Below are 144179 nucleotides of genomic sequence, written 5' to 3' on the forward strand. Positions count from 1 at the left end.
CACTCACCCCTTCCACGAGCCTCCTCCACTCACCCCCTCTACTAGCCCCCTCCACCCACCCCCTCTACTCATCTCCTCCACTCAACCCCTCCATTCACTCCCTCCACTCACCCCTCTACTTGCCCCCTCCACTCACCTCCTCCACTCACCCCCTCTACTCACCTCCTCCACTCACCCCCTTTACTAGCACCCTCCACTCACCCCCTCTACTCACCTCCTCCACTCACCCCCTCTATTAGCCCCCTCCACTCACCCCTCCATTCACTCCCTCCACACACCCCCTCTACTAGCCCCCTCCACTCACCCCTCCACTTGCCCCTCCACTCATCCCGTCCACTCACACCATCCACACAACCCCTCCACTCGCTCCCTCCACACACTCCTCCACTCACCCCCTCAACTCATCCCTTCCCTCACACCCTCCACTTACCCCCTCCACTCGCGCCCTCCACTCGCACCCCCTACTAGCCTCCCCACTATGCAACTCCACTCATCCCTTCCACTCACACCATCCACACACCCCCTCCACTAGTCCCCTCCACTCACCCCCTCCACTTGCCCCTCAACTCATCCCTTCCCTCACACCCTCCACTTACCCCCTCCACTAGCGCCCTCCACTCGCACCCCTTTTTGAGCCTCCCCACTATGCAACTCCACTCACCCCTTCCACTAGCCTCCTGCACTCACCCCCTCTACTAGCCCCCTTTACCCACCCCCTCTACTCACCTCCTCCACTCACCCCCTCTACTAGCCCCTCCACTCACCCCTCCATTCACTCCCTGCACTCACCCCCTCTACTAGCCCCCTCCACTCACCCCCTCTACTCACCTCCTCCACTCACCCCCTCCATTCACTCCCCCCACACACCTCCTCTACTAGCCCCCTCCACTCACCCCCTCCATTCACTCCCTCCACTCACCCCTCTACTTGCCCCCTCCACCCACCTCCTCCACACACCGCCTCTACTCACCTCCTCCACTCACCCCCTCTACTAGCCCCTCTACTCACCCCCTCCATTCACTCCCTCCACACACCCCCTCTACTAGCCCCCTCCACTCATCCCCTCGACTAGCCCCCTCCACTCACCTCCTCCACTCACCCCCTGCACTTGCCCCTCCACTCATCCCGTCCACTCACACCATCCACACAACCCCTCCACTAGCCCCCTCCACTCGCTCCCTCCACACACTCCTCCACTCACCCCCTCGACTCACCTCCTCCACTCACGCTCTCTACTCACCTCCTCCACTCACCCCCTCTACTCACCTCCTCCATTCACTCCCTCCACACACCTCCTCTACTAGCCGCCTCCACTCAACACCTCCATTCACTCCCTCCACTCACCCCTCTACTAGCCCCCTCCACTCACCTCCTCCACTCACCCCCTCTAGTCACCTCCTCTACTCACCCCCTCTACTAGCCCCCTCCACTCACCCCCTCTACTTGCCCCCTCGACCCACCCCCTTTACTCACCTCCTCCACTCACCCCCTCTACTAGCCCCTTCTACTCACTCCCTCCATTCACTCCCTCCACACACCCCCTCTACTAGCCCCCTCCACTCACCCCCTCTACTTGCCACCTCCACTCACCCCCTCGACTCACCTCCTCCACTCACCCCCTCCATTCACTCCCTCCACACACCCCGTCTACTAGCCCCCTCGACTCACCATCTCTACTCACCTCCTCCACTCACCCCCTGTACTCACCTCCTTCACTCACCCCCTCTACTAGCCCCCTCCACTCACCCCCTCTACTCACCTCCTCCACTCACCCCCTCTACTAGCCCCCTCCACTCACCCCCTCCATTCACTCCCTCCACACACCCCCTCTACTAGCCCCCTCCACTCACCCCCTCTACTAGCCCCCTCCACTCAGCCTCTCCACTCACCTCCTCCACTCACCCCCTCTACTCACCTCCTCCAATCACCCCTCTACTAAGCCCCCTCCACTCACCCCCTCTACTCACCTCCTCCACTCACCCCCTCTACTAGCCCCCTCCACTCACCCCTCCATTCACTCCCTCCACACACCCCTCTACGAGCCCCCTCCACTCACCCCCTCCATTCACTCCCTCCACTCACCCCTCAACTCGCCCCCTCCACTCACTCCCTCCACACGCTCCTGCTTGTTTGTGCCATTTAGGCCAAAGCTCCTCTGCAGACCTTAACTCACATGCTGCATGATAGCACCTCCTATTGGTTTCAAAAGGGATATACACCACAGAGCTGTATGTTTGTCTCATTCAAATCAGTACAATGGTTGCACAGAGCCAGAGAGGGTTAGGCAGGGACTTGAGTGTGTTGATCAGAGGCCAAGACTTATGTCTATATGAGTGGATGATTTGACTGTGAAGATCTTCTTTTAGAATCTGAGAGATTCAGTCCTCTCTGTGGTGCCAAACAAACACAAACACACACAAACGCACATTATTTTACTTTACTGTTACAGAGTATATATTGTATCTACATTATTGAGGTGATGTACTGTGCCAGAGTTGGAGTGATTTTCATCAAGTTGGACCTGTGGATTAGAAAATGGGACACTGTTATTCTGTTATACCATGCACTTTATAACACATATACAGTGTTCTTTATGACACATATACCATGTTCTTTATGACACATATACCATGTTCTTTATAACACATATACCATGTTCTTTATAACACATATACCATGTTCTTTATGACACATATACCATGTTCTTTATGACACATATACCATGTTCTTTATAACACATATACCATGTTCTTTATAACACATATACCATGTTCTTTATGACACATATACCATGTTCTTTATGACACATATACCATGTTCTTTATGACACATATACCATGTTCTTTATAACACATATACCATGTTCTTTATGACACATATACCATGTTCTTTATAACACATATACCATGTTCTTTATAACACATATACAGTGTTCTTTATGACACATATACCATGTTCTTTATAACACATATACATGTTCTTTATGACACATATACCATGTTCTTTATTACACATATACCATGTTCTTTATGACACATATACCATGTTCTTTATTACACATATACCATGTTCTTTATGACACATATACCATGTTCTTTATGACACATATACCATGTTCTTTATGACACATATACCATGTTCTTTATGACACATATACCATGTTCTTTATTACACATATACCATGTTCTTTATGACACATATACCATGTTCTTTATTACACATATACCATGTTCTTTATGACACATATACCATGTTCATGTTCTTTATGACACATATACCATGTTCTTTATGACACATATACCATGTTCTTTATAACACATATACCATGTTCTTTATGACACATATACCATGTTCTTTATGTTCTTTCTTTATAACACATATACCATGTTCTTTATGACACATATAACATGTTCTTTATAACACATATACCATGTTCTTTATGACACATATACCATGTTCTTTATGACACATATATGTTCTTTATGACACATATAACATGTTCTTTATTACACATATACCATGTTCTTTATGACACATATACCATGTTCTTTATGACACATATAACATGTTCTTTATGACACATATTCACCATGTTCTTTATGACACATATACCATGTTCTTTATTACACATATACCATGTTCTTTATGACACATATACCATGTTCTTTATGACATGTTCACCATGTTCTTTATGACACATATACCATGTTCTTTATGACACATATACCATGTTCTTTATGACACATATACCATGTTCTTTATGACACATATACCATGTTCTTTATGACACATATACCATGTTCTTTATGACACATATACCATGTTCTTTATGACACATATACCATGTTCTTTATGACACATATACCATGTTCTTTATGACACATATACCATGTTCTTTATTACACATATACCATGTTCTTTATGACACATATACCATGTTCTTTATGACACATATACCATGTTCTTTATTTTTTTATTTTTTTTTATTTCACCTTTATTTAACCAGGTAGGCTAGTTGAGAACAAGTTCTCATTTGCAACTGCGACCTGGCCAAGATAAAGCATAGCAGTGTGAACAGACAACACAGAGTTACACATGGAGTAAACAATTAGCAAGTCAATAACACAGTAGAAAAAATGGGCAGTCTATATACAATGTGTGCAAAAGGCATGAGGAGGTAGGCGAATAATACAATTTTGCAGATTAACACTGGAGTGATAAATGATCAGATGGGCATGTACAGGTAGAGATATTGGTGTGCAAAAGAGCAGAAAAGTAAATAAATAAAAACAGTATAAAAACAGTATGGGAATGAGGTAGGTGAAAAGGGTGAGCTATTTACCTATAGACTATGTACAGCTGCAGCGATCGGTTAGCTGCTCGGATAGCTGATGTTTGAAGTTGGAGAGGGAGATAAAAGTCTCCAACTTCAGCGATTTTGCAATTCGTTCCAGTCACAGGCAGCAGAGTACTGGAACGAAAGGCGGCCAAATGAGGTGTTGGCTTTAGGGATGATCAGTGAGATACACCTGCTGGAGCGCGTGCTACGGATGGGTGTTGCCATCGTGACCAGTGAACTGAGATAAGGCGGAGCTTTACCTAGCATGGACTTGTAGATGACCTGGAGCCAGTGGGTCTGGCGACGAATATGTAGTGAGGGCCAGCCGACTAGAGCATACAAGTCGCAGTGGTGGGTGGTATAAGGTGCTTTAGTGACAAAACGGATGGCACTGTGATAGACTGCATCCAGTTTGCTGAGTAGAGTGTTGGAAGCCATTTTGTAGATGACATCGCCGAAGTCGAGGATCGGTAGGATAGTCAGTTTTACTAGGGTAAGCTTGGCAGCGTGAGTGAAGGAGGCTTTGTTGCGGAATAGAAAGCCGACTCTGGATTTGATTTTTGATTGGAGATGTTTGATGTGAGTCTGGAAGGAGAGTTTGCAGTCTAGCCAGACACCTAGGTACTTATAGATGTCCACATATTCAAGGTTGGAACCATCCAGGGTGGTGATGCTAGTCGGGCATGCGGGTGCAGGCAGCGATCGGTTGAAAAGCATGCATTTGGTTTTACTCGCGTTTAAGAGCAGTTGGAGGCCACGGAAGGAGTGCTGTATGGCATTGAAGTTCGTTTGGAGGTTGGATAGCACAGTGTCCAATGACGGGCCGAAAGTATATAGAATGGTGTCGTCTGCGTAGAGGTGGATCAGGGAGTCGCCCGCAGCAAGAGCAACATCATTGATATATACAGAGAAAAGAGTCGGCCCGAGAATTGAACCCTGTGGCACCCCCATAGAGACTGCCAGAGGACCGGACAGCATGCCCTCTGATTTGACACACTGAACTCTGTCTGCAAAGTAATTGGTGAACCAGGCAAGGCAGTCATCCGAAAAACCGAGGCTGTTGAGTCTGCCGATAAGAATTTGGTGATTGACAGAGTCGAAAGCCTTGGCGAGGTCGATGAAGACGGCTGCACAGTACTGTCTTTTATCGATGGCGGTTATGATATCATTTAGTACCTTGAGTGTGGCTGAGGTGCACCCGTGACCGGCTCGGAAACCAGATTGCACAGCGGAGAAGGTACGGTGGGATTCGAGATGGTCAGTGACCTGTTTGTTGACTTGGCTTTCGAAGACCTTAGATAGGCAGGGCAGGATGGATATAGGTCTATAGCAGTTTGGGTCCAGGGTGTCTCCCCCTTTGAAGAGGGGGATGACTGCGGCAGCTTTCAATCCTTGGGGATCTCAGACGATATGAAAGAGAGGTTGAACAGGCTGGTAATAGGGGTTGCGACAATGGCGGCAGATAGTTTCAGAAATAGCGGGTCCAGATTGTCAAGCCCAGCTGATTTGTACGGGTCCAGGTTTTGCAGCTCTTTCAGAACATCTGCTATCTGGATTTGGGTAAAGGAGAACCTGGAGAGGCTTGGGTGAGGAACTACGGGGGGCGGAGCTGTTGGCCGAGGTTGGAGTAGCCAGGCGGAAGGCATGGCCAGCCGTTGAGAAGTGCTTATTGAAGTTTTCGATAATCATGGATTTATCGGTGGAGACCGTGTTTCCTAGCCTCAGTGCAGTGGGCAGCTGGGAGGAGGTGCTCTTGTTCTCCATGGACTTCACAGTGTCCCAGAACTTTTTGGAGTTGGAGCTACAGGATGCAAACTTCTGCCTGAAGAAGCTGGCCTTAGCTTTCCTGACTGACTGCGTGTATTGGTTCCTGACTTCCCTGAACAGTTGCATATCACGGGGCTATTCGATGCTATTGCAGTCCGCCACAGGATGTTTTTGTGCTGGTCGAGCGCAGTCAGGTCTGGAGTGAACCAAGGGCTGTATCTGTTCTTGGTTCTGCATTTTTTGAACGGAGCATGCTTATCTAAAATGGTGAGGAAGTTACTTTTAAAGAATGACCAGGCATCCTCAACTGACGGGATGAGGTCAATGTCCTTCCAGGATACACGGGCCAGGTCGATTAGAAAGGCCTGCTCACAGAAGTGTTTTAGGGAGCGTTTGACAGTGATGAGGGGTGGTCGTTTGACTGCGGCTCCGTGGCGGATACAGGCGATGAGGCAGTGATCGCTGAGATCCTGGTTGAAGACAGCGGAGGTATATTTGGAGGGCCAGTTGGTCAGGATGACGTCTATGAGGGTGCCCTTGTTTACAGAGTTAGGGTTGTACCTGGTGGGTTCCTTGATGATTTGAGTGAGATTGAGGGCATCTAGCTTAGATTGTAGGACTGCCGGGGTGTTAAGCATATCCCAGTTTAGGTCACCTAACAGAACAAACTCTGAAGCTAGATGGGGGCGATCAATTCACAAATGGTGTCCAGGGCGCAGCTGGGAGCTGACGGGGGTCGGTAGCAGGCGGCAACAGTGATAGACTTGTTTCTGGAGAGAGTAATTTTCAAAATTAGTAGTTCAAACTGTTTGGGTATGGACCTGGAAAGTATGACATTACTTTGCAGGCTATCTCTGCAGTAGACTGCGACTCCGCCCCTTTGGCAGTTCTATCTTGACGGAAGATGTTATAGTTGGGTATGGAAATCTCTGAATTTTTGGTGGCCTTCCTGAGCCAGGATTCAGACACGGCAAGGACATCAGGGTTAGCAGAGTGTGCTAAAGCAGTGAGTAAAACAAACTTAGGGAGGAGGCTTCTGATGTTGACATGCATAAAACCAAGACTTTTTCGATCACAGAAGTCAACAAATGAGGGTACCTGGGGGCATGCAGGGCCTGGGTTTACCTCCACATCACCCGCGGAACAGAGAAGGAGTAGTATGAGGGTGCGGCTAAAGGCTATCAAAACTGGTCGCCTAGAGCGTTGGGGGCAAAGGATAAGAGGAGCAGGTTTCTGGGCATGGTAGAATATATTCAGGGCATAATGCGCAGACAGGGGTATGGTGGGGTGCGGGTACAGCGGAGGTAAGCCCAGGCACTGGGTGATGATGAGAGAGGTTGTATCTCTGGACATGCTGGTTGTAATGGGTGAGGTCACCGCATGTGTGGGGGGTGGGACAAAGGAGGTAACAGGGGTATGCAGAGTGGATCTAGGAGCTCCATTGTGAACTAAAACAATGATAACTAACCAGAACAACAGTATACAAGGCATATTGACATTTGGGAGAGACATACAGCGAGGCATACAGTAATCACAGGTGTTGAATTGGGAAAGCTAGCTAAAAACAGTAGGCGAGGCTAATCAGCTAGCACAACAAACAGCAGGTAAAATGGCGTTGACTAGGCAACTGGGCCGACAGATAGACAAACAAGCAGAATGGGGTACCGTGATTAATGGACAGTCCAGCGTGCGTCAGCTATGTAGCCAAGAGATCAGTGTCCAGGGGGCAGCGGTGGATGGGCAGGGAAGCTGGGCTGGCGAGTGTTATCCAGGTTTTTTTTTTTTAAACTAACAATGACTAAATAGCTTGTAGCTAGTTAGCTGGTTAGCGTCTGGAGGTTCTTGAGTGTGTCATAAAAATAAATAAAAATTAAAAGTGATAGCGAATCCGTATCACAGTGGGTGAGGCAGGTTTCCGGAAGGTATAAACAAATAAAAATCAAAGAGAGATAGAAAGTAAATGGGTTCAGAAGTGTTTGGGATGAGGTGAGTCAGATGGTTAGCAGGCCTGTGCTAACAAGCTAACAGTTCGTAGGCCCGGGCTAGACAAGCTAGCCGATAGCAGGCCGAATAGCAAGTAGGGAGATAGCGAGGGCTAGAGAGCTAACCTTTGGGGGACGTCGCGATGGGGTGAGTCTGTTTATTCCTCTTCTTGCGGTGACATCGACAGACCGGTCGTGGGCCCGGGTAATTGTAGCCCAGGATTATGCTACAGGAGCTCTAGTGCGCTGGGTGAGCTGGAGACACAGCGTTTCAGAAAGCTCGCGGGCCTTGGCCAGCAGATGGATCTTTGGCGATGTCGCAACGAAAAAGCCTGTTGAAACCACCTCGGACGATTATGTCGGCGGACCAGTCGTGATGGATCGGCGGCGCTCCGTGTCGGCAGTAAAGGGTCCAGGCCAATTGGCAAAAGAGGTATCGTTGGGCCTCTTCGGCTAGTCAGGAGGTGGGCTTAGCTCAAGGCTAACTGTAGCTTGTTTTGGGCCAGAGACGTTGGCCAGGAGTAGCCACTCGGAATTGCAGCTAGCTAGTTGCGATGATCCGGTGTAAAGGTTCAGAGCTTGCGGTAGGAATCCGGAGATGTGGTAGAGAAAGAGCAGTCTGATATGCTCTGGGTTGATGTCGCGCTGGTGTTCTAGTTAGCTTAGAAGACCGCTAGCAATGGCTAACTGAGTAGTAGCTAGTTAGCTGGCTAGCTTCTGATGGTGGCTCCGGTTCTAAAGTAAAGTATAGAAAAGGCGGATCCGTACCACATTGGGTGATGCGGGTTGCAGGAGAGTATATTCAGCTCTAGTTTGAAAGTGAGATTAAAATATGTACGAAATATATACAGAAAAAAAACGAAGAAAACTATATTTACACTAGACAGGACGGGACAAGACAAAACATACGTCCGACTGCTACGCCATCTTTATGACACATATACCATGTTCTTTATGACACATATACCATGTTCTTTATTACACATCTACCATGTTCTTTATTACACATATACCATGTTCTTTATGACACATATACCATGTTCTTTATTACACATATACCATGTTCTTTATTACACATATACCATGTTCTTTATCACACATATACCATGTTCTTTATGACACATATACCATGTTCTTTATTACACATATACCATGTACTTTATGACATGTTCACCATGTTCTTTATGACACATATACCATGTTCTTTATGACACATATACCATGTTCTTTATGACACATATACCATGTTCTTTATGACACATATACCATGTTCTTTATGACACATATACCATGTTCTTTATGACACATATACCATGTTCTTAATGACATGTTCACCATGTTCTTTATGACACATATACCATGTTCTTTATGACACATATACCATGTTCTTTATGACACATATACCATGTTCTTTATGACACATATACCATGTTCTTTATGACACATATACCATGTTCTTTATTAAACATATACCATGTTCTTTATGACACATATACCATGTTCTTTATTAAACATATACCATGTTCTTTATGACACATATACCATGTTCTTTATGACACATATACCATGTTCTTTATTACACATATACCATGTTCTTTATTACACATATACCATGTTCTTTATGACATATATACCATGTTCTTTATGACATGTTCACCATGTTCTTTATGACACATATACCATGTTCTTTATGACACATATACCATGTTCTTTATGACACATATACCATGTTCTATATGACATGTTCACCATGTTCTTTGACACATATACCATGTTCTTTATGACATGTTCACCATGTTCTTTATGACACATATACCATGTTCTTTATGACACATATACCATGTTCTTTATGACACATATACCATGTTCTTTATGACATGTTCACCATGTTCTTTATGACACATATACCATGTTCTTTATGACACATATACCATGTTCTATATGACATGTTCACCATGTTCTTTATGACACATATACCATGTTCTTTATGACACATATACCATGTTCTTTATTAAACATATACCATGTTCTTTATTACACATATACCATGTTCTTTATGACACATATACCATGTTCTATATGACATGTTCACCATGTTCTTTATGACACATATACCATGTTCTTTATGACACATATACCATGTTCTATATGACATGTTCACCATGTTCTTTATGACACATATACCATGTTCTTTATGACACATATACCATGTTCTATATGACATGTTCACCATGTTCTTTATGACACATATACCATGTTCTTTATGACACATATACCATGTTCTATATGACATGTTCACCATGTTCTTTATGACACATATACCATGTTCTTTATGACATGTTCACCATGTTCTTTATGACACATATACCATGTTCTTTATGACACATATACCATGTTCTATATGACATGTTCACCATGTTCTTTATGACACATATACCATGTTCTTTATGACATGTTCACCATGTTCTTTATGACACATATACCATGTTCTTTATGACACATATACCATGTTCTTTATGACACATATACCATGTTCTTTATGACACATATACCATGTTCTTTATGACATGTTCACCATGTTCTTTATGACACATATACCATGTTCTATATGACATGTTCACCATGTTCTTTATGACACATATACCATGTTCTTTATGACACATATACCATGTTCTTTATGACACATATACCATGTTCTTAATGAAATGTTCACCATGTTCTTTATGACACATATACCATGTTCTTTATGACACATATACCATGTTCTTTATGACACATATACCATGTTCTTTATGACACATATACTATGTTCTTTATGACACATATCATGTTCTTTATTACACATGACCATGTTCTTTATTACACATATACCATGTTCTTTATGACACATATACCATGTTCTTTATAACACATATACCATGTTCTTTATGACACCATGTTCTTTATGACACATATACCATGTTCTTTATGACACATATACCATGTTCTTTATGACACATATACCATGTTCTTTATGACACATATACCATGTTCTTAATGACATGTTCACCATGTTCTTTATGACACATATACCATGTTCTTTATGACACATATACCATGTTCTTTATGACACATGTACCATGTTCTTTATTACACATATACCATGTTCTTTATGACATATATACCATGTTCTTTATAACACATATACCATGTTCTTTATGACCTGTTCACCATGTTCTTTATGACACATGTACCATGTTCTTTATGACACATATACCATGTTCTTTATGACACATATACCATGTTCTTTATGACACATATACCATGTTCTTAATGACATGTTCACCATGTTCTTTATGACACATATACCATGTTCTTTATGACACATATACCATGTTCTTTATGACACATATACCATGTTCTTTATGACACATATACCATGTTCTTTATGACACATATACCATGTTCTTTATGACACATATACCATGTTCTTTATTACACATATACCATGTTCTTTATGACACATATACCATGTTCTATATGACATGTTCACCATGTTCTTTGACACATATACCATGTTCTTTATGACATGTTCACCATGTTCTTTATGACACATATACCATGTTCTTTATGACACATATACCATGTTCTTTATGACACATATACCATGTTCTTTATGACATGTTCACCATGTTCTTTATGACACATATACCATGTTCTTTATGACACATATACCATGTTCTATATGACATGTTCACCATGTTCTTTATGACACATATACCATGTTCTTTATGACACATATACCATGTTCTTTATTAAACATATACCATGTTCTTTATTACACATATACCATGTTCTTTATGACACATATACCATGTTCTTTATGACATGTTCACCATGTTCTTTATGACACATATACCATGTTCTTTATGACACATATACCATGTTCTTATGACATGTTCACCATGTTCTTTATGACACATATACCATGTTCTTTATGACACATATACCATGTTCTATATGACATGTTCACCATGTTCTTTATGACACATATACCATGTTCTTTATGACACATATACCATGTTCTATATGACATGTTCACCATGTTCTTTATGACACATATACCATGTTCTTTATGACACATATACCATGTTCTATATGACATGTTCACCATGTTCTTTATGACACATATACCATGTTCTTTATGACATGTTCACCATGTTCTTTATGACACATATACCATGTTCTTTATGACACATATACCATGTTCTTTATGACACATATACCATGTTCTTTATGACACATATACCATGTTCTTTATGACATGTATACCATGTTCTTTATGACACATATACCATGTTCTATATGACATGTTCACCATGTTCTTTATGACACATATACCATGTTCTTTATGACACATATACCATGTTCTTTATGACACATATACCATGTTCTTAATGAAATGTTCACCATGTTCTTTATGACACATATACCATGTTCTTTATGACACATATACCATGTTCTTTATGACACATATACCATGTTCTTTATGACACATATACTATGTTCTTTATGACACATATATCATGTTCTTTATTACACATGTACCATGTTCTTTATTACACATATACCATGTTCTTTATGACATATATACCATGTTCTTTATAACACATATACCATGTTCTTTATGACCTGTTCACCATGTTCTTTATGACACATATACCATGTTCTTTATGACACATATACCATGTTCTTTATGACACATATACCATGTTCTTTATGACACATATACCATGTTCTTAATGACATGTTCACCATGTTCTTTATGACACATATACCATGTTCTTTATGACACATATACCATGTTCTTTATGACACATATACCATGTTCTTTATTACACATATACCATGTTCTTTATGACATATATACCATGTTCTTTATAACACATATACCATGTTCTTTATGACCTGTTCACCATGTTCTTTATGACACATGTACCATGTTCTTTATGACACATATACCATGTTCTTTATGACACATATACCATGTTCTTTATGACACATATACCATGTTCTTAATGACATGTTCACCATGTTCTTTATGACACATATACCATGTTCTTTATGACACATATACCATGTTCTTTATGACACATATACCATGTTCTTTATGACACATATACCATGTTCTTTATTAAACATATACCATGTTCTTTATGACACATATACCATGTTCTTTATTACACATATACCATGTTCTTTATGACACATATACCATGTTCTTTATGACACATATACCATGTTCTTTATGACACATATACCATGTTCTTTATTACACATATACCATGTTCTTTATGACACATATACCATGTTCTTTATTACACATATACCATGTTCTTTATGACACATATACCATGTTCTTTATGACACATATACCATGTTCTTTATTACACATATACCATGTTCTTTATGACACATATACCATGTTCTTTATGACACATATACCATGTTCTTTATGACACATATACCATGTTCTTTATGACACATATACCATGTTCTTTATGACACATATACCATGTTCTTTATTACACATATACCATGTTCTTTATGACATATATACCATGTTCTTTATGACACATATACCATGTTCTTTATGACATGTTCACCATGTTCTTTATGACACATATACCATGTTCTTTATTACACATATACCATGTTCTTTATGACACATATACCATGTTCTTTATGACACATATACCATGTTCTTTATTACACATATACCATGTTCTTTATGACACATATACCATGTTCTTTATTACACATATACCATGTTCTTTATTACACATATACCATGTTCTTTATGACACATATACCATGTTCTTTATGACATGTTCACCATGTTCTTTATTACACATATACCATGTTCTTTATGACACATATACCATGTTCTTTATGACACATATACCATGTTCTTTATGACACATATACATGTTCTTTATGACATGTTCACCACATATGTTCTTTATGACACATATACCATGTTCTTTATGACACATATACCATGTTCTTTATGACACATATACCATGTTCTTTATTACACATATACCATGTTCTTTATGACACATATACCATGTTCTTTATGACACATATACCATGTTCTGTATTGGACATATACCATGTTCTTTATGACACATATACCATGTTCTTTATGACATATATACCATGTTCTTTATGACACATATACCATGTTCTTTATGACATGTTCACCATGTTCTTTATGACACATATACCGTGTTCTTTATGACACATATACCATGTTCTTTTTGACACATATACCATGTTCTTTATGACACATATACCATGTTCTTTATGACACATATACCATGTTCTTTATGACACATATACCATGTTCTTTATGACATGTTCACCATGTTCTTTATGACACATATACCATGTTCTTTATGACATGTTCACCATGTTCTTTATGACACATATACCGTGTTCTTTATGACACATATACCATGTTCTTTATGACACATATACCATGTTCTTTATTACACATATACCATGTTCTTTATGACACATATACCATGTTCTTTATTAAACATATACCATGTTCTTTATGACACATATACCATGTTCTTTATGACACATATACCATGTTCTTTATGACACATATACCATGTTCTTTATGACATGTTCACCATGTTCTTTATGACACATATACTGTGTTCTTTATGACACATATACCATGTTCTTTATTAAACATATACCATGTTCTTTATTAAACATATACCATGTTCTTTATGACACATATACAATGTTCTTTATTAAACATATACCATGTTCTTTATGACACATATACCATGTTCTTTATGACACATATAGCATGTTCTTTATGACACATATACCATGTTCTTTATGACACATATACCATGTTCTTTATGACACATATACCATGTTCTTTATTACACATATACCATGTTCTTAATGACATGTTCACCATGTTCTTTATGACACATATACCATGTTCTTTATGACACATATACCATGTTCTTTATGACACATATACCATGTTCTTTATTACACATATACCATGTTCTTAATGACATGTTCACCATGTTCTTTATGACACATATACCATGTTCTTTATGACACATATACCATGTTCTTTATTACACATATACCATGTTCTTAATGACATGTTCACCATGTTCTTTATGACACATATACCATGTTCTTTATGACACATATACCATGTTCTTAATGACATGTTCACCATGTTCTTTATGACACATATACCATGTTCTTTATTACACATATACCATGTTCTTTATGACACATATACCATGTTCTTTATGACACATATACCATGTTCTTTATGACATGTTACCATGTTCTTTATGACATATACTGTGTTCTTTATGACACATATACCATGTTCTTTATTAAACATATACCATGTTCTTTATGACACATATACCATGTTCTTTATGACATGTTCACCATGTTCTTTATGACACATATACCATGTTCTTTATGACATGTTCACCATGTTCTTTATGACACATATACCATGTTCTTTATGACACATATACCATGTTCTTTATGACACATATACCATGTTCTTTATTACACATATACCATGTTCTTAATGACATGTTCACCATGTTCTTTATGACACATATACCATGTTCTTTATGACACATATACCATGTTCTTTATTACACATATACCATGTTCTTAATGACATGTTCACCATGTTCTTTATGACACATATACCATGTTCTTTATGACACATATACCATGTTCTTTATTACACATATACCATGTTCTTTATGACACATATACCATGTTCTTTATGACATGTTCACCATGTTCTTTATGACACATATACCATGTTCTTTATGACACATATACCATGTTCTTTATGACACATATACCATGTTCTTTATTACACATATACCATGTTCTTTATGACACATATACCATGTTCTTTATGACATTTCACCATGTTCTTTATGACACATATACCATGTTCTTTATTACACATATACCGTGTTCTTTATGACACATATACCATGTTCTTTATTTCACATATACCATGTTCTTTATTACACATATACCATGTTCTTTATTACACATATACCATGTTCTTTATGACATATACAATGTTCTTTATTACACATATACCATGTTCTTTATTACACATATACCATGTTCTTTATGACACATATACCATGTTCTTTATGACATGTTCACCATGTTCTTTATGACACATATAGCATGTTCTTTATGACACATATACATGTTCTTTATGACATGTTCATGTTCTTTATGACACATATACCATGTTCTTTATTACACATATACCATGTTCTTTATGACACATATACCATGTTCTTTATTACACATATACCATGTTCTTTATTACACATATACCATGTTCTTTATGACACATATACCATGTTCTTTATGACATGTTCACCATTTCTTTATGACACATATACCAATGACATGTTCACCATGTTCTTTATGACACATATACCATGTTCTTTATGACACATATACCATGTTCTTAATGATGTTCACCATGTTCTTTATGACACATATACCATGTTCTTTATGACACATATACCGTGTTCTTACATGTTCACCATGTTCTTTATGACACATATACCATGTTCTTAATGACATGTTCATATGACACATATACCATGTTCTTTATGACACATATACCATGTTCTTAATGACATGTTCACCATGTTCTTTATGACACATATACCATGTTCTTTATGACACATATACGATGTTCTTTATGACATATACCATGTTCTTTATGACACATATACCATGTTCTTTATGACACATATACCATGTTCTTTATTACACATATACCATGTTCTTTATGACACATATACCATGTTCTTTATGACACATATACCATGTTCTTTATGACACATATACCATTTCTTTATGACACATATACCATGTTCTTTATGACACATATACCATGTTCTTTATGACACATATACCATGTTCTTTATGACACATATATCATGTTCTTTATTTCACATATACCATGTTCTTTATTACACATATACCATGTTCTTTATGACATATATACCATGTTCTTTATTACACATATACCATGTTCTTTATGACATATATACCATGTTCTTTATGACATATATACCATGTTCTTTATGACATATATACCATGTTCTTTATTACACATATACCATGTTCTTTATGACACATATACCGTGTTCTTTATGACACATATACCATGTTCTTTATGACACATATACCATGTTCTTTATTACACATATACCATGTTCTTAATGACATGTTCACCATGTTCTTTATGACACATATACCATGTTCTTTATGACACATATACCATGTTCTTAATGACATGTTCACCATGTTCTTTATGACACATATACCATGTTCTTTATTACACATATACCATGTTCTTTATGACACATATACCATGTTCTTTATGACACATATACCATGTTCTTTATGACACATATACCATGTTCTTTATGACATGTTCACCATGTTCTTTATGACACATATACTGTGTTCTTTATGACACATATACCATGTTCTTTATTAAACATATACCATGTTCTTTATGACACATATACCATGTTCTTTATGACATGTTCATGTTCTTTATTACACATATACCATGTTCTTTATTTATGACACATATACCATGTTCTTTATGAAACATATACCATGTTCTTTATGACACATATACCATGTTCTTTATGACACATATACCATGTTCTTTATGACACATATACCATGTTCTTTATGACACATATACCATGTTCTTTATGACACATATACCATGTTCTTTATGACACATATACCATGTTCTTTATGACACATATACCATGTTCTTTATGACACATATACCATGTTCTTTATGACACATATACCATGTTCTTTATGACACATATACCATGTTCTATATGACATATTCACCATGTTCTTTATGACACATATACCATGTTCTTTATGACATATATACCATGTTCTTTATGACACATATACCATGTTCTTTATGACATGTTCACCATGTTCTTTATGACACATATACCTTTATGTTCTTTCTTTTGACACATATACCATGTTCTTAATGACACATATACCATGTTCTTTATGACACATATACCATGTTCTTTATGACACATATACCATGTTCTTTATGACATGTTCACCATGTTCTTTATGACACATATACCATGTTCTTTATGACATGTTCACCATGTTCTTTATGACACATATACCATGTTCTTTATGACACATATACCATGTTCTTTATGACACATATACCATGTTCTTTATTACACATATACCATGTTCTTTATGACACATATACCATGTTCTTTATTAAACATATACCATGTTCTTTATGACACATATACCATGTTCTTTATGACACATATACCATGTTCTTTATGACACATATACCATGTTCTTTATGACATGTTCACCATGTTCTTTATGACACATATACCATGTTCTTTATGACACATATACCATGTTCTTTATTAAACATATACCATGTTCTTTATTAAACATATACCATGTTCTTTATGACACATATACATGTTCTTTATTAAACATATACCATGTTCTTTATGACACATATACCATGTTCTTTATGACACATATAGCATGTTCTTTATGACACATATACCATGTTCTTTATGACACATATACCATGTTCTTTATGACACATATACCATGTTCTTTATGACACATATACCATGTTCTTAATGACATTTCATGTTCTTTACACATATACCATGTTCTTTATGACACATATACCATGTTCTTTATGACACATATACCATGTTCTTTATTACACATATACCATGTTCTTAATGACATGTTCACATGTTCTTTATGACACATATACCATGTTCTTTATGACACATATACCATGTTCTTTATTACACATATACCATGTTCTTAATGACATGTTCACCATGTTCTTTATGACACATATACCATGTTCTTTATGACACATATACCATGTTCTTTGTTCACCATGTTCTTTATGACACATATACCATGTTCTTTATGACACATATACCATGTTCTTTATGACACATATACCATGTTCTTTATGACACATATACCATGTTCTTTATGACATGTTCACCATGTTCTTTATGACACATATACTGTGTTCTTTATGACACATATACCATGTTCTTTATTAAACATATACCATGTTCTTTATGACACATATACCATGTTCTTTATGACATGTTCACCATGTTCTTTATGACACATATACCATGTTCTTTATGACATGTTCACCATGTTCTTTATGACACATATACCATGTTCTTTATGACACATATACCATGTTCTTTATGACACATATACCATGTTCTTTATTACACATATACCATGTTCTTAATGACATGTTCACCATGTTCTTTATGACACATATACCATGTTCTTTATGACACATATACCATGTTCTTTATTACACATATACCATGTTCTTAATGACATGTTCACCATGTTCTTTATGACACATATACCATGTTCTTTATGACACATATACCATGTTCTTTATTACACATATACCATGTTCTTTATGACACATATACCATGTTCTTTATGACATGTTCACCATGTTCTTTATGACACATATACCATGTTCTTTATGACACATATACCATGTTCTTTATGACACATATACCATGTTCTTTATTACACATATACCATGTTCTTTATGACACATATACCATGTTCTTTATGACATGTTCACCATGTTCTTTATGACACATATACCATGTTCTTTATTACACATATACCGTGTTCTTTATGACACATATACCATGTTCTTTATTTCACATATACCATGTTCTTTATTACACATATACCATGTTCTTTATTACACATATACCATGTTCTTTATGACATATACAATGTTCTTTATTACACATATACCATGTTCTTTATTACACATATACCATGTTCTTTATGACACATATACCATGTTCTTTATGACATGTTCACCATGTTCTTTATGACACATATAGCATGTTCTTTATGACACATATACCATGTTCTTAATGACATGTTCACCATGTTCTTTATGACACATATACCATGTTCTTTATGACACATATACAATGTTCTTTATGACACATATACCATGTTCTTTATGACACATATACCATGTTCTTTATGACATGTTCACCATGTTCTTTATGACACATATACCATGTTCTTTATGACACATATACCATGTTCTTTATGACATGTTCACCATGTTCTTTATGACACATATACCATGTTCTTTATGACACATATACCATGTTCTTTATGACACATATACCATGTTCTTTATTACACATATACCATGTTCTTTATTACACATATACCATGTTCTTTATTACACATATACCATGTTCTTTATGACACATATACCATGTTCTTTATGACACATATACCATGTTCTTTATGACACATATACCATATTCTTTATGACACATATACATGTTCTTTAAGACACATATACCATGTTCTTTATGACACATATACCATATTCTTTATGACACATATACCATGTTCTTTATGACACATATACCATGTTCTTTATGACACATATACCATGTTCTTTATGACACATATACCATGTTCTTTATTACACATATAACATGTTCTTTATGACACATATACCATGTTCTTTATTACACATATACCATGTTCTTTATGACACATATACCATGTTCTTTATTACACATATACCATGTTCTTTATTACACATATACCATGTTCTTTATGACACATATACCATGTTCTTTATGACATGTTCACCATGTTCTTTATGACACATATACCGTGTTCTTAATGACATGTTCACCATGTTCTTTATGACACATATACCATGTTCTTAATGACACATATACCATGTTCTTAATGACATGTTCACCATGTTCTTTATGACACATATACCATGTTCTTTATGACACATATACCATGTTCTTTCTGACACATATACCATGTTCTTTATGACATATATACCATGTTCTTTATGACACATATACCATGTTCTTTATGACACATATACCATGTTCTTTATGACACATATATCATGTTCTTTATGACACATATACCATGTTCTTTATGACACATATACCATGTTCTTTATGACATGTTCACCATGTTCTTTATTACACATATACCATGTTCTTTATGACACATATACCGTGTTCTTTATGACACATATACCATGTTCTTTATTAAACATATACCATGTTCTTTATGACACATATACCATGTTCTTTATGACACATATACCATGTTCTTTATGACACATATACCATGTTCTTTATGACACATATACCATGTTCTTTATGACACATATACCATGTTCTTTATGACACATATACCATGTTCTTTATGACACATATACCATGTTCTTTATTACACATATACCATGTTCTTTATGACACATATACCATGTTCTTTATTATACCATGTTCTGTATTGACATATACCATGTTCTTTATGACACATATACCATGTTCTTTATGACATATATACCATGTTCTTTATGACACATATACCATGTTCTTTATGTTTCTTTCTTTATGACACATATACCATGTTCTTTATGACACATATACCATGTTCTTTTTGACACATATACCATGTTCTTTATGACACATATACCATGTTCTTTATGACACATATACCATGTTCTTTATGACACATATACCATGTTCTTTATGACATGTTCACCATGTTCTTTATGACACATATACCATGTTCTTTATGACATGTTCATATGACACATGTTCTTTATGACACATATACCATGTTCTTTATGACACATATACATGTTCTTTATTACACATATACCATGTTCTTTATGACACATATACCATGTTCTTTATTAAACATATACCATGTTCTTTATGACACATATACCATGTTCTTTATGACACATATACCATGTTCTTTATGACACATATACCATGTTCTTTATGACATGTTCACCATGTTCTTTATGACACATATACCATGTTCTTTATGACACATATACCATGTTCTTTATTAAACATATACCATGTTCTTTATGAAACATATACCATGTTCTTTATGACACATATACAATGTTCTTTATATACCATGTTCTTTATGACACATATACATGTTCTTTATGACACATATACATGTTCTTTATGACACATATACCATGTTCTTTATGACACATATACCATGTTCTTTATGACACATATACCATGTTCTTTATTACACATATACCATGTTCTTAATGACATGTTCACCATGTTCTTTATGACACATATACCATGTTCTTTATGACACATATACCATGTTCTTTATGACACATATACCATGTTCTTTATTACACATATACCATGTTCTTAATGACATGTTCACCATGTTCTTTATGACACATATACCATGTTCTTTATGACACATATACCATGTTCTTTATGACACATATACCATGTTCTTTATGACATGTTCACCATGTTCTTTATGACACATATACATGTTCTTTATGACATATACCATGTTCTTTATGACATGTTCACCATGTTCTTTATGACACATATACTTTCTTTATGACACATATACCATGTTCTTTATGACACATATACCATGTTCTTTATGACACATATACCATGTTCTTTATGACATGTTCACATGTTCTTTATGACACATATACCATGTTCTTTATGACACATATACCATGTTCTTTATGACACATATACCATGTTCTTTATGACACATATACCATGTTCTTAATGACATGTTCACCATGTTCTTTATGACACATATACCATGTTCTTTATGACACATATACCATGTTCTTTATGACACATATACCATGTTCTTTATGACACATATACCATGTTCTTTATTACACATATACCATGTTCTTAATGACATGTTCACCATGTTCTTTATGACACATATACCATGTTCTTTATGACACATATACCATGTTCTTTATTACACATATACCATGTTCTTAATGACATGTTCACCATGTTCTTTATGACACATATACCATGTTCTTTATGACACATATACCATGTTCTTTATTACACATATACCATGTTCTTTATGACACATATACCATGTTCTTTATGACATGTTCACCATGTTCTTTATGACACATATACCATGTTCTTTATGACACATATACCATGTTCTTTATGACACATATACCATGTTCTTTATTACACATATACCATGTTCTTTATGACACATATACCATGTTCTTTATGACATGTTCACCATGTTCTTTATGACACATATACCATGTTCTTTATTACACATATACCGTGTTCTTTATGACACATATACCATGTTCTTTATTTCACATATACCATGTTCTTTATTACACATATACCATGTTCTTTATTACACATATACCATGTTCTTTATGACATATACAATGTTCTTTATTACACATATACCATGTTCTTTATTACACATATACCATGTTCTTTATGACACATATACCATGTTCTTTATGACATGTTCACCATGTTCTTTATGACACATATAGCATGTTCTTTATGACACATATACCATGTTCTTTATGATTACATATACCATGTTCTTTATGACACATATACCATGTTCTTTATTACACATACCATGTTCTTTATGACACATATACCATGTTCTTTATTACACATATACCATGTTCTTTATTACACATATACCATGTTCTTTATGACACATATACCATGTTCTTTATTACACATATACCATGTTCTTTATGACACATATACCATGTTCTTTATTACACATATACCATGTTCTTTATTACACATATACCATGTTCTTTATGACACATATACCATGTTCTTTATTACACATATACCATGTTCTTTTATGACACATATACCATGTTCTTTATGAGACATATACCATGTTCTTTATTACACATATACCATGTTCTTTATGACACATATACCATGTTCTTTATTACACATATACCATGTTCTTTATGACACATATACCATGTTCTTTATGACACATATACCATGTTCTTTATTACACATATACCATGTTCTTTATGACACATATACCATGTTCTTTATTACACATATACCGTGTTCTTTATGACACATATACCATGTTCTTTATTTCACATATACCATGTTCTTTATTACACATATACCATGTTCTTTATTACACATATACCATGTTCTTTATGACATATACAATGTTCTTTATTACACATATACCATGTTCTTAATGACATGTTCACCATGTTCTTTATGACACATATACCATGTTCTTTATGACACATATACAATGTTCTTTATGACACATATACCATGTTCTTTATGACACATATACCATGTTCTTTATGACATGTTCACCATGTTCTTTATGACACATATACCATGTTCTTTATGACACATATACAATGTTCTTTATGACACATATACCATGTTCTTTTATGACACATATACCATGTTCTTTGTGACATGTTCACCATGTTCTTTACACATATACCATGTTCTTTATGACACATATACCATGTTCTTTATGACATGTTCACCATGTTCTTTATGACACATATACCGTGTTCTTTATGACACATATACCATGTTCTTTATGACACATGTACAATGTTCTTTATGACACATATACCATGTTCTTTATGACACATATACCATGTTCTTTATGACATGTTCACCATGTTCTTTATGACACATATACCATGTTCTTTATGACACATATACCATGTTCTTTATGACACATATACCATGTTCTTTATGACACATATACCATGTTCTTTATGACATGTTCACCATGTTCTTTATGACACATATACCATGTTCTTTATGACACATATACCATGTTCTTTATGACATGTTACCAGGTTCTTTATGACACATATACCGTGTTCTTTATGACACATATACCATGTTCTTTATTAAACATATACCATGTTCTTTATGACACATATACCATGTTCTTTATGACACATATATCATGTTCTTTATTTCACATATACCATGTTCTTTATTACACATATACCATGTTCTTTATGACATATATACCATGTTCTTTATTACACATATACCATGTTCTTTATGACATATATACCATGTTCTTTATGACATATATACCATGTTCTTTATGACATATATACCATGTTCTTTATTACACATATACCATGTTCTTTATGACACATATACCATGTTCTTTATGACATATATACCATGTTCTTTATGACACATATACCATGTTCTTTATGACACATATACCATGTTCTTAATGACACATATACCATGTTCTTTATGACACATATACCATGTTCTTTATGACACATATACCATGTTCTTTATGACACATATACCATGTTCTTTATGACATGTTCACCATGTTCTTTATGACACATATACCATGTTCTTTATGACATGTTCACCATGTTCTTTATGACACATATACCATGTTCTTTATGACACATATACCATGTTCTTTATGACACATATACCATGTTCTTTATGACACATATACCATGTTCTTTATTACACATATACCATGTTCTTTATGACACATATACCATGTTCTTTATGACACATATACCATGTTCTTTATTAAACATATACCATGTTCTTTATGACACATATACCATGTTCTTTATGACATGTTCACCATGTTCTTTATGACACATATACCATGTTCTTTATGACATGTTCACCATGTTCTTTATGACACATATACCATGTTCTTTATGACACATATACCATGTTCTTTATGACACATATACCATGTTCTTTATTACACATATACCATGTTCTTAATGACATGTTCACCATGTTCTTTATGACACATATACCATGTTCTTTATGACACATATACCATGTTCTTTATTACACATATACCATGTTCTTAATGACATGTTCACCATGTTCTTTATGACACATATACCATGTTCTTTATGACACATATACCATGTTCTTTATGACACATATACCATGTTCTTTATGACATATATACCATGTTCTTTATGACACATATACCATGTTCTTTATGACACATATACCATGTTCTTTATGACACATATACCATGTTCTTTATGACACATATACCATGTTCTTTATGACATGTTCACCATGTTCTTTATGACACATATACCATGTTCTTTATTACACATATACCGTGTTCTTTATGACACATATACCATGTTCTTTATTTCACATATACCATGTTCTTTATTACACATATACCATGTTCTTTATGACATATACAATGTTCTTTATTACACATATACCATGTTCTTTATTACACATATACCATGTTCTTTATGACACATATACCATGTTCTTTATGACATGTTCACCATGTTCTTTATGACACATATAGCATGTTCTTTATGACACATATACCATGTTCTTTATGACACATATACCATGTTCTTTATTACACATATACCATGTTCTTTATGACACATATACCATGTTCTTTATTACACATATACCATGTTCTTTATGACACATATACCATGTTCTTTATTACACATATACCATGTTCTTTATGACACATATACCATGTTCTTTATGACACATATACCATGTTCTTTATGACACATATACCATGTTCTTTATGACACATATACCATGTTCTTTATGACACATATACCATGTTCTTTATGACACATATACCATGTTCTTTATAACACATATACCATGTTCTTTATGACACATATACCATGTTCTTTATGACACATATACCATGTTCTTTATTACACATATACCATGTTCTTTATGACACATATACCATGTTCTTTATGACACATATACCATGTTCTTTATTACACATATACCATGTTCTTTATGACACATATACCATGTTCTTTATTACACATATACCATGTTCTTTATGACACATATACCATGTTCTTTATGACACATATACCATGTTCTTTATTACACATATACCATGTTCTTTATGACACATATACCATGTTCTTTATTACACATATACCATGTTCTTTATGACACATATACCATGTTCTTTATGACACATATACCATGTTCTTTATGACACATATACCATGTTCTTTATGACACATATACCATGTTCTTTATTACACATATACCATGTTCTTTATGACACATATACCATGTTCTTTATGACATATATACCATGTTCTTTATGACACATATACCATGTTCTTTATGACATGTTCACCATGTTCTTTATGACACATATAGCATGTTCTTTATGACACATATACCATGTTCTTAATGACATGTTCACCATGTTCTTTATGACACATATACCATGTTCTTTATGACACATATACAATGTTCTTTATGACACATATACCATGTTCTTTATGACACATATACCATGTTCTTTATGACATGTTCACCATGTTCTTTATGACACATATACCATGTTCTTTATGACATGTTCACCAGGTTCTTTATGACACATATACCGTGTTCTTTATGACACATATACCATGTTCTTTATGACACATATACCATGTTCACCATGTTCTTTATGACACATATACCATGTTCTTTATGACATGTTCACCATGTTCTTTATGACACATATACCATGTTCTTTATGACACATATACCATGTTCTTTATGACACATATACCATGTTCTTTATGACACATATACCATGTTCTTTATGACACATATACCATGTTCTTTATGACACATATACCATGTTCTTTATGACACATATACCATGTTCTTTATGACATGTTCACCAGGTTCTTTATGACACATATACCGTGTTCTTTATGACACATATACCATGTTCTTTATTAAACATATACCATGTTCTTTATGACACATATACCATGTTCTTTATGACACATATACCATGTTCTTTATTACACATATACCATGTTCTTTATGACACATATACCATGTTCTTTATGACATATATACCATGTTCTTTATGATACATACCATGTTCTTTATGACATGTTCACCATGTTCTTTATGACACATATACCATGTTCTTTATGACACATATACCATGTTCTTTATGACACATATACCATGTTCTTTATGACACATATACCATGTTCTTTATGACATGTTCACCATGTTCTTTATGACACATATACCGTGTTCTTTATGACACATATACCATGTTCTTTTTGACACATATACCATGTTCTTTATGACACATATACCATGTTCTTTATGACACATATACCATGTTCTTTATGACACATATACCATGTTCTTTATGACATGTTCACCATGTTCTTTATGACACATATACCATGTTCTTTATGACATGTTCACCATGTTCTTTATGACACATATACCGTGTTCTTTATGACACATATACCATGTTCTTTATGACACATATACCATGTTCTTTATGACACATATACCATGTTCTTTATTACACATATACCATGTTCTTTATGACACATATACCATGTTCTTTATGACACATATACCATGTTCTTTATGACACATATACCATGTTCTTTATGACATGTTCACCATGTTCTTTATGACACATATACTGTTCTTTATGACATGTTCACCATGTTCTTTATGACACATATACCATGTTCTTTATGACACATATACCATGTTCTTTATGACATATATACCATGTTCTTTATGACACATATACCATGTTCTTTATGACACATATACCATGTTCTTTATGACATGTTCACCATGTTCTTTATGACACATATACCATGTTCTTTATGACACATATACAATGTTCTTTATGACACATATACCATGTTCTTTATGACACATATACCATGTTCTTTATGACATGTTCACCATGTTCTTTATGACACATATACCATGTTCTTTATGACACATATACCATGTTCTTTATGACACATATACCATGTTCTTTATGACATGTTCACCAGGTTCTTTATGACACATATACCGTGTTCTTTATGACACATATACCATGTTCTTTATTAAACATATACCATGTTCTTTATGACACATATACCATGTTCTTTATGACACATATATCATGTTCTTTATTTCACATATACCATGTTCTTTATTACACATATACCATGTTCTTTATGACATATATACCATGTTCTTTATGATACATATACCATGTTCTTTATGACATGTTCACCATGTTCTTTATGACACATATACCATGTTCTTTATGACACATATACCATGTTCTTTATGACATGTTCACCATGTTCTTTATGACACATATACCGTGTTCTTTATGACACATATACCATGTTCTTTTTGACACATATACCATGTTCTTTATGACACATATACCATGTTCTTTATGACATGTTCACCATGTTCTTTATGACACATATACCATGTTCTTTATGACATGTTCACCATGTTCTTTATGACACATATACCATGTTCTTTATGACATGTTCACCATGTTCTTTATGACACATATACCATGTTCTTTATGACATGTTCACCATGTTCTTTATGACACATATACCATGTTCTTTATGACACATATACCATGTTCTTTATGACACATATACCATGTTCTTTATGACACATATACCATGTTCTTTATTAAACATATACCATGTTCTTTATGACACATATACCATGTTCTTTATGACACATATACCATGTTCTTTATGACACATATACCATGTTCTTTATGACATGTTCACCATGTTCTTTATGACACATATACTGTGTTCTTTATGACACATATACCATGTTCTTTATTAAACATATACCATGTTCTTTATTAAACATATACCATGTTCTTTATGACACATATACAATGTTCTTTATGACACATATACCATGTTCTTTATTAAACATATACCATGTTCTTTATGACACATATACCATGTTCTTTATGACACATATATCATGTTCTTTATTACACATATACCATGTTCTTTATGACACATATACCATGTTCTTTATTACACATATACCATGTTCTTAATGACATGTTCACCATGTTCTTTATGACACATATACCATGTTCTTTATGACACATATACCATGTTCTTTATGACACATATACCATGTTCTTTATTACACATATACCATGTTCTTAATGACATGTTCACCATGTTCTTTATGACACATATACCATGTTCTTTATGACACATATACCATGTTCTTTATGACACATATACCATGTTCTTTATGACACATATACCATGTTCTTAATGACACATATACCATGTTCTTTATTAAACATATACCATGTTCTTTATGACACATATACCATGTTCTTTATGACACATATACCATGTTCTTTATGACACATATACCATGTTCTTAATGACATGTTCACCATGTTCTTTATGACACATATACCATGTTCTTTATGACACATATACCATGTTCTTTATTACACATATACCATGTTCTTAATGACATGTTCACCATGTTCTTTATGACATATACCATGTTCTTTATGACACATATACCATGTTCTTTATGACACATATACCATGTTCTTTATTACACATATACCATACTTAATGACATGTTCACCATGTTCTTTATGACACATATACCATGTTCTTTATGACACATATACCATGTTCTTAATGACATGTTCACCATGTTCTTTATGACACATATACCATGTTCTTTATTACACATATACCATGTTCTTTATGACACATATACCATGTTCTTTATGACACATATACCATGTTCTTTATGACACATATACCATGTTCTTTATGACACATATACCATGTTCTTTATGACACATATACCATGTTCTTTATGACACATATACCATGTTCTTTATGACATGTTCACCATGTTCTTTATGACACATATACCATGTTCTTTATGACACATATACCATGTTCTTTATGACACATATACCATGTTCTTTATGACACATATACCATGTTCTTTATGACACATATACCATGTTCTTTATTACACATATACCATGTTCTTAATGACATGTTCACCATGTTCTTTATGACACATATACCATGTTCTTTATGACACAAATACCATGTTCTTAATGACATGTTCACCATGTTCTTTATGACACATATACCATGTTCTTTATTACACATATACCATGTTCTTTATGACACATATACCATGTTCTTTATGACACATATACCATGTTCTTTATGACACATATACCATGTTCTTTATGACACATATACCATGTTCTTTATGACACATATACCATGTTCTTTATGACACATATACCATGTTCTTTATGACACATATACCATGTTCTTTATGACACATATACCATGTTCTTTATTACACATATACCATGTTCTTTATGACATGTTCACCATGTTCTTTATGACACATATACCATGTTCTTTATGACACATATACCATGTTCTTTATGACACATATACTGTGTTCTTTATGACACATATACCATGTTCTTTATGACACATATACCATGTTCTTTATTACACATTACCATGTTCACACATGTTACCATGTTCTTTATGACACATATACCATGTTCTTTATGACACAAATACCATGTTCTTAATGACATGTTCACCATGTTCTTTATGACACATATACCATGTTCTTTATTACACATATACCATGTTCTTTATGACACATATACCATGTTCTTTATGACACATATACCATGTTCTTTATGACACATATACCATGTTCTTTATGACACATATACCATGTTCTTTATGACACATATACCATGTTCTTTATGACATGTTCACCATGTTCTTTATGACACATATACCATGTTCTTTATGACACATATACCATGTTCTTTATGACACATATACTGTGTTCTTTATGACACATATACCATGTTCTTTATTAAACATATACCATGTTCTTTATGACACATATACCATGTTCTTTATGACATGTTCACCATGTTCTTTATGACACATATACCATGTTCTTTATGACATGTTCACCATGTTCTTTATGACACATATACCATGTTCTTTATGACACATATACCATGTTCTTTATTACACATATACCATGTTCTTAATGACATGTTCACCATGTTCTTTATGACACATATACCATGTTCTTTATGACACATATACCATGTTCTTTATTACACATATACCATGTTCTTTATGACATGTTCACCATGTTCTTTATGACACATATACCATGTTCTTTATGACACATATACCATGTTCTTTATGACATGTTCACCATGTTCTTTATGACACATATACTGTGTCTTTATGACACATATACCATGTTCTTTATTACACATATACCATGTTCTTTATGACACATATACCATGTTCTTTATGACATGTTCACCATGTTCTTTATGACACATATACCATGTTCTTTATGACACATATACCATGTTCTTTATGACACATATACCATGTTCTTTATTACACATATACCATGTTCTTTATGACACATATACCATGTTCTTTATGACATGTTCACCATGTTCTTTATGACACATATACCATGTTCTTTATTTCACATATACCATGTTCTTTATTACACATATACCATGTTCTTTATTACACATATACCATGTTCTTTATGACATATACAATGTTCTTTATTACACATATACCATGTTCTTTATTACACATATACCATGTTCATTATACCCATGTTCTTTATGACATATACAATGTTCTTTATTACACATATACCATGTTCTTTATTACACATATACCATGTTCTTTATGACACATATACCATGTTCTTTATGACATGTTCACCATGTTCTTTATGACACATATACATGTTCTTATGACATTTCACCATTTCTTTATGACACATACATGTTCTTATGACATGTTCACCATGTTCTTTATGACACATATACCATGTTCTTTATGACACATATACCATGTTCTTTATGACACATATACCATGTTCTTTATGACACATATACCATGTTCTTTATGACATGTTCACCATGTTCTTTATGACACATATACCATGTTCTTTATGACATGTTCACATTCTTTATGACACATATACCGTGTTCTTTATGACACATATACCATGTTCTTTATTAAACATATACCATGTTCTTTATGACACATATACCATGTTCTTTATGACACATATACAATGTTCTTTATGACACATATACCATGTTCTTTATGACACATATACCATGTTCTTTATGACATGTTCACCATGTTCTTTATGACACATATACCATGTTCTTTATGACATGTTCACCATGTTCTTTATGACACATATAGCATGTTCTTTATGACACATATACCATGTTCTTAATGACATGTTCACCATGTTCTTTATGACACATATACCATGTTCTTTATGACACATATACCATGTTCTTTATGACACATATACCATGTTCTTTATGACACATATACCATGTTCTTTATGACACATATACCATGTTCTTTATGACACATATACCATGTTCTTTATTTCACATATACCATGTTCTTTATGACATATATACCATGTTCTTTATGACACATATACCATGTTCTTTATGACATGTTCACCATGTTCTTTATGACACATATACCATGTTCTTTATGACACATATACCATGTTCTTTATGACACATATACCATATGACATGTTCACCATGTTCTTTATGACACATATACCATGTTCTTTATGACACATATACCATGTTCTTTATGACACATATACCATGTTCTTTATTAAACATATACCATGTTCTTTATATATACCATGTTCTTTATGACATATATACCATGTTCTTTATGACACATATACCATGTTCTTTATGACATGTTCACCATGTTCTTTATGACACATATACCATGTTCTTTATGACACATATACCATGTTCTTTATGACACATATACCATGTTCTTTATGACATGTTCACCATGTTCTTTATGACACATATACCATGTTCTTTATGACACATATACCATGTTCTTTATGACACATATACCATGTTCTTTATTACACATATACCATGTTCTTTATGACACATATACCATGTTCTTTATGACACATATACCATGTTCTTTATGACACATATACCATGTTCTTTATGACATGTTCACCATGTTCTTTATGACACATATACCATGTTCTTTATGACACATATACCATGTTCTTTATGACACATATACCATGTTCTTTATGACACATATACCATGTTCTTTATGACACATATACCATGTTCTTTATGACACATATACCATGTTCTTTATGACACATATACCATGTTCTTTATGACACATATACCATGTTCTTTATGACACATATACCATGTTCTTTATGACATGTTACCATGTTCTTTATGACACATATACCATGTTCTTTATGACACATATACCATGTTCTTTATTAAACATATACCATGTTCTTTATGACACATGTACCATGTTCTTTATGACACATATACCATGTTCTTTATGACATGTTCACCATGTTCTTTATGACACATATACCGTTTCTTTATGACACATATACCATGTTCTTTATTAAACATATACCATGTTCTTTATGACACATATACCATGTTCTTTATGACACATATACCATGTTCTTTATGACACATATACCATGTTCTTTATGACACATATACCATGTTCTTTATGACACATATACCATGTTCTTTATGACACATATACCATGTTATTTATTGAACATATACCATGTTCTTTATGACACATATACCATGTTCTTTATGACACATATACCATGTTCTTTATGACATGTTCACCATGTTCTTTTTTTACACATATACCATGTTCTTTATGACATATACCATGTTCTTTATGACACATATACCATGTTCTTTATTAAACATATACCATGTTCTTTATGACACATATACCATGTTCTTTATGACACATATACCATGTTCTTTATGACACATATAGCATGTTCTTTATGACACATATACCATGTTCTTTATGACACATATACCATGTTCTTAATGACATGTTCACCATGTTCTTTATGACACATATACCATGTTCTTTATGACACATATACCATGTTCTTTATGACACATATACCATGTTCTTTATGACACATATACCATGTTCTTTATGACACATATACATGTTCTTTATGACATATACCATGTTCTTTATGACACATATACCATGTTCTTTATGACACATATACCATGTTCTTTATGACACATATACCATGTTCTTTATGACACATATACCATGTTCTTTATGACACATATACCATGTTCTTTATGACACATATAGCATGTTCTTTATGACACATATACCATGTTCTTTATGACACATATACCATGTTCTTTATGACACATATACATGTTCTTTATGACATGTTCACCATGTTCTTTATGACACATATACCATGTTCTTTATGACATGTACCATGTTCTTTATGACACATATACCATGTTCTTAATGACATGTTCACCATGTTCTTTATGACACATATACCATGTTCTTTATGACACATATACCATGTTCTTTATTACACATATACCATGTTCTTTATGACACATATACCATGTTCTTTATGACATATACCATGTTCTTTATGACACATATACCATGTTCTTTATTTCACATATACCATGTTCTTTATGACACATATACCATGTTCTTTATGACACATATACCATGTTCTTTATGACACATATACCATGTTCTTTATGACACATATACCATGTTCTTTATGACATGTTCACCATGTTCTTTATGACACATATACCATGTTCTTTATGACACAAATACCATGTTCTTAATGACATGTTCACCATGTTCTTTATGACACATATACCATGTTCTTTATTACACATATACCATGTTCTTTATGACACATATACCATGTTCTTTATGACACATATACCATGTTCTTTATTACACATATACCATGTTCTTTATGACATGTTCACCATGTTCTTTATGACACATATACCATGTTCTTTATGACACATATACCATGTTCTTTATGACACATATACCATGTTCTTAATGACATGTTCACCATGTTCTTTATGACACATATACCATGTTCGTTATGACACATATACCATGTTCTTTATGACACATATACCATGTTCTTTATGACACATATACCATGTTCTTTATGACATGTTCACCATGTTCTTTATGACATATACCATGTTCTTTATTACACATATACCATGTTCTTTATGACACATATACCATGTTCTTTATGACATGTTCACCATGTTCTTTATGACACATATACCATGTTCTTTATGACACATATACCATGTTCTTTATGACACATATACCATGTTCTTTATTTCACATATACCATGTTCTTTATTACACATATACCATGTTCTTTATGACACATATACAATGTTCTTTATTACACATATACCATGTTCTTTATTACACATATACCATGTTCTTTATGACACATATACCATGTTCTTTATGACATATTCACCATGTTCTTTATGACACATGTTCTTTACACATATGTTCTTAATGACATGTTCACCATGTTCTTTATGACACATATACCATGTTCTTTATGACACATATACAATGTTCTTTATGACACATATACCATGTTCTTTATGACACATATACCATGTTCTTTATGACATGTTCACCATGTTCTTTATGACACATATACCATGTTCTTTATGACATGTTCACCAGGTTCTTTATTACACATATACCGTGTTCTTTATGACACATATACCATGTTCTTTATTAAACATATACCATGTTCTTTATGACACATATACCATGTTCTTTATGACACATATATCATGTTCTTTATTTCACATATACCATGTTCTTTATGACATATATACCATGTTCTTTATGATACATACCATGTTCTTTATGACATGTTCACCATGTTCTTTATGACACATATACCATGTTCTTTATGACACATATACCATGTTCTTTATGACACATATACCATGTTCTTTATGACACATATACCATGTTCTTTATGACACATATACCATGTTCTTTATTAAACATATACCATGTTCTTTATGACACATATACCATGTTCTTTATGACACATATACCATGTTCTTTATGACACATATACCATGTTCTTTATGACATGTTCACCATGTTCTTTATGACACATATACCATGTTCTTTATGACACATATACCATGTTCTTTATTAAACATATACCATGTTCTTTATGACACATGTACCATGTTCTTTATGACACATATACCATGTTCTTTATGACATGTTCACCATGTTCTTTATGACACATATACCATGTTCTTTATTAAACATATACCATGTTCTTTATGACACATATACCATGTTCTTTATGACACATATACCATGTTCTTTATGACACATATACCATGTTCTTTATGACACATATACCATGTTCTTTATGACACATATACCATGTTCTTTATGACACATATACCATGTTCTTTATGACACATATACCATGTTCTTTATGACACATATACCATGTTCTTTATGACACATATACCATGTTCTTTATGACACATATACCATGTTATTTATTGAACATATACCATGTTCTTTATGACACATGTACCATGTTCTTTATGACACATATACCATGTTCTTTATGACATGTTCACCATGTTCTTTATGACACATATACCATGTTCTTTATGACACATATACCGTGTTCTTTATGACACATATACCATGTTCTTTATTAAACATATACCATGTTCTTTATGACACATATACCATGTTCTTTATGACACATATACCATGTTCTTTATGACACATATAGCATGTTCTTTATGACACATATACCATGTTCTTTATGACACATATACCATGTTCTTAATGACATGTTCACCATGTTCTTTATGACACATATACCATGTTCTTTATGACAGATATACCATGTTCTTTATGACACATATACCATGTTCTTTATGACACATATACCATGTTCTTTATGACACATATAGCATGTTCTTTATGACACATATAGCATGTTCTTTATGACACATATACCATGTTCTTTATGACACATATACCATGTTCTTTATTACACATATACAATGTTCTTTATGACACATATACCATGTTCTTTATGACACATATACCATGTTCTTTATGACACATATACCATGTTCTTTATGACACATATACCATGTTCTTTATGACACATATACCATGTTCTTTATGACACATATACCATGTTCTTTATGACACATATACCATGTTCTTTATTACACATATACCATGTTCTTTATGACACATATACCGTGTTCTTTATGACACATATACCATGTTCTTTATGACACATATACCATGTTCTTTATGACACATATACCATGTTCTTTATGACACATATACCATGTTCTTTATGACACATATACCATGTTCTTAATGACACATATACCATGTTCTTTATGACACATATACCATGTTCTTTATGACATGTTCACCATGTTCTTTATGACACATATACCATGTTCTTTATTAAACATATACCATGTTCTTTATTAAACATATACCATGTTCTTTATTACATGTTCACCATGTTCTTTATGACACATATACCATGTTCTTTATGACACATATACCATGTTCTTTATTAAACATATACCATGTTCTTTATGACACATATACCATGTTCTTTATTAAACATATACCATGTTCTTTATGACACATATACTGTGTTCTTTATTACATGTACACCATGTTCTTTATGACACATATACCATGTTCTTTATGACACATATACCATGTTCTTTATGACACATATACCATGTTCTTTATGACACATATACCATGTTCTTTATGACACATATGCCATGTTCTTTATGACACATATGCCATGTTCTTTATGACACATATACCATGTTCTTTATGACACATATACCATGTTCTTAATGACACATATACCATGTTCTTTATGACACATATACCATGTTCTTTATGACACATATACCATGTTCTTTATGACACATACACCATGTTCTTTATGACACATATACCATGTTCTTAATGACACATATACCATGTTCTTAATGACACATATACCATGTTCTTAATGACACATATACCATGTTCTTTATGACACATATACCATGTTCTTTATGACACATATACCATGTTCTTAATGACACATATACCATGTTCTTTATGACACATATACCGTGTTCTTTATGACACATATACCATGTTCTTTACGACACATATACCATGTTCTTAATGACACATATACCATGTACTTTATGACACATATACCATGTTCTATATGACATGTTCACCATGTTCTTTATGACACATATACCATGTTCTTAATGACACATATACCATGTTCTTAATGACACATATACCATGTTCTTTATGACACATATACCATGTTCTTTATGACACATATACCATGTTCTTTATGACATGTTCACCGTGTTCTTTTTGACACATATACCATGTTCTTTATGACACATATACCATGTTCTTTATGACACATATACCATGTTCTTATGACACATATACCATGTTCTTTATGACACATATACCATGTTCTTTTGACACATATACCATGTTCTTTATGACACATATACCATGTTCTTTATGACACATATACCATGTTCTTTATGACACATATACCATGTTCTTTATGACACATATACCATGTTCTTTATGACATGTTCACCATGTTCTTTTTGACACATATACCATGTTCTTTATGACACATATACCATGTTCTTTATTACACATATGCCATGTTCTTTATGACATTTACCATGTTCTTTATTACACATATACCATGTTCTTTATGACACATACACCATGTTCTTTATGACACATATACCATGTTCTTTATGACACATATACCATGTTCTTTATTACACATATACCATGTTCTTTATGACACATATACCATGTTCTTTATTACACATATACCATGTTCTTTATGACACATATACCATGTTCTTTATAACACATACACCATGTTCTTTATGACACATATACCATGTTCTTTATGACACATATACCATGTTCTTTATTACACATATACCATGTTCTTTATTACACATATACCATGTTCTTTATGACAGATATACCATGTTCTTTATGACACATATACCATGTTCTTTATTACACATATACCAGGTTCTTTATTACACATATACCAGGTTCTTTATGACATGTTCACCATGTTCTTTATGACACATATACCATGTTCTTTATGACACATATACCATGTTCTTTGTGACACATATACCAGGTTCTTAATGACATGTTCACCATGTTCTTTATGACACATATACCATGTTCTTTATTACACATATACCAGGTTCTTTATTACACATATACCAGGTTCTTAATGACATGTTCACCATGTTCTTTATGACACATATACCATGTTCTTTATGACACATATACCATGTTCTTTGTGACACATATACCATGTTCTTTATGACACATATACCATGTTCTTTATGACACATATACCAGGTTCTTTATGACACATATACCATGTTCTTTATGACACATATACCATGTTCTTTGTGACACATATACCAGGTTCTTAATGACATGTTCACCATGTTCTTTATGACACATATACCATGTTCTTTATTACACATATACCAGGTTCTTTATTACACATATACCAGGTTCTTAATGACATGTTCACCATGTTCTTTATGACACATATACCATGTTCTTAATGACACATATACCATGTTCTTTATGACACATATACCATGTTCTTTATGACACATATACCATGTTCTTTATTAAACATATACCATGTTCTTTATGACACATATACCATGTTCTTTATGACACATATACCATGTTCTTTATTACATGTTCACCATGTTCTTTATGACACATATACCATGTTCTTTATGACACATATACCATGTTCTTTATTAAACATATACCATGTTCTTTATGACACATATACCATGTTCTTTATGACACATATACCATGTTCTTTATTAAACATATACCATGTTCTTTATGACACATATACCGTGTTCTTTATTACATGTACACCATGTTCTTTATGACACATATACCATGTTCTTTATGACACATATACCATGTTATTTATGACACATATACCATGTTCTTTATGGCACATATACCATGTTCTTTATGACACATATACCATGTTCTTAATGACACATATACCATGTTCTTTATGACACATATACCATGTTCTTAATGACACATATACCATGTTCTTAATGACACTTATACCATGTTCTTTATGACACATATACCATGTTCTTAATGACACATATACCATGTTCTTTATGACACATATACCATGTTCTTTATGACACATATACCATGTTCTTAATGACACATATACCATGTTCTTTATGACACATATACCATGTTCGTAATGACACATATACCATGTACTTTATGACACATATACCATGTTCTATATGACCTGTTCACCATGTTCTTTATGACACATATACCATGTTCTTAATGACACATATACCATGTTCTTTATGACACATATACCATGTTCTATATGACCTGTTCACCATGTTCTTTATGACACATATACCATGTTCTTAATGACACATATACCATGTTCTATATGACATGTTCACCATGTTCTTTATGACACATATACCATGTTCTTAATGACACATAAACCATGTTCTTTATGACACATATACCATGTTCTTTATGACACATATACCATGTTCTATATGACCTGTTCACCATGTTCTTTATGACACATATACCATGTTCTTTATGACACATATACCATGTTCTTTATGACACATATACCATGTTCTTTATGACACATATACCATGTTCTTTATTACACATATACCATGTTCTTTATGACACATATACCATGTTCTTTATGACACATATACAATGTTCTTTATGACACATATACCATGTTCTTAATGACATGTTCACCATGTTCTTTATGACACATATACCATGTTCTGTATGACACATATACCATGTTCTTTATGACACATATACCATGTTCTTTATGACACATATACCATGTTCTTTATTAAACATATACCATGTTCTTTATGACACATATACCATGTTCTTTATGACACATATACCATGTTCTTTATGACATGTTCACCATGTTCTTTATGACACATATACCATGTTCTTAATGACACATATACCATGTTCTTTATGACACATATACCATGTTCTTTATTACACATATACCATGTTCTTTATGACACATATACCATGTTCTTTATGACACATATACCATGTTCTTTATGACACATATACCATGTTCTTAATGACACATATACCATGTTCTTTATGACACATATACCATGTTCTTTATGACACATATACCATGTTCTTTATGACACATATACCATGTTCTTTATGACATGTTCACCATAATCTAATTCTGCATTTATTATAATGTATTGTGTCTGTCTTACCAATGTGGAATCCTACATTATGCATTATCCTGTATCTTAGTCATACATTTCTAAGCACATTAGGCAACTGTTAAACTAGATTGCACAGATACAATAAATAGTATAGGACAGAGTGTACTTTTTATCACATTGATACAAAAAAAATCTACTGGCATATCGTGGCATTATAACGGGTGTGATTCTTTAAGGCAGTTAACCCACTGTTCCCAGGCCGTCATTGAAAATAAGAATGTGTTCTTAACTGACTTGCCTGGTTAAATAAAGGTAAAATAAATAAAAAAAATTAAAATAAACATATTCTTCGTGAGGTTCTTGATTTTGTCAGAACAGCAGAAGCCTTACCTTGTTCTGAATAGGTCATTTTTTAAAATTGTATTAAAAATGTTCATGAAAGAACAGAGATCCTTTCTGTAACCGTGTGTGGCAGTGCATGTTACATGTTATACATGTACCTCCTGTTAATAAGCCAAAGGGGCCTGTTAATGGTGATATAGTCCTTTCATTCCAGGGTGAGGGGAGTCCGTTCTCAGTTCTACCTACCTGTTAGTCCAAGCAGGGGAGTCCGTTCTCAGTTCTACCTACCTGTCCCTGTTAGTCCAAGCAGAGGAGTCCGTTCTCAGTTCTACCTACCTGTCCCTGTTAGTCCAAGCAGAGGAGTCCGTTCTCAGTTCTACCTACCTGTCCCTGTTAGTCCAAGCAGAGGAGTCCGTTCTCAGTTCTACCTACCTGTCCCTGTTAGTCCAAGCAGAGGAGTACGCTCTCAGTTCTACCTACCTGTTAGTCCAAGCAGAGGAGTCCGTTCTCAGTTTAAAACAGTGGTGTGCAGAAGGGCATCTCACAACGTACAACACCGTGAATAATTCAGGTTGTTGTGGAGGCAAAAGTACTAGATAGGTGTACCTAATAAAGTGGCCGGTGAGTGTACAGTAATGTCAAATCTGAAACATGGTCTGGAAAAGTGGTACATGGGACCATAGAAACAGTGTCTGATAAAGAATGATGATGAAACATTCCATCCATAGATAATGTAGTCCAATTGGTTGATGTTCCACAGTAATTGGTGTCAATGGATCTCGTTATCCTGAAACTTTCATGATCTAAACATGGAATATCGTTTGTCAGTTTCCATAAAACTATGCATTAAGAGTGACGTAACAGTTACTTATCATTTTGAGCAGTTGTATCAATTGATAGTTAGATCATAATTGATAGTTAGCTCATGATTATAGCTCAGGGCTATAATCAATGTCCCAGGGCAACGTGGGGGTAACCTCACCCTTTGCGCTGCCAGTTCACAGCATGGGGTTGTCCTCCGTCATGCCAAAATGGGCCCTTACAACACACCTCACATTCTCGCATGTTTGGACCGATGGCACCACATCGTCAGAGCAGGTAACGAAATGCACCAGATGCAATACACGGTCATCTGGGACAACGCTCTGCTTTGGTCCAGAACTGGTTTCAACACCATCCACAGTTGACATGTTTCCAAGATGGCGTAGCAGTAAGTCGTCCTGTCGTGTCGTGTCCCTTGTATATATCGTTTCTTTTTCCTTTTTTACATATTGTTCTTCGCATATCTCTTTAAAAACATTTTGCTAAACCTAAGCTTCCAAATACTCTTCTGCAACCCGCCTCACCCAAAAATAAAGTATTTATATTTACTTCGGAACCGGAACCCCTCAACTGAAGCTAGCCAGCTAACCACCAGCTATGCTAGCGGTCTTCAGCTAACCGGTCATCAGCTAACCTTCAGCCCGGAAAGCTCTCGCCAGCTCGAACAACGTGACTCTAACCAGAGCATAACGGACCTATTTATTTTTCATCCCCGGATTCATCCCCGGATTCCCACCACAAACGGAACATTTTTTCAGCTGGATCTTCACAACTAGCGTTTCCACCCACTTAGCTTGAAGCTAGCCCGGCCAGAGCACCTGTAGCATACTCCTGGGCTACAATACCCGGGCCCACGACCGGTCTATCGATGTCACCGCATGAAGAGGAATAAACAGACTCACCCCATCGCGACGTCCCCCAAAGGCTAACTCTCTAGCCCTCGCTATCTCCCTGCTTGCTAATTCGGCTTGCTAACTGCTAGCTTGTCTAGCTCCGGTCCGCTAACTGCTACCTTGTCTAGCCCGGGCCTACGAACTGTTAGTTTGTTAGCACAGGCCTGCTAACCGTCTGAATCGCCGCGTCCCAAACACTCACTAGACCCATATTTACTCTCTATCTCTTTTTGATTTTTAATTTGTTTATACCTTCCGGAAACCTGCCTCACCCAATGTGATACGGAATCGCTATTATTTTTTTATTTTTTAGAACACACTCAAGAACCTCCAGACGCTAACCAGCTAACTAGCTACAAGCTATTTAGTCATTGTTAGTTTTTTCTTTAACCTGGATAACACTTGCCAGTCCAGCTTCCCTGCCCATCCACCGCTGCCCCCTGGACACTGATCTCTTGGCTACATAGCTGATGCACGCTGGACTGTCCATTAATCACGGTACTCCATTCTGCTTGTTTGTTTTATCTGTCGGCCCCGTTGCCTAGTCAAAGCCATTTTACCTGCTGTTTGTTGTGCTAGCTGATTAGCTGTTGTTGTCTCACCTACTGTTTTAGCTACTGTTTTAGCTAGCTCTCCCAATTCAACACCTGTGATAACTGTATGTCTCTCTCAAATGTCAATATTCCTTGTATACTGTTGTTCAGGTTAGTTATCATTGTTTTAGTTCACAATGGAGCCCCTAGTTCCACTCTTCATACCCCTGTTACCTCCTTTGTCCCACCTCCCACACATGCGGTGACCTCACCCATTACAACCAGCATGTCCAGAGATACAACCTCTCTCATCATCACCCAGTGCCTGGGCTTACCTCCGCTGTACCCGCACCCCACCATACCCCTGTCTGCGCATTATGCCCTGAATATATTCTACCATGCCCAGAAACCTGCTCCTCTTATTCTCTGTCCCCAACGCTCTAGGTGACCAGTTTTGATAGCCTTTAGCCGCACCCTCATACTACTCCTTCTCTGTTCCGCGGGTGATGTGGAGGTAAACCCAGGCCCTGCATGTCCCCAGGCACCCTCATTTGTTGACTTCTGTGATCGAAAAAGCCTTGGTTTCATGCATGTCAACATCAGAAGCATCCTCCCTAAGTTTGTTTTACTCACTGCTTTAGCACACTCTGCTAACCCTGATGTCCTTGCCGTGTCTGAATCCTGGCTCAGGAAGGCCACCAAAAATTCAGAGATTTCTATACACAACTATAACATCTTCCGCCAAGATAGAACTGCCAAAGGGGGAGGAGTTGCAGTCTACTGCAGAGATAGCCTGCAAAGTAATGTCATACTTTCCAGGTCCATACCCAAACAGTTCGAACTACTAATTTTGATAATTACTCTCTCCAGAAATAAGTCTCTCACTGTTGCCGCCTGCTACCGACCCCCCTCAGCTCCCAGCTGTGCCATGGACACCATTTGTGAATTGATCGCCCCCCATCTAGCTTCAGAGTTTGTTCTGTTAGGTGACCTAAACTGGGATATGCTTAACACAACGGCAGTCCTACAATCTAAGCTAGATGCCCTCAATCTCACACAAATCATCAAGGAACCCACCAGGTACAACCCTAACTCTGTAAACAAGGGCACCCTCATAGACGTCATCCTGACCAACTGGCCCTCCAAATACACCTCCGCTGTCTTCAACCAGGATCTCAGCGATCACTGCCTCATTGCCTGTATCCGCCACGGAGCCGCAGTCAAACGACCACCCCTCATCACTGTCAAACGTTCCCTAAAACACTTCTGTGAGCAGGCCTTTCTAATCGACCTGGCCCGGGTATCCTGGAAGGACATTGACCTCATCCCGTTGAGGATGCCTGGTCATTCTTTAAAAGTAACTTCCTCACCATTTTAGATAAGCATGCTCCGTTCAAAAAATGCAGAACTAAGAACAGATACAGCCCTTGGTTCACTCCAGACCTGACTGCCCTCGACCAGCACAAAAACATCCTGTGGCGGACTGCAATAGCATCGAATAGTCCCCGTGATATGCAACTGTTCAGGGAAGTCAGGAACCAATACACGCAGTCAGTCAGGAAAGCTAAGGCCAGCTTCTTCAGGCAGAAGTTTGCATCCTGTAGCTCCAACTCCAAAAAGTTCTGGGACGCTGTGAAGTCCATGGAGAACAAGAGCACCTCCTCCCAGCTGCCCACTGCACTGAGGCTGGGTAACACGGTCACCACCGATAAATCCATGATTATCGAAAACTTCAATAAGCATTTCTCAACGGCTGGCCATGCCTTCCGCCTGGCTACTCCAACCTCGGCCAACAGCTCCGCCCCCCCCCCCGCAGCTCCTCGCCCAAGCCTCTCCAGGTTCTCCTTTACCCAAATCCAGATAGCAGATGTTCTGAAAGAGCTGCAAAACCTGGACCCGTACAAATCAGCTGGGCTTGACAATCTGGACCCTCTATTTCTGAAACTATCCGCCGCCATTGTCGCAACCCCTATTACCAGCCTGTTCAACCTCTCTTTCATATCGTCTGAGATCCCCAAGGATTGGAAAGCTTCCGCAGTCATCCCCCTCTTCAAAGGGGAGACACCCTGGACCCAAACTGTTACAGACCTATATCCATCCTGCCCTGCCTATCTAAGGTCTTCGAAAGCCAAGTCAACAAACAGGTCACTGACCATCTCGAATCCCACCGTACCTTCTCCGCTGTGCAATCTGGTTTCCGAGCCGGTCACGGTGCACCTCAGCCACACTCAAGGTACTAAACGATATCATAACCGCCATCGATAAAAGACAGTACTGTGCAGCCGTCTTCATCGACCTTGCCAAGGCTTTCGACTCTGTCAATCACCATATTCTTATCGGCAGACTCAGTAGCCTCGGTTTTTCGGATGACTGCCTTGCCTGGTTCACCAATTACTTTGCAGACAGAGTTCAGTGTGTCAAATCGGAGGGCATGCTGTCCGGTCCTCTGGCAGTCTCTATGGGGGTGCCACAGGGTTCAATTCTCGGGCCGACTCTTTTCTCTGTATATATCAATGATGTTGCTCTTGCTGCGGGCGGTTCCCTGATCCACCTCTACGCAGACGACACCATTCTATATACTTTCGGCCCGTCATTGGACACTGTGCTATCTAACCTCCAAACGAGCTTCAATGCCATACCCCACTCCTTCCGTGTTCTCCAACTGCTCTTAAACGCTAGTAAAACCAAATGCATGCTTTTCAACCGATCGCTGCCGGCACCCGCATGCCCGACTAGCATCACCACCCTGGATGGTTCCGAACTTGAATGTGTGGACATCTATAAGTACCTAGGTGTCTGGCAAGACTGTAAACTCTCCTTCCAGACTCATATCAAACATCTCCAATCGAAAATCAAATCAAGAGTCTGCATTCTATTCCGCAACAAAGCCTCCTTCACTCACGCCGCCAAGCTTACCCTAGTAAAACTGACTATCCTACCGATCCTCGACTTCGGCGACGTCATCTACAAAATGGCTTCCAACAATCTACTCAGCAAACTGGATGCAGTCTATCACAGTGCCATCCGTTTTGTCACTAAAGCACCTTATACCACCCACCACTGCGACTTGTATGCTCTAGTCGGCTGAACCTCGCTACATATTCGTCGCCAGACCCACTGGCTCCAGGTCATCTACAAGTCCATGCTAGGTAAAGCTCCGCCTTATCTCAGTTCACTGGTCACGATGGCAACACCCATCAGTAGCACACGCTCCAGCAGGTGTATCTCACTGATCATCTCTAAAGCCAACACCTCATTTGGCCGCCTTTCGTTCCAGTACTCTGCTGCCTGTGACTGGAACAAACTGCAAAAATCGCTGAAGCTGGAGACTTTTATCTCCCTCACCAACTTCAAACATCAGCTATCTGAGCAGCTAACCGATCGCTGCAGCTGTACATAGTCTATTGGTAAATAGCCCACCCATTTTCACCTACCTCATCCCCATACTGTTTTTATTTATTTACTTTTCTGCTCTTTTGCACACCAATATCTCTACCTGTACATGACCATCTGATCATTTATCACTCCAGTGTTAATCTGCAAAATTGTAATTATTCGCCTACCTCCTCATGCCTTTTGCACACATTGTATATAGACTCCCCTTTTTTTCTACTGTGTTACTGACTTGTTAATTGTTTACTCCATGTGTAACTCTGTGTTGTCTGCTCACACTGCTATGCTTTATCTTGGCCAGGTCGCAGTTGCAAATGAGAACTTGTTCTCAACTAGCCTACCTGGTTAAATAAAGGTGAAATAAAAAAATAAATAAAAAACAGAACTAGACCTTCCACCGTACTCTCCGTTTCTAAACCCTATCGAATAGTTTTCTCTGCATGGCGGTGGAAGGTTTACGATCTCCAGCCCCAGGCTCCAGTACCCCTCATTCAGGCCAGGAAGGTTTACGATCTCCAGCCCCAGGCTCAGGAACCCCTCATTCAGGACAGGAAGGTTTACGATCTCCTGCCCCAGGCTCAGGTACCCCTCATTCAGGCCAGGAAGGTTTACGATCTCCAGCCCCAGGCTCAGGTACCCCTCATTCAGGCCAGGAAGGTTTACGATCTCCAGCCCCAGGCTCAGGAACCCCTCATTCAGGCCAGGAAGGTTTATGATCTCCAGCCCCAGGCTCAGGAACCCCTCATTCAGGACAGGAAGGTTTACGATCTCCTGCCCCAGGCTCAGGTACCCCTCATTCAGGCCAGGAAGGTTTACGATCTCCAGCCCCAGGCTCAGGTACCCCTCATTCAGGCCAGGAAGGTTTACGATCTCCTGCCCCAGGCTCAGGTACCCCTCATTCAGGCCAGGAAGGTTTACGATCTCCAGCCCCAGGCTCAGGTACCCCTCATTCAGGCCAGGAAGGTTTACGATCTCCAGCCCCAGGCTCAGGTACCCCTCATTCAGGCCAGGAAGGTTTACGATCTCCAGCCCCAGGCTCAGGTACCCCTCATTCAGGCCAGGAAGGTTTACGATCTCCTGCCCCAGGCTCAGGTACCCCTCATTCAGGCCAGGAAGGTTTACGATCTCCTGCCCCAGGCTCAGGTACCCCTCATTCAGGCCAGGAAGGTTTACGATCTCCAGCCCCAGGCTCAGGTACCCCTCATTCAGGCCAGGAAGGTTTACGATCTCCTGCCCCAGGCTCAGGTACCCCTCATTCAGGCCAGGAAGGTTTACGATCTCCAGCCCCAGGCTCAGGTACCCCTCATTCAGGTCAGGAAGGTTTACGATCTCCAGCCCCAGGCTCAGGTACCCCTCATTCAGGTCAGGAAGGTTTACGATCTCCAGCCCCAGGCTCAGGTACCCCTCATTCAGGCCACGGAGGTTTACGATCTCCAGCCCCAGGCTCAGGTACCCCTCATTCAGGCCACGGAGGACGCCTGTGACCAAGTCGACGCCGCAGCTGTGCAAGGATGGATTCGACATTCAAGACGGTTCTTCCCACGTTGTCTTGCTAATGACGATATTGCTTGTGATTTTGATTAAATTCTCTGGCCAGATCCAGCTAGGCGAAGAGATAATGTATAGTATGTTTACTGTTGTATTTTCTGTACAATATTGTCAGGGTTTTTTTTCAGATGATTTTTTATGTTTATTGTTGTTGTTGTTATTTACTGTATTTTTAACCTGTACTGGATTGTAACGACTGTTGGTGGAATAAGGTGAGGACCAAGGTGCAGCGTGGTACGTGTTCATCATAATTTAATAGAACAGAACACTGAATGACAAAACAACAAAAGAGAACAACCGAAACAGTTCTATCTGGTGCAGCCACACAAAGACTGAAAACAACTACCCACAAAACCCATGTGGGCACGTGCTACCTAAGTATGGTTCTCAATCAGAGACAACGACAGACAGCTGCCTCTGATTGGGAACCATACCCGGCCAAAAACAAAGAAATACAAAAACATAGAAAAAAGGACATAGAACGCCCACCCTAGTCACACCCTGGCCTAACCAAAATAGAGAATAAAAAGCCTCTCTATGGCCAGGGGGTGACATGGATACAGTATTTTACATGTGTCTGTTGTTTGCTGAGCTAACAGTGTTACGCACACTACTGTAGTAGCATGAAAACTGGGACATGTTTTGTTGTGATTCTCCATGTTGACATGTTGACTGATTTGGGTACATGGAGAGAAATGAATTATGATCATTTCCTCAGTCTGCAGCATTGGTCTTGTGTAGTGTTTGTATAGTTGCACTTACTCTGTGTACTTCGTTTACAGTACTCTAATCACTGACACTTAGACTTGCTACAAGTGTTTTAGGTTGGCAACAGCAGTGTTTTAGGTTAGCAACAGCAGTGTTTTAGGTTAGCAACAGCAGTGTTTTAGGTTGGCAACAGCAGTGTTTTAGGTTAGCAACAGCAGTGTTTTAGGTTAGCAACAGCAGTGTTTTAGGTTAGCAACAGCAGTGTTTTAGCTAAGCAACAGCAGTGTTTTAGGTTAGCAACAGCAGTGTTTTAGGTTAGCAACAGCAGTGTTTTAGCTAAGCAACAGCAGTGTTTTAGGTTAGCAACAGCAGTGTTTTAGGTTAGCAACAGCAGTGTTTTAGGTTAGCAACAGCAGTGTTTTAGGTTAGCAACAGCAGTGTTGTAGGTTAGCAACAGCAGTGTTTTAGGTTAGCAACAGCAGTGTGTAACTGGTTCAAAAAGATTGAAGTCATATGAAATGTGTGTGTTTCGTATGGTAACAAAATATTATTTTTATGAAGTCGTGTCTAGTTTTGACAAAAGTGTTCCATTTTGCAAATGATCTGAAGTGTTGTGCTACTTTGGTGTAGGGTTGTGTTAATTGTGTGTCGTGTTTTGACAAACCGGGCCCTGTTCAAAATTGTGCTTTAAACAATTGAAAAAAACTGTCAAAGCTGATAGGATAACCACTCACCAATAGGATAACTGGTGTCATACAATGAGATAACTGAGATAAACCACTGGTATGACCTGATAACAATGCGTTGCTTTCCAGTGAGCGAACAAACACACAGGAAGGAAATGTATCTGTCACATCCACCATCCACCCAAATTGAAGCAGTGCATTTTTCTCACTTCAAAAAACACCTCTTTGTGTAACCTTGAAGCTATTCTGACGACTTATCCACTCACTGGCATGACCAGACCAGAGAGTCAAGACTTGTTCTCAACAGAGCCATAGTTCTCTGATACAATGCTTCCTTCCATACTATAGTTTATTATGTTGCACACATTCCTAAAGATGTTGAGTAGAGTGGGTTTCTGGTCAACAGGAGATTACCTAGCACAGGCTTGTTGAGTAGTGGGTTATGAAATACATGAAACAGTGTTACACTCACACAGCACGCGCACACAGGGAGTGGGGTAAAGTAGGGTGTAGGTTGGAGGGTCAAGTGACACAGGCATCAGCAGCATTGATTTACTCCATCGATCGCCCCCCTCCCTCCACAGGAGCATGCTTAATTTATGATGCCACGTCCCGGAACACAGGAACGAGGAATCAGGGGGAGGAAAGGAGAACAGAGGGAGAACAAAGGGAGGACAGAGGGAGGACAGAGGGAGGACAGAGGGAGAACAGAGGGAGGACAGAGGGAGAACAAAGGGAGGACAGAGGGAGGAGGGAGGGAGAACAAAGGGAGGACAGAGGGAGGACAGAGGGAGAACAGAGGGAGAACAGAGGGAGAACAGAGGGAGGACAGAGGGAGAACAGAGGGAGGACAGAGGGAGAACAAAGGGAGGACAGAGGGAGGAGGGAGGGAGAACAAAGGGAGGACAGAGGGAGGACAGAGGGAGGATTGAGGGAGAACAGAGGGAGAACAGAGGGAGAACAGAGGGAGGACAGAGGGAGAACAGAGGGAGGACAGAGGGAGAACAGAGGGAGGACAGAGGGAGAACAAAGGGATGACAGAGGGAGGACAGAGGGAGAACAGAGGGAGGACAGAGGGAGAACAGAGGGAGGACAGAGGGAGAACAGAGGGAGGACAGAGGGAGAACAGAGGGAGGACAGAGGGAGAACAGAGGGAGGACAGAGGGAGGACAGAGGGAGGACAGAGGGAGGACAGAGGGAGGACAGAGGGAGGACAGAGGGAGGACAGAGGGAGGACAGAGGGAGAACAGAGGGAGGACAGAGGGAGAACAGAGGGAGGACAGAGGGAGGACAGAGGGAGGACAGAGGGAGAACAGAGGGAGGACAGAGGGAGGACAGAGGGAGGAGGGAGGGAGAACAAAGGGAGGACAGAGGGAGGACAGAGGGAGGATTGAGGGAGAACAGAGGGAGAACAGAGGGAGAACAGAGGGAGGACAGAGGGAGAACAGAGGGAGAACAGAGGGAGAACAGAGGGAGGACAGAGGGAGAACAGAGGGAGGACAGAGGGAGAACAAAGGGAGGACAGAGGGAGGACAGAGGGAGAACAGAGGGAGAACAGAGGGAGGACAGAGGGAGAACAGAGGGAGAACAGAGGGAGGACAGAGGGAGAACAGAGGGAGGACAGAGGGAGAACAGAGGGAGGACAGAGGGAGAACAGAGGGAGGACAGAGGGAGAACAGAGGGAGAACAGAGGGAGGACAGAGGGAGAACAGGGGGAGAACAGAGGGAGAACAGAGGGAGGACAGAGGGAGAACAGAGGGAGGACAGAGGGAGAACAAAGGGAGGACAGAGGGAGGATAGAGGGAGGATAGAGGAAGAACAAGACAAGTGCTGTAGCTCTTTTCTCTTCCCCTGCATGCTTCACACAGTTTACATTCCCCTGTGTGTGTGTGTGTGTGTGTGTGTGTGTGTGTGTGTGTGTGTGTGTGTGTGTGTGTGTGTGTGTGTGTGTGTGTATGTGTGTGTTTGAGTTTACTCTCCTTGTGGGGACCAGATGTCCTCACAAGGATAGTAAAACAAGGAAATTCTGAGAAGTGGGGCCATTTTGCCGGATACCACAAGGAAAAAGGCTATTTTAGGCTTAGGGGTTAAGTTTAGGGTTACGGTTACGGTTAGGGTTAGGAGTTAGGAGTTAGGAGTTAGGAGTTAGGAGTTAGGTTTAAGCATGAAACACACTGAGAATCTCACCGCCGATAGACTGCCGATGGGAACTTGGAAGACGTTCCTTCTCTTGCTAGAACAAAAGCGGTGCCTGTGTATACTGTTACACCTGCTGTGTGCCGACCCGGTAGTAATGAAGCGACCGACTCTACTGATAGAATCGCAATGCTCGTCAGCGACTTCACTTTGAACTAATCAGAGAGCACGAACCGAGCCAACAATGCTAGTCAGCGACTTCACTTTGAACTAATCAGAGAGCACGAACCGAGGCAACAATGCTAGTCAGCGACTTCACTTTGAACTAATCAGAGAGCACGAACCGAGCCAACAATGCTAGTCAGCGACTTCACTTTGAACTAATCAGAGAGCACGAACCGAGCCAACAATGCTAGTCAGCGACTTCACTTTGAACTAATCAGAGAGCACGAACCGAGGCAACAATGCTAGTCAGCGACTTCACTTTGAACTAATCAGAGAGCACGAACCGAGCCAACAATGCTAGTCAGCGACTTCACTTTGAACTAATCAGAGAGCACGAACCGAGCCAACAATGCTCGTCAGCGACTTCACTTTGAACTAATCAGAGAGCACGAACCGAGCCAACAATGCTCGTCAGCGACTTCACTTTGAACTAATCACAGAGCACGAACCGAGCCCCCCAAAAAATAAAGAAAAGTACATTTTCTTCATACATCCACGGATGAGCCAGTCACACTTCATATGCAATGTAGGCTATGAGACGGTAGCTAGCTTAGTGCACAAACACAATGTAGGCTATGAGATGGTAGCTAGCTAAGTGCACAAACACAATGTAGGCTATGAGATGGTAGCTAGCTAAGTGCACAAACACAATGTAGGCTATGAGATGGTAGCTAGCTTAGTGCACAAACACAATGTAGGCTATGAGATGGTAGCTAGCTTAGTGCACAAACACAATGTAGGCTATGAGATGGTAGCTAGCTTAGTGCACAAACACAATGTAGGCTATGAGATGGTAGCTAGCTTAGTGCACAAACACAATGTAGGCTATGAGATGGTAGCTAGCTTAGTGCACAAACACAATGTAGGCTATGAGATGGTAGCTAGCTAAGTGCACAAACACAATGTAGGCTATGAGACGGTAGCTAGCTAAGTGCACAAACACAATGTAAGCTATGAGATGGTAGCTAGCTAAGTGCACAAACACAATGTAGGCTATGAGACGGTAGCTAGCTTAGTGCACAAACACAATGTAGGCTATGAGATGGTAGCTAGCTTAGTGCACAAACACAATGTATGCTATGAGATGGTAGCTAGCTTAGTGCACAAACACAATGTAGGCTATGAGATGGTAGCTAGCTTAGTGCACAAACACAATGTAGGCTATGAGATGGTTGCTAGCTAAGTGCACAAACACAATGTAGGCTATGAGATGGTAGCTAGCTTAGTGCACAAACACAATGTAGGCTATGAGATGGTAGCTAGCTTAGTGCACAAACACAATGTATGCTATGAGATGGTAGCTAGCTAAGTACACAAACACAATGTAGGCTATGAGATGGTAGCTAGCTAAGTGCACAAACACAATGTAGGCTATGAGATGGTTGCTAGCTAAGTGCACAAACACAATGTAGGCTATGAGATGGTAGCTAGCTAAGTGCACAAACACAATGTAGGCTATGAGATGGTAGCTAGCTAAGTGCACAAACACAATGTAGGCTATGAGATGGTAGCTAGCTAAGTGCACAAACACAATGTATGCTATGAGATGGTAGCTAGCTAAGTACACAAACACAATGCACACAGCACTAAATACTTCCTCCAAGCTGGCTAACCACTGTTGCTAGTGTTGACTTTATAATTAAATCCCGATGGATTGGTTTCCATGAAACAGCTACCTGTGTTAGCTGCAGAGTTAGTGCAGTGTCCTTAGCTAGCTAGCGAGCTATGTTGTGCTAACTAGCGAATATGCTAATGTTAGCCGTCTAGCTAAATATTTGGGCTTTGATCTGGCACTGACATTATTGGATTATGGAGAGTGAATGAAGTTGTGTCTTTGTCATCTTGCTAGGTAGTTATCTAGCTGTGGCCATCTGGCTAGTATAAATAAACAAGGGCTTTGTACAAAATAGAAACATTAGCGCAGACAGCATGGAACCTAGACCATAAGCAACAAGTGTAACAGTATAACTTTAGACCGTCCCCTCGCCCATACCCGGGCGTGAACCAGGGACCCTCTGCACACATCAACAACAGTCACCCACGAAGCATCGTTACCCATCGCTCCACAAAAGCAGAGCAAGGGGAACCACTACTTCAAGGTCTCAGAGCAAGTGACGTCACCGATTGAAACGCTATTTAGCGCGCACCACCGCTAACTAAGCTAGCAGTTTCACATCCGTTACACAAGCACAGATATGCATTGCCAAACAACGCTACTGCCACCTTCTGTGTGTGTGTGTGTGTGCGTGTGTGCGTGCGTGCGTGTGTGTGTGTGTGCGTGCGTGCGTGTGTGTGTGTGTGTATTGGAGGAAGGTCTATAGTGAGGGTCAGATCCTGTTTGTGTGGCAACCAGCAGCTCCGTCAACAAAACATATCAATGCTGTTCTCTTCTCTCTCTACAATAGATTAATGGTTTATTGGGCTGCGTCTGACAACTAAGAGGAGTTGAGAGAGAGGGGGAGGAAAGAGAGAGAGGGCGGAGAGAGACAGGGGAGAGGGGGGGGGAATAGAGATAAAGGGAGACAGAGGGGAAAGTAAAATAGCAATAACATGGAGAGAGAGAGAGATGAGAGAGAGGGATGAGAGAGAGATGAGAGAGAGAGATGAGAGAGAGAGAGAGAGAGAGAGAGAGAGAGAGAGAGAGAGAGAGAGAGAGAGAGAGAGAGAAAGCGGAGAGAGAGACAGAGAGGGAGAGAGAGAGAGAGAGAAAGACAAGGGGAGAGAGAGAGACAGAGAGGGAGAGAGAGAGAGAGAGAGAAAGACAAGGGGAGAGAGAGAGACAGAGAGGGAGAGAGAGAGAGAGAGAGTGAGAGAAAAAGAGAGACAATATGCAGCTGGAGAGCAGCCGTCTGGTATCCACCGCTGGCTCTGGTGTCTCTCTCACAACACAGAGGAAACTATGATGTGGGAACAGCTGCATAAAAGAAGAAAGGGTAAGGAGAGAAGGAGAGAGAGAGAGAGAGAGAGAGAGAGAGAGAGAGAGAGAGAGAGAGAGAGAGAGAGAGAGAGAGAGAGAGACAGAGAGAGAGAGAGAGAGAGAGAGAGAGACAGAGACAGAGACAGAGAGAGAGAGACAGAGACAGAGACAGAGAGAGAGAGAGAGACAGAGACAGAGACAGAGACAGAGAGAGAGACAGAGACAGAGACAGAGACAGAGACAGAGACAGAGACAGAGACAGAGAGATGGGGGGAAGATAAAGAGAAGGAGGAAGAGAGAAAAGGGGAGAAAGAAAGAGTCAAACCATTAGACTAGAGGGATGTGGAGACAAGGAAGAGAGAAGGGGGAGGAAAATAAGGGGAGAGGGAGAGAGAGGGAGGGAGGAAAGGCTATTTTAAAACAGGGATGAGAAATTAGGGAGAGGAAAGGATGGAGTAGAGAGGGAGGGAGAGAGGGAAGGGCAGTTTGTCTGTGGTTGTGTCCGGTCTGGTCTGGCGTGTAGGCAGTGCCGTTATTACAACATGGGAGCGTGGGGGAGGATGGACCAACAGCACGATGATGATACTTTACCCTAGTTTGTTCCTCTACTTGTCTTCACTGGAGCCTGAACTGCCTGTTACTGCGGGACACACACACACCACACTCCAAAATGGATGTCTGACTGGATAGCATAATAGTTTAGTATATATTTATAGGAAGTTAGCCATTGATCTATCTCTGCCTGTTAGCCTGTTTCCCTCTCAACATGGGCCACATGTGGAAGTCTCCATTTCCCCTTTGAAGATACCAGAACAGCCTTACTCTGAGAGGAGGGAGAGCGTGAGAAAAATAACCTGTGTATGTGTGTGTTTGTGCATGCGTGCGTGTGTGTGTGTGCATGTGTGAGTGTGTGTGTGTGTGTGTGTGTGTGTGTGTGTGTGTGTGTGTGTGTGTGTGTGTGTGTGTGTGTGTGTGTGTGTGTGTGTGTGTGTGCATTCATGCGAATTCCTGCATGCGTGTGTGTGTATCAGCGTACGTATCTGTGCATGCTGAGTACATGTGTTTGTGAGAACATGCCGAGGCGACAGCATCAAATCCAATACAGTGGCAGGGGCAGCAGCGTTAGTTAGTGTGTCACGTGACCCCCGGTGGTCTGGCCAAGCAGGGGATTTCCATCACTGCTTCTGCCATGCTAGACAGGAAGAGGCTCGGCTGCGTGAACAGAGGTCTGGAGTGAGGGTGTGTGTGTATGTGCATGTTTGTCTCCCTCTATCTGCGCCTTGCCTCAGGGGCTGGAGAGTCCTGGTGGAGGGAGGGAGGGAGGGAGGGAGAGGAGGGAGGGAGGCTCTAGTTTCACTGTTTTACTACAAGAGGGGTATTACTATCATGGTTTACTGTCCTGTCTCTTTATCATGGTTTACTGTCCTGTCTCTTTATCAAAGCTAGCTACGCTCCAGGCTCAACACCCTGATGGTTTACTGTCCTGTCTCTTTATCACAGCTAGCTACGCTCCAGGCTCAACACCCTGATGGTTTACTGTCCTGTCTCTTCATCATGGTTTACTGTCCTGTCTCTTTATCACAGCTAGCTACGATAGAGGCTCAACTCCCTGATGGTTTACTGTCCTGTGTCTTTATCACAGCTAGCTACGCTCCAGGCTCAACACCCTGATGGTTTACTGTCCTGTCTCTTTATCATGGTTTACTGTCCTGTCTCTTTATCAAAGCTAGCTACGCTCCAGGCTCAACACCCTGATGGTTTACTGTCCTGTCTCTTTATCACAGCTAGCTACGCTCCAGGCTCAACACCCTGATGGTTTACTGTCCTGTCTCTTCATCATGGTTTACTGTCCTGTCTCTTTATCACAGCTAGCTACGCTCCAGGCTCAACACCCTGATGGTTTACTGTCCTGTCTCTTCATCATGGTTTACTGTCCTGTCTCTTTATCACAGCTAGCTACGCTACAGCTCAACACCCTGATGGTTTACTGTCCTGTATCTTTATCACAGCTAGCTACGCTACAGCTCATCTCCCTGATGGTTTACTGTCCTGTCTCTTTATCACAGCTAGCTACGCTACAGCTCATCTCCCTGATGGTTTACTGTCCTGTATCTTTATCAAAGCTAGCTACGCTACAGCTCATCTCCCTGATGGTTTACTGTCCTGTCTCTTTATCACAGCTAGCTACGCTACAGCTCATCTCCCTGATGGTTGACTGTCCTGTCTCTTCATCATGGTTTACTGTCCTGTCTCTTTATCAAAGCTAGCTACGCTACAGCTCATCTCCCTGATGGTTTACTGTCCTGTCTCTTTATCACAGCTAGCTACGCTACAGGATCAACTCCCTGATGGTTTACTGTCCTGTCTCTTCATCATGGTTTACTGTCCTGTCTCTTTATCACAGCTAGCTACGCTACAGCTCGTCTCCTCTAGAGCAGCAGGTTGTGATAGTGAGGCTGCACACAGTAACTCATAATCCTGGAAGAAGCAGATATGTGCTTTGTGGGCAGAGTGATCCCTAGCCGCGCCCTCAGAGCATGTGCAGACCAGCTAGCTGTTGTGTTTTCTGACATTTTCAATCTCTCTCTAGCTCAGGCCGTTATCCCCACCTGCTTCATGATGTCCACTATCTGTGCCCAAGAAAGGGAAAGTAACTGAACTGAATGACTAGCGACCAGTAGCCCTCAATTCCCTCATCATGAAGGGCTTCGAGGGGCTAGTCAAAGACCTTATCACCTCCTCCGTCCCCGACACACTCAACATTCTCCAGTTCTCCTCCGTCCCCGACACACTCAACCTTCTCCAGTTCTCCTCCGTCCCCGACACACTCAACCTTCTCCAGTTCTCCTCCATCCCCGACACACTCAACCTTCTCCAGTTCTCCTCCGTCCCCGACACACTCAACCTTCTCCAGTTCTCTGACCGCCCCGACACACTCAACCTTCTCCAGTTCTCCGACCGCCCCGACACACTCAACCTTCTCCAGTTCTCCGACCGCCCCGACACACTCAACCTTCTCCAGTTCTCCTCCGTCCCCGACACATTCAACCTTCTCCAGTTCTCCTCCGTCCCCGACACACTCAACCTTCTCCAGTTCTCCTCCGTCCCCGACGCACTCAACCTTCTCCAGTTCTCCTCCGTCCCCGACGCACTCAACCTTCTCCAGTTCTCCTCCGTCCCCGACACACTCAACCTTCTCCAGTTCTCCTCCGTCCCCGACACACTCAACCTTCTCCAGTTCTCCTCCGTCCCAGACACACTCAACCTTCTCCAGTTCTCCTCCGTCCCAGACACACTCAACCTTCTCCAGTTCTCCTCCGTCCCAGACACACTCAACCTTCTCCAGTTCTCCGACCGCCCGACACACTCAACCTTCTCCAGTTCTCCTCCGTCCCAGACACACTCAACCTTCTCCAGTTCTCCGACAGCCCCGACACACTCAACCTTCTCCAGTTCTCCTCCGTCCCAGACACACTCAACCTTCTCCAGTTCTCCTCCGTCCCAGACACACTCAACCTTCTCCAGTTCTCCTCCGTCCCAGACACACTCAACCTTCTCCAGTTCTCCGACCGCCCCGACACACTCAACCTTCTCCAGTTCTCCGACCGCCCCGACACACTCAACCTTCTCCAGTTCTCCTCCGTCCCCGACACACTCAACCTTCTCCAGTTCTCCTCCGTCCCCGACACACTCAACCTTCTCCAGTTCTCCTCCGTCCCCGACGCACTCAACCTTCTCCAGTTCTCCTCCGTCCCCGACGCACTCAACCTTCTCCAGTTCTCCTCCGTCCCCGACACACTCAACCTTCTCCAGTTCTCCTCCGTCCCCGACACACTCAACCTTCTCAGTTCTCCTCCATCCCAGACACACTCAACCTTCTCCAGTTCTCCTCCGTCCCAGACACACTCAACCTTCTCCAGTTCTCCTCCGTCCCAGACACACTCAACCTTCTCCAGTTCTCCTCCGTCCCAGACACACTCAACCTTCTCCAGTTCTCCTCCATCCCAGACACACTCAACCTTCTCCAGTTCTCCGACCACCCGACACACTCAACCTTCTCCAGTTCTCCTCCGTCCCAGACACACTCAACCTTCTCCAGTTCTCCGACAGCCCCGACACGCTCAACCTTGTCCAATTTGCCTACAGATCCAAGGAGGACGTAATCGCCATTGCCCTGCACACTGCTCTCACCCACCTGGACAAGAGGAATGCATATGTATTTGTATTTGTATTTATGATGGATCCCCATTAGTTCCTGCCAAGGCAACAGCTACTCTTCCTGGGGTCCAGCAAAATTAAGCAATTTATACAATTTTAAAAACATTACTAGACATTCAGACTGTGTGCCCTCAGGCCCCTACTCCACCACTACCACATATATACAGTACAAAATCCATGTGTACGTGTGTGCATAGTGCATATGCTATCGTGTGTGTGTATTCATGTGTCTGTGCCTATGTGTGTGTATAGTGTTATTGTGTGTATTCATGTGTCTGTGCCTATGTGTGTGTATAGTGTTATTGTGTGTATTCATGTGTCTGTGCCTATGTGTGTGTATAGTGTTATTGTGTGTATTCATGTGTCTGTGCCTATGTTTGTGTTGCTTCACAGTCCCTGCTGTTCCATAAGGTGTTTTTGAATCTGTTTATTAAACCCAATTTTACTGATTGCATAAGTTACTTGATGTGGAGTAGAGTTCCATGTAGTCATGGCTCTCTGTCGTACTGTGGAATAGAGTTCCATGTAGTCATGGCTCTCTGTAGTACTGTGGAATAGAGTTCAGTTCCATGTAGAGAGGGAGAGAGAGAGAGAGAGAGAGAGAGAGAGAGAGAGAGAGAGAGAGAGAGAGAGAGAGAGAGAGAGAGAGAGTCAGAGGAGAGAGAGAGTCAGATAGAGAGAGAGAGAGAGGAGAGAGAGAGAGAGAGAGTCAGAGGAGAGAGAGAGAGAGAGAGAGAGTCAGAGGAGAGAGAGAGAGAGAGAGAGAGAGAGAGAGAGAGAGAGAGAGAGAGAGAGAGAGAAAACTATTCTGATATATTATTAATGATCACATATAAACAATAGACATTTTGTTGTTGCAGGTGTTTCCACGGTCATGTTTCTCTAAAAGACTATTCTGATCAAGGCTGCCTGTACAGGTGATGTTACACATGTAGCCAGAGGACAATGTCAGCACTTCCTTATCAGTTGTTTGTGTATTGTTTACGTGCTGTTAATCTATATGATTTAGGCTGTGTGGAGTATTCGTTATGTCATCTGTTGTTGATGGCTTGTTTGTTGTTGTTGTTGTCTGCAATGTCACACTCAGCAACAATTACCGCTTGGAGACAAATAAAAAAAAATGTTTTTCTTCTTTTCAGCAGGATGTTATTATATTGTAATACATCTGGCTATAATTTCCAACAGTACAATTTTAAGAGTCCCCAGAAATGACTGAACATATCAAACCCAATACTACTTCAGAACACAAACAGCTACAATTATGTTGAGCAATGCTGAAAAGGTGAGATTATCTTTGCAGATTCTGTTTGCCCAAAATAGTATTTTAACATGCTTTGTAAATACCTAAATAAAACGATATGATAGCAATGTACGAACTCACATTTTTCATGTCAATCTCGAAATGTTGGACCTCCCATTTATTCTCCCATCTGTTTGAGGAGCTCCTCCAATGTCTTGAGTGCTCCACTAGAGGGAGAAGAGAGGAGAGAGGAGGGGAGAGAAGAAGAGGATAGAAGATAGGAGAGGAGTAGAGAGAGGAGAGGAGGGGAGGGGAGAGAGGAGGAGAGGGGAGAGAAGAAGAGAGGATAGAAGAGGGGAGAGGAGAGGAGTGGAGAGAGGAGTGGAGGGGAGAGAGGAGGGGAGGGGAGAGACGAAGAGACGATAGAAGAGTGGAGAGGAGAGGAGAGGAGAGGAGAGGAGAGGAGAGGAGAGGAGGGGGATAGAAGAGGGGAGAGGAGAGGAGAGGAGTGGAGAGGGGAGGGGAGGGGAGAGAGGAGGGGAGGGGAGCGTCGGCTGGGGTGGTGTAAACCTCGCCGCCATCAGACTCTGGAGCAGTGGAAACATGTTATCTGGAGTGATGAATCGCGCTTTCTTCATCTGGCAGTCCGACAGGTGAATCTGGGTTTGGTGGATGCCAGGAGAACTGTAATAGTGCATAGTGCTTAGTGCCAACTGTAAAGTTTGGTGGAGGAGGAATAATGTTCTGGGGCTGTTTTTCGTGGTTTGTGCTCGGCCCCTTAGTTCCAGTGAAGGGAAAACTTATTGCTACAGCATACAATTACATTTGGTGCTTCCAACCCTTTCCTGTTTCAGCATGACAATGCCCCCGTGCACAAAGCGAGGTCCATACGGAAATTGTTTGTCGAGATTGGGGTGGAAGAACTGGCCTGCACAGAGACCTGACCTCAACCCCATCGAACACCTTTGGGATGAATTGGAACACCAACTGCGAGCCAGACCTAATCGCCCAACATCAGTGCCCAACCTCAATACTGCTCTTGTGGCTGAAAGGAAATAAATCCCCACAGCAATGTTCCAACATCTAGTGGAAAGCCTTCCCAGAAGAGTGGAGGCTGTTATAGCAGCAGGGAGGGGGGCAACTCCATATTAATGCCCACAATTTTGGAATGAGATGTTTGACGAGCAGGTGTCCACTTAATTTTGGTCATGTAGTGTATGTGCCTGTGTGAGATAAGATAGAATCTCTATAACAGGACAACACACAGGTTAGCATCCAGGTCTGGACCTCTGCAGGTCACAGCATGCAGAGTCCATTGGGGCCTTGTGAGGAATAGAGGTTTTCACTTCTACAACGCACTGTAACACATTACTGCCTGAGACAGCCACAGCTACCCAACAGCTCATTACAAAGTTAACACATTCTTGTTTTGATTATTGAATACATACATGCACATACACATTAGTCTACACAACAATATTGCAAACAGACAGTCAAACTTTTGGCAAATGTTTAATATTTTTTGTTAACACACACAAAAACATGTCACTTTTTTCCCATCATGTTTAAAATTAAAATAAATGTATTCCCGTTGGAAAATAACAAGTGCAAAACGTTTTGGGCAAACGTCTAATACATATCTGGCCTAAGTACAACTGTAGAGCTGATAACTGTACTGACATCAGTGCCCTGTGTTTGTGGGATCATACAACGTTGTGCATTGCCCAACTGTTTAAATAGGCTATTTAATTTTTTTAAAATGTCATCAAAATAGTTATTTAACAACGTGTCTATGTAGGCCATGTTTAAAGACCTTCTTAATTCAAAATAACTCATTAACAACATATCATCTAGTGACTTGCTGCTCTTCAGTACTGAGTTGTTTTTATTTGTTTGAAATCCACTCTCCAGGTTTTGAAAACAACTCTAGTGGAGTACTACATTTGATTGACAGTCAGATTGTCCAATCCATGGGCGCAAAGCGTCAGGTTTATGTTTGCTCCAGTTAATCTACCAATGAGGTTAGTTCTTTCACAACCACGACGACATATGGCACTTGGAAAAAGCCATTTTGGTGAGGTACGTCTCTCCTACCTTAATGGTGCACTCATGCGTAAATGAAATCACTAGGCAACATTATTGCACTTATTTTCTGACAATGTGGAAGCTTTTGTCTTATTTTATTTCTTTTTTTTCTGAATCCTTTTGTTATGGCTAATTTCTGCGCAGTGTCCATAAAATATGTGCGTAAAGTAGCCTAGTATTTTATTTTACGATTGAGATGCTATTTCTAAACAATTCATCCTCCAACAGAAATGCTCTACACATCTTTCAGAAATGCTCTACACATCTCATAAATTGTTTCTCTGTGGCGTCGACCTTCACTCATACACACAATGGTGGCTGAGCCGGAAAATGGACGCTTCTACCCGCCGCACATGGCGCAAGCGCATTACGGCTCCCAGAGAGAGCGCGAGCGAGAGAGAGCTAAAAGAGGGGGAGGGGGCCGATGGAAAAGGGGGGTGCGGAGAGAGAGGGGGGAGGGGCTGCTCTAAAGGGGGAGGAGGAGAGGGGAGCTATCTGTCAGTCTGTCGTGTGTAAACTAGAGATAGCCTAGGCTTCGTTCTCTAAATGCCGCAATAAGCCATTGAAGATCTTTTAAATCATTGCATCCAGTTCATCCATTTGAAGTTGTTCCATTTCTTCATAACATTAGTTCATCATACAGAATTTAAATATATGTATTTTAGCCAACTAGACTATCAGTTAAATGAAAGTGCATGCAAGGTCAAGCAGCACCTAATGTAATAAACCTTGAATAACATGGTGATTGATGAGGATAGACTACAAGTGATAAGGTTACATGTAACAACTACGAATGTGTGTGTGTTACATGTTGCCAAATGCAATAGTCTGTCCACCTTTTGATTTATGTGGGGTTTGCAATCGAAATTCGGCTTAAATTACGTCCTGACGCGAGAATTGTCCACTTTGACAAGTTTAATCTTGTGTTGTGTTGACAGAAAGTATGCTATGCGGGTCATCAATCCCCGCGCGGGGACGGCCAGCCACTCGTCACTGCAATGATTCGGAGAGGCTGATTAGGGGGCGTGCGCGCCTTTCTGAAAATACTGTCCATTGTTCCCCTCGGACCAATCAGTGCTAGACATTGTCCAAATTATGGACCAATCATAACGTACCGGTCCGTGCCTCGACTCCGCCCACAACTCTATATTAAAGGCTCCCCGGTCGGGCCAGGTTGCCACTGGCACTATAAGTCTTTTTTTTCTTTTACAGTGGTGGGACTGAGTGGATCGTATCATTATTTTTTCTGATCCCCTATAACATTTGTTACATTAGGCTAAAACAGAAACATGGCTGACACAAAAGTCGACAAGAAGGAGATCTCTGCCAAGGTAAGTGGAGGGCAATTTGTGACCTGAGCGATGGATAAATGACCATTTCTACACTTTCTTTCATTCAAATCTATTCCGGACGGAATATGTTGAATGGAGAACAACTATAGGAAACTGGAACAAGTGTTTATCCGAGCTTCATCAAATCTAATTGGTTTTGGATGAGGCTTCTGTTGCGGATGTAGGAATGAAAACACTTTTTTTGGAGACCTATGTTATTAGATAAAAATGTAGCCTAACAATCTATGAGTACGCCGAAGTTGCGCTCACTAGTCTACTGAAACATTAACAGCAAGCTGCGATGCTTTTATTGCCCAGAGTACAAGTCTGCGCGCGTTTCTTTGTTTATACTACCGTGTCTGTTCAGTTGAGCACGGATTTGAAGCTCGTTTGATGAACTCATTCACACACACACATACTTCTGCTTTGTCGTGTTGATCAATTCGCTTTGTATACTTCTCATTTTATAGGCTACATTGTATTTGCTGGTCGAGGCTGCAATTGATTGATCCAATCGCCAAATTCGTACCGCGCACCGGGTCTGTCATAACTTGCTACTTGAATAGATCCCATTGTTTTTGGAGTCTGTTTTCATTGAATATATGATATTGATGTGGAAGTTTATGGGGAATGCCTCGGACGTAACAGCCTCGCGCCTTTTAGAATTCAGAATGTGGTGAAAGGGATTTAAATTGCGCGTAAAGGATTAATAACCGAACCAACATGAGTAAACTACGGGAGTAATTATTTTGCATAACTGTAAATAGAGTAGGGATAGCGATTCATGTCTTCTAGTTATGTTTCTAATCAGTGATTCACGGCTGTATTGACATGGATAAGCCCGGCGGTGTGTACATTCGTTCCACCAAGCTTCTGTCTGTCTGTGCGCAATGTGACGGAGCCTCAACGCGAGCTCCGGAGTCTCCCGTTTAACAGCATCAGTTGGCTTGTAAACCAAATTATGTGTCTGTGTGTGATTTGGAACAGCTGCTGTTCTTGGGTTATTTGTGTGGATACTGTCTTAGATTTAGACATTCTTTGTATGAAAAAAAGCGCAGTAAAAAGCAGTATTTCCTTTGCTTGTCTTTAGAGAGAAAATAAATGTTGACTTGGTTCCAGCAGTAGCTTGTGATAAATGGAACTAGGTGAGTGTATATGCGGGATTTGGCGGCGCGTAATGCCGACATTAACATCTAGTGGAGGACGTGTGTGAGCGAAAAGTTGAACTGTGAAAGTGTTCATTCTCTCCCTCTCTCTCTTTGGTTCCTTCACGGCGTAACCCTATTCAGAGAGAGATGGGGGGGGTTGAGCGTTCACGATAAACTAGCATTGCATCTTGAAGGCATCGTTTTTCATTAAACATTGCAAAGCGCTGCTTTTAGAGCCTCGACCTGCTGAACCAATTGCGCGCTGAATTGCGTTTTAGCGGTTACTTATCTTTTATCCCTTGCCATAAGCTCATCATACGCTGTTCAAACGATCCCAGGTAATTGAAAAAAAAGTGTGTTGATGTCTGCCTGTTAGCCTACAGGTAAAAAATTATACTTATTTTCCATCGCTGTGCGTTGTTGCCTATAGCTATAAAATACAATATTGGCACGTAAAGGTGATGTTGAAAGGAGGCGGGTACAGGAGAGATGTAGCTGCTAACCGGCTTATGGGCTCAGCATTACTCAAACTAATTCATCAATAGAGATTTCCTCATAGGAATAGGTTAAAACGAACGAGACTAAGAACATCTATATTTTATTTATTGGGCACTAAAAAATGCTATTGGAGAAAAAAAAGTGCCTTTGTCCTTCAAGTGAATAGGCCTGAACATAGCCTGATCTTATCATAAAGACCCTTGATACAATACCAACACCCAATCAGAATGGTTTTGATTGATTAGGAACCTTATTGTCCTCATTTACAGAATGGAAAGTCGGTGAATCGCATATCCCTTCTAGGCGCTATTGTCTTATTGTCTCCTTTCCCTGGAGTTAATTTAGTCAGCCTCCTTCTGGTAGCGTTCGTTTAGAGGCTCTTATTGGCTGAATAACCTACTAGGGTGCAATGGGAATTGTAGTCTTTTTCCGGGCGTGTCTTCATAGAGCCCCATTATATGAGTCCTTGACTGAACTACAATGCTCTTTGTTCGCAACTCCATACTGGTGTCAGGTTGCAACACTTCTATTAGAGCTCCAAAAGTAGGCGGGGTGTAAAGAAGAAAAGCAACCAATAGACGGTTTAGGATCAAAGTGTCGCCTTTCAAAGAAAAAACGAAAGCATGCGTTACAAGTTTAGGCGAGGGTGGAGGGAGGGAAAGCGGGTAGGTGGGCGGGGGTGTGAAAACATTTTTGTTCCCGCTCGTTTAGAAGTCTTTAAAACGACAACCAACTCTAGAAATACATCTTAAGGCATAAAATAATGATTGGATGGGCCTGTGATATATATTTGAACCACCATGTGCCACATGGCATATAAATCAAACATATTCTCTCATTTTCACTTTCCCCCCAGGACCTGAAAGAGAAGAAGCTTGTTGAGGAGGCAGAAAATGGAAAAGATGCCCCAGCCAATGGGAAAAAAGCTGTAAGACTTCACCTTTAACACTTTACCTTTAATTGACCCATTTCACCACTTTACCTTTAAGATGTGCTCATATGGCAATCAGTTACTGTCTACCTGTCCTCGCCTGTCTTCTTCATATTCCTTATAAAAAGGTATTTGTAGAAATACATCCATGAAGACAAGTCATGTTTTATTTCATTTTTATTACAAATAAGATATTCCCTGGTTATTAATCTGGTATATTGTGTTGTTTTCCAGAAGGAGGCTGAGGAGAATGGCGATGTAGAGGATGTAGACGAGGAGGAGGATGTGGGAGAGGAGGAGGATGAGGAAGAGGATGTTGAGGGTAAGTGGTCCGGTCTCTCAACAACATTATGTATGATGATAGAGTATCCATTTCATGTTGACATATGCACCTAGTGGCAGTGCCGTCTATTTGCTGCTAAAGTACTGAGGCAGATCGCCTGGGGAATTGTTTTCTTGGAGCTCCCTCTATCTGTTAAACGCCGTAACTACAATAATCTAAACCTGTCTCCCTCTCTATCTGTCTCTGTAGGCGACGAAGATGATGAAGATGACGACGAGGTCGAGGGTCGCGCAGGCAAGAGGGCGGCGGAAGATGATGACGACGATGATGATGATGATGAGGTAATATATCAACTTTACAAATTTGTGTTTGGTATTTCATTTTCAAATCAAACTAAAAATATATTTCTACAATGTTGTTTTAAATGGAAATAACTCATCTTTACTAATCTCTTCACAGGAGGATGTTGGAACGAAGAAGCAGAAAACCGATGATGATTAAGAGTTGTGTTTCAACCCGCTGGAAGCCCCTGTAAACCTCTCTCCTAGACCACCGAGCGTTTTGGAGGGAAACTGTGGTCATCATCAAGTAGAGTTCAACGTCCGCGTACACACACCCAATGTCCGTGTACACACACACACCCAACTGCAAATTTTTTAGAATACCCAAGACTTCAAAGTTCTACCTTCTTAACAAGATACAGTACTTTAAAAGGAGAATTTGTTTGTATTTTTATTTACATTTTATATTTTTGTACATATTGTTAGGAGGTCAGCCATTTTTCGACAGTGATCTCTGGTTACCAAACGGTGCTTTGGAGTTGATGCTTCTCTATGAAATAGACTTTACTTGTGGTTTGACCATGTCATGTTATCTCAACACAAACTTGTACAAATTTCAGAAAACAATTAAATTTAAAGCATTCCAGTAACTTTGTATTTGTACTTTAGTTGTACCATACGTAGTTTGGTTTGTATGAGATGGCAAGGCCAAAGAAAAGAGGTGTCTTTTCTCTTATGTCGTTTAAATTGCTGTCTGTTGTGGCCTGTTCAATGTACGTGTGAATTTGTTGTAAGACAATAAACCAGAATTTTAGTTTGTGAGCACTTCTGATTAGTTTTTTTTTTGTTTTGTTTTTTTGAATTTTTCTTTAGTTTTTTGACCCGTCGTAGATGAGACTTCATAATGTTATGTTACAGTCAACCTCCTCAACTATGAACATCAACATACAGCTTTTGGCTCTATAATCTATAAAAGTATCCTTTTCAGATATGCTGTTCATGTGTTTTATTGAGCTGTTTGAACTGTACATCATTGTAAATTATTCATGCCATAAAGACTTCAAGATCTGGTAAATTATATTGCATTTAATAAATTTACCTGAGTGAATCCTTTCCTTCCGATAAACAATTATTTTAACACCAAATACAGTGAAACACACCAATACAAATATATACGAGCAGTGCCATTTGGCCAACACCACAACGACTGCCTTCTCTTATGGGTTATCATTTCTAGGACATAACCAGGGACATAATTGAGAACTATTATTAGCCTAATGGACTCAGTGTCATTTAATTTGACATTGATGATTAGAATTTTTTTTTTTTTTAGCCCAATGGACTGTGTCATTTCATTTGACATTGATTAGAAGGGGAAAAAAGTAATGTAGCTATTAATCTGCTCAAAATGTAAACTTCAATATAATTACAGCAATCTATTACCTCATGTTTAAATAATAATAATCCCAAACACACATAATACAACTCTATTGTCCTCCCTTAACAGCTACACAACATGACCAAAAGTATGTGGACACCTGCTCATTCCAAAATCATGGGCATTAACATAGAGTTGGTCTGCATGGGTTTACTTGCATTCAGCCACAAGAGCATTAGTGAGGTCGGGCACTGATGTTGGAGCGATTAGGCCTGGCTCGCAGTCGGCGTTCCAATTCATTCCAAAGGTGTTCGATGGGGTTGAGGTCAGGTCTCTGTGCAGGCCAGTCAAGTTCTTCCACACTGATCTCGACAAACAATTTCTGTATGGACCTCGCTTTGTGCACGGGGCATTGTCATGCTGAAACAGGAAAGGGCCTTCCCCAAACGGTTACCACAAAGTTGGATGCACAGAATCATCTAGAATGTCATGGTATGTTGTAGTGTTAAGATTTCCCTTCACTGGAACTAAGGGGCCTAGATTGAACCACGAAAAACAGCCACAGACCGTTACACCTCCACCAAACATTACAGTTGGCACTATGCATTTGGGCTTGTGGCATTCTCCTGGCATCCACCAAACTGGGGCAGCTATAACAGCAGAAATTTGACAAACTCACTTGTTGGAAAGGTGGCATCCTATGACTGTGCCACATTGAAAGTCACTGAGCACTTCAGTAAGGCCATTCTACTGAAAATGTTTGTCTATGGAGATTGCATGGTGTGAACAACATTTTATACACCTGTCAGCAATGGGTCTGGCTGAAATAGCCAAATCCACTCATTTTAAGGGTTGTCCACATACTTTTGTATATATGGTGTACATAATCACATCCCAAATACATAATATGAAAGAACTGAGTATTCCAACTCACTCTTTTGCCTTCAACGTGTCAGAGTCATGTTGGTTGTGTTTCAAGTGGTAACTGTTTACGGTGGGATATAAACGGACAGACGACTGCTTCCTGTCACATGTCTGAGGAAACGGTGAAAGCAGCTCTTGGTTCTGTGGTTTTCCTGTGGGGCCAATAGGGCACAGACACAAACTAACAACATCACTCCCTGACGAAGGCTATGCCGAAACTTGTCAGACTTGTAAACGCTGTTCCATTGAACATGGTACAGCAATAAAGGCACTTTAATAAGAGTGCCTTGAAGGGTGCTAAGAAGTGTTCCATGGGTCTCTTTCAGAATTCGAATCACCATTATTTGCCAGGTACATTTATACATACAGTGCTGCTAGGAAAGGACGGCATTTAGAGACAGAAAAGACAAAGGAATTTAAACAAGTTAGGAATTAACACTTGTTTTCCATCACACAGAGAGAGAGGAACAGATAGGATAATGTTGCCCATAAGAACCAGTCAACCAGAGAAAATAAATAAACTGTTGTCATTCCTCCTTCACTGCTGCTACTGCCACTACTGCTACTACTACCACTACTGCTACTACTAATACCACTGCTACTATTACTGCTATTACTACTACTACTGCTACTACTAATACCACTGCTACTACTACTGCTACTACTAATAATAATACTACTACTACTTCTGCTACTGCTATTACTACTACTACTGCTACTACTACTACCACTACTGCTACTACTAATACCACTGCTACTACTACTGCTATTACTACTACTACTGCTACTACTACTAATAATACTACTACTACTTCTGCTACTGCTATTACTACTGCTACTACTACTACTATTACTACAAATTCTATTACTACTACTACTGCTACTACTACTACTAATACTACTACCACTACTACTACTACTACCACTACTGCTACAACAACTGCTACTACTACTACTACTACTACTACTACTGCTGCTACTGCTATTGCTAATACTGCTACTACTACTACTACTGCTACTACTACTGCTACTACTACTACTAATGCTGCTACTGTTACTGTTATGACAACTGCTACTACTACTAAAACTGCTAACACTATTACTGCTACTACAACTACAACTACCACTGCTACTACTACTACTACTACGACTACTACTACTACTAGTACTACTACTACTACTACTACTACTTCTACAACTACTACTACTACTGCCACTACTACTACTTCTACAACTACTACTAATGCTACTGTTACTACTACTACTGCTGCTGCTACTACTACTTCTGCTACTACTACTACTGCTAATTCTATTACTACTACTGTGACTACAACTACTACTGCTACTACTGCTAGTGCTACAAACTACTACTACTACTACAACTCCTACCACAACTATTACTTCTACTGATACTACTACACCTACTACTGCTACTACGACTACCACTACACCTACCACTATACCTACTACTACTACTACGACTACTACTACTACTACTACACCTACTACTACTACGACTACCACTACACCTACTACTACTACTACACCTACTACTACTACTACGACTACCACTACACCTACCACTATACCTACTACTACTACTACGACTACTACTACGACTACCACTACTACTACTACCACTATTAGCACTGCCACCACTACTTCTGCTCCAACTGCTATTACAACTACTACTGCTAATATTGCTACTGCTAATACTACTACTACTGCTGCTACTACTACTACTACTACTACTACTACTACTACTACTACTACTACTACTACTACTACTACTACTATTGCTGCTGCTACTGTAACAGTATAAATTTAGACCGTCCCCTCGCCCATACCCGGGCGCGAACCAGGGACCCTCTGCACACATCAACAACTGACACCCAGGAAGCATCGTTACCCATCGCTCCACAAAAGCCGCGGCCCTTGCAGAGCAAGGGGAACCACTACTTCAAGGTCTCAGAGCAAGTGACGTCACCGATTGAAACGCTATTTAGCGAGCACCACCGCTAACTAAGCTAGCCGTTTCACTTCCGTTACACTACTAATACTACTGCAACTACTACTTCTGCTACTACTACTACTACTACCGCTGCCACTACTGCTGCTAACACTACTACTACTACTACTACTGCTACTACTACTACTACTGCTGCTACTACTATTAATACTACTACTACTGCCACTACTACTACTACTTCTACAACTACTACTACTACTGCCACTACTACTACTTCTACAACTACTACTAATGCTACTGTTACTACTACTACTGCTGCTGCTACTACTACTTCTGCTACTACTACTGCTGCTACTGCTATTACTACTGCTACTACTACTACTATTACTACAAATTCTATTACTACTACTACTGCTACTACTACTGCTACTACTACTACTAATACTACTACCACTACTACTACTACTACCACTATTGCTACAACAACTGCTACTACTACTACTACTACTACTACTACTACTGCTGCTACTGCTATTGCTAATACTGCTACTACTACTACTACTGCTACTACTACTGCTACTACTACTACTAATGCTTCTACTGTTACTGTTATGACAACTGCTACTATTACTAAAACTGCTAACACTATTACTGCTACTACAACTACAAATACCACTGCTACTACTACTACTACTACAACTACTACTACTACTGCCACTACTACTACTTCTACAACTACTACTAATGCTACTGTTACTACTACTACTGCTGCTGCTACTACTACTTCTGCTACTACTACTACTGCTAATTCTATTACTACTACTGCGACTACCTCTACTACTTCTACTAATACTACCACTACAATTGCTAGAAATGCTACTGCTAATGCAACTAATGCTACTGCGACTACAACTACTACTGCTACTACTGCTAGTGCTACAAACTACTACTACTACTACTACTACTACTACTGCTACTGCTACTGCTACTACTACAACTCCTACCACAACTATTACTTCTACTGATACTACCACAACTACTACTACTACCACTATTACTACGTCTACAGCTGCTACTACTGCTACTACTACTACTACTGCTGCAACAACTACTTCTACAACTACTACTAATGCTACTGTTACTACTACTCCTGCTGCTGCTACCACTACTGCTGCTACTACTGCTAATTCTATAACTACTACTGCTACTATTACCGCGACTACCTCTACTACTGCCTACAACTGCTACTGCTAATGCTACTAATGCTACTGCTACTACTACTACTACTACTGCTACTGCTACTGCTACTGCTACTGCTACTGCTACTGCTACTGCTACTACTACAACTAATACCACTAATACTACTACTACTACTGATACTACTTCTTCTGCTCCTACTACTACTACTACTACCACTATTACTACTACTACAGCTCCTACTACTGCTACGACTACTGCAACTAAGACTGCTACTACTGCTACTGCTATTACTAATACTACTACTACCACTACCACTACAACTACAACTGCTACTACTACTACTATTACTACCACTACAACTACAGCTACTATGACTATTACTGCTGCCACTGCTACTACCACTGCTACTACTGCAGCTACTACTACTACTGCTACTGCTAATACTGCTACTGCTTGTACTGCTGTCCACAACTACTACTACAAATGGTACAGCTACTACTACGACTACCACTACTACTACTACGACTACCACTACACCTACTACTACTACGACTACCACTACACCTACCACTACTACTACGACTACCACTATACCTACTACTACTACTACTACGACTACCACTACTACTACAACTACTACTATTAGCACTGCCACCACTACTTCTGCTCCAACTGCTATTACAACTACTACTGCTACTACTGCTGCTACTTTTACTACTACTACTACCACTACCACTGCTATTACAACTGCTACTACTATTGTGTCTAGTACAACTACTACTACAACTTCTACTGCTACTACTTCTAATAACACTACTACTACTTATACTATTTATACTACTACTGCTACTACAACATCTACAACTACCACTACTGCTACTACTACTGCTGCTACTACTACTAGTGCTACCACTACTACTACTGCTATTACTACTACTACTAATGCTATTTTCTAGTACTACTGCTATTACTACTTCTCTTTTCACTACTACAACTACTACTACTACTGCTACTGCTGCAACTAATACTACTACTAGTAGTACTAATGCTGGTACTGTTGCTGTTAATACTACTGCTAATACTGCTAACACTACTACTGCTACTACAACTACCACTACTACTACTAACACTTCTACTACGACGACTACTACTACTGCTACTACAACGTCTACTACTAATACTGCTACTACTACTACTTCTACTACTACTATTGCTACTACTACCACAAACACTGCTTCTACTACTACTACTTATACTACTACTACTACTACTACTGCTGCAACTACTATTACTATTACTACTACTGCTACTACTGCTACTACAACTACAACGCTACTAATACTGCTACTACTAACACTACTACTACTGCTGCTACTACTGATACTACTAGTACTGCTACTACTACTAACACTACCACTACTAATGTTGCTACTACTACTACCACTACTACTGATACTACTACTGCCACTACTACTACTGCTACTATTACTACTAATGCTACTGCTGCTACTACTTCTGCTGTTAATTATATTACTATTACTGCCACTGCAACAACCTCTACTACTTCTACTACTAATGCCACAACTGCTACTGCTAATGCTACTAATGCTACTGCTACTGATGCTGCTACCGCTGCTGCTGCTACTACTACTACTACTACTATTACTTATACTAATACTACTACTGCTACAACTACTTCTGCTCCTACTACTACTACTGCTATTACTACTACTACAGCTGCTACTACTGCTACTTCTACTACTACTACTGCTACTACTACTACCGCTATTATTACTACTATTACTGCTACTACTACTACTAGTACTACTACTACTACTAGTACTACTACTACTACTGCTACTGCAATTACTACTACTACTACAACTCCTACCACTGCAACTACCTCTACAACTGCTACTGCTAATGCTACTAATGCTACTGCTACTGCTGCTGCTGCGGCTACCGCTGCTGCTGCTACTACTACTATTACTTCTACTAATACTGCTACTGTTACTACTACTACTACAACTAACCTTCTAAGACCGCTACTACTACTGCTTTTACTGCTTCTGCTCCTACTACTACTACTGCTATTACTACTACTACAGCTGCTACTACTGCTACTTCTACTGCTACTACTGCTACTACTACTACCGCTATTACTACTACTACTGCTACTACTACTACTACTTCTACTAGTACTACTACTACTGCTACTGCAATTACTACTACTACTACAACTACTTCAACTTCTATTGCTACAACTACTGCTACTACTTCTTCTACTACAACTGCTTCTACTACCACTTCTCCTACCACTACTACTACAATTATCACTACTTCTACTAATACTGATACTTGTATTACTATTACAACTACTACTATACTACTACCTCTACTTCTACTGCATTTACTACTGCTGCTTTTACTACTACTGATGCTACTACTACTATTTTTTTTACTTCTACTGCTACTAGTAATGCTACTACTACTACGACTAATAATACTACTGCTGCCACTGCTACTACAACTACTTCTACAACCACTACAACTACTGTACTACTACTACTGCTGCAACTGGTACTACAACTACTACTACTACTATTAATGCTGCTTCTTCTGCATATTACTTCTACTACTACTACTGCTACTGCTACTACTGCTACTACTACTACTGCTACTACTACTACTGCTACTACTACTACTGCTACTTCTACTACTACTAATGCTACTGCTACTACTACTACTGCTACTTCTACTACTGCTACTACTACTACTGCTACTTCTACTACTACTAATGCTACTGCTACTACTACTACTGCTACTTCTACTACTACTACCACTACTTCTACTGCTACTACTACTGCTACTACTACTAATACTACTGCTGCTGCTACTACCACTGCTGCTACTACTACCACTACTACTTTTACTACTACTACTACTACTTATGCTACTATTACATATACTAATAATAATACAACAACTACTGCTACTACTGCTGCTGCCATTACTACTACGACTACTTATTCTGCTACTACTACTGCTACTGCTACTGCCATTAATACTACTACTACTGTTACTACTACTACTGCTGCTACTGCTACAACTACTACTACTACTGCTGCTACTGCTAACACTACTGCTGTGACTATTATTGCTGCGTGGTTGGGCGTGGGTTGTGGGGTGCCTAATCTATGATACATAACCTACTAATACTATTACTTCTGCTACTAAGTGCTACTAAAACCATCACTACTTATACTACAACTACTACTACTACTACTACTACCACTACTCCTACTACTATTACTACCACTCCTCCTACTAATACTACTAAAGCTACTATGACTACTACCACTACTACTGCTACTACTACAGTAATCTATGATAAATGACTTTAGATTTGGCAGATTAATAAAGTAATCTATATGATTATTGAAATAGTCTTACAATCTGATTAATAAAGTACCCTATCTATCAGATTAATAATGTAGCCTATCTATCAGATAAATAAAGTAGCCTATCTATCAGATTAATAAAGTAGCCTATCTATCAGATTAATAAAGTAGCCTATCTATCAGATTAATAAAGTAGCCTATCTATCAGATTAATAATGTAGCCTATCTATCAGATTAATAAAGTAGCCTATCTATCAGATTAATAAAGTAGCCTATCTATCAGATTAATAATGTAGCCTATCTATCAGATTAATAAAGTAGCCTATCTATCAGATTAATAAAGTAGCCTATCTATCAGATTAATAAAGTAGCCTATCTATCAGATTAATAAAGTAGCCTATCTATCAGATTAATAAAGTAGCCTATCTATCAGATTAATAAAGTAGCCTATCTATCAGATTAATAAAGTAGCCTATCTATCAGATTAATAAAGTAGCCTATCTATCAGATTAATAATGTAGCCTATCTATCAGATTAATAAAGTAGCCTATCTATCTGATTAATAAAGTAGCCTATCTATCTGATTAATAAAGTAGCCTATCTATCTGATTAATAAAGTAGCCTATCTATCTGATTAATAAAGTAGCCTATCTATCAGATTAATAAAGTAGCCTATCTATCAGATTAATAAAGTAGCCTATCTATCAGATTAATAAAGTAGCCTATCTATCAGATTAATAAAGTAGCCTATCTATCAGATTAATAATGTAGCCTATCTATCAGATTAATAAAGTAGCCTATCTATCTGATTAATAAAGTAGCCTATCTATCTGATTAATAAAGTAGCCTATCTATCAGATTAATAACGTACCCTATCTTTCTGATTAATAAAATAGTCTATCGACTGCTACTTATATTACTACTACTACTACTACTACTACTACTACTACTGCTACTACTATTAGAGCCGATCTATCAGATTAATAAAGTAGCCTATCTATCAGATTAATAAAGTAGCCTATCTATCAGATTAATAAAGCAGCCTATCTATCTGATTAATAAAGTAGCCTATCTATCAGATTAATAACGTACCCTATCTTTCTGATTAATAAAATAGTCTATCGACTGCTACTTATATTACTACTACTACTACTACTACTACTACTACTACTGCTACTACTATTAGAGCCGATCTATCAGATTAATAAAGTAGCCTATCTATCAGATTAATAAAGTAGCCTATCTATCAGATTAATAAAGCAGTCTATCTATCAGATTAATAAAGTAGCCTATCTATCAGATTAATAATGTAGCCTATCTATCAGATTAATAAAGTAGCCTATCTATCAGATTAAAAAAGTAGCCTATCTATCAGATTAAAAAAGTAGCCTATCAGATTAATAAAGTAGCCTATCTATCAGATTAATAAAGTAGCCTATCTATCAGATTAATAAAGTAGCCTATCTATCAGATTAATAAAGTAGCCTATCTATCAGATTAATAAAGTAGCCTATCTATCAGATTAATAAAGTAGCCTATCTATCAGATTAATAAAGTAGCCTATCTATCAGATTAATAAAGTAGCCTATCTATCAGATTAATAAAGCAGTCTATCTATTGATGAGACAGAATAGCAACACAGAATAGCAACATGCAGTATGTGACGTGTCTAACAGAAGGAAATTTAACGGACATTATAATGCATTGTGGAATTACATGAACCTCTAACTTCATTTTAATGGGGCGAAATATGATACTGCTACTGAAAATTATTGGGCCAATTAGACTACTTCACATTCTGTTCTTAATGATTTAAAATCCGAAACAGATTGGCCTGGATTAAACACTCATCTAAGGAAGTATTCTATACATATATATGGCTATATATATATGACAGATTTACAGTAGTTACAGATTTAGATTTTACAGTAGTAGTCAGAAATCAAATAATACTCGATTAACAGAAAACTGAGCTAATACAGATATGTCCAATGTACAGTGTGAATTGGCACTCTAAGGGCTTGATGAAATCCTCATGACGGAAGTTCAGCTCTATAGCACCATTGAAATGTAAATATAATTTCCTATTGAGCCGACATTGGCAGTGTTAACCATGAATGCGGGAACATTGCCTTCAAATTTCAATCCCGCTATAGCGCCAAACTTCCACGGTAGGAATTGAATCGAGCCCTACTGTAAAGTTACTATTCAAGGCTTAGAGAGGGAAGAGATTTAACTTAAGGGTTCTATGGTTATAGAGTGAATGTGTTCACAGTAGAATATAAAAGAGAGAAGAGGGGGAGTGTCAGTAGGGTGGGAGGGATGAGAGAGGGAGGAGAAGAGAGGGGGTGTCAGCAAGGTGGGAGGGATGAGAGAGGGAGGAGAAGAGAGGGGGTGCCAGCAAGGTGGGAGGGATGAGAGAGGGAGGAGAAGAAGGGGATGTCAGCAGGGTGGGAGGGATGAGGGAGGGAGGGAGGAGAAGAAGGGGGTGCCAGTAGGGTGGGAGGAGAAGAGAGGGGGTGCCAGGTGTGGGCTGGAGCCCCCAGGGTGGCACTGATGACAATGAGGGGATCCAAGTGCCAAATGGTCTCTCCCTCCCTTCTCTCTCCAACCCTCACAATTCAATCCAATTATATTCAAAGGGCTTTATTTGCATGGGAAACATATGTTTACATTGCCAAAGCAACAAAAGTGAAATAAACAGTAAAAAAAAAGGATCAGTAAACATTACACTCACAAAGTTCCAAAATAATAAAGACATTTGTCTATATACAGTGTTGTAACGATTTGCAAATAGTTACAGTACAAAAGCGAAAATAAATAAACATAAATATGGGTTGCATTTACAATGGTGTTTGTTCTTCCCTTTTCTTGTGGCAACAGGTCACAAATCTTGTTGCTGTGATGCCTCTCTCCCTCTCTCTCCCTCCCTCTCTCTCCCTCCCTCTCTCTCCCTCCCTCCCACTCTTCCATCCTTCCATTCCCCACAACCCTAACCATAACCCCAACCCTACTTACCTTCCCTAAACCTAACCCTAACCCTACTTAACTTCCCTAACCCTAACCCTACTTAACTTCCCTAACCCTAACCCTACTTAACTTCCCTAACCCTAACCCCAACCCTACTTACCTTCCCTAAACCTAACCCTAACCCTACCTACCTTCCCCAACCCTAACCCTACCTACATTCCCCAACCCTAACCCTACCTACCTTCCCCAACCCTAACCCTACCTACCTTCCCTAACCCTAACCCTACCTACCTTCACTAACCCTAACCCTAACCCTAACCCTAACCCTAACCCTAACCCTACCTTCCCCTTCAACCCTAACCCTACCTACCTTCCCCAACCCTAACCCTACCTACCTAACTTCCCCAACCCTAACCCTACCCACCTTCCCTAAGCCCAACCCTAACCCTAACCCTAACCCTACCTACCTTCCCCAACCCTAACCCTACCTACCTACCTTCCCCAACCCTAACCCTACCTACGTTCCCTAAGCCCAACCCCAACCCTAACCCTACCTACCTTCCCCAACCCTAACCCTGCCTACCTTCCCTAAGCCCAACCCCAACCCTAACCCTACCTACCTTCCCCAACCCGAACCCTACCTACCAACCTACCTTCCCAAACCCTAACCCTAACCCTAACCCTAACCCTAACCCTAACCCTACCTACCTTCCCCAACCCTACCTACCTTCCCTAACCCTAACCCTAACCCTACCAACCTACCTTCCCTAACCCTAACCCTACCTACCTTCCCTAACCCTAACCCTACATATCTTCCCCAACCCTAATCCTTCCTTCCTACCTTCCCTAACCCTAACCCTACCTACCTACCCTAACCCTAACCCTAACCCTAACCCTAACCCACTAACCCTAACCCTAACCCTAACCCTACCTACCTTCCCCAACCCTAACCCTACCTACCTTCCCTAACCCTAACCCTACCAACCTACCTTCCCTAACCCTAACCCTACCAACCTACCTTCCCTAACCCTAACCCTAACCCTACCTTCCCCAAACCTAACCCTAACCCTACCTACCTTCCCCAACCCCTGCCCTAACCCTAACCCTACCTACCTACCTTCCCTAACCCTAAACCTAACCCTATCTACCTACCTTCCCTGCCCCTAACCCTAACCCTAACCTGGCCTAACCCTAACCCACCTAACCCTAACCCTAACCCTAACCCTACCTTCCCCTAACCCTAACCCTACCTACCTTCCCTAACCCTAACCCTACCAACCAACCTTTAACCCTAACCCTACCCTACCTTCCCCCTAACCCTAACCCTACCCTACCTTCCCTAACCCTAACCCTACCTACCTAACCCTAACCTGCCTGCCTGCCCTGCCCTGCCTACCTGCCTCCCTGCCTGCCTGCCTGCCTGCCTGCCTGCCTGCCTGCCTGCCCTAACCCTAACCCTACCTACCCTAACCTACCTACCTTCCCTAACCCTAACCCTACCCTGCCTACCTTCCCTAACCTAACCCTACCAACCTACCTTCCCTAACCCTAACCCTACCCACCTTCCCCAACCCTAACCTACCTACCTTCCCTAACCCTAACCTACCTACCTTCCCTAACCCTAACCCTAACCCTAACCCTAACCTAACCCTACCTAACCCCTGCCCTAACCCTAACCCTAACCCTACCTTCCTTCCCCAACCTAACCCTACCTACCTTCCCTAACCCTAACCCTACCAATCCCTTCCTAACCCTAACCCTACCAACCTACCTTAACCTAACCCTAACCCTACCTACCTTCCCCCAACCCTAACCCTACCTACCTTTCCCTAACCCTTACCTACCTTCCCTAACCCTAACCCTACCTACCTTCCCTAACCCCACCCCCTACCCTAATCCTTTCCCCAACCCTAACTACCTAGATCCCTAAAATCCTAACCCTAACCCTGTACCTCCTAACCCTAACCCTAACCTCCCTAACCCAATCCCTACCTTCCCTAACCCTAAAATGGTCCCTACCTACCTACCTACCTCCCTACCTACCTTCCTACCAACCCAAATGGTCCCTCCCTCCCTTCCCTAACCCTAACCTAAGTGCCAAATGGTCCCCCTACCTTCCCTAACCCTAACCCTGCCTAGATGGTGTGGTTCCTAACCCTAACCTCCCTACCTACCTTCCCTAACCCTAACCCTCCTCCTATCCCTCTAACCCTAATGGTGTGGTTCCTCCTCCCTCCCTAACTCCCAGATGGTGTGGTTCCTACCTCCCTCCCTCCCAAACCTCCCAGATGGTGTGGTTCCCCCTCCCCTCCCTCCCTCCCCAGATGGTGTGGTTCCTCCTCCCTCCCTCTCCCTGGTGTGGTTCCCCCTCCCTCCCTCCCCAGATGGTGTGGTTCCCCCCTCCTCCCTCCTCCCCAGATGGTGTGGTTCCTCCTCCCTCCCTCTCCCAGATGGTGTGGTTCCCCTCCCTCCCTCTCCCAGATGGTGTGGTTCCTCCTCCATCCCTCCCCAGATGGTGTGGTTCCTCCTCCCTCCCTCTCCCAGATGGTGTGGTTCCTCCTCCATCCAAAATCCCAGATGGTGTGGTTCCTCCTCCCTCCCTCTCCCAGATGGTGTGGTTCCTCCTCCCTCCCTCTCCCAGATGGTGTGGTTCCTCCTCCCTCCCTCTCCCAGATGGTGTGGTTCCTCCTCCCTCCCTCTCCCAGATGGTGTGGTTCCTCCTCCCTCCCTCTCCCAGATGGTGTGGTTCCTCCTCCCTCCCTCTCCCAGATGGTGTGGTTCCTCCTCCCTCCCTCTCCCAGATGGTGTGGTTCCTCCTCCCTCCCTCTCCCAGATGGTGTGGTTCCTCCTCCCTCCCTCTCCCAGATGGTGTGGTTCCTCCTCCCTCCCTCTCCCAGATGGTGTGGTTCCTCCTCCCTCCCTCTCCCAGATGGTGTGGTTCCTCCTCCCTCCCTCTCCCAGATGGTGTGGTTCCTCCTCCCTCCCTCTCCCAGATGGTGTGGTTCCTCCTCCCTCCCTCTCCCAGATGGTGTGGTTCCTCCTCCCTCCTCTCCCAGCTGGTGTAGTTCCCCTCCCTCCCTCTCCCAGATGGTGTGGTTCCCCCTCCCTCCCTCTCCCAGATGGTGTGGTTCCCCCTCCCTCCCTCTCCCAGATGGTGTGGTTCCCCCTCCCTCCCTCTCCCAGATGGTGTGGTTCCTCCTCCCTCCCTCTCCCAGATGGTGTGGTTCCTCCTCCCTCCCTCTCCCAGATGGTGTGGTTCCTCCTCCCTCCCTCTCCCAGATGGTGTGGTTCCCCCTCCTCCCTCTCCCAGATGGTGTGGTTCCTCCTCCCTCCCTCTCCCAGATGGTGTGGTTCCTCCTCCCTCCCTCTCCCAGATGGTGTGGTTCCCCCTCCCTCCCTCTCCCAGATGGTGTGGTTCCTCCTCCCTCCCTCTCCCAGATGGTGTGGTTCCTCCTCCCTCCCTCTCCCAGATGGTGTGGTTCCCCCTCCCTCCCTCTCCCAGATGGTGTGGTTCCTCCTCCCTCCCTCTCCCAGATGGTGTGGTTCCTCCTCCCTCCCTCTCCCAGATGGTGTGGTTCCTCCTCCCTCCCTCTCCCAGATGGTGTGGTTCCCCTCCCTCCCTCTCCCAGATGGTGTGGTTCCTCCTCCCTCCCTCTCCCAGATGGTGTGGTTCCTCCTCCCTCCCTCTCCCAGATGGTGTGGTTCCCCCTCCCTCCCTCTCCCAGATGGTGTGGTTCCCCCTCCCTCCCTCTCCCAGATGGTGTGGTTCCTCCTCCCTCCCTCTCCCAGATGGTGTGGTTCCTCCTCCCTCCCTCTCCCAGATGGTGTGGTTCCTCCTCCCTCCCTCTCCCAGATGGTGTGGTTCCTCCTCCCTCCCTCTCCCAGATGGTGTGGTTCCTCCTCCTGCTCCCCCTCCCAGATGGTTGGTTCCTCCTCCCTCCCTCTCCCAGATGGTGTGGTTCCTCCTCCCTCCCTCTCCCAGATGGTGTGGTTCTCCCCTCCTCCTCTCCCCCTGGTGTTTGCTCCCTCCTATTTGCTGGAGCACCAACTATGTGCAGATGTCATTTGCTCCCCCTCCTATTTGCTCCCCCTCCTATTTGCTCCCCCTCCTATTTGGTCCCCCTCCTATTTGCTCCCCCTCCTATTTGCTCCCCTCCTATTTGGTCCCCCTCCTATTTGGTCCCCCTCCTATTTGCTCCCCCTCCTATTTGCTCCCCCTCCTATTTGCTCCCCCTCCTCTTTGGCTGTACTCCTCTTTTTATAAACTTAATTTCACTTGTTTTGATTTGCTGTCACTTAATACCATATTGTCTCTATGTGGGTGTATTACATGTTTTCCTACACATTGTGTTGTAGTTATTACAATTACATGATGTAAATTATACATTTCAATGTAATACCTGCCAGTATGGTACCTCTATTGTACCTCTATGTTACCTCTATGGCACCTCTATGGTACCTCTATGTTACCTCTATGGTACCTCTATGTTACCTCTATGGTACCTCTATGGAACCTCTATGTTACCTATATGTTACCTCTATGGTACCTCTATGTTACCTATATGTTACCTCTATGTTACCTCTATGTTACTTATATGTTACCTCTATGTTACTTATATGTTACCTCTATGTTACCTCTATGTTACCTATATGTTACCTCTATGTTACCTCTATGTTACCTCTATGTTACCTATATGATACCTCAGATAACAGCATTGACGAATACGCTGATTCGGTGTGCGAGTTCATTAGAACGTGCGTTGAAGATGTCATTCCCAAAGCAACGATTAAAACATTCCATAACCAGAAACCATGGATTGATGGCAGCATTCGTGTGAAACTGAAAGCGCGAACCACTGCTTTTAATCAGGGCAAGGTGACTGGTAACATGACCGAATACAAACAGTGCAGCTATTCCCTCCGCAAGGCTATCAAACAAGCTAAGCGTCAGTATAGAGACAAAGTAGAATCTCAATTCAACGGCTCAGACACAAGAGGTATGTGGCAGGGTCTACAGTCAATCACGGACTACAAGAAGAAAACCAGCCCAGTCACGGACCAGGATGTCTTGCTCCCAGGCAGACTAAATAACTTTTTTGCCCGCTTTGAGGACAATACAGTGCCACTGACACGGCCTGCAACGAAAACATGCGGACTCTCCTTCACTGCAGCCGAGGTCCAGACGGCATCCCCAGCCGCGCCCTCAGAGCATGCGCAGACCAGCTGGCCGGTGTGTTTACGGACATATTCAATCAATCCCTATATCAGTCTGCTGTTCCCACATGCTTCAAGAGGGCCAACATTGTTCCTGTTCCCAAGAAAGCTAAGGTAACTGAGCTGAACGACTACCGCCCCGTAGCACTCACTTCCGTCATCATGAAGTGCTTTGAGAGACTAGTCAAAGACCATATCACCTCCACCCTACCTGACACCCTAGACCCACTCCAATTTGCTTACCGCCCAAATAGGTCAACAGACGATGCAATCTCAACCACACTGCACACTGCCCTAACCCATCTGGACAGGAGGAATACCTATGTGAGAATGCTGTTCATCGACTACAGCTCGGCATTCAACACCATAGTACCCTCCAAGCTCGTTATCAAGCTCGAGACCCTGGGTCTCGACCCCGCCCTGTGCAACTGGGTACTGGACTTCCTGACGGGCCGCCCCCAGGTGGTGAGGGTAGGCAACAACATCTCCACCCCGCTGATCCTCAAAACTGGGGCCCCACAAGGGTGCGTTCTGAGCCCTCTCCTGTACTCCCTGTTCACCCACGACTGCGTGGCCACACATGCCTCCAACTCAATCATCAAGTTTGCGGACGACACAACAGTGGTAGGCTTGATTACCAACAACGACGAGACGGCCTACAGGGAGGAGGTGAGGGCCCTCGGAGTGTGGTGTCAGGAAAATAACCTCACACTCAATGTCAACAAAACTAAGGAGATGATTGTGGACTTCAGGAAACAGCAGAGGGAACACCCCCCTATCCACATCGATGGAACAGTAGTGGAGAGGGTAGTAAGTTTTAAGTTCCTCGGCATACACATCACAGACAAACTGAATTGGTCCACTCACACAGACAGCATCGTGAAGAAGGCGCAGCAGCGCCTCTTCAACCTCAGGAGGCTGAGGAAATTTGGCTTGTCACCAAAAGCACTCACAAACTTCTACAGATGCACAATCGAGAGCATCCTGGCGGGCTGTATCACCGCCTGGTACGGCAACTGCTCCGCCCACAACCGTAAGGCTCTCCAGAGGGTAGTGAGGTCTGCACAACGCATCACCAGGGGCAAACTACCTGCCCTCCAGGACACCTACACCACCCGATGTTACAGGAAGGCCATAAAGATCATCAAGGACAACAACCACCCGAGCCACTGCCTGTTCACCCCGCTATCATCCAGAAGGCGAGGTCAGTACAGGTGCATCAAAGCTGGGACCGAGAGACTGAAAAACAGCTTCTATATCTCAAGGCCATCAGACTGTTAAACAGCCACCACTAACATTGAGTGGCTGCTGCCAACACACTGACACTGACTCAACTCCAGTCACTTTAATAATGGGAATTGATGGGAAATGATGTAAAATATATCACTAGCCACTTTAAACAATGCTACCTAATATAATGTTACATACCCTACATTATTCATCTCATATGCATACGTATATACTGTACTCTATATCATCGACTGCATCCTTATGTAATACATGTATCACTTGCCACTTTAACTATGCCACTTTGTTTACATACTCATCTCATATGTATATACTGTACTCGATACCATCTACTGTATCTTGCCTATGCTGCTCTGTACCATCACTCATTCATATATCTTTATGTACATATTCTTTATCCCCTTACACTGTGTATAAGACAGTAGTTTTGGAATTGTTAGTTAGATTACTTGTTGGTTATTACTGCATTGTCGGAACTAGAAGCACAAGCATTTCGCTACACTCGCATTAACATCTGCTAACCATGTGTATGTGACAAATTTGATTTGATTTGATTTGATTTGATATGTTACCTCTATGTTACTTATATGTTACCTCTATGGAACCTCTATGTTTGTTTGCTTGTTTGTTTTTGTATGATAGTTCTGTTTTGTTTCACAGTATTTGGTCATTGGATGAACAGTAAGCATTCTCCGCCTCCTTTATGAGGTTTTCGCATAATTATTTAGTTGTTGTTTTTAATTTAAACTTTATTTAACTAGGCATGTCAGTTATGAACAAATTCTTATTTACAATGACGGCTTACACCGGCCAAACCTGGACGATTGTGCGCCGCCCTATGTGACTCCCAATCACGGCCGGTTGTGATACAGCCTGGAATCGAACCAGGGAGTCTGTAGTGACGCTTTAAGCACTGATATGCAGCGCCTTAGACCACTGCGCCCCTTTGGAACATAAGGCAGGATGTGACCTAGAGCTGAGGTAGGTTCTAAAAGGCTTTTCATTAGAGGAAACAGGATGTGTCTGGTTGGTCAGACGAAGCAAGGTGTTGATTGTTTCCATGATGTCAGAAGGAGACTAGGACACCGGAGCTCGCAGCTTATATAGTCTCAATTAAAGTAATCTTCTGCTGCTTCCTGTGGATATGTTTACATGTTACATGTTTACTGTTTACAATGTGTGCATGTGTGTGTGTGTGTGTGTGTGTGTGCATGCTTGCTTGCGTGCGTGTATGTGGTTTTCCTGGTCTGAGGGAAACTAGACCAGGCTTTAGACCAGGCTTTAAACCAGGCTTTAGCTTAGGCTTTAAGCCAGGCTTTAGCTCAGGCTTTAGACCAGGCTCTAAACCAGGCTTAAAACCAGGCTTTAAACCAGGCTTTAATCTTTAGACCAGGCTTTAAACCACACTTTAGCTTGGGCTTTAAACCAGTCTTTAGCTCAGGCTTTAAACCAGGCTTTAGACCAGGCTTTAGCTCAGGCTTTGGACCAGGCTTTAAACTAGGCTTTAGCTCAGGCTTTAAACCAGGCTTTAGCTCATGATTTAAACCAGGCATTAGACCAGGCTTTAGACCAGACGTTAGACCAGGCTTTAGCTCAGGATTTGGACCAGGCTTTAAACCAGGCTTTAGACCAGGCTCAGTGAGTTAACACTGTAATGTAATGCGAAAACAGGTTCAAATCCAGTTAGTCACATACGTGTGTGTGTGTACCTATGTTTGTTTGTTCATCCATGTATGAGTCAGTCTGTGTGAGTATTGTGTGTCTCCACAGGGCTAGTTGTACAAGACTGTGTGTGTGTACATTGGGATGTCAGTGTAAGTATGTGTGAGTGTATGGTTAGAGCAGTGTGAGTGCATAGAGTTGTGCAAAAAAGGGTCAATGCAGGTAGCCCAAGAAGCCATTTGATTAGCAACTTAGAAGTGTTGTTTAGAAGTCTTAAGGATTGGGGGTAGAAGCTGATCAAGGTACTGTTGGTTCCAGACTCTCTGATGTAGCAGAGAGAATACTCTGTGGCCTGGGTGGCTGGAGTCTTTGACAATTTGTTGGGACTTCTGCCTGGTATAGAGTTCATAGTTATCAGGGAGCTCAGCCTCAGTGATGTACTGGGCCATACGCACTACCCTCTGTAGCACCCTGGGGTCAGATGTCAAGCAGTTACCAAACGGTGATGCAGCCAGTCAAGATGCTCTCGATGGTGCAGGTGTAGAATCTTTTGAGGATCTGAAGGCCCATGCCAAATCTTTTCAGCTTACTGTGTTGGTGTGTTTGGACAATGATAGATCTTTAGTGATGTGGACACAGAGGAACTTGAAGCTTTCGACCTGCTCCACTACAGCCCCGTTGAAGTGAATGGGGACATGCTCGGCCCTCTGTTACCTGTATTCCTTTGTCTCGTTAACATTGAGGGATAGGTTGTTGTCCTGGCACCAAACTGCTAAGTCTCTGACCTTCTCCCTTTAGGCTGTCTCATCGTCATTGGTGATCAGGCCTACCACCGTCATGTCGTCGGCAAACTTCATGATGATGTTGGAGTCGTGCGTGGCCACGCAGTTGTGGGTGAACAGGAAGTACAGGAGGGGACTAAGCACGCACCCCTGAGGAGCCCCCGTTTTGAGGGTCAGCTTGGAGGATTTGTTGTTGCATACCAATACCACCTGGTGGCAGCCTGTCAGGAAGTCCAGGATCCAGTTGCAGAGGGAGGTGCTGAGTCCCAGGGACCTTATCTTAATGATGAACTTCGAGGGCACTATGGTGTTGAACGCTGAGCTGTAGTCAATGAACAGCATTCTCATGTAGGTGTTTCTTTTGTCCAAGTGGGAAAGGGCGGTGTGGAGTGCAATAGAGATTGCCTCATCTGCGGATCTGTTGGGGTGGCATGCGAATTGGAGTGGGTCCAGGGTGTCTGGGATGATGGTGTTGATGTGAGCCATGACCAGCCTTTAAAAAAAATGTATGGCTACAGATGTGAGTGCTATGGGGCGACAGTCATTTAGGTTACCTTTGCGTTCTTGGGTACGGGGACTATGGTGGTCTGCTTGAAGTTGGTAGTACAAACCGGGTCAGGTAGAGGTTGAAAATGTAAGTAAAGACACTTGCCAGTTGGTCAGCGCGTGCTCTGAGTACGGGTCCTGGTAATCTGTCTGGCACTGCGACCTTGTGAATGTTAACCTATTTAAAAAGTCTTACTCACATCGGCTACCGACAGCATGATCACACAGTCGTCCGGAACAGCTGGTGCTCTCACGCATGGTTCATTGTTGCTTGTCTCAAAGCGAAAATATAAGTAATTTAGCTCGTCTGGTAGGCTCGTGTCATTGGGCAGCTCGTGGCTGGGTTTCCCTTTGTAGTCCGTGATAGTTTGTAAGCCTTGCCACGTCCGAGGAGCGTCAGAGCCGATGTAGTAGGATTTGATCTTAGTCCTGTATTGACGCCTTGCCTGTTTGATGGTTTGTCGGAGGGCGTAGCGGCCTTAGTGTGATGTTGCCTGTAATCCATGGCTTCTGGTTGGGATATGTACGCACGGTCACTGTGGGGACTACATTGTCAATGTACTTATTAATGAAGCCAGTAACTGATGTGATAAATTCCTCAATGCCATCGGATGAATTCCAGAACATATTCCAGTCTGTGCTAGCAAAACAGTCCTGTAGCTTAGCATCCGCTTCATCGGACAACTTCTGAATTGAGCGTGTCACTGGTACTTCCTGTTTGAGTTTTTTCTTGTAAGCAGGAATCAGGGGGATAGAGTTATGATCAGATTTACCAAATGGAGGGTGATCTTTGAATGCACCACTGTGTGTGGAGTAAAGGTGATCAAGATGTATTTTCCCTCTCGTTGTACAGATGACAAGCTGGTAGAAATGAGATAAAATGGATCTCAGTTTTCCCGCATTAAAATCACCGGCCAATAGGAGCGTCGCCTCTGGAAGAGCATTTTCTTGTTGGCGTATGGCGTATGGCCCTATATAGCTGGTTGAGGGTGGTGGCGGTAAATATGCAAATGCAAAAAATACATATGAAATTCTCACTTGGTAAATATTATGGTCTGCAGTTTATCAGGAAGTATTTCAACTCAGATCAGCTAAAGAGAGCTGAAGAAAGCAGTCAACTGGTTCAGTGTGAGGCTAAAGGTTAGTGTCTCACTACAGTACATTTTGCTTTGTCACAGTGATACTGTAGCTAGAGTGAGAGTGAGCTTTTGTGCTAATGAGCGCAAACATATTTCAACCAGATCCCTCATTGCTTTCCTAATTAGCAGACAATAAAAATAACCTTACAATGCTACCCTCACCAAGATATGTTTGTAAACACATCAGTGTAGTTACTCCAAAACTAAAATTGCACACTCTAAAAGTTCCCCACCTCAGTAACCTCAAATTAAACCTCAAATTAAATACACAAGTAGAATGTAAACCATTTACCATAATTCATGATTAAGTCTACACCTACATCTAATCGCAAACACACAGTTACACACGCATGCACGCGCAAGCACACACACACACACACACGCACGCACACACACACACACACACAAACAACCACACACACAACCACACTCTCACACACACACACTGCTTTTCTGTCATGTGTGTCGTGCATGACTTACTCACTGCATATCACTCTATTAAAGGTGTATGTTCCATCCAGGCACTGTTCAGATGCGTTGCAGCAGCTTCCAGTCCAGGCAGGTTGGCCACATCATGTGTTGCAGCAGCTTCCAGTCCAGGCAGGTTGGCCACATCATGTGTAGCAGCAGCTTCCAGTCCAGGCAGGTTGGCCACATCATGTGAAGCAGCAGCTTCCAGTCCAGGCAGGTTGGCCACATCATGTGAAGCAGCAGCTTCAGCCCAGGCAGGTTGGCCACATCATGTGTTGCAGCAGCTTCCAGTCCAGGCAGGTTGGCCACATCATGTGTTGCAGCAGCTTTCAGTCCAGGCAGGTTGGCCACATCATGTGAAGCAGCAGCTTCCAGTCCAGGCAGGTTGGCCACATCATGTGTTGCAGCAGCTTCCAGTCCAGGCAGGTTGGCCACATCATGTGTTGCAGCAGCTTTCAGTCCAGGCAGGTTGGCCACATCATGTGTTGCAGCAGCTTCCAGTCCAGGCAGGTTGGCCACATCATGTGTTGCAGCAGCTTCCAGTCCAGGCAGGTTGGCCACATCATGTGTTGCAGCAGCTTCCAGTCCAGGCAGGTTGGCCACATCATGTGTTGCAGCAGCTTTCAGTCCAGGCAGGTTGGCCACATCATGTGTTGCAGCAGCTTCCAGCCCAGGCAGGTTGGCCACATCATGTGTAGCAGCAGCTTTCAGCCCAGGCAGGTTGGCCACATCATGTGTTGCAGCAGCTTCCAGTCCAGGCAGGTTGGCCACATCATGTGAAGCAGCAAATTCAGCCCAGGCAGGTTGGCCACATCATGTGTAGCAGCAGCTTCCAGCCCAGGCAGGTTGGCCACATCATGTGAAGCAGCAGATTCAGCCCAGGCAGGTTGGCCACATCATGTGAAGCAGCAGCTTCAGCCCAGGCAGGTTGGCCACATCATGTGTTGCAGCAGCTTCCAGTCCAGGCAGGTTGGCCACATCATGTGAAGCAGCAGATTCAGCCCAGGCAGGTTGGCTGCATCATGGGTATTTTACCCTATCATTTTCCTTTACACTTGGCTGGCAAATAAATCAACAAGTTCTCCTCTGAGCTGTATGTCTGTTCGGCTGGCAAGGTGGAGTGGAGAGAAGCCATTAAATCACAAGTATTCCGCTGCTGTGTCTGAATATTGGTTCTAGCCAGACACCAGGATCCAGACCAGACATGCCAGTCCAAAGGGTTGGTCATTAGTTCAGTGACCATCTAGAGAACCCCTTTGTGTCCTCTGATAGAACTGTACACATATCCAAATGGGATGTTTGAATTCCAGAACTCTCTCAATATATCCTTCTCCCCATCTCTCTCTCTCTCTCTCTCTCTCTCTCTCTCTCGCTCTGTGTTTGCAGTGTGTGTGTTCTGAAACAGAGGTTTAGTTTTGTGGTAGACTGACTGACAGAGAGAGGTAGATACACACCACTGCACCTCCCAGAGAGACATAATGTATGATGATGTATCTCATACTCCTCTACTGCCACCTAGTGTTGTATCTCATAATCCTCTACGGCCACCAACGGTTGTATCTAATACTCCTTTACTACCACAAACTGTAGTACTTAATACTCCTCTACTGCCACCAAGTGTTGTATCTAATACTCCTCTACTGCCACCTAGTGTTGTATCTAATACTCCTCTACTGCCACCTAGTGTTGTATCTAATACTCCTCTACTGCCACCGAGTGTTGTATCTAATACTCCTCTACTGCCACCTAGTGTTGTATCTAATACTTTACTGCCACCTACTAAACTGTAGTGTTGTTAATACTCCTCTACTGCCACCAAGTGTTGTATCTAATACTCCTCTACTGCCACCTAGTGTTGTATCTAATACTCCTCTACTGCCACCTAGTGTTGTATCTAATACTCCTCTACTGCCACCGAGTGTTGTATCTAATACTCCTCTACTGCCACCTAGTGTTGTATCTAATACTCCTCTACTGCCACCTAGTGTTGTATCTAATACTCCTATGCTGCCACCTAGTGTTGTATCTAATACTCCTCTACTGCCACCAAGTGTTGTATCTAATACTCTACTGCCACCTAGTGTTGTACCTAATACTACTCTCCTGCCACCAAGTGTTGTATCTAATACTCTACTGCCACCGAGTGTTGTACCTAATAGTCCACTGCCATCTAGTGTTGTATCTAATAATCCTTTACTACCATGAACTGTAGTACTTAATACTCCTCTACTGCCACCAAGTGTTGTATCTAATATTCCTCTACTGCCACCTAGTGTTGTATCTAATACTCCTCTACTGCCACCTAGTGTTGTATCTAATACTCCTCTACTGCCACCTAGTGTTGTATCTAATACTCTACTGCCACCTAGTGTTGTATCTAATACTCCTCTACTGCCACCTAGTGTTGTATCTAATACTCCTCTAATGCCACCTAGTGTTGTATCTAATACTCCTCTGCTGCCACCTAGTGTTGTATCTAATACTCTAATGCCACCTAGTGTTGTATCTAATACTCTACTGCCACCTAGTGTTGTGTCTAATACTCCTCTGCTGCCACCTAGTGTTGTATCTAATACTCTAATGCCACCTAGTGTTGTATCTAACACTCCTCTGCTGCCACCTAGTGTTGTATCTAATACTCCTCTACTGCCACCTAGTGTTGTATCTAATACTCCTCTGCTGCCACCTAGTGTTGTATCAAATACTCCTCTACTGCCACCTAGTGTTGTATCTAATACTCTAATGCCACCTAGTGTTGTATCTAACACTCTACTGCCACCTAGTGTTGTACCTACTACTACTCTCCTGCCACCTGGTGTTGTATCTAATACTCTACTGCCATCTAGTGTTGTATCTAATACTCCTCTACTGCCACCTAGTGTTGTATCTAATAATCCTCTACTGTCACCTAGTGTGGTATCTAATACTCTACTGCCACCTAGTGTTGTGTCTAATACTCTACTGCCACCTAGTGTTGTATCTAATACTCTGCTGCCACCTAGTGCTGTGTCCAATACTCTACTGCCACCTAGTGTTGTATCTAATACTCCTCTACTGCCACCTAGTGTTGTATCTAATACTCCTCTACTGCCACCTAGTGTTGTATCTAATACTCCTCTACTGTCACCTAGTGTTGTGTCTAATACTCTACTACCACCTAGTGTTGTATATAATACTCCTCTTCTGCCACATAGTGTTGTGTCCAATACTCTACTGCCACCTGGTGTTGTGTCCAATACTCTACTGACACCAGGTGTTGTGTCCAATACTCTACTGCCACCAGGTGTTGTGTCCAATACTCTACTGCCACCTGGTGTTGTGTCCAATACTCTACTGCCACCTAGGTGTTGTGTCCAATACTCTACTGCCACCTGGTGTTGTATCTAATACTCTACTGCCACCTAGTGTTGTATCTAATACACTACTGCCACCTAGTGTTGTATCTAATACTCCTCTACTGCCACCTAGTGTTGTGTCTAATACTCCTCTACAGTCACCTAGTGTTGTATCTAATACTCGTCTACTGCCACCTAGTGTTGTGTCTAATAGTCCTCTCCTGCCACCTAGTGTTGTAACTAATACTCTACTGCCATCTAGTGTTGTATCTAATACTCCTCTACTGCCACCTAGTGTTGTATCTAATACTCCTCTACTGCCACCTAGTGTTGTATCTAATACTCCTCTACTGCCACCTAGTGTTGTATCTAATACTCCTCTACTGCCACCTAGTGTTGTATCTAATACTCTACTGCCATCTAGTGTTGTATCTAATACTCCTCTACTGCCACCTAGTGTTGTATCTAATACTCCTCTACTGCCACCTAGTGTTGTATCTAATACTCCTCTACTGCCACCTAGTGTTGTATCTAATACTCGTCTACTGCGTCCGCGTGTAGTGTCTAATAGTCCTCTCCTGCCACCAAGTGTTGTATCTAATACTCTACTGCCACCTAGTGTTGTATCTAATACTCCTCTACTGCCACCTAGTGTTGTGTCTAATACTCCTATAATGCCACCTAGTGTTGTATCTAATACTTTTCTACTGCCACCTAGTGTTGTATCTAATACTCCTCTACTGCCACCTAGTGTTGTATCTAATACTCCTCTACTGCCACCTAGTGTTGTATCTAATACTCCTCTACTGCCACCTAGTGTTGTATCTAATACTCCTTTACTGCCACCTAGTGTTGTGTCTAATACTTTTCTACTGCCACCTAGTGTTGTATCTAATACTCCTCTACTGCCACCTAGTGTTGTATCTAATACTCCTTTACTGCCACCTAGTGTTGTGTCTAATACACCTCTACTGCCACCTAGTGTTGTGTTTAATACTCTACTGCCACCAAGTGTTGTATCTAATACTCCTCTACTGCCACCTAGTGTTGTGTCTAATACTCCTCTACTGCCACCTAGTGTTGTATCTAATACTCCTCTACTGCCACCTAGTGTTTTATCTAATACACCTCTACTGCCACCTAGTGTTGTATCTAATACTTCTCTACTGCCACCAAGTGTTGTATCTAATACTCCTCTACTGCCACCTAGTGTTGTATCTAATACTCCTCTACTGCCACCTAGTGTTTTATCTAATACACCTCTACTGCCACCTAGTGTTGTATCTAATACTTCTCTACTGCCACCAAGTGTTGTATCTAATACTCCTCTACTGCCACCTAGTGTTGTATCTAATACTCCTCTACTGCCACCTAGTGTTGTATCTAATACTCCTCTACTGCCACCTAGTGTTTTATCTAATACTCCTCTACTGCCACCTAGTGTTGTATCTAATATTCTACTGCCACCTAGTGTTGTATCTAAGATTCTACTGCCACCTAGTGTTGTATCTAAGATTCTACTGCCACCTAGTGTTGTATCTAACACTCTACTGCCACCTAGTGTTGTATCTAACACTCTACTGCCACCTAGTGTTGTATCTAACACTCTACTGCCACCTAGTGTTGTATCTAATATTCTACTGCCACCTAGTGTTGTATCTAATATTCTACTGCCACCTAGTGTTGTATCTAAGATTCTACTGCCTCCAAGTGTTGTATCTAAGATTCTACTGCCACCTAGTGTTGTGTCTAATATTCTACTGCCACCTAGTGTTGTATCTAATATTCTACTGCCACCTAGTGTTGTATCTAATATTCTACTGCCACCTAGTGTTGTATCTAATACTCTACTGCCACCTAGTGTTGTATCTAATACTCTACTGCCACCTAGTGTTGTATCTAATACTCTTCTGCCACCTAGTGTTGTATCTAACACTCTACTGCCACCTAGTGTTGTATCTAATATTCTACTGCCACCTAGTGTTGTATCTAATACTCTACTGCCACCTAGTGTTGTATCTAACACTGTACTGCCACCTAGTGTTGTATCTAATATTCTACTGCCACCTAGTGTTGTATCTAATACTATACTGCCACCTAGTGTTGTATCTAACACTCTACTGCCACCTAGTGTTGTATCTAATATTCTACTGCCACCTAGTGTTGTATCTAATACTCTACTGCCACCTAGTGTTGTGTCCAATACTCTACTGCCACCTAGAGTTGTATCTAATACACTACTGCCACCTAGTGTTGTATCTAATACTCTACTGCCACCAAGTGTTGTATCTAATACTCCTCTACTGCCACCTAGTGTTGTGTCTAATACTCCTCTACTGTCACCTAGTGTTGTATCTAATACTCGTCTACTGCCACCTAGTGTTGTGTCTAATAGTCCTCTCCTGGCACCTCGTGTTGTATCTAATACTCTACTGCCACCTAGTGTTGTGTCTAATAGTCCTCTCCTGCCACCTCGTGTTGTATCTAATACTCTACTGCCACCTAGTGTTGTGTCTAATATTCTACTGCCACCTAGTGTTGTATCTAACACTCTGCTGCCACCTAGAGTTGTATCTAATACACTACTGCCACCTAGTTTTGTATCTAATACTCTAATGCCACCTAGTGTTGTATCTAATACTCCTCTACTGCCACCTAGTGTTGTGTCTAATACTCCTCTACTGTCACCTAGTGTTGTATCTAATACTCCTCTACTGCCACCTAGTGTTGTGTCTAATACTCTTCTGCCACCTAGTGTTGTGTCTAATACTCTACTGCCACCTAGTGTTGTATCTAATACTACTGCCACCTAGTCTACTGCCACCTAGTGTTGTGTCTAATACTCCTCTACTGCCACCTGTTGTAGTGTTGTATCTAATACTCCTCTACTGCCACCTAGTGTTGTATCTAATACTCTACTGCCACCTAGTGTTGTATCTAATACTCTTTACTGCCACCTAGTGTTGTGTTTAATACTCTACTGCCACCTAGAGTTGTATCTAATACTCCTCTACTGCCACCTAGTGTTGTGTCTAATACTCCTGCCTGCCACCTAGTGTTGTATCTAATACTCCTCTACTGCCACCTAGTGTTGTGTCTAATACTCTACTGCCACCTAGTGTTGTATCTAATACCTGTCTACTGCCACCTAGTATTATATCTAATACTCCTCTACTGCCACCTAGTGTTGTGTCTAATACTAATGCCTCTACTGCCACCTAGTGTTGTATCTAATGCTCCTCTACTGCCACCTAGTGTTGTATCTAATAGTGTTGTATCTCCTCTACTGCCACCTAGTGTTGTGTTTAATACTCTACTGCCACCTAGTGTTGTATCTAATACCTGTCTACTGCCACCTAGTGTTGTATCTAATACTCCTCTACTGCCACCAAGTGTTGTGTCTAATACTCCTCTACTGTCACCTAGTGTTGTGTCTAATACTCCTCTACTGCCACCTAGTGTTGTATCTAATACTCCTCTACTGTCACCTAGTGTTGTGTCTAATACTCCTCTACTGTCACCTAGTGTTGTGTCTAATACTCCTCTACTGTCACCTAGTGTTGTGTCTAATACTCCTCTACTGTCACCTAGTGTTGTGTCTAATACTCCTCTACTGCCACCAAGTGTTGTGTCTAATACTCCTCTACTGTCACCTAGTGTTGTGTCTAATACTCCTCTACTGTCACCTAGTGTTGTATCTAATACTCGTCTACTGCCACCTAGTGTTGTGTCTAATACTCTACTGCCACCTAGTGTTGTATCTAATACTCCTCTACTGCCACCTAGTGTTGTGTCTAATACTCTTCTGCCACCTAGTGTTGTAACTAATACTCTACTGCCACCTAGTGTTGTATCTAATACTCCTCTACTGCCACCTAGTGTTGTGTCTAATACTCTTCTGCCACCTAGTGTTGTAACTAATACTCTACTGCCACCTAGTGTTGTATCTAATACTCCTCTACTGCCACCTAGTGTTGTGTCTAATACTCTTCTGCCACCTGGTGTTGTGTCCAATACTCTACTGCCACCTAGAGTTGTATCTAATACTCCTCTACTGCCACCTAGTGTTGTGTCTAATACTCTTCTGCCACCTGGTGTTGTGTCCAATACTCTACTGCCACCTAGTGTTGTATCTAATACTCCTCTACTGCCACCTAGTGTTGTGTCTAATACTCCTCTACTGCCACCTAGTGTTGTATCTAATACTCCTCTACTGCCACCTAGTGTTGTATCTAATACTCTACTGCCATCTAGTGTTGTATCTAATACTCCTCTACTGCCACCTAGTGTTGTGTTTAATACTCCTTTACTGCCACCTAATGTTGTATCTAATACTCCTCTACTGCCACCTAGTGTTGTGTTTAATACTCTACTGCCACCTAGTGTTGTATCTAATACCTGTCTACTGCCACCTAGTATTATATCAAATACTCCTCTACTGCCACCTAGTGTTGTGTCTAATACTCCTCTACTGCCACCTAGTGTTTTATCTAATGCTCCTCTACTGCCACCTAGTGTTCTATCTAATACTCCTCTACTGCCACCTAGTGTTGTGTTTAATACTCTACTGCCACCTAGTGTTGTATCTAATACCTGTCTACTGCCACCTAGTATTATATCAAATACTCCTCTACTGCCACCTAGTGTTGTGTCTAATACTCCTCTACTGCCACCTAGTGTTTTATCTAATGCTCCTCTACTGCCACCTAGTGTTTTATCTAATGCTCCTCTACTGCCACCTAGTGTTCTATCTAATACTCCTCTACCTCCACATAGTGTTGTATCTAAGATTCTACTGCCACCTAGTGTTGTATCTAATATTCTACTGCCACCTAGTGTTGTATCTAATACTCCTCTACTGCCACCTAGTGTTTTATCTAATGCTCCTCTTCTACCACCTAGTGTTGTATCTAATACTCCTTTACTGCCACCTAGTGTTGTATCTAAGATTCTACTGCCTCCTAGTGTTGTATCTAACACTCTACTGCCACCTAGTGTTGTGTCTAATATTCTACTGCCACCTAGTGTTGTATCTAATATTCTACTGCCACCTAGTGTTGTGTCTAACACTCTACTGCCACCTAGTGTTGTATCTAATATTCTACTGCCACCTAGTGTTGTATCTAACACTCTACTGCCACCTAGTGTTGTGTCTAATATTCTACTGCCACCTAGTGTTGTATCTAATATTCTACTGCCACCTAGTGTTGTATCTAATACTCTACTGCCACCTAGTGTTGTATCTAATACTCCTCTGCTGCCACCTAGTGTTGTATCTTATACTCTGCTGCCACCTATTGTTGTATCTAATACTCTACTGCCACCTCGTGTTTTATCTAATATTCTACTGCCACCTAGTGTTGTATCTAACACTCTACTGCCACCTAGTGTTGTGTCTAATATTCTACTGCCACCTAGTGTTGTATCTAATATTCTACTGCCACCTAGTGTTGTATCTAATACTCTACTGCCACCTAGTGTTGTATCTAATACTCCTCTGCTGCCACCTAGTGTTGTATCTTATACTCTGCTGCCACCTATTGTTGTATCTAATACTCTACTGCCACCTAGTGTTGTATCTAATATTCTACTGCCACCTAGTGTTGTATCTAATACTCTACTGCCACCTCGTGTTTTATCTAATACTCCTCTACTGCCACCTAGTATTGTATATAATACTCCTCTACTGCCACCTAGTGTTGTGTCTAATACTCTACTGCCACCTTGTGTTGTGTTTAACACTCTACTGCCACCTAGTATTGTATATAATACTCCTCTACTGCCACCTAGTATTGTGTCTAATACTCTACTGCCACCTAGTATTGTGTCTAATACTCTACTGCCACCTAGTGTTGTGTCTAATACTCTACTGCCAACTTGTGTTGTGTTTAACACTCTACTGCCACCTAGTATTGTATATAATACTCCTCTACTGCCACCTAGTGTTGTGTCTAATACTCTACTGCCACCTAGTGTTGTGTTTAACACTCCACTGCCACCTGGTATTGTATATAATACTCCTCTACTGCCACCTTGTGTTGTATCAAATATTGTAATGCTTCCTCGTGCTGAGGAAAATGGTGGCTGTTTAACAGGCTCCTGACCAATTGTGCTTCTGCATTATTGGGAATGGCCCACTTCTAAGCATTTCACTGTTATTCTACATCTGTTGTTTACGAAGCATGTGACAAATAACATTTGATTTGATTTGATTCGATTTGCTGCTTTTCCGTTTGCCATCGCAGCCACCTTGGTATATGTCTTCTGTAGACTGTTTCATCACCCTAGTACAAAATAAATAAAAAACAAATGAAAATGGTGAGATTAGATTATAAATAACTTTTTTTTGCCTAAAGCCTTTCTCAATTCTTATTTATCCCTCCCTCGAGAGGCGGCACTGGTGCAATATGTCCTTGTGAGAAGAAGAGAGACCGCACTGATGCAATATGTCCTTGTGAGAAGAGAGGCCTCAGTGGTAGCTTTTGTGGGAGAAAGGGAACATTCTAATTATCGACCTACGTGGAAGTATCTGTGGTGTTTGGTGATGTTTTGCCATCTTTGTAGGTGTCCATCCGCCATAAGAAGTAGTGCCTGAGGGGAATTACATTTACATTTAAGTCATTTAGCAGACGCTCTTATCCAGAGCGACTTACAAATTGGTGCATTCACCTTATGACATCCAGTGGAACAGCCACTTTACAATAGTGCATCTAAATCTTTTAAGGGGGGGGGGGTGAGAAGGATTACTTTATCCTATCCTAGGTATTCCTTAAAGAGGTGGGGTTTCAGGTGTCTCCGGAAGGTGGTGATTGACTCCGCTGTCCTGGCGTCGTGAGGGAGTTTGTTCCACCATTGGGGGGCCAGAGCAGCGAACAGTTTTGACTGGGCTGAGCGGGAACTGTACTTCCTCAGTGGTAGGGAGGCGAGCAGGCCAGAGGTGGATGAACGCAGTGCCCTTGTTTGGGTGTAGGGCCTGATCAGAGCCTGGAGGTACTGAGGTGCCGTTCCCCTCACAGCTCCGTAGGCAAGCACCATGGTCTTGTAGCGGATGCGAGCTTCAACTGGAAGCCAGTGGAGAGAGCGGAGTAGCGGGGTGACGTGAGAGAACTTGGGAAGGTTGAACACCAGACGGGCTGCGGCGTTCTGGATGAGTTGTAGGGGTTTAATGGCACAGGCAGGGAGCCCAGCCAACAGCGAGTTGCAGTAATCCATACGGGAGATGACAAGTGCCTGGATTAGGACCTGCGCCGCTTCCTGTGTGAGGCAGGGTCGTACTCTGCGGATGTTGTAGAGCATGAACCTACAGGAACGGGCCACCGCCTTGATGTTAGTTGAGAACGACAGGGTGTTGTCCAGGATCACGCCAAGGTTCTTAGCGCTCTGGGAGGAGGACACAATGGAGTTGTCAACCGTGATGGCGAGATCATGGAATGGGCAGTCCTTCCCCGGGAGGAAGAGCAGCTCCGTCTTGCCAGGTTCAGCTTGAGGTGGTGATCCGTCATCCACACTGATATGTCTGCCAGACATGCAGAGATGCGATTCGCCACCTGGTCATCAGAAGGGGGAAAGGAGAAGATTAATTGTGTGTCGTCTGCATAGCAATGATAGGAGAGACCATGTGAGGTTATGACAGAGCCAAGTGACTTGGTGTATAGCGAGAATAGGAGAGGGCCTAGAACAGAGCCCTGGGGACACCAGTGGTGAGAGCGCGTGGTGAGGAGACAGATTCTCGCCACGCCACCTGGTAGGAGCGACCTGTCAGGTAGGACGCAATCCAAGCGTGGGCCGCGCCGGAGATGCCCAACTCGGAGAGGGTGGAGAGGAGGATCTGATGGTTCACAGTATCGAAGGCAGCCGATAGGTCTAGAAGGATGAGAGCAGAGGAGAGAGAGTTAGCTTTAGCAGTGCGGAGCGCCTCCGTGATACAGAGAAGAGCAGTCTCAGTTGAATGACTAGTCTTGAAACCTGACTGATTTGGATCAAGAAGGTCATTCTGAGAGAGATAGCGGGAGAGCTGGCCAAGGACGGCACGTTCAAGAGTTTTGGAGAGAAAAGAAAGAAGGGATACTGGTCTGTAGTTGTTGACATCGGAGGGATCGAGTGTAGGTTTTTTCAGAAGGGGTGCAACTCTCGCTCTCTTGAAGATGGAAGGGACGTAGCCATCGGTCAGGGATGAGTTGATGAGCGAGGTGAGGTAAGGGAGATGGTCTCCGAAAATGGTCTGGAGAAGAGAGGAGGGGATAGGGTCAAGCGGGCAGGTTGTTGGGCGGCCGGCCGTCACAAGACGCAAGATTTCATCTGGAGAGAGAGGGGAGAAAGAGGTCAGAGCATAGGGTAGGGCAGTGTGAGCAGAACCAGCGGTGTCGTTTGACTTAGCAAACGAGGATCGGATGTCGTCGACCTTCTTTTCAAAATGGTTGACGAAGTCATCTGCAGAGAGGTAGGAGGGGGGAGGGGGAGGAGGATTCAGGAGGGAGGAGAAGGTGGCAAAGAGCTTCCTAGGGTTAGAGGCAGATGCTTGGAATTTAGAGTGGTAGAAAGTGGCTTTAGCAGCAGAGACGGAGGAGGAAAATGTAGAGAGGAGGGAGTGAAAGGATGCCAGGTCCGCAGGGAGGCGAGTTTTCCTCCATTTCCGCTCGGCTGCCCGGAGCCCTGTTCTGTGAGCTCGCAATGAGTCGTCGAACCACGGAGCGGGAGGGGAGGACCAAGCCGGCCTGGAGGATAGGGGACATAGAGAGTCAAAGGATGCAGAAAGGGAGGAGAGGAGGGTTGAGGAGGCAGAATCAGGAGATAGGTTGGAGAAGGTTTGAGCAGAGGGAAGAGATGATAGGATGGAAGAGGAGAGAGTAGCGGGGGAGAGAGAGCGAAGGTTGGGACGGCGCGATACCATCCGAGTAGGGGCAGTGTGGGAAGTGTTGGATGAGAGCGAGAGGGAAAAGGATACAAGGTAGTGGTCGGAGACTTGGAGGAGTTGCAATGAGGTTAGTGGAAGAACAGCATCTAGTAAAGATGAGGTCGAGCGTATTGCCTGCCTTGTGAGTAGGGGGGGAAGGTGAGAGGGTGAGGTCAAAAGAGGAGAGGAGTGGAAGGAAGGAGGCAGAGAGGAATGAGTCAAAGGTAGACGTGGGGAGGTTAAAGTCGCCCAGAACTGTGAGAGGTGAGCCGTCCTCAGGAAAGGAGCTTATCAAGGCATCAAGCTCATTGATGAACTCTCCGAGGGGACCTGGAGGGCGATAAATGATAAGGATGTTAAGCTTGAAAGGGCTGGTAACTGTGAAAGCATGGAATTCAAAGGAGGCGATAGACAGATGGGTAAGGGGAGAAAGAGAGAATGACCACTTGGGAGAGATGAGGATCCCGGTGCCACCACCCCGCTGACCAGAAGCTCTCGGGGTGTGCGAGAACACGTGGGCGGACGAAGAGAGAGCAGTAGGAGTAGCAGTGTTATCTGTGTTGATCCATGTTTCCGTCAGTGCCAAGAAGTCGAGGGACTGGAGGGAGGCATAGGCTGAGATGAACTCTCGCAGATCGGCAGTTCCAGAGGCTACCGGAGACCTGGAACTCCACGTGGGTCGTGCGCGCTGGGACCACCAGATTAGGGTGGTCGCGGCCACGCGGTGTGGAGCGTTTGTATGGTCTGTGCAGAGAGGAGAGAACAGGGATAGACAGACACATAGTTGACAGGCTACAGAAGAGGCTACGCTAATGCAAGGAGATTGGAATGACAAGTGGACTACACGTCTCGAATGTTCAGAAAGTTAAGCTGTACACCTTTGGTAGGTACCTTTGTGTTCACCGGGGTTCGTGGAGACTTTGTAACAACAAAAGGAGAACCTAGATTGCATGCTGCATCCCTTCGCCTGAATGTATATACTGGAGTTTTGGTAAGGGAGAGTGGGGTAAGTCAAAATGTTTGCCTTGGGGTAAGTTGAGCCAATGGCCACCATAACCAATAGAAATTATCATTACATTTAGTCAATTTTATGTGTAATATGCATAGTGTTTTTGCAATGTGTCATGCACATGAACTCAAAATATTATAACAATATTTTATTGTTACAGAGCAGACACGCACCGTGGATACAAATGTTTAACAAGCAGGGGTCTCGCCCCCTTGAGGTTCTTGAGAGAGCAACCAAGGAAGTGACAGAAGGGAAGAAGTCTATTTGAGAAGCAGCGCAAGGGATGAAAACATAAACCTTAGGACACTGAAGAGGTGGTACATTGACAAAAAAAGAAAACAGACAATGTCCCTGTATGGTAGAGTAGCAGACCTGGTTCAGTCTGCTTTCCAACAAACCCTTGGGGGACAAATTCAACTTTCAGCAGGATAATAACCTAAAACACAAGGCCAAATAAACACTGTAGTTGCTTACCAAGACGACATTGAATGATCCTGAGTGGCCTAGTTACAGATTTGACTTAAATAGACTTGAAAATCTATGGCAAGACTTGAAATTTCGTATCGTGTATCATCGTATCACGTATCATGTGACATTGAACAGAGAGATCTATATCTGAATGTAAGCATACAATACAAAATATACCACACCCACATTCCTTGATTTAATAGCATCACCCACTGTCACCACCTACTTACCACAAGACATCTCAACTTACCCCGTCCTCATGCCCAATTTACCCCATACCTGAGACCACCTTTTTTTGGATGAGCTATGTTTTCAAAACTGTTATGTTTACATTCATTCAAATTATTTCCAGGGATACACAACATCCTGAAATATATGTAGATACCTTTGTTAGAAAGAAAACTATATTTCCCTTGACGTAGTGATGCTGTATGTAAAAAAAACATGTCTCAACTTACCCCACTCTCCCTTACTGTGTGGGTGTGGAGGATATGGATTTGATCCAGTACAGACACAGCAGCAGTAGAAGGCCTAACTAACCGTCACACTGTGTAGGCCTTCCTCTCTGAATCTGATAAGCACCATCTGACACAGGGAGGGAAACATGCCGCAGCACTTCACGTCCTGTCTGTCTTCAGGGCTGTTGTAAAGATCAGTTAGCACTTATTCTGCTGAAGTTTCCCTTTGATGTTACTCAGGCTATTTGGGTGAGAAAATAAAACAGGTCAGTTAATGGTGAGTGACACAGAAATGGACACATAGTTTTTTGGATACATCATCCTCATGTTTATTATTTTATTTTTTTAAATAAAGTGATAGGTGTATTTTGCAAAGAATAATGATACCTGTAGGATAGTGAACCGTGCAGTCTTATCAGGGGGATGTCGAACATCAGGAGTCAGGTAGGATTCAGGTACAAAATGGTGGTACTTATTTACAGTTGCCGAAGGTCAGTAAAAGCTGGATACAAAATATAAACGTTACATATGTGTCATTTAACAGACGCTTTTGTCCAAAGCGACTCACAGTCATGCGTACATTTTACATACAGGTGATTGCAGGAATCAAACCCGCAAGAGCCGTGCTCAACCCACTGAGCGACAGTGGATGTTTATAAACAACACTGACATTTCTAAATAATAAAACAGATAACTAAATGGCCAATTAGGTGAAGCTATCGGCTTCTAAAGCGTAGAAACGTAGACACTGGGAGTAGAGTCGTTTAATGTAACAAATAACATGGACCCATACAACACAGGAGTAGCTTCTAGACATGGACAACAGAAACTATACTGCCTGGGGAAGGAACCTCAGGGAGTGCCAGATAAAGGGGAGGTAATGAGTGAGGTAATGGAAAGTCCAGGTGAGCCTCATGATGATTCCCAGGACCGATGGATAGTAAACCTGCAACGTTCGAACGCCCGAGAGGGGAGGAGTGGGAGTAGACGTGACACACCTATACTGTAACTATGACAATGTTAATCATTCCTCACGCAGTTGAGTTTAAGAGAGCCGTGGGGCAACATGTCACTCCAGCCTAGTCTCTCCTGAAAATGAGCACTAAAGCTACCTGAACAGGTTAAAAACCCAACCCCTCACACTGGGATCATCTAAAATGCACCTTTAAAAAAGTATTTCCAGGTGAAGCTATTGGCTTCTCACCTGGAAATCCGCTACAAGACCATGGTGCTTGCCTACGGAGCTGTGAGGCACCTCGGCACCTCAGTACCTCCAGGCTCTGATCAGGCCCTACACCCAAACAAGGGCACTGCATTCATCCACCTCTGGCCTGCTCGCCTCCCTACCACTGAGGAAGTACAGTTCCCGCTCAGCCCAGTCAAAACTGTTCGCTGCTCTGGCCCCCCAATGGTGGAACAAACTCCCTCACAACGCCAGGACAGCGGAGTCAATCACCACCTTCCGGAGACACCTGAAACCCCACCTCTTCAAGGAATACCTAGGATAGGGTAAGTAATCCTTCTCACCCCCCCCCCCCTAAAAAGATTTAGATGCACTATTGTAAGTGGCTGTTCCACTGGATGTCATAAGGTGTATGCACCAATTTGTAAGTCGCTCTGGATAAGAGCGTCTGCTAAATGACTTAAATGTAAATGTAAATGTTAACCTAATTTCAGTTTATGTGGAAAAACAAGCAAGTATAGTGTAGAGAATCATTGTACCATTTAATAAACTGCTGTGAAATATATATTTTTTAAACTTAAGAATGGGAAGCATAGAAATAGCACACATAGAACAGATCTATTGCTTGATTTAACACCAGCAGTAAATACACAGTGTGTTCTGTCCTTTAAATCTGTTTCATATCAGCTACATGCCAGGTCCCTACAAGCTTGGTCCAGTCCAATTGATGAAAGCCTCTGAATATGTAATGAGGGATCCAAGCTTGTAGGGTCCAAGCTTGTAGGCTTCAGACAGGCCAATAAAAGGGCCGCACAGTGTTTTATCTTATCCAAACAATTAAGAACATCATTTCTAACCAAAGAAGTAGCAGAGATGGTGCTATAACCTAGTCTGAAACCTGACTGGTTCACATTTAGAATACATTTCGTAGATTTAAAAAAAAAAAAATTAAAAGATGTAAATTGAGTATTTACCAAGGCTTCTATTTGCTAGGCAAGAACGTTTAGAAAAAGGGGGCGATAAGTATTTAAGGTCACAAAGGTCACCAACTTTGTGAAGGAGGAGTATATGGGCCAACTTCCAGACCCTGGGGATGGTACCAGACATAAATGTAAAGTAAAAAAATATGTGCTAAAAATTCTGCAATCAAAGGAGCAGAAAGCTACAGAAAGCTACAGGTTTCAGGGTAAGACCCAAATGCAGACTGTGTTGAAGTAACAATGTTTATTACAATGTTTATTACAGCAACAGGGGCAGGCAAACGGGCAGGGGCAGGTCACGAAGAGGTCGGTAAATCCAGAGTAGGGGTAAAGGTACTTAGGGTCAGTCTTAGGGTCAAGGGCAGGCAGAGTGGTCAGGCAGGCGGGCTCAGAGTCAGGACAGGCAAGGGTCAAAACCAGGAGGGCAAGAAAAAGAGAGACTGGTGAAAAGCAGGAGCTGAGACAAACCGCTGGTTGACTTGTCAAACAAGACTAACTCGCAACAGCCAAAAAGAGAACACAGGTATAAATACCCAGGGGATAATGGGGAAGATGGGCAACACCTGGAGGGGGGTGGAGACAGGTAAAACAGAACAGGACAAAGTTGCTGAAATAAAAAGAAAGATTCACTAGAAGATTCAATGTGTCTACAGATATGACTGTTTTTTACAGTCAAAACTAAGATTATAAATAAAAGCCAGAAAAAATAGTTCAAAATAATCCTCTAAAGTCGATAGATCAATATATCCCCAAGAAACCAGGAGAGCGTGAGAGGTCCGTTATATATACTAAACACAAATATGCCACAAAAAACAACGATTTCACTGAGTTACAGTTCACAGAAGGATATCAGTCAATTAAAATAAATGATTTCACATGACTAGGGAGCCAAGTCCAGCCAATCAGAATGAGTTTTTCCCCACTAAAGGGCTTTATTACTGACATAAATACTCCTCAGTTTCATCAGCTGTCCTGTTGGCTGGTCTCAGACGATCCTGTAGGTGAAGAAACCGGATGTGCAGATCCTGGGCTGGCGTGGTTTACACGTGGTCTGCGGTTGTGAGGCCAGTTGAACGTATTGACAAATTCTCTCAAACAACGTTGGAGGCGGCTTACGGTAGAGAAATGAACATCCATTTATCTGGCAACAGCTCTGGTGGACATTCCTGCAGTCAGCATGCCAACTGCACACTCCCTCAAAACTTGAGATATCTGTGGCATTGTGTTGTGTGACTAAACTGCACATTTTAGAGTGATTTTTATCTTGCTGTTTAATCAGCTTCTTGACATGCCACACCTGTCAGGTGGACAGATTATCTTGGCAAAGGACAAATGCTCACTATCAGGGATGTAAACAATTGTGTGCACACAATTTGAGAGAAATAAGCTTTTTTTGTGCGTATGGAACATTTCTGTGATCTTTTATTTCAGCTCGTGAAACATGGGACCAACACTTTACATGTTGCGTTTATATTTTTGTCAGTATACAACAGCGAACCAATCTGTGAGTAAAGCGACAGTGCGACTAGAACCCAACAAGCCATGGCTTCCCTTATAGAGGAAAAGACGAAGAACAACTTGGAGATGCAAATGAGAGCAACAAACACGCGGAAGGATATCCAGGAAAACATAACTAAAAAAATACTCTTATTGCTCAACACAACAAACTAAGTGTTACAATCTGTTGTTCTAAAAGTAGATTTGCTCTGAAGGAAAGTAGAGTTTATGGTGTCAGATATGTACTGTATGGACAGGACCTGCACATGGACGAACAAGACAACAACAAGAGAGCCCCACAACCTTCTGGAAACAACGGTGCAAATTTTAGACCAGCAAGAACTGAATAGAGCCCCACATACTTTTTATATGGATGTGTGTGTGTGTGTGTGTGTGTGTGTGTGTGTGTGTGTGTGTGTGTGTGTGTGTGTGTGTGTGTGTGTGTGTGTGTGTGTGTGTGTGTGTGTGTGTGTGTGTGTGTGTGTGTGTGTGTAGTGTATGTGTCTTTGCATGTTAATGGGAGTGAAGGAGGGTGAGTCTAGGAGGGCAGGAGAGAATGGGTGTGCAGAGGCATCGGGTATACTGTATGTTGTGTGTGAATGGATGAGTAAGTATAGAAGGGGTGTAAATGTGTCTGAGAAGAAGGGAGGGTGAAAAGACAGGAGGTGAAGATTAACTGGGTCTGGGTGGGTAAGAGAGGGCAAGGATCGGATGGTGGGATTACTGGGTCTGGGTGGGCAAGAGAGGGCAAGGATGGGAGGTTGGGATTACTGGGTCTGGGTGGGTAAGAGAGGGCAAGGATGGGAGGTTGGGATTACTGGGCCTGGGTGGGTATGAGAGGGCAAGGATGGGAGGGTGGGATTACTGGGTCTGGGTGGGTATGAGAGGGCAAGGATGGGAGGGTGGGATTACTGGGTCTGGGTGGGTAAGAGAGGGCAAGGATGGGATGGTGGGATTAACTGGGTCTGGGTGGGTAAGAGAGGGCAAGGATGGGATGGTGGGATTAACTGGGTCTGGCTGGGTAAGAGAGGGCAAGGATGGGATGGTGGGATTACTGGGTCTGGGTGGGTATGAGAGGACAAGGATGGGAGGTTGGGATTACTGGGTCTGGGTGGGTATGAGAGTGCAAGGATGGGAGGTTGGGATTACTGGGTCTGGGTGGGTAAGAGAGGGCAAGGATGGGAGGTTGGGATTACTGGGTCTGGGTGGGTATGAGAGGGCAAGGATGGGAGGTTGGGATTACTGGGTCTGGGTAAGAGAGGGCAAGGATGGGAGGTTGGGATTACTGGGTCTGGGTGGGTAAGAGAGGGCAAGGATGGGAGGTTGGGATTACTGGGTCTGGGTGGGTATGAGAGGGCAAGGATGGGAGGTTGGGACAAGCTTGGTTTTGGTGGGCGATGGTGAGTAGAGATGGGAGGTGGAGATAAACTAGGCATAAATGGGGTAAAGGGGGGGGGAGAAGTGGGAGGGGGTGGTAGAGAGGGTTTGGGTTTGATTTGGTTTGGAAGAGAGAGTAGGACTTAATTATACCACATTGTAATTTAATGCATTTTCTTTGTGACTCGCAAACTCGCTGTAAAATGAATAAGAGTTCTGGACAGATGAGGAGAGGATGTAGAATCATTAGTATTCATTGTCTTTATAACTAGATGATTCAACAGTGGTTATTGGTGAGAATGGAAAGGGGCTTCATCTGGGTGACTGGGAGACACGTCTCTGAGGTGTGGGCCTCCACCCATCCCATTTCAGTCTCTCTGAGGACCCACTCCCCCAAAGTAGATCCCCCCCCCCCACCTACCACTATACTTTAATTGAATGTATAAGCTAATACAAACTGACCCCACTACTTAAGTGTCAGTCTTTCTCCAATGAATGTACAACGATATAATCCACCGGGTTTATTTTTTTTTGGGGGGGGGGTGCATTAGCAGAGGAGTTGGAGCTTAAAAGCTTTAAAAAGCTTAGCAGCGCAAAGTACAAAGAAGTACTTTGCTTTCTGTTTTTTGGTGTGGGACGGGGGGGGGGTTGTTAATAAATGTCTGCTCAGCCCACATGCCCACCTGCTGTATATTTATAATGTTTATTGATAACTATGTGATGATACTTTGATCCTCCCATTCTAACGAATGCCCACCACCCCTCATTTGTCATGTCTGCTAAAAACGTTTTATTGGTTCTTCAGTGATAGATGGAACGGATAAGGTTAACTTTGATTCTATATAAGTAAAGACCAAACAAATACAATTTATCACATGGAATGTGTAGGCATCTAAGAATCCACCGTTTTCCCTTATATTTCAGCATATGGACCAAGAAAGCTGTTTTCTAATGTTGTATTGTACCTTACGTGGTGACAATTTCATTGTCAAATCTGGTGTTTTTAGAATTCAAGCTATATTAAATCAAATCCAGACAAGAACTATTATTATAGCAGGTGAACTAAATCATACATTCGATAAGATTGACAAACATAGTAATACAAAAGCCACATTTAGGGAGTCACATTTTAATATTTATCATTGCATACACCTTATGACATCCAGTGGAACAGCCATGTGCAGACATAGAGGACCTCCGGAAGGTGGTGAAAAGTTTAACCCAGTTTTGATATCATTTGGAGATGCCTTTAAGGTGTATGTTAGTGGAATGATAATCTCATACTCTGTAAAAGTTCAATCTAATGTAGAAATTAAAATTAAATAAAGATAATTCACTATCTTAGAAAAAGTGCATAAAAAATATTTACACGCTAAAAGAAGAAAATACTATTTCTGAATTTAACCAGGAAAACAATATTTGACTTTTGACGAGAGCCAACCACACAGGATAAGATCAATTAAAAGAATACTACTTAGTTGCAAATAAACCTGGTAAATATCTCACAGCTCTCAGAAAACGAATACACTCCAAACAGTTATAATTTGAAAAGATAACGACAATAGGCATTACATTTACATTTACATTTAAGTCATTTAGCAGACGCTCTTATCCAGAGCGACTTAGGCCTGGTTCCTCTCAAGTTTCTTCCTGGGTTTGGGGTGGCAGCATAGCCTAGTGGTTAGAGCGTTGGATTAGGAACGCTGCAAGTTCAAATCCCAGAGCTGACCAGGTACAAATCTGTCATTCTGCCCCTGAACAGGCAGATGACCCACTGAAGATAAAAACTTGCCTAGTTAAATCATGTAAAGGTCATAAAAGATTATATAAATAAATGTTGTTCTAGTTTTTCCTCGCCACCATGCATCTGCATTGCTTGCTCTCTGGGGTTTCTGCATAAGCACTTTGTGACAAATACTGTTGTAAAAAGGGCTTTATAAATACATTTGATTGATTGAGAATCTACCACACACCCAAAGTTGATTTGTGAAGGTGCTCAAGGCAGAACAGGAAAACGTCTCTGCACACTTCCAGTCAGAGCATTTCTCCACAAACAATAGTGGGAGCGATAAGGTCACACAGCGACCCGGAGGTAATTGCAGATTACCTGTGGTAATCTAAAGTACTTAAAAGGGCCACTAGATGTCATAATATCAGACAGAAATATAGGACAGAACAGAACATGTTATAGATGTAAACCTACGAGAACAAAACACATGTACACAGGGAATGTGGTGTTAGTATAAACCCCTACTCTCAATAAAGAAAAGGAAGACATATACAACACTATATTACAGTATGTAGAACCGGGTGAACTCTAGACAACAACTAGATAAAGGTAAACGGTAACCTGTCAGGGAAGTACTGGGCCACTAGGGCCGCCATGAATACAGGACCCCCGACTACCAGGGAGGCGGATGTTTGTGAAGCTAAGATGATGATAATAGGAATTACAACATGACCCTCATATCAAAATCCTCAGTAAGTCTTAATGGCTGTCGGGTGCCTAAAGTATGAATCCAGAAGAGTTCTCTCTGGCAGAGTTCAATGTCGTTGTCTCCTCCTCTTGGTGACACTTCCACCTTCTTAATGCCCTGGAATTGTAGCAGAGACACACTGTGAGAGCACTGGAAAAAGTGACAAGCAACAGACACACTGTGAAAGCACTGGACAAAGTGACAAGCAACAGACACACTGTGAAAGCACTGGACAAAGTGACAAGCAACAGACACACTGTGAAAGCACTGGACAAAGTGACAAGCAACAGACACACTGTGAAAGCACTGGACAAAGTGACAAGCAGTTTGTAGATTGGGGCCCTGTTTGTAGATTCATCTGGGGTGGTCCTTGAATTCCTGGCTGAGCGTTGGGGTCTGAAAGGTGAACATATGCCAGTGTTTCATCACTAAGTTTAATTCATAAAGGCTTGTAGTGATGTAGTGATGGACGTAACAGAGAACTCCTTAGAAGTTTGAACACTTTTACTAAGTAATATCCTGGTGAGGTTTAGAGAGATCCTCTTCCACACACTGGGCAGAATACATTGTCTCATGTTGACAGCTTTATCAATAAAGTCCTGTGTTGAATGACACACATGTCTGAGCCAATAGAACTGGCTCTTGGGTTACCCTCTTTTAAGGGCACTAGGAGGATCGCTACTTTGCTAGGAGAAAAGTGTTTCTGTCAGTCTCTTTCTGGTAAAGAGTGGTGATAATTGCCCCATTAGAAACCTCTATCCACATGTCCAAGAAATGGACACGCAATAGAGAACTTCAGGTTCATTCTGTTCAAAAAGGATGTGAGTTCTAGTTCAGTGCCCATCCCCACACAGAGAATATCATTAATATACCTGAAACATTTAAGGATCTAAGGGTTCCTGCTCTCATCACAGACAAACCTTGACTAAAAATAGCCCACATATAAGTTAGCATAATTAAGGGAAAAGGTGGAGCCCATAGCAACACAAATTTGAAGGAAAAAGCTTGAGAACTAGAGAAGCCAGTTCGCAGATGAATTCACTAGGTGGTGACATTTCTCTATCACGTTCCTGTCGGTAATATCCCAGTGCATCTAAATATATTAAATATATTATTTCAACTGGAAAGTTGAAGTCTTTTAATGTCTTGAATAGAAAAAGCCATTCAAGATGGTCGAAAGCCTTATCGGCACCAACAGCCGTTATTGATAAATCTATATCTATATCTATTTTTTGGCATAATGTATTCAACTGAAACATGTTTCTTGTATTTGATTGTGTCTATTTGTAATAAACCCTGTTTTATATGTTTCAAGTCAAGAATTTTACCATTTTATTACTTATAGGCTTTATTATTATTCAAATGTATGGGTCTATAATCAGCTGGGAGACTCTCCAGATAGTCCTGATTTTAATATAACGGAGAAATGTCACCATCTAGTGAATTCATTTGTGAACTGGCTTTTCTAGTACTCAAACTCAACTACTAGGCCTTTTTAATGGATATATTTGTGTAGAGGCTCTCCAGATCAAATGAAGCCGATATGATGTCAGGGAGATTAGACAGTTCGGTCTTCTTAGACTCGGAAGCAATTATAAGCAGACAATAAATAATCACTAAAAACAGAGATCACCCAAGAAGAAACATTAGATACTGTTAAAACATTCACATGGAGAAAGGTGGCAGGAATGGATGGCTTTCCCATTTGGGACAAATTATCCCCCCTATTTACACACATGACAACACAGAGATAAGTGTTTCCAGTTTCAGAGATTTTTGTAGTTCGTTCCAGTCATTGGCAGAGAATTGGTTTTGGGGGTGATGCTATGGTGACTAGAGAGATATACCTGCTGGAGCGTGTGCTACAGGTGGGTGATGCTATGGTGACCAGAGAGATATACCTGCTGGAGCGTGTGCTACAGGTGGGTGATGCTATGGTGACCAGAGAGATATACCTGCTGGAGCGTGTGCTACAGGTGGGTGATGCTATGGTGACTAGAGAGATATACCTGCTGGAGCGTGTGCTACAGGTGGGTGATGCTATGGTGACCAGAGAGATATACCTGCTGGAGCGTGTGCTACAGGTGGGTGATGCTATGGTGACCAGAGAGATATACCTGCTGGAGCGTGTGCTACAGGTGGGTGATGCTATGGTGACCAGAGAGATATACCTGCTGGAGCGTGTGCTACAGGTGGGTGATGCTATGGTGACCAGAGAGATATACCTGCTGGAGCGTGTGCTACAGGTGGGTGATGCTATGGTGACCAGAGAGATATACCTGCTGGAGCGTGTGCTACAGGTGGGTGATGCTATGGTGACTAGAGAGATATACCTGCTGGAGCGTGTGCTACAGGTGGGTGATGCTATGGTGACCAGAGAGATATACCTGCTGGAGCGTGTGCTACAGGTGGGTGATGCTATGGTGACCAGAGAGATATACCTGCTGGAGCGCGTGCTACAGGTGGGTGATGCTATGGTGACCAGAGAGATATCACTGCTGGAGCGCGTGCTACAGGTGGGTGATGCTATGGTGACCAGAGAGATATACCTGCTGGAGCGTGTGCTACAGGTGGGTGATGCTATGGTGACCAGAGAGATATACCTGCTGGAGCGTGTGCTACAGGTGGGTGATGCTATGGTGACCAGAGAGATATACCTGCTGGAGCGTGTGCTACAGGTGGGTGATGCTATGGTGACCAGAGAGATATACCTGCTGGAGCGTGTGCTACAAGTGGGTGATGCTATGAAGATACCTGCTGGAGCGTGTGCTACAGGTGGGTGATGCTATGGTGACCAGAGAGATATACCTGCTGGAGCGTGTGCTACAGGTGGGTGATGCTATGGTGACCAGAGATATACCTGCTGGAGCGTGTGCTACAAGTGGGTGATGCTATGGTGACCAGAGAGATATACCTGCTGGAGCGTGTGCTACAGGTGGGTGATGCTATGGTGACCAGAGAGATATACCTGCTGGAGCGTGTGCTACAGGTGGGTGATGCTATGAAGACCAGCGAGCTGAGATAAGGGAGGACTTTACCTAGCAGGGTCTTGTAGATGACATGGAGCCAGTGGGTTTGGCGACGAGTATGAAGCGAGGGCCAGCCAACGAGAGCGTACAGGTCGCAATGGTGGGTAGTATATGGGACTTTGGTGACAAAACGGATTGCAGTGTGATAGACTGCATCCAATTTGTTGAGTAGGGTATTGGAGGCTATTTTGTAAATCGCCGAAGTCGAGGATTGGTAGGATGGTCAGTTTTACAAGGGTATGTTTGGCAGCATGAGTGAAGGATGCTTTGTTGCGAAATAGGAAGCCAATTCTAGATTTAACTTTGTATTGGAGATGTTTGATATGGGTCTGGAAGGAGAGTTTACAGTCTAACCAGACACCTAAGTATTTGTAGTTGTCCACGTATTCTAAGTCAGAGCCGTCCAGAGTAGTGATGTTGGACAGGCGCGTAGGTGCAGGTAGCGATCGGTTGAAGAGCATGCATTTAGTTTTACTTGTATTTAAGAGCAATTGGAGGCCACGGAAGGAGAGTTGTATGGCATTGAAGCTTGCCTGGAGGGTTGTTAACACAGTGTCAAAGAAGGGCCAGAAGTATACAGAATGGTGTCGTCTGCGTAGAGGTGGATCAGAGACTCACCAGCAGCAAGAGCAACATCATTGATGTATACAGAGAAGAGAGTCGGTCCAAGAATTGAACCCTGTGGCACCCCTATAGAGACTGCCAGAGGTCCGGACAGCAGACCCTCCGATTTGACGAACTGAACTCTATCAGAGAAGTAGTTGGTGAACCAGGCGAGGCAATCATTTGAGAAACCAAGGCTGTCGAGTCTGCCGATGAGAATGTGTGATTGCCTCGCCTGGTTCACCAACTACTTGATCAATGAATACGGCTGCACAGTAATGTTTCTTATTGATGGCGGTTAAGATATCGTTTAGGACCTTGAGCGTGGCTGAGGTGCACCCATGACCAGCTCTGAAACCAGATTGCATAGCAGAGAGGGTATGGTGAGATTCGAAATGGTCGGTAATCTGTTTGTTGACTTGGCTTTCGAAGACCTTAGAAAAGCATGGTAGGATAGATATAGGTCTGTAGCAGTTTGGGTCAAGAGTGTCCCCCCTCTTTGAAGAGGGGGATAACCGCAGCTGCTTTCCAATCTTTGGGAATCTCAGACGACACGAAAGAGAGGTTGAACAGGCTAGTAATAGGGGTGGCAACAATTTTGGCAGATAATTTTAGAAAGAAAGGGTCCAGATTGTCTAGCCCGGCTGATTTGTAGGGGTCCAGATTTTGCAGCTCTTTCAGAACATCAGCTGACTGGATTTGGGAGAAGGAGAAATGGGGAAGGCTTGGGCGAGTTGCTGTGGGGGGTGCAGTGCTGTTGACCAGGGTAGGAGTAGCCAGGTGGAAAGCATGGCCAGCCGTAGAAAAATGCTTATTGAAATTCTCAATTATGGTGGTTTTATCAGTGGTGACGGTGTGTCCTATCTTCAGTGCAGTGAGCAGCTGGGAGGAGGTGTTCTTATTCTCCATGGACTTTACAGTGTCCCAGAACTTTTTAAAGTTAGTGTTGCAGGAAGCAAATTTCAGCTTGAAAAAGCTTGCCTTGGCTTTTCTAACTGCCTGTGTATAATGGTTTCTAGCTTCCCTGAACAGCTGCATATTACGGGGATTACAACGAAGAGGAAAACGTGCCGCTCTGTTCTGGGCCAGCTGCAGTTTAACTAGGACTGTCCTTGCAGCACTGGACCACACAACTGGACAATAATCAATATTAGACAAAACTAGAGCCTGCAGGACTTTTGGAGTGTGGTGACAACAAAAAACAGTTCATCTCTGAAGAGAGGTAGAACAATCCACAATCAACAGCCTGATCAACTCTATTGCGAAGGAGATGTGTCATGTTGCATGAGGTAAATGGTCACACCAGATACTGACTGGTTTTTTGATCCACGACCCTACTTTTTTTTTTAAAGGTATTTGTGACCAACAGATTAATATCTGTATTGCCAGTCATGTGAACTCCATGTATTAGGGCCTAATTAATTTATTTCAATTGACTGATTTCCTTATATGAACTGTATCTCAGTAAAATTGTTGCTATGTTGCTATGTCTATGGTGCTATTGTCTATATTGTAATTGTTTTTAATAACCTGCCCAGGGACTGCGGTTGAAAATTAGCCGGCTGGCTAAAACCGGCACTTTTACTGAAACGTTGATTAATGTGCACTGTCCCTGTAAAAATAAAATAAAATAATAAAAAAATAATAAAATAAAAATCTTTGAAAATGTTGCAAGTTTCGTTCATATTTTTGTTCAGTGTAAATGATATCGTTATAGTCCATAAACATAATGGATGTTTACTGAATGATTTGTTTTCTGATATTTAATTAAATACAGGACCTGTTACTATAGAAGAAGACTATTTTAATTCTTAATTTACTCATCAACATACTTTTTTGAAAGGGCACCATCCAATGTATGTATGTATAAATCATCAGATACATTTTACTTGGTTTGAAGCATTAAATACCCATTTCAATTCAATTAAGGACATTTCTGCAGTGCAATAAAGACTGATTGTAGCTCTGACAGAGTCTGGTCAGCTGTGGGGTCAATAGACCTGCTGTCTTGACCTCTGAATGCTCGACTATGAAGAGCTAACTGACATTTACTCCTGAGGTGCTGACCTGTTGCACCCTCTATAACCACTGTGATCATTAATTGACCCTGCTGGTCATCTTTGAACATTTGAACATCTTGTAGAACGATCTGTCTTTAATGGTCATCTACTGTTATAATCTCTACCCGGCACAGCCAGAAGAGGATTGGCCACCCCTCAGAGCCTGGTTCCTCTCTACTCAGCACAGCCAGAAGAGGACTGGCCACCCCTCAGAGCCTGGTTCCTCTCTACCCAGCACAGCCAGAAGAGGACTGGCCACCCCTCAGAGCCTGGTTCCTCTCTACTCAGCACAGCCAGAAGAGGACTGGCCACCTCTCAGAGCCTGGTTCCTCTCTACTCAGCACAGCCAGAAGAGGATTGGCCACCCCTCAGAGCCTGGTTCCTCTCTACTCAGCACAGCCAGAAGAGGACTGGCCACCCTTCAGAGCCTGGTTCCTCTCTACTCAGCACAGCCAGAAGAGGACTGGCCACCCCTCAGAGCCTGGTTCCTCTCTACTCAGCACAGCCAGAAGAGGACTGGCCACCCCTCAGAGCCTGGTTCCTCTCTACCCAGCACAGCCAGAAGAGGACTGGCCACCCCTCAGAGCCTGGTTCCTCTCTACTCAGCACAGCCAGAAGAGGATTGGCCACCCCTCAGAGCCTGGTTCCTCTCTACCCAGCACAGCCAGAAGAGGACTGGCCACCCCTCAGAGCCTGGTTCCTCTCTACTCAGCACAGCCAGAAGAGGACTGGCCACCCCTCAGAGCCTGGTTCCTCTCTACTCAGTACAGCCAGAAGAGGATTGGCCACTCCTCAGAGCCGGGTTCCTCTCTACTCAGTACAGCCAGAAGAGGACTGGCCACCCCTCAGAGCCTGGTTCCTCTCTACTCAGCACAGCCAGAAGAGGATTGGCCACCCCTCAGAGCCTGGTTCCTCTCTACCCAGCACAGCCAGAAGAGGACTGGCCACCCCTCAGAGCCTGGTTCCTCTCTACTCAGCACAGCCAGAAGAGGACTGGCCACCCCTCAGAGCCTGGTTCCTCTCTACTCAGTACAGCCAGAAGAGGATTGGCCACCCCTCAGAGCCTGGTTCCTCTCTACTCAGCACAGCCAGAAGAGGATTGGCCACCCCTCAGAGCCTGGTTCCTCTCTACTCAGCACAGCCAGAAGAGGACTGGCCACCCCTCAGAGCCTGGTTCCTCTCTACTCAGTACAGCCAGAAGAGGACTGGCCACCCCTCAGAGCCTGGTTACTCTCTACTCAGCACAGCCAGAAGAGGACTGGCCACCCCTCAGAGCCTGGTTCCTCTCTACTCAGCACAGCCAGAAGAGGACTGGCCACCCCTCAGAGCCTGGTTCCTCTCTACTCAGTACAGCCAGAAGAGGATTGGCCACCCCTCAGAGCCTGGTTCCTCTCTACTCAGCACAGCCAGAAGAGGATTGGCCACCCCTCAGAGCCTGGTTCCTCTCTACTCAGCACAGCCAGAAGAGGACTGGCCACCCCTCAGAGCCTGGTTCCTCTCTACTCAGTACAGCCAGAAGAGGACTGGCCACCCCTCAGAGCCTGGTTACTCTCTACTCAGCACAGCCAGAAGAGGACTGGCCACCCCTCAGAGCCTGGTTCCTCTCCCCGGCACAGCCAGAAGAGGACTGGCCACCCCTCAGAGCCTGGTTCCTCTCTACCCAGCACAGCCAGAAGAGGACTGGCCACCCCTCAGAGCCTGGTTCCTCTCTACCCAGCACAGCCAGAAGAGGACTGGCCACCCCTCAGAACCTGGTTCCTCTCTACTCAGCACAGCCAGAAGAGGATTGGCCACCCCTCAGAGCCTGGTTCCTCTCTACTCAGCACAGCCAGAAGAGGATTGGCCACCCCTCAGAGCCTGGTTCCTCTCTACCCGGCACAGCCAGAAGAGGATTGGCCACCCCTCAGAGCCTGGTTCCTCTCTACTCAGCACAGCCAGAAGAGGACTGGCCACCCCTCAGAGCCTGGTTCCTCTCCCCGGCACAGCCAGAAGAGGACTGGCCACCCCTCAGAGCCTGGTTCCTCTCTACTCAGCACAGCCAGAAGAGGACTGGCCACCCCTCAGAGCCTGGTTCCTCTCTACCCAGCACAGCCAGAAGAGGACTGGCCACCCCTCAGAGCCTGGTTCCTCTCTACCCAGCACAGCCAGAAGAGGACTGGCCACCCCTCAGAACCTGGTTCCTCTCTACTCAGCACAGCCAGAAGAGGATTGGCCACCCCTCAGAGCCTGGTTCCTCTCTACTCAGCACAGCCAGAAGAGGATTGGCCACCCCTCAGAGCCTGGTTCCTCTCTACCCGGCACAGCCAGAAGAGGATTGGCCACCCCTCAGAGCCTGGTTCCTCTCCCCGGCACAGCCAGAAGATGACTGGCCACCCCTCAGAGCCTGATTCCTCTCTACTCAGCACAGCCAGAAGAGGACTGGCCACCCCTCAGAGCCTGGTTCCTCTCTACTCAGCACAGCCAGAAGAGGACTGGCCACCCCTCAGAGCCTGGTTACTCTCTACTCAGCACAGCCAGAAGAGGACTGGCCACCCCTCAGAGCCTGGTTCCTCTCTACTCAGTACAGCCAGAAGAGGATTGGCCACTCCTCAGAGCCTGGTTCCTCTCTACTCAGTACAGCCAGAAGAGGACTGGCCACCCCTCAGAGCCTGGTTCCTCTCTACTCAGCACAGCCAGAAGAGGACTGGCCACCCCTCAGAGCCTGGTTCCTCTCTACTCAGTACAGCCAGAAGAGGATTGGCCACCCCTCAGAGCCTGGTTCCTCTCTACTCAGCACAGCCAGAAGAGGACTGGCCACCCCTCAGAGCCTGGTTCCTCTCTACTCAGTACAGCCAGAAGAGGACTGGCCACCCCTCAGAGCCTGGTTACTCTCTACTCAGCACAGCCAGAAGAGGACTGGCCACCCCTCAGAGCCTGGTTCCTCTCCCCGGCACAGCCAGAAGAGGACTGGCCACCCCTCAGAGCCTGGTTCCTCTCTACTCAGCACAGCCAGAAGAGGACTGGCCACCCCTCAGAGCCTGGTTCCTCTCTACCCAGCACAGCCAGAAGAGGACTGGCCACCCCTCAGAGCCTGGTTCTTCTCTACCCAGCACAGCCAGAAGAGGACTGGCCACCCCTCAGAACCTGGTTCCTCTCTACTCAGCACAGCCAGAAGAGGATTGGCCACCCCTCAGAGCCTGGTTCCTCTCTACTCAGCACAGCCAGAAGAGGATTGGCCACCCCTCAGAGCCTGGTTCCTCTCTACCCGGCACAGCCAGAAGAGGATTGGCCACCCCTCAGAGCCTGGTTCCTCTCCCGGCACAGCCAGAAGATGACTGGCCACCCCTCAGAGCCTGATTCCTCTCTACTCAGCACAGCCAGAAGAGGACTGGCCACCCCTCAGAGCCTGGTTCCTCTCTACTCAGCACAGCCAGAAGAGGACTGGCCACCCCTCAGAGCCTGGTTACTCTCTACTCAGCACAGCCAGAAGAGGATTGGCCACCCCTCAGAGCCTGGTTCCTCTCTACCCAGCACAGCCAGAAGAGGACTGGCCACCCCTCAGAGCCTGGTTCCTCTCTACTCAGCACAGCCAGAAGAGGACTGGCCACCCCTCAGAGCCTGGTTCCTCTCTACTCAGTACAGCCAGAAGAGGATTGGCCACCCCTCAGAGCCTGGTTCCTCTCTACTCAGCACAGCCAGAAGAGGACTGGCCACCCCTCAGAGCCTGGTTCCTCTCTACTCAGCACAGCCAGAAGAGGACTGGCCACCCCTCAGAGCCTGGTTACTCTCTACTCAGCACAGCCAGAAGAGGACTGGCCACCCCTCAGAGCCTGGTTCCTCTCCCGGCACAGCCAGAAGAGGACTGGCCACCCCTCAGAGCCTGGTTCCTCTCTACTCAGCACAGCCAGAAGAGGACTGGCCACCCCTCAGAGCCTGGTTCCTCTCTACCCAGCACAGCCAGAAGAGGACTGGCCACCCCTCAGAGCCTGGTTCCTCTCTACCCAGCACAGCCAGAAGAGGACTGGCCACTTCTCAGAGCCTGGTTCCTCTCTACCCAGCACAGCCAGAAGAGGACTGGCCACCCCTCAGAACCTGGTTCCTCTCTACTCAGCACAGCCAGAAGAGGATTGGCCACCCCTCAGAGCCTGGTTCCTCTCTACTCAGCACAGCCAGAAGAGGATTGGCCACCCCTCAGAGCCTGGTTCCTCTCTACCCGGCACAGCCAGAAGAGGATTGGCCACCCCTCAGAGCCTGGTTCCTCTCCCCGGCACAGCCAGAAGATGACTGGCCACCCCTCAGAGCCTGATTCCTCTCTACTCAGCACAGCCAGAAGAGGACTGGCCACCCCTCAGAGCCTGGTTCCTCTCTACTCAGCACAGCCAGAAGAGGACTGGCCACCCCTCAGAGCCTGGTTACTCTCTACTCAGCACAGCCAGAAGAGGATTGGCCACCCCTCAGAGCCTGGTTCCTCTCTACTCAGCACAGCCAGAAGAGGACTGGCCACCCCTCAGAGCCTGGTTCCTCTCTACCCAGCACAGCCAGAAGAGGACTGGCCACCCCTCAGAGCCTGGTTCCTCTCTACCCGGCACAGCCAGAAGAGGATTGGCCACCCCTCAGAGCCTGGTTCCTCTCTACCCAGCACAGCCAGAAGAGGACTGGCCACCCCTCAGAGCCTGGTTCCTCTCTACTCAGCACAGCCAGAAGAGGACTGGCCACCCCTCAGAGCCTGGTTACTCTCTACTCAGCACAGCCAGAAGAGGATTGGCCACCCCTCAGAGCCTGGTTCCTCTCTACCCAGCACAGCCAGAAGAGGACTGGCCACCCCTCAGAGCCTGGTTCCTCTCTACTCAGCACAGCCAGAAGAGGACTGGCCACCCCTCAGAGCCTGGTTCCTCTCTACTCAGTACAGCCAGAAGAGGATTGGCCACCCCTCAGAGCCTGGTTCCTCTCTACTCAGCACAGCCAGAAGAGGACTGGCCACCCCTCAGAGCCTGGTTCCTCTCTACTCAGCACAGCCAGAAGAGGACTGGCCACCCCTCAGAGCCTGGTTACTCTCTACTCAGCACAGACAGAAGAGGACTGGCCACCCCTCAGAGCCTGGTTCCTCTCCCCGGCACAGCCAGAAGAGGACTGGCCACCCTCAGAGCCTGGTTCCTCTCTACTCAGCACAGCCAGAAGAGGACTGGCCACCCTCAGAGCCTGGTTCCTCTCTACCCAGCACAGCCAGAAGAGGACTGGCCACCCTCAGAGCCTGGTTCCTCTCTACCCAGCACAGCCAGAAGAGGACTGGCCACCCCTCAGAACCTGGTTCCTCTCTACTCAGCACAGCCAGAAGAGGATTGGCCACCCCTCAGAGCCTGGTTCCTCTCTACTCAGCACAGCCAGAAGAGGATTGGCCACCCCTCAGATCCTGGTTCCTCTCTACCCGGCACAGCCAGAAGAGGATTGGCCACCCCTCAGAGCCTGGTTCCTCTCCCCGGCACAGCCAGAAGATGACTGGCCACCCTCAGAGCCTGATTCCTCTCTACTCAGCACAGCCAGAAGAGGACTGGCCACCCCTCAGAGCCTGGTTCCTCTCTACTCAGCACAGCCAGAAGAGGACTGGCCACCCCTCAGAGCCTGGTTACTCTCTACTCAGCACAGCCAGAAGAGGATTGGCCACCCCTCAGAGCCTGGTTCCTCTCTACTCAGCACAGCCAGAAGAGGACTGGCCACCCCTCAGAGCCTGGTTCCTCTCTACCCAGCACAGCCAGAAGAGGACTGGCCACCCCTCAGAGCCTGGTTCCTCTCTACCCGGCACAGCCAGAAGAGGATTGGCCACCCCTCAGAGCCTGGTTCCTCTCTACCCGGCACAGCCAGAAGAGGACTGGCCACCCCTCAGAGCCTGGTTCCTCTCTACTCAGCACAGCCAGAAGAGGATTGGCCACCCCTCAGAGCTTGGTTCCTCTCTACCCAGCACAGCCAGAAGAGGATTGGCCACCCCTCAGAGCCTGGTTCCTCTCTACTCAGCACAGCCAGAAGAGGATTGGCCACCCCTCAGAGCCTGGTTCCTCTCTACCCGGCACAGCCAGAAGAGGATTGGCCATCCCTCAAAGCCTTAATTAACTTATCAACATGCTTTTTTGAAAGATAGCTTTTCGGCGATCCAGATACCGAGATAAACTATATATACAAATCAAATAACATTTTATTGGTCACATACACATATTTAACAGATGTTATTACAGGTGTAGAGAAATGCTTGTGTTCCTAGCTCCAACAGTGCAGTAGTATATTAAAAGGATTCACTACAATACACACCACATCTAAAAGTATGGAATTAAGAAATATATAAATATTAGATTGAACAATGTTGGAGTGGCATTGACAAAATACAGTAGAATAGAATACAGTATATACATATGAAATTAGTAAAACAGTATGGAAACATTATGTAAAGGTGTTTCATTTAAAGTGACCAGGGATTCCATGTCTATGTACAAAGGGCAGCAGCCTCTAAGGTGCAGGGTTGAGTAACTGGGTGGTAGCCAGCTAGTGATAACTATTTAACAGCCTTGAGATAGAAGCTGTCTCTAGGCCCCAGCTTTGATGCACCTGTACTGACCTCGCCTTTTATATGATAGCAGGGTGAACAGGCTGTGGCTGAGGTGGTTGATGTCCCTATAGGTTTCCTGGAGGGCGGTGCAGTTGCCGTACCAGGCAGTAAAAGTTTGGTCTTAGGGGCCAAACCAAATTTTTTCAGCCTCCTGAGGTTGAAGAGGCGCTGTTGCGCCTTCTTCACCACACTGTCTGCCTGGGTGGACCATTTCAGATTGTCAGTGATGTGTACGCTGAAGAACTTGAAGCTTTTCACATTCTCCACTGTGGTACCGTCGATATGAATAGGGGCGTGCTGTCTCCTGAAGTCCATGATCAGCTCCTTCGTTTTTTTTTATGTTGAGGGAGAGGTTGTTATCCTGGCACCACTCCGACAGGGCCCTCACCTCCTCCCTGTAGGCTGTCTCGTCGTTGTTGGTACAAACGTATGTGGACACCCCTTCAAATCACTTGATTCGGCTATTTCAGCTACACCCGTTGTTGACAGGTGTATAAAATCGAGCACGCACCCATGCAATCTCCATAGACAAACCCATGGGGCAGAGCACAATTGGCCCAGAATCCTCTGGGTTAGGGGAGGGTTTGGCCGGCAGAGATGTCCTTGTTCCATCACGCACTAGCGACTCCTGTGGCGAATCCAGGCATAATGCACGCTGACAAGGCTGCCAGGTGTACGGCGTTTCCTCCAACACATTTGTGTGGTTGGCTTCCGGGTTAAGTAGGCATTGTGTCAAGAAGCAAGTGCTTCTTGGTTGGGTTGTGTTTCAGAGGACGCATGGTTTTCGACCTTCGCCTCTCCCGAGTTGCAGCGATGAGAAAAGACTGTAACTGCCAATTGTAAACCATGAAATTGGGGAGAAAAGGGGTTCGAAAAAAGAATGGGGAATTAAAGAATGGGAATTAAAGAATGGGAATTAAAGAATGGGAAAAAAAGAATGGGAATTAAAGAATGGGAATTAAAGAATGGGAATTAAAGAATGGGAATTAAAGAATGGGAAAAAAAGAATGGGAATTAAAGAATGGGAATTAAAGAATGGGAAAAAAAGAATGGCCTTACTGAAGAACTCAATGACTTTTAAATGTGACACCGTCATAGAATACCACCTTTCCAACAAGTCAGTAAATCAACAACAGTGGTAGGTCAAACACAAGCTCACAGAATGAGACCGCTGAGTGCCGAAGAGCATTAACATCGTCTGTCATCGGTTGCAACACTCACTACCGAGTTCCAAACTGCCCTCTGGAAGGAATGTCAGCATAAGAACTGTTCGTCGGGAGCTTCATGAAATGGGTTTCCATGGCCGAGCAGCCGCACACAAGCCTAAGATCACCAATCGTAATACCAAGCGTCAGTTGGAGTGGTGTAAAACTCGACGCCATTGGACTCTGGAGCAGTGGAAACACGTTCTCTGGAGTGATGAATCAGGCACCATCTGGTAGTCTGATGGATGAATCTGGGTTTGGCGGATGCCAGGAGAACGCTACCTGCCTGAATGCATTGTGCCAACTGTAAAGTTTGATGGAGGAATAATGGTCTTGGGCTGTTTTTCATTGTTTGGCCTAGGCGGCTTAATTCCAGTGGGAAATCTTAATGCCAGAGCATACAATGACATTCTAGACAATTATGTCCTTCCAACTTTGTTTTGGGAAGCCCTTTCCTGATTCAGCATGACAATGCCCTCTTGCACAAAGCAAGGGCAATGCAGACATGGTTTGTCGAGATCGGTGTGGAAGAACTTGACTGGCCTGCAGAGCCCTGACCTCAACCCCATTGACCACCTTTGGGATGAATTGGAACCCCCAACATCAGTGCCTGACCCCACAATGCCATTTTGTGGAAGCAGGTCCCTGGAGCAATGTTCCAACATCTAGTGGAAAGTCTTCCCAGAAGAGTGTAGTCTGTTTTAGCAGCAAAGGGGGGGGGGGGGCAACTCCATTTTAATGTCCACAATTTTGGAATGAGATGTTCAACGAGCATGTGTCCCTACTTTTGGTCATGTAGTGTATTTATAAATGGGGACACGATCCGTGCAGTTAGGGCACTCTCCAAATATTGTAATTTAACGGAGGGTCTAGCACATTTTTCCTGTTTGTTTGCCTTTTTAGTCCAGGGTGCATTGCATAGTGCGGTTACCAGAGATATTATAGAAAGGAGATCGGAATTCAATGAATAAATGAACGTAGACTCCCCACCCAACAGACTGTCGACCAATTGGATGGACGTTGTCTGCGTGACGGGGTTGCTAAACCAATCGTCACCCAAATCCATTCTCAAAACCAGTGTATATGTCGAGAAATGTGCCTATTCTCTTCGAAAATACGTAATGTCACGATTCCAAAACTATACGACACTACAGATAGCAAGTTAATTATCTCACATCTCGGAAGATTTGTAATTTTGTACTTCTTGTTGACGAAATTCGTGCTATTGTTGGGTTTTTGAGCTAGCGACCAACATACTTCCATTCACTTATTGAAGGAGAGCGCTCCTTGTCCCAGCAACGCCCAGAATGCACCCTGCGGCATATTGACGTAATATGGGCAACGTGTCCCATCTCCTCAAATGTATTAATGCTGTTGCGAATGTTAGACTCCACTCAGTGAGGCATATCGGTCTGCATGTTGAATATGGTGAGATTGTAGGCTCCTAAATGGATAGTGCCGTTTTTATTGCTAACTAGCTACGTTAAGTGCTGATATTGTATTTGGTATTATTGTGTGTAGCTGCGTTTGTTAGCTAGCAAATTAGTCAGTCCATAGAGAGATTATTGCATTGTGAATTTTGTAGTCGATTTGAGCTGCAACAGATTTCCATAACGATTTTCCATGTTACTACCAACCTTATAACAACGCCATTTGTTGACCAAAAAAAGAGTGTTCTCACATTTTAGTGTTAATTAACACAGTATATTAAAGTAATGAGAGGTTTTGGGTGTTTTTTTTTCCTTTAAGAACCAATTTCCATTCAACAAAGGCTTTATTTTCGAACCAGCTACACACATTCTGGTCCAGGCCAATTGATGAAAGCCTCTGAATAAGTAATGAGGGATCCACAGTGTTGAAGGCTTCAGACAGGCCAATAAAAGGGCCGCACATTGTTTTATCTTATCCAAACAAATAAGAACATAATTTCTAACCAAAGAAGTAGCAGAGATGGTGCTATAACCTGGTCTGAAACCTTCAATATTCACCAAGGCTTCTAGAATTTTTACTAAGCAAGAGCGTTTGTAAATGGGGTGATAATTATTTAGGGTCCAAAGGTCACCAAAAATCCCAGTGGCTTATGACCGCATATATAACCAAAAGCAACCAAAAAAATGTTTGGGGGGGGGAATAGTGATATTTGGAGAACATGATGTCACAAGAGTTGACATATAAAGCATTTATTTCAGTCTGTCACACCTGAAGATGTACTAATCAGCAATGTCCTTATACGGGATCGAGCCATTTAGACAAGTCTCTGTGAGAACCAGCATATCCATGTCATAAACACAGATATCAAGAAGGACCATCTTTGACATCAACCTTTGTACATTGATACGTAACAGCCCTCTCTCTACGTGTGGCATATTCATATGAGTGGTATTCTTTTTAAATAATACCTTCATTTTTTTATTGTATTTTTATTATATTTATTGTTTTACTTAAAAAAAGAACTGCATTGTTGGTGAAAGTCTTGTAAGTAAGCATTTCAGTGTAAGGTCTACTACACCTGTTGTATTTCAGCGCATGTGACAAATAACATTTGTTTTGATTTGACAATTGGGCTAAAAGTAACATAGTTAACACTGGAATTCAACTTTATGGTCATAAGATTATTGTTGACAAAACCCCCTGGGAATATGGTTATCTGTAGCAGTGGTTCTGGTCGAAAGTAGTGAACTATGTAGAAGAGTGTGTCATTTGGGACGCTGACTCAGTCTCTCTGTCAGAGTAGTTGACTGGTTCTCCACTCGGCTCTCTCAGTGGGTATAAAGCTGTGTTGTAAAGGCTGATATCGTTCTGACTGCCAAGTAACACCCACCAGCAACACTACTGTGTATTTAAGACCTTGGCTAGTGTGTGTGTGTGTGCGTGTGTGTTTGAAAATGAGTGTGCCCTTCCCCACTCTCTTGTAAGCCCAGTACTGTGGCCATAAGAGTCCTTTGAGGGATTGAGTGTTATGTTGTTTGGTGTCTGTTGAATGGAGCCTTCTCAATGGATGTGCATTAGGCAGGGATGGAAACAAAAGACACTAGAGGATCAGAACACGGTGGAGCCATTCACCACCTTATAAATGATTCATTAACATCATCATGTAAGTCACATAATGAGATGAAACAGGCAGAGCGTGGTTCAATAGAGAAACAACTGAACAGATGTTCTGTGCAGCGGTCTTTAAGGCACTGCATCTCAGTGCTAGAGGCGTCACTACAGACCTTGGATCGATCCCAGGTTGTATCACAGCCAGTGGTGATCGGGACTCCCATAGGGCGTCATACAATTGGCCCAGCGTCGCCTGGGTTTGGGGAGGGTTTGGCCGGGGTAGGCCGTCATTGTAAAAAAATAATTTGTTCTTAACTGACCTAGTTAAATAAAGGTTGTAGAGAATATAAATATGTTGTAGACAACTAATTTGCTCACCAGAGATCCAAAAATAAGGTACATTTAAAATGTCTCAAATGTGATTGGGTTATATATCAAAGCACTGGCATCACATCAAACATGCCATGTGATCCGGCACCTAGGCCTTTTACAGATTTATAGGAGGTTCACCTGCCTACAGTGTCTTTTCAAACGAGTGACTCATGGGGGAGGGGTTTAGTCACCGTGTGTAAACATGATGTTACTGTTGTGAGTCACACTCCATACTGACTCCAGATGGTTAGTGAGGGGGTAAGGGTTTGAGGGGACATTTTGACTCACACACACACACACACACACACGAAACTTAAGTCTATAAAATAAAACAGACCACAACAGCTTTTATGATTGTACACAACCTCTGAAAGACACACATAAAAGTTGGAGAGGTTACATACACAGAGAGGTTGGAGCAGGAGACTGTTATATACACAGAGAGGTTGGAGCAGGAGACTGTTATATACACAGAGAGGTTGGAGCAGGAGACTGTTATATACACAGAGAGGTTGGAGCAGGAGACTGTTATATACACAGAGAGGTTGGAGCAGGAGACTGTTATATACACAGAGAGGTTGGAGCAGGAGACTGTTATATACACAGAGAGGTTGGAGCAGGAGACTGTTACATACACAGAGAGGTTGGAGCAGGAGACTGTTATATACACAGAGAGGTTGGAGCAGGAGACTGTTATATACACAGAGAGGTTGGAGCAGGAGACTGTTATATACACAGAGAGGTTGGAGCAGGGGACTGTTATATACACAGAGAGGTTGGAGCAGGAGACTGTTACATACACAGAGAGGTTGGAGCAGGAGACTGTTATATACACAGAGAGGTTGGAGCAGGAGACTGTTACATACACAGAGAGGTTGGAGCAGGAGACTGTTATATACACAGAGAGGTTGGAGCAGGAGACTGTTATATACACAGAGAGGTTGGAGCAGGAGACTGTTATATACACAGAGAGGTTGGAGCAGGAGACTGTTACATACACAGAGAGGTTGGAGCAGGAGACTGTTATATACACAGAGAGGTTGGAGCAGGAGACTGTTATATACACAGAGAGGTTGGAGCAGGAGACTGTTATATACACAGAGAGGTTGGAGCAGGAGACTGTTATATACACAGAGAGGTTGGAGCAGGAGACTGTTATATACACAGAGAGGTTGGAGCAGGAGACTGTTATATACACAGAGAGGTTGGAGCAGGAGACTGTTATATACACAGAGAGGTTGGAGCAGGAGACTGTTATATACACAGAGAGGTTGGAGCAGGAGACTGTTATATACACAGAGAGGTTGGAGCAGGAGACTGTTATATACACAGAGAGGTTGGAGCAGGAGACTGTTATATACACAGAGAGGTTGGAGCAGGAGACTGTTATATACACAGAGAGGTTGGAGCAGGAGACTGTTATATACACAGAGAGGTTGGAGCAGGAGACTGTTATATACACAGAGAGGTTGGAGCAGGAGACTGTTATATACACAGAGAGGTTGGAGCAGGAGACTGTTACATACACAGAGAGGTTGGAGCAGGAGACTGTTATATACACAGAGAGGTTGGAGCAGGAGACTGTTATATACACAGAGAGGTTGGAGCAGGAGACTGTTATATACACAGAGAGGTTGGAGCAGGAGACTGTTACATACACAGAGAGGTTGGAGCAGGAGACTGTTATATACACAGAGAGGTTGGAGCAGGAGACTGTTATATACACAGAGAGGTTGGAGCAGGAGACTGTTATATACACAGAGAGGATGGAGCAGGAGACTGTTATATACACAGAGAGGTGGGTGACTGAGAGCAGGAGACTGCTGAGAGGTTGGAGCAGGAGACTGCTACATACACAGAGAGGTTGGAAGGGACACATACACAGAGAGGTTGGAGCAGGAGACTGCTACATACACAGAGAGGTTGGAGCAGGAGACTGTTACATACACAGAGAGGTTGGAGCAGGAGACTGTTACATACACAGAGAGGTTGGAGCAGGAGACTGCTACATACACAGAGAGGTTGGAGCAGGAGACTGTTATATACACAGAGAGAGCAGGAGACTGTTATATACACAGAGAGGTTGGAGCAGGAGACTGTTACATACACAGAGGGTTGGAGCAGGAGACTGTTATATACACAGAGAGGTTGGAGCAGGAGACTGTTATATACACAGTTGGAGCAGGAGACTGTTATATACACAGAGAGGTTGGAGCAGGAGACTGTTATATACACCGAGAGGTTGGAGCAGGAGACTGTTACATACACAGAGAGGTTGGATGTTATATACACAGAGAGGTTGGAGCAGGAGACTGTTATATACACAGAGAGGTTGGAGCAGGAGACTGTTATATACACAGAGAGGTTGGAGCAGGAGACTGTTATATACACAGAGAGGTTGGAGCAGGAGACTGTTATATACACAGAGGTTGGAGGGAGACTTGGAGGTTGGAGCAGGAGACTGTTATATACACAGAGAGGTTGGAGCAGGAGACTGTTACATACACAGAGAGGTTGGAGCAGGAGACTGTTACATACACAGAGAGGTTGGAGCAGGAGACTGTTATATACACAGAGAGGTTGGAGCAGGAGACTGCTACTACACAGAGAGGTTGGAGCAGGAGACTTTGGTATACACAGAGAGGTTGGAGCAGGAGACTGTTACATACACAGAGAGAGCAGGAGACTGTTATATACACAGAGAGGTTGGAGCTGTTACATACACAGTCAGGAGACATACACAGAGAGGTTGGAGCAGGAGACTGTTACATACACAGAGAGGTTGAGCAGGAGACTGGAGACACAGAGAGGTTGGAGCAGGAGACTGTTATATACACAGAGAGGTTGGAGCAGGAGACTGTTATATATACAGAGAGGTTGGAGCAGGAGACTGTTATATACACAGAGAGGATGGAGCAGGAGACTGTTATATACACAGAGAGGTTGGAGCAGGAGACTGTTATACACACAGAGAGGTTGGAGCAGGAGACTGTTATATACACAGAGAGGTTGGAGCAGGAGACTGTTATACACACAGATAGGTTGGAGCAGGAGACTGTTATATACACAGAGAGGTTGGAGCAGGAGACTGTTACATACACAGAGAGGATGGAGCAGGAGACTGTTATATACACAGAGAGGATGGAGCAGGAGACTGTTATATACACAGAGAGGTTGGAGCAGGAGACTGCTACATACACAGAGAGGATGGAGCAGGAGACTGTTATATACACAGAGAGGTTGGAGCAGGAGACTGTTACATACACAGAGAGGATGGAGCAGGAGACTGCCACACTGGGTGACTGTGGAGTAGTTGTTGTGGGGGGTTAAGTGCCTAGCTCAAGGGCACAATGGCAGGCAATGGCATCTAGGATTTGATGCCAGCAACCCTGCGGTTGCCAGCTCACTTCCCGACAGATTTGTCCAGTCGGACCCATGATTTAAACTGACAACCCTCCGGTTACTGGCTACCGTGTAACCACTAGGCTACCTGCCGCCCCAATTTTGTCCTAAAATGTGACAACAATGTAATAACAATTTTATCCTCCCTAATTTTCTAAACTCCTCTGGTCTTCTCTCTGCTTTGACAGTAGATCGTTATCACTCCCCTGATCTTCCCAGTCAATTTAGTTCATCATATTACATTACATTTGGTTGAGGTTGACAGACTCTTACATGGAATAATCTCAAATCTGTTGACAGTCAAACTAACAAAGCCTGCTTTATAACAACAAGGAAGCCCAATCTGTTTACACACACACACAAACACACACTCTCTCTCTCTCTCTCTCTCTCTCTCTCTCTCTCTCTCTCTCTCTCTCTCTCTCACACACACAAGGGTGAATTATATTGAAGTACTGTATGCTGTCTGAGCTCGTAGCATAGTGCAGAACCACCCACAGCCCTACATACCATAGCAGTCAATGGTCTATTGATTCAGTTTGGCCCAGTGGGAAAGCAATATTTTCCAACATTACTCTGGTCCATTTCACTTTCACTCTCTAGCCCCTCCTAGTTCCACCATTTCACTTTCACTCTCTAGCCCCTCCTAGTTCCACCATTTCACTTTCACTCTCTAGCTCCTCCTAGTTCCACCATTTCACTTTCACTCTCTAGCCCCTCCTCCTAGTTCCTACCATTTCAAGGCCTGAGTCAAGGTGAAGCCACCGCCATTTTGTCTTTATTTATCCAGTCCAGTCTATTAAGATCTATCAACCAGCTCACAGACTGTCACCAGCTCACAGACTGTTACCAGCTCAGACTGTCACCAGCTCACAGACTGTTACCAGCTCAGACTGTCACCAGCTCACAGACTGTCACCAGCTCAGACTGTCTCCAGCTCACAGACTGTTACCAGCTCAGACTGTCACCAGCTCACAGACTGTTTCCAGCTCACAGACTGTCACCAGCTCACAGATTGTCACAAGCTCACAGATTGTCACCAGCTCACAGACTGTTACCAGCTCACAGACTGTCACCAGCTCACAGATTGTTACCAGCTCACAGACTTGTACCAGCTCATAGATTGTTACCAGCTCACAGACTGTTACCAGCTCACAGACTGTTACCAGCTCACAGATTGTTACCAGCTCACAGACTTGTACCAGCTCATAGATTGTTACCAGCTCACAGACTGTTACCAGCTCACAGATTGTTACCAGCTCACAGACTGTTACCAGCTCACAGACTGTCACCAGCTCACAGATTGTCACCAGCTCACAGATTGTCACCAGCTCACAGACTGTTACCAGCTCACAGACTTGTACCAGCTCACAGACTGTTACCAGCTCACAGACTGTTACCAGCTCACAGACTGTTACCAGCTCACAGATTGTCACCAGCTCACAGATTGTCACCAGCTCACAGATTGTCACCAGCTCACAGACTGTCACCAGCTCACAGATTCTCACCAGCTCACAGATTGTCACCAGCTCAGACTGTCACCAGCTCACAGATTGTCACCAGCTCAGACTGTCACCAGCTCACAGATTGTCACCAGCTCAGACTGTCACCAGCTCACAGATTGTCACCAGCTCAGACTGTCACCAGCTCACAGATTGTCACCAGCTCAGACTGTCACCAGCTCACAGATTGTCACCAGCTCAGACTGTCACCAGCTCACAGATTGTCACCAGCTCAGACTGTCACCAGCTCACAGATTGTCACCAGCTCAGACTGTCACCAGCTCACAGATTGTCACCAGCTCAGACTGTCACCAGCTCACAGATTGTCACCAGCTCAGACTGTCACCAGCTCACAGATTGTCACCAGCTCAGACTGTCACCAGCTCACAGATTGTCACCAGCTCAGACTGTCACCAGCTCACAGATTGTCACCAGCTCAGACTGTCACCAGCTCACAGATTGTCACCAGCTCAGACTGTCACCAGCTCACAGATTGTCACCAGCTCAGACTGTCACCAGCACACAGATTGTCACCAGCTCAGACTGTCACCAGCTCACAGATTGTCACCAGCTCAGACTGTCACCAGCACACAGATTGTCACCAGCTCAGACTGTCACCAGCTCACAGATTGTCACCAGCTCAGACTGTCACCAGCACACAGATTGTCACCAGCTCAGACTGTCACCAGCTCACAGATTGTCAACAGCTCAGACTGTCACCAACTCACAGATTGTCACCAGCTCACAGACTGTCACCAGCTCACAGATTGTCACCAGCTCACAGATTGTCACCAGCTCACAGACTGTCACCAGCACATGCAAGCTTTTGGTTCTCAGGGCCAAAGGTTGCAGAGGGCCATTCATGGGTCCAAAAACCCGCATGATCTAGAAAGAACTGGCATTTATGGTATTGTTAGTATGTCCTATAGAGCACATGGCTGTTTGTGAAAACCCATGCCTGTCATTTAGATATATTTCTGAAATGTATCAACATTTTACATGACCCCTCAGTCATCAGGCCTATAAAGTTAACACTTTCAGTTTAAACAGTGTGTGACCAATGACATTGGTTTGTATGTGTAGGCCTGTTGTGCAGAAAGAAAGACTGTAGAGCTTCTTTCATTGAGACAGAATGACTCACTGTTGGTCTCGATGGTCTAGACAGACACAGACTTATGGGAATTGTTTTGAAGTTTTGGACGTCTGTCCGGCTAAGACAGGTGAAATTAAAGTTAAGTTGTGAAGTTGACATTGTGAATAGAAGGTCAATTGGTGAAATGAAGGTGTCAGGGAAAAGGTAGAACTACTTGAATGACTTGAATTATGTTTTCTTCAATCCCTGTTATGTACTGCGGAGGACAAACCAGCAGAGAGAACCGAAACCGCATCATTTTCCTCCTCAAGGCAAGAGTGGGCTCGCTGAGGTGAGTGGGTGGTGTGTAGATGGGTTGCAAAACCTGCTCGGAGGAGATCATCGCTAAAACACAGGTAAAACACTCTCAAACTACTGTAGGGCGATGAAATAGAAGTTAACTTGCCAAAGGAAATTAATCACTGAATGAATATTCTCAATAACTTTAGGACGAGATATTAACTGGGACTAATTATATTATATGAATAATTATCTATGGGAAGGGTTAGGCTCTAGACACATATAGGCTGCGTTTACACCATCAGGTAAACAACATGGTGACTACCTGCCAAATATCTACTTTCACCAGTATATGTTTTGACAACAAGTAGAGAAAGCCACCAAACACTACTGATATGTGGGGACTGCCGTGCTTATTCACTACTGATATGTGGGGACTGCCATGCTTATTCACTACTGATATGTGGGGACTGCCGTGCTTATTCACTACTGATATGTGGTGACTGCCGTGCTTATTCACTACTGATATGTGGGGACTGCCGTGCTTATTCACTACTGATATGTGGGGACTGCCGTGCTTATTCACTACTGATATGTGGGGACTGCCGTGCTTATTCACTACTGATATGTGGGGACTGCCGTGCTTATTCACTACTGATATGTGGGGACTGCCGTGCTTATTCACTACTGATATGTGGTGACTGCCGTGCTTATTCACTACTGATATGTGGGGACTGCCATGCTTATTCACTACTGATATGTGGGGACTGCCGTGCTTATTCACTACTGATATGTGGGGACTGCCGTGCTTATTCACTACTGATATGTGGGGACTGCTGTGCTTATTCACTACTGATATGTGGGGACTGCCATGCTTATTCACTACTGATATGTGGTGACTGCCGTGCTGCCATGCTATTCACTACTGATATGTGGTGACTGCCGTGCTTATTCACTACTGATATGTGGGGACTTATTCACTACTGATATGTGGGGACTGCCGTGCTTATTCACTACTGATATGTGGGGACTGCTGTGCTTATTCACTACTGATATGTGGGGACTGCCATGCTTATTCACTACTGATATGTGGTGACTGCCGTGTTTAATCACTACTGATATGTGGGGACTGCCGTGCTTATTCACTACTGATATGTGGGGACTGCTGTGCTTATTCACTACTGATATGTGGTGACTGCCTTGCTTATTCACTACTGATATGTGGGGACTGCCGTGCTTATTCACTACTGATATGTGGGGACTGCCATGCTTATTCACTACTGATATGTGGGGACTGCCGTGCTTATTCACTACTGATATGTGGGGACTGCCGTGCTTATTCACTACTGATATGTGGGGACTGCCATGCTTATTCACTACTGATATGTGGTGACTGCCGTGCTTATTCACTACTGATATGTGGGGACTGCTGTGCTTATTCACTACTGGTATGTGGGGACTGCCGTGCTTATTCACTACTGATATGTGGTGACTGCCGTGTTTAATCACTACTGCTATGTGGTGACTATCATGCTTATTCACTACTGATATGTGGGGACTGCCATGCTTATTCACTACTGATATGTGGGGACTGCCATGCTTATTCACTACTGATATGTGGGGACTGCCGTGCTTATTCACTACTGATATGTGGGGACTGCCATGCTTATTCACTACTGATATGTGGGGACTGCCGTGCTTATTCACTACTGATATGTGGGGACTGCCATGCTTATTCACTACTGATATGTGGTGACTATCATGCTTATTCACTACTGGTATGTGGGGACTGCCGTGCTTATTCACTACTGATATGTGGTGACTGCCGTGTTTAATCACTACTGCTATGTGGTGACTATCATGCTTATTCACTACTGATATGTGGGGACTGCCATGCTTATTCACTACTGATATGTGGTGACTGCCGTGCTTATTCACTACTGATATGTGGGGACTGCCATGCTTATTCACTACTGATATGTGGGGACTGCCATGCTTATTCACTACTGATATGTGGGGACTATCATGCTCATTCACTACTGATAAGTGGGGACTGCCGTGCTTATTCAACAAAACTAACAAACTGCACTATAATATCAGCTAGTCCAGACAATAATATCTCTCCCTCTATAAAATAATATCACTCCCAGTTCCCCAATGTCCTGACTGCCCCCAAATCAGCTGAGTGAATGACCAGTGCTGTCTGCCAGATGACCAGTGACAGAGAACCTCTGTTCTCAGGACAGTGGTATTGTCTGTACGTGCCCCACCCAGACTGTTAAATGGTGGTTGTATCCGGCGCCTGGCATCACTCCTCTCACAAGGCGGACCAGGCTGAGAATGACAAAGGCCTGCTGTAGTGAGACAGAGAGAGGGAACAACCAACAATAGTGGATCATGGGCGTTGTTCTTTTGTGTGTACGCACACACACATACGCTCACGTTCACACACACGCACACACACCCACACACGAGCAGGCCATATCCTAAATTCCATATTAATATACTTGATATTTTCCCCATTGACATCAGTTAATTATTCATGTGAAAGTTTGAGTCAGCCCAAAGAACTTCAGTCAGCTCTAATGGCAGAATCCTCTCTGCATCATCAGAGTGAGAGAGCAGAGTCAGAGGGAGGGTGAGAGGAGGAACCCCCTCCCTGCACACATCACAGTAAGCTGGAGAATGCTGCAGACTGCAGTGGAGTGGTATCTGCAGAATCACAGGGTTATGTTTGAAATGGGTCTGTATGTGTACGGATCCTGCATTCAAATCAGTCTGTCTGTCTGTCTGTCTGTCTGTCTGTCTGTCTGTCTGTCTGTCTGTCTGTCTGTCTGTCTGTCTGTCTGTCTGTCTGTCTGTCTGTCTGTCTGTCTCTCTCTCTCTCTCTCTCTCTCTCTCTCTCCCTTTCTATTGGTCTCTCTCTTTCTCTCACTCACTAGTTCTGTCTGTTTGTCTGTCTGTCTGTCTGTCTGCCCATCTGTCTGTCTGTCTGTCTGTCTGTCTGTCTGTCTGTCTGTCTGTCTGTCTGTCTGTCTGTCTGTCTGTCTGTCTGTCTGTCTGTCTATCTCTCTCTCTCTCTTTCAAAGGGATCAGAAGATAAGTAAATGAGCGGGCGTAGACTTAAGGGATTGTCTGAGGGGAAGGAAATAGTATTTTTCTGCATGTCCTTTATCTAACTCTCATGGGAGGACTGGAATAATCGTTTGGTCAATGGGAAAGGCCCCTACCTCTCATGGTGTTCCAACATGAGAGAGGAGGCCATCTGGGCAGTCGTGGATGATGTCATTACAGTAAGTAATAAGTCTCCCTCCATCAATATTTTTCATAGGGGACAGGGCAGGCTTGACTAGATCAGATTACAACAGAGTCCCTCACACTATAGAGCTATGGGGCCTAGGGCCTAAGCTGTGGCCAGTGCCATTGGTTATTGTTAGAAAGGATGCCTGAAATAGACGTAACATAACAAGCCACTAACTTACAATTACTGTACATATGGTCCAATCAGAGATAGAGAGGTGGATAGATTGATCGATAGATAGAGAGGGGGGAGGGACAGATAAATAGAGCGGGGGGAGGGACAATTGGCCACAAAGCCACCCAATCAATCAATCATGCGCTCTTGGTAACAATCAATTACAATCCCACAAGGTCAGCAACACCAATATCCATGACATTTGACTGAGTAACAGTCATTTCATTGTACAGTAACACTGTTTATGTATGTGCTTGGGTGTATGATTGAGTGTGTGTGTGTGTGTGTGTGTGTGTGTGTGTGTGTGTGTGTGTGTGTGTGTGTGTGTGTGTGTGTGTGTGTGTGTGTGTGACGTGTGCTTGTGTGTATGATTGAGTGTGTGTGCGTGGCGCGTACTTGTGTGTGTGTGGCGCGCGCTTGTGTGTGTGTGTGTGTGTGTGGCGCGTGCTTGTGTGTGTGTGTGTGTGTGTGTGTGGCGCGTGCTTGTGTGTGTGTGTGTCCTTCCTCCAAGGGAGGAATGAAGTTACCATATAGTCCTCTTTTATAGAAACACAAAGCTACTGTACACAGTATACCCATTTGGGTTACTCACCGTTTAACACTGGAGTCTGATAATTGACATCTACCTCCAGTGAAATATGTATAATGATATAAATTCTACTAAATTCAAGCAATATATGAAATAGCTTGTTGCGGTGTAATAACGGTATCATCTTTAAAGACAGAAATTAGATGTTTTCCACATCCTAAAGAAAGTGAAAAACCTTGTTACAGAGTGAAAGATTCAGATCAGCTCAATCTTCTTCAACGAAATGGAAATGGAAATGGAATTCAACTGAAATTTAAAATACATTTTAGAAATTAATGAACCATTATTCATTATTTTCATGCTGAATCTCAAATCCTTTGGTGAACCTTTCCAACATTGCTACAAAAAGATGTCTAAGAGATATCCTCCTCTGCAGAACCTCTAGTAAACATACAGAGAGCAAGGAACCATTCATAAAACATGACTACCTGAAAATAACATCCTCTCCTTGCCTCTCACCTCCCTTGTCTCCTCTCCTACTCTCCTCGCTCCTTGCCTCTACCCTCCCTTGTCTCCTCTCCTCTGTCCTTTCCTCTTCCCTCCTACTCTCCTTGCCTCTTCCCTCCCTTGTCTCCTCTCCTCCTTTCCTCCTTTTTCCTCCTCTCTCCTCATCCTTACCTTTCTCCTCCTCTTCTTTCCCTCTCCCCTTCTCCCCTCTTCGCTCCCCTTTCCCTCCCCTCCTCTTCCCCTCTCTCCCCCCTCTTCCCGCCCTCTCCTCCACCCCCCTTTCCTCCCCTCTTCTCCTCTTCTCTCCTCCCCTCCTTTCCTCCCCCTCCTCTTCTCCCCCTCTCATCCTCTCCCCTCCTCCCTCTTCTCCTCTCCTCTCCTCTCCTCTCCTCTCTCTCCTCTCCTCTCCTCTCCTCCCTCTCCTCTCCTCTCCCTCCCTCCGTCCCTCCCTCCCTCCCTCCCCCTCTCTTCTTTCTCCTCTCCTTTCTTCTCCTCCCCCTCCCCTCCCCTCCCCCCTTCTCTCCTTCCCTCCTTTCCATTCCTCACTGCTGTCTAATCTGGGCCACAGTGCTGCTGCTAGCTGGTCTGTGTAAATGTGAGCGAGTGCAGCATCAGGAACAGACAGGCCAGGGTTATTTATATCATACCATACCATACAGAGAACCAGCCAGGCCAGAGTTTGTGTGAGTATATAGATGACAGACACCAGGAATATAAATCTGAGACAACACCAAATAGAGCGCTGCTAACCGGTGCACAATGAGTCAGTTTAGCATGACAATGCGAGAATCGGATGGGGCGGGAGGGAGGGAGGGGGAGGGAGAGAGACTCTCAGATCTAGACCATAAATCTGTAGGGAATATGGACCTGTTTCTAATGGTGGTGAACGACAGCAGGTTCTCTGATAAAATGGAGTCCTTGATATGAACAGTAAGCAGTGACTGTAAATGGATGAATTCATTCATTCATTTATTAGACATGTTCCAGGATGAAATCTCTTGAGATGCACCATCTCATTTTCAAGAATTTCCACTATTTTTGTTATAAATATTTATGAATCATATGACAACTATTGTCTTATAATAACAATGAAATAATAATACAAATAATAATAAACTTTCATTTACAGCAAACGAAAGTTTCAAACACTCACACACATATAAAAAAAGAAGTAAATGAATGAATGAATGAATACAGGCTGACAGCATCTGTGCTATGTCTGGAAAAGGTCATTGATGCTTGGGGATAGTTGGATTTGTCAGGGATCAGACTGGCAACCCTGCATACCAAATCCAGGTGCACTAACCAGGTGCCAATAGAACTAACCCACCTGACTGGTCTTGGCGGCTAAGGCAGGATGAGCATGGCAGCTCTATATTGATTATGTGTGTGTAGTGTCGTGGACAATATTCAATAAGTCCCATGGCACTGAACTGGTGAAGTCCTCACACTTTAACCAGGTATTGGGATTATTACCATCAATCTGACATGTCAGGGGTGTAATCTTCCAATTCATTGCCTGTCCTCTATAGTTCAATTTTTATCTTATTTAATTTCAACTTTATTTGTCCAGGTAGGCCAGTTGAGAACAACTTCTCATTTACAACTGCGACCAGGCCAAGATAAAGCAAAGCAGTGTGACAAAAAACAACATTACAATATCATCAAACACCCTGTTTTTACAATTCTCTCTAAGCAAATATTTGTATTTGACCAAATTTAACAATAGTAATACAGTTCATTTAAACCAAATGTGTTTCGCCCTCCTGAAAAACCCGTGTGTGCTTCAATGTAACTTTTGTTAGTCTATGCAACAATGTTATGGTTACAATGACACTCTTCAAAAAACCAGTGTAAAACCCGAGCCAACACCATGTATGTATACATAGGTTTAAGACCAGTCAATGTAAAGTGACCTTTGAAAGCAGTTGAAAGTTTTTGTTGTTGTAATAAACTCTTCGAGCTCGGCTCCTCTGTAGTCTACCGACACCATTGGGTGGCGAGGGGTTGATCATGTGATCCGATTCCACACTTCGGACGCCATTTTGGAGGAAAGTTTGGAATTCCTGATACATTGGTGGAAAGAAGGAGGAGGGGAGAGCGCCGAGCAAGGGAACTTTGACTTGTGGAAATATTGCCGGACCGAGATAGATAAAAGCTTGAGAGCGGGAAACGAATAATTCAGCACTCAGAAACAAAAAAGAGGATTTACTCCCTAAATGCACAGACTGAACTTTGTGGATTCGTTACTCGCAGTTTCTTCTGCCACTTTGAACTGCACTGCACATGTTGTCAGATTTTCAGGCTGTTCAATGAATTGCACCGTGCAGAGCTGGGCTTGCTGAGAACCGGTTTGTTGATGTTTAGTGTAAGAGAATTGATTGGAGATACGAACGTGACACACGGCAGTAGTGTTTCACATAGCTGTTAGTGGGAAACTGGTGCCGGGAATCCTGCGCTGTCTCTACTGGCACTAACCTAAATGAACCCTGTCAGTTAGCCCTGCCAGGGATACAAGCTGGTCACATTGGCATTCACGGCGGGTCATCTGAATAGGCTTTAATCTACCCAAAAAAATCGGATTCATTGCATGTTTATAGTCCAGTAAGAAAAAACGGTGCCTTTTGTAGTCTATTGAACGGGCGGGAGCTATAGCGCACATTGCGTTTTTTGAGGAGAGAAGAGACTAGTTTCTGTTCATGCTAAAACGGTGTAAACTCCTGGCTCTGCCCCTCTGGCAACTGTAGCAAAGGATATCTGAAGCAAGGGAGTGTAGGCTACTACACCAAACATTAGCCTGCACGAAACAGTGCCTGCGTCTACTTTTCCTGCTGCACTTGGGAGCTGTCATGCCTATACGAAAGAAAGGTGAGAATCCCGATTCGTCTGTTTTCTGAAAGATATCACATGTAATGGCAGCCTGCTATGAAAGCGATATGCTACAGAATGTCAATAGCTGTAGCAAGCTAAAGCAAACTACAGCAGGCCAATGCAGACGAATATATATATTTTTTGCCACCTCATGTGTTGCCACATCAACTGATATCGTGCAACAAATATAGCGACAGTCAGAGACACATATGTTGCATATTACACGTGAGTTGTTGCCAATGCATTCAGCCACCTGACTGTCTCTCAGTCACCGAATATGAAACCCTTAGCCAGTCTGTTGATATCACATAACCTATATCAATCCCATAACCTATATCAATCCTGTTGCTTTAAATTTGATTATGTATCAATGTAGTTGCCATTTATTCACTCATTGCCATGTTGGTTGTTGATATGTTTTGTTTACAGATGCTCAAAGAGCTTTACTGCTCATGGAGGAATACAAGA

General features: G+C 42.4%; 3 protein-coding genes and 2 long non-coding RNA genes across 19 annotated transcripts in view; 4 read left to right on the top strand and 1 right to left on the bottom strand.

Annotated features, from left to right (window-relative positions):
• Positions 1 to 65275: 65275 nt before the first annotated feature.
• LOC118380427 (prothymosin alpha-A-like) lies at positions 65276 to 69412 on the top strand. Of its 2 annotated transcripts, none has more exons than XM_035767416.2 (5): positions 65276 to 65446; positions 67949 to 68020; positions 68261 to 68345; positions 68556 to 68647; positions 68766 to 69412. In XM_035767416.2, exons 1-5 carry the CDS (start codon positions 65405 to 65407, stop codon positions 68805 to 68807), a joined length of 333 nt encoding a protein of 110 aa, XP_035623309.1. In that variant the 5' UTR covers positions 65276 to 65404; the 3' UTR covers positions 68808 to 69412. The 2 variants fall into 2 exon arrangements, with proteins under 2 accessions (XP_035623309.1, XP_035623308.1); XM_035767415.2 differs by having other exon boundaries at positions 65277 to 65446; positions 68258 to 68345.
• Positions 69413 to 69591: 179 nt separating this feature from the next.
• Positions 69592 to 89002, bottom strand: LOC127931474 (uncharacterized protein DDB_G0271670-like). Its single transcript, XM_052524359.1, has 3 exons — positions 88898 to 89002; positions 73769 to 74093; positions 69592 to 73690 (listed from the first exon to the last, which is right to left on the bottom strand). The coding sequence occupies exons 1-3, from the start codon at positions 89000 to 89002 to the stop codon at positions 72912 to 72914; spliced, it is 1209 nt and encodes a 402-aa protein (XP_052380319.1). The 3' UTR covers positions 69592 to 72911.
• Positions 89003 to 130464: 41462 nt separating this feature from the next.
• On the top strand, positions 130465 to 131509 carry LOC127907967 (uncharacterized). The gene is made up of 3 exons (XR_008065760.1): positions 130465 to 130729; positions 130829 to 130927; positions 130994 to 131509. It is a non-coding gene; the product is annotated as an uncharacterized LOC127907967 (long non-coding RNA).
• Positions 131510 to 131549: 40 nt separating this feature from the next.
• Positions 131550 to 132940, top strand: LOC127907970 (uncharacterized). Its single transcript, XR_008065783.1, has 3 exons — positions 131550 to 131587; positions 131654 to 131719; positions 132897 to 132940. It is a non-coding gene; the product is annotated as an uncharacterized LOC127907970 (long non-coding RNA).
• Positions 132941 to 142872: 9932 nt separating this feature from the next.
• LOC118396031 (disks large homolog 1-like) overlaps positions 142873 to 144179 on the top strand; it is a 356822-nt gene continuing 355515 nt past the window's right edge. For 13 of the 14 annotated variants that reach the window (XR_008065634.1, XR_008065635.1, XR_008065654.1 and 10 more), the window contains exons 1-2: positions 142873 to 143708; positions 144141 to 144179. The exon at positions 144141 to 144179 is cut by the window's right edge and continues 93 nt beyond it. Coding sequence is in view for 2 of the 14 variants with exons in the window: in XM_052464722.1 (XP_052320682.1) it covers positions 143690 to 143708; positions 144141 to 144179 (58 nt within the window). In the remaining 12 variants the exon portion in view is untranslated. The remainder of the gene's footprint in view (positions 143709 to 144140) is intronic. The other variant, XM_052464729.1, reaches the window with a different exon arrangement.

Source organism: Oncorhynchus keta, chromosome 1 (genome assembly GCF_023373465.1).
Source record: "Oncorhynchus keta strain PuntledgeMale-10-30-2019 chromosome 1, Oket_V2, whole genome shotgun sequence".
Lineage (NCBI taxonomy): Eukaryota > Metazoa > Chordata > Actinopteri > Salmoniformes > Salmonidae > Oncorhynchus > Oncorhynchus keta.

Excerpts from the sequence above, each read along its gene's own strand:
- LOC118380427 (XM_035767415.2), top strand. The coding sequence starts at position 65,405 with ATGGCTGACACAAAAGTCGACAAGAAGGAGATCTCTGCCAAG. Across the intron at positions 68,021-68,257 it reads CAGCCAATGGGAAAAAAGCT|AAGGAGGCTGAGGAGAATGG; the intron begins GTAAGACTTCAC and ends GTTGTTTTCCAG. Across the intron at positions 68,346-68,555 it reads TGAGGAAGAGGATGTTGAGG|GCGACGAAGATGATGAAGAT; the intron begins GTAAGTGGTCCG and ends CTGTCTCTGTAG.
- LOC127931474 (XM_052524359.1), bottom strand. The coding sequence starts at position 89,002 with ATGGCCCAGTACATCACTGAGGCTGAGCTCCCTGATAACTATGAACTC. Across the intron at positions 74,094-88,897 it reads CCAGCCACCCAGGCCACAGA|GCAGTAGTAGAGGTAGTCGC; the intron begins GTATTCTCTCTG and ends TAGCAGTTGTAG. Across the intron at positions 73,691-73,768 it reads CAGTAGTAGCAGTAGTAGTT|GTAGTCGCAGTAGTAGTAAT; the intron begins GTAGTCGCAGTA and ends GAAGTAGTAGAG.